The sequence below is a fragment of the Struthio camelus genome, chromosome 7, assembly GCF_040807025.1.
Source record: "Struthio camelus isolate bStrCam1 chromosome 7, bStrCam1.hap1, whole genome shotgun sequence".
In the NCBI taxonomy this organism is placed as follows: Eukaryota; Metazoa; Chordata; class Aves; order Struthioniformes; family Struthionidae; genus Struthio; species Struthio camelus.
In genome coordinates this window covers 38,949,786-39,057,313 of record NC_090948.1, presented here as the reverse complement: position 1 = coordinate 39,057,313, position 107,528 = coordinate 38,949,786, and the positions used below count along the sequence as shown (strand labels likewise).

General features: G+C 41.7%; 5 protein-coding genes, 1 long non-coding RNA gene and 1 other non-coding gene across 13 annotated transcripts; 1 reads left to right on the top strand and 6 right to left on the bottom strand.

The window, feature by feature from the left end:
- Positions 1 to 5,233: 5,233 nt before the first annotated feature.
- Positions 5,234 to 18,658, bottom strand: KIFBP (kinesin family binding protein). Its single transcript, XM_068950906.1, has 7 exons — positions 18,248 to 18,658; positions 15,782 to 15,880; positions 11,396 to 11,475; positions 11,120 to 11,303; positions 9,874 to 9,958; positions 7,354 to 7,463; positions 5,234 to 6,673 (listed from the first exon to the last, which is right to left on the bottom strand). Exons 1-7 carry the CDS (start codon positions 18,593 to 18,595, stop codon positions 5,795 to 5,797), a joined length of 1,785 nt encoding a protein of 594 aa, XP_068807007.1. The 5' UTR covers positions 18,596 to 18,658; the 3' UTR covers positions 5,234 to 5,794.
- A 387-nt stretch (positions 18,659 to 19,045) lies between these two features.
- Positions 19,046 to 32,635, bottom strand: LOC104145041 (nucleolar RNA helicase 2). The gene is made up of 15 exons (XM_068951173.1): positions 32,270 to 32,635; positions 31,831 to 32,109; positions 31,027 to 31,102; positions 29,852 to 30,030; positions 28,472 to 28,589; positions 27,623 to 27,808; positions 26,205 to 26,350; positions 25,758 to 25,907; positions 24,262 to 24,423; positions 23,570 to 23,689; positions 22,994 to 23,067; positions 21,680 to 21,839; positions 20,730 to 20,864; positions 19,858 to 19,902; positions 19,046 to 19,303 (listed from the first exon to the last, which is right to left on the bottom strand). Exons 1-15 carry the CDS (start codon positions 32,633 to 32,635, stop codon positions 19,109 to 19,111), a joined length of 2,391 nt encoding a protein of 796 aa, XP_068807274.1. The 3' UTR covers positions 19,046 to 19,108.
- A 129-nt stretch (positions 32,636 to 32,764) lies between these two features.
- On the bottom strand, positions 32,765 to 48,213 carry LOC104145048 (nucleolar RNA helicase 2). Of its 2 annotated transcripts, none has more exons than XM_068950904.1 (15): positions 48,018 to 48,213; positions 47,383 to 47,649; positions 46,040 to 46,115; positions 45,283 to 45,461; positions 43,785 to 43,902; positions 42,670 to 42,855; positions 41,964 to 42,109; positions 40,830 to 40,979; positions 38,939 to 39,100; positions 38,040 to 38,159; positions 37,149 to 37,222; positions 36,765 to 36,924; positions 36,323 to 36,457; positions 34,310 to 34,354; positions 32,765 to 33,329 (listed from the first exon to the last, which is right to left on the bottom strand). In XM_068950904.1, the coding sequence occupies exons 1-15, from the start codon at positions 48,120 to 48,122 to the stop codon at positions 33,126 to 33,128; spliced, it is 2,127 nt and encodes a 708-aa protein (XP_068807005.1). In that variant the 5' UTR covers positions 48,123 to 48,213; the 3' UTR covers positions 32,765 to 33,125. The 2 variants fall into 2 exon arrangements, with proteins under 2 accessions (XP_068807005.1, XP_068807006.1); XM_068950905.1 differs by having other exon boundaries at positions 47,383 to 47,646; positions 48,018 to 48,195.
- A 156-nt stretch (positions 48,214 to 48,369) lies between these two features.
- Positions 48,370 to 52,526, top strand: LOC138067843 (uncharacterized). The gene is made up of 3 exons (XR_011142274.1): positions 48,370 to 49,105; positions 50,980 to 51,063; positions 51,711 to 52,526. It is a non-coding gene; the product is annotated as an uncharacterized lncRNA (long non-coding RNA).
- STOX1 (storkhead box 1) lies at positions 49,100 to 69,007 on the bottom strand. 2 transcript variants are annotated; one of them, XM_068950902.1, is made up of 3 exons: positions 68,049 to 69,007; positions 54,940 to 55,099; positions 49,100 to 53,110 (listed from the first exon to the last, which is right to left on the bottom strand). In XM_068950902.1, the coding sequence occupies exons 2-3, from the start codon at positions 55,070 to 55,072 to the stop codon at positions 50,793 to 50,795; spliced, it is 2,451 nt and encodes an 816-aa protein (XP_068807003.1). In that variant the 5' UTR covers positions 55,073 to 55,099; positions 68,049 to 69,007; the 3' UTR covers positions 49,100 to 50,792. The 2 variants fall into 2 exon arrangements, with proteins under 2 accessions (XP_068807003.1, XP_068807004.1); XM_068950903.1 differs by lacking the exon at positions 68,049 to 69,007 and adding an exon at positions 67,473 to 67,588.
- A 5,280-nt stretch (positions 69,008 to 74,287) lies between these two features.
- Positions 74,288 to 104,517, bottom strand: CCAR1 (cell division cycle and apoptosis regulator 1). Of its 5 annotated transcripts, none has more exons than XM_068950896.1 (26): positions 104,385 to 104,499; positions 103,160 to 103,278; positions 96,051 to 96,223; positions 95,411 to 95,455; positions 94,713 to 94,745; positions 93,506 to 93,699; positions 92,858 to 92,972; positions 92,581 to 92,773; positions 91,211 to 91,343; positions 90,724 to 90,885; positions 89,980 to 90,205; positions 88,533 to 88,646; positions 87,471 to 87,637; positions 86,551 to 86,761; positions 85,661 to 85,744; positions 84,806 to 84,991; positions 82,920 to 83,111; positions 82,239 to 82,472; positions 81,781 to 81,892; positions 81,446 to 81,487; positions 79,924 to 80,006; positions 78,668 to 78,814; positions 78,133 to 78,253; positions 77,291 to 77,476; positions 76,712 to 76,917; positions 74,288 to 75,656 (listed from the first exon to the last, which is right to left on the bottom strand). In XM_068950896.1, the coding sequence occupies exons 2-26, from the start codon at positions 103,230 to 103,232 to the stop codon at positions 75,597 to 75,599; spliced, it is 3,492 nt and encodes a 1,163-aa protein (XP_068806997.1). In that variant the 5' UTR covers positions 103,233 to 103,278; positions 104,385 to 104,499; the 3' UTR covers positions 74,288 to 75,596. The 5 variants fall into 5 exon arrangements, with proteins under 5 accessions (XP_068806997.1, XP_068806998.1, XP_068806999.1 ...); XM_068950897.1 differs by having other exon boundaries at positions 94,713 to 94,739; XM_068950898.1 differs by lacking the exon at positions 94,713 to 94,745 and having other exon boundaries at positions 104,385 to 104,517.
- On the bottom strand, positions 87,790 to 87,853 carry LOC138067928 (small nucleolar RNA SNORD98). The gene has a single exon (XR_011142401.1). It is a non-coding gene; the product is annotated as a small nucleolar RNA SNORD98 (small nucleolar RNA).
- Positions 104,518 to 107,528: the final 3,011 nt, after the last annotated feature.

Sequence of the window (107,528 nt, the reverse complement as noted above, 5' to 3'; positions counted from 1 at the left end):
CAGTTCCAGTGGAAAACCCTGATTTCAGAGGGGACCTCTTAGATCCAGCTGCCACTGCTTCCTGCTCGCGTGAGTTCCCGGAGGCGCTCACAGCTGGTTGGTGAGCTGCACATTGGAAAGGTATTGAAACCAGCTGGGATCAGCTTCGTTGTAGCCACTAGAAATGGATTTGAGATTCAGATTAAGACGGAGACAGATTTCGGATCGCATCAGACTCATTCAATGGAAAGGACCAACAATGCTTTTCTGGAGACAAAGCGGGGGCCTTGCGCTGCCTGCTGCCTCTGCTGTGGCCGAGGGCGGTTTCAGTGTGAAAGAAGAGCCCCCAAGCCCGGTCCGGCAGTGGGGAAAGTCAGGAAGGCCTGGGAAGGTTTTCGCCCCTTCCCAGGCCACGGGGCAGCCCGCAGAGCTGGCGCAGGCTGCACCTGCAGCTGCTGCCTCCCTCCCCGGGTGCCTGCGTTGTCCTCGCGGGGCATCCGAAAGCTGGGTACTTGCAGCCTCTCACGCCTTAACAGACGTAAAGCGAAGCGCTGCTTTACACCAGCCCTGAAGCCACGCAGGCAGCCCAGCGCGGTGAGAAAACACGCGGGCGAAGCACACGGAGAAGTTTCCCTCTCCCCACCTAGCGGGATGGCTTTACCCGACAGCGCTCGCACGGCTTGCGGGCTGGCAGCGCCTCCGCTACCCGAAAAGGCCTGGTTTTCCAGCAAAAGGAGACGCCAGGCCCGCCTGCTTGCATCCTGGCGTTGGTGGCCGTTGAGCTTTCTGGGTGTTTGCTCGCCTGCGTGTGTGGCCTGGAGCGCAGCCCCGGGGCAGCTTTAGGACCGGCCCGGGAAGCGTTCGCTCTCGCCTTCCTCCGCAGCAGTTAACGCACAGGAAATAGTCTCATTAATTCCTGCTTTTTACCCTGCATGTTTCACCCAAGTGGCTTAGAGGAGGGCTCCCACGCTGGCGCTTGCGTTCGTCTTGCGACGGCTCGAGGACCGGCTCCAGCCCCCCTCCAGCATGCCCTCTCAGTTGCTCACTCGGTGCTGCCTCGCAGCAGAAAGTCACATTAAAATTCTCACAGTGAAGCCCTCATGTCGCTCTTTGAAGCCAGCTCTTACAGCGGCGGCGAGTTTATAAGACGACTTCAGGCGTTTTGTGCACGCCAAAAATTTAAAGGCTAAATTATTCAAAACAGCACAGTTAGTGCTCTTCTAACTCCAGGCACCACGTTGCTATCAGCACCTCTTCTCTCTAAACTAATGCTCGCTACCACCGATGTTTTCCGGCCTGAAGGGACGTAACTTCTTTGCCCAACGCTCTGTGTTTAGTATTCATGCCGTTGAACAGCCCCTCTGGCACGTTGCTCAGCTCTCTGGCTTAAAAGACACAACCGTACAATGTTTTTTTGGAAAGAGGTGGTCAGGCAAATAATTCGAGTTAGGAAACCATTGATTTTTGTACACGTAGCTGTCACAAGGAAGCGCAAAAACATCAACCAAAGTGCAGAACTAGAAAGCACTTTGCAAAGAGTTCCTAGGAAGTTTGCACAGAGCAGTTTTCCAGACGAATTCAAAATCTGCATTAGTCATTCACGTCAAGCTCTAACGTGGCCCAAAGTGTTGCAACTGAAGAGGAAAGAAAGTTGACAAATGTCTCCAACCGCAAACTTACGCACTTGATTTTAACATAACAGTCTTCGGTGCTGTAACAGCAAGGCTGTCGCTGGCGAGCCTCACGAGCAGCCCGGCTAGGCAAGTCTCACTCTGCAGCTGCATTTCGGAATATTTTATATTTAGAAGTTCCCCAGAAAACGCCTAGCTAACGCTGATCATCTCACTTTACCTTTCAAAAGAAACACCCAAGGAAAGCTCATCTTCCCCCTTTTGGCGCTGAGCGAAAGGAAAACACCACCCCAACCCGGAGGGCCAAACCCCATGCGCTTAGCGAGGTCCCGCTGGTTCCTGGCTGTCCGCGAGTCATCCTGCACGGGGCTGCACCGGCACGCTCACGCGGCTCCACCTCACGTGGGGCCACGCGGGGAAGGAAGTTGTCCTGCTTGCCGAGACCACGCGAGTCCGCGCCGGAGGCAGGACTAAGCTTGGAGCAGGGATTTCCAGGCGGCAGCAGCCCAGCTCGGGGAGCCTCCCGTTTCCTATCTTCCTGCGCATGGCAAGGCATGAAGAGGCAGGTTTGGCCCGTCTTTGGCCCCAGTTTAAGCAAAGCACAATCTTCCTCCTGATGAACCCAATTTTACAACATGTAACACATTACTAGCCCATATAAGAATTAACAGTATTTCGATTAAAAAAATGAAACTGTGTTTTTAATCAAAATTACGTGCATTTTACTCCTCACCCAGGATCTCAAAATCCTCAAGAATATCACACGCTACTTGAACAAGTGAGCTGACGGTGTAGCCTGCAAGTCTAGATCTCACACTTGATATCAATTCTGCAAAAGCTTGGGCATCTTGTAAACCTCCCTGCTTTGTGCTGGGGAAAGGGAAAAAAAACCCTAGCAGAACAACAGAAAGGAGTTTTTACTTGTAAGATTTCGGAGGTGCAAGAAGGAATAAAAATGGGGGTTAAGTGGAGTTCAGGGAATCTAATCTTTAATTAGGCTTTCAAATAAATGCCGACCTCACACATACTTTGCAGCTAAAACTCAGCATTCCTGAAGGGAGCTTTGCTGCCTAATCCAGCAACAAAAAATCCCCCTCCTCCTTCCCTCTGCTCCCATTATATAGTTAAGTTCTTTCTATCAAATCATTGAGCAAATAGGAATTATTCCACAGGTTCCCGTTAAAGCAAAGCCTTGCTTTCCAAGACCAACAACGTAACGAGCATCGTGCTAAGTATCTGGCATATGGTCTCCAGCAATAAAAAAAACGCATTGCTGGTCACAGCCTTGAATATTTATTATGAGAGGTGAAGAACGGACATCACTGGTTTCTGTACCTTTCTGCAGATTAGGAAGCTTATCCTTAAGTTTAAGGGACCAACCTGCAAACACACATGCTTCAAAGAAATAAACAAAAGCTTAAGAGACTGACAGGAGTGGGATACTGATGGTCTGCTCAACAGCTTAGCATTTGTTCTAAAGGATTCAAGATTTTGATCAAGAGCAAAGTCTTTATGGTTTTTATTGTACTTACGCTGCACTGCCCATATTTAAGTTTCTAAGTTTAAGTTGCTTCAATTATTATTATTTTTTTATTTAGTTTACATTATACTGCACATTTTTAAAAAACAGCTGCAAAGGTGAAGCATTCTGGGATCCCTTCAGAGGCGAGAGAGCTCGCCAAACCACAGCACCAACCACACATTCACATGCAAACAGTTCAAGCTCAGCTCCCTGTTACTTCCAGGCCTTTTTTAAGTCTAGGCCTGTTTCTGCCCATCTTCTGAGGTTTTATGAGAATTTTGGTGAACACAGAGCAAAAAGGGCTAATAAGAGGGCAACGTTCCTCTACACACCCCAGCTGCTTGTTAAAAGCGACGTGTAGCCCTGTACTTCACTCAGCTTTGCCTGCCCCACCAATAGCTTTTCACACTCTCTTCTTAAGACCAGTATTTGACGGATATGTTGAGATTACTCTGTTTGGGGTGGGTGACACCAAAGTTTTTCTGTATGCTGGGTTAGCACACAATCTGTAGGGGTATATCTTCAAGTCCTTCCCTAAATTACAAGTCAACTAAGTCTCCTGAGCCAATCCTTGCCTCAAAAAATTTGCTCAGAGGCCCTCAAGAGTGGAATATTAAAGTATATGAAGAAGAAAACACACCTCACTTTCTTCCATTCAAATATGAAACTAAAAGTCATTAGGAAAAAAATTAACCTTAATTTTCAAATTACGGATTAACAGCAAAAACGCACGCTTGCTTTAAATCGGATCACAGACAAAATGCAGCACAATGAGAATGGTTTCACTGAGAAAGAGTATGAAGCCCTATCTTCAAGCCACAGGAAAAAACTGAATTAAAGATCTGATACTGCAGAGAAAAGAAAAAAAAAAAAACTCTCAAACGTTGGCTGGACGATTATTTGGTAAGAAAAGGTCAACGCACACACGTTCTCGTGCACAATCACTCTCCTTATTCAGTGTGCATGCAGAGAGTCGTTCCAGGTTGAGTTTCACTGCCCGTCATTTCCAGGACCCACTTGTTGGCCTATTTGCTTGTGGTTAGAAGTCAGCCAGTTCTGCACAGCGTTCTGCAAGCTAGAGATTTTTACACACATACAAGATGTGCACACTTTCTCGCTTGTATGCTTCTTCCCCTCTTTCCCCCCAGCTAACGTTATTTTCCCCTTGTTTTTGCGAGTATTTCATAAGAATCCAATTGCTTTACTACCCTTCTCTAAAGCCCTGTCAAAACCGTACTTCTGTAAAAATCTTCCCATGAAGTCGATTGTGGTAAGGCTGCTGGTGCACTGGGAGGCACACTATTGCACACCCCATTACCTAGTGCTGTCCCTTCCCTTTCCCATAGCCCTGGCCTCTCTGAACATTTGTACGCTTGGACAGCGTGTTCTGCCTGCACTCCATCTGCAGCACTGAGATCCTGGTTCATAATCCTCCTATGCCCACAAGAACGACAACCTCTGCATCCAGTTTGGGTAGGAAATTCATCCTGGTCTCCCATAAAGAGTAAATAGGCAAGGACGAAGAGTAACAGGCAAGAACAAAGCAAAGGTAACAGTTTGTGTAAGAGCAGGAATAACGAGCCGTGTCTTCAGGGCCAGCGAGGTTTCAGCAGCTCCTTAATGAAAATCAGGAGAGCTTCTCGTAGCCTTGAATGGAGAGGTCAGTAACCAGTGGCACACACGCAGACCTTGAATAGTACCCGAGCAGTACTCGGTGTGCAACAACTTGAGGGAGAGAAGCATCTGCCTGCAGCTCCTGCCGAGCTGAGGACTAGAAGCGTCTGGGCTCCCCGACCAACACTGAAATAAGAAGCCATCAATGGTATCTTAAGTCTTCCAGTAGTATATTTGACAGCTGCTTAGAGCACTAGACCGCAATACCTTTTCCCTGGGAACTCTCCAGGGTGAACTAGGGGCAGGGTATCTCCTCCCATCTCAAGCAAGAAAGTTTGCTGCTTTCTTGTTCTTCATTGTGGCATTTTAGATGCTCACATGTCTTCACAGATATTGAAGACGCTATCTCACAACTGGCAAAAGATGTAGTGCATACCGTATCTTAATAAGACACAAGCAAACAGAATTCTGAGGACTATGAAGAACGTTCAGTCAAGCTAGTCCATTTATTTAGCCTGCATCAGTTAGGTTTTAATTAAGAGAAAAACCACTGAGCAACATATAAAATAAATACTGGAAATAACATAAAGTTCCCTTCAGATGGATAAAGTTTACTGGGGACAAAGGTTAGAAAAGATAAAATGTCTCCTTGTTGGAAGAACGTGCCTCAAGTTTCTTAGAAAATTTTCCTAGCTCAACAAATTCCCTTGAAAGAAACAATTTCCATACAGCACTACATTTAGAAACCGAATCATATGCCGAAGGGAAAAAGGTAAGGCAGGAAAGTTTTATATTTACATACAGGACAAGCAATACAAAGCACCAGCGGGACGTTCACATTTACATTTAAATTTTATACCATTAGTGTGGGTGTGCTACTAAACTGGACGGCTCTCAGTTTTTTAACAAGGTTCTATTACTGCGGGCTCTAGTTGGAGCGCTGAACTGTAGACACTTTAGTTCTATTCATCAGTATGGAATCTGTCCTACGGTATTGGTTTCGACAGATACCATTTTAATATTGCACATTTCCTTTCAAGACAAGCATTTATATGAACGGACACAGTTTTGCTCTTAGCCTCTCCATTCTTGTTGGGAGAAGACCCACCATTTCCTTACTGAGTTCTAGTTCAGTTTCAACGGCACGGACAGCATCCGGATACTTCTCACAATAGTCTACCAGAAATGTGTAATATTCCAATGATGTCTGCATATTTTCCAGTTGTTTTTTGCCATCCGAAGTAATAAGCTTACCATATAGTCGGGCAATATGAAATTTGGCCACCATGGCAGGACGAAGAACATCCTCCTCGAGCTCTTCGGGAAATACCTTATCTGGGTTCCTCAAAGAATCCAAGAAGAGTTCATAATACTTTATCGCTAACTGCGCTAGAGAATTGATTTTTTTTATTGTGTGGGAGTCTAGCTCTTCTAACCTGTTACCAATAGCTACCTTTAAATCCATCATCTCATAATAGGTGTCTGCTAGTTCAAACTGAAGCTGCCTACTAATCAACAGATAGTACTGTGGATTCAAGTCTGCATATATAGGCTCCAGCATGTCTATTCTACGCTTATGCATTTTGCAGCGTCGCTCATAGTCTTCTTCAAAGAAAGCCAGTACCTTAAACAGAGCACTGTGATCCTGAACAATTTCAATATGGTCAGTAACATAACCATCAACCTGAAAGAACTCTTTTGCTTCCTGAACATAGTTCTGACCCACTAGGAAGATTTCTCTGGCTTCTTGAAAATCTAAAGGATATACACTGCTCACTTTCTCTTCCATGGCTAAGACAGAGTCACATATATCACTCGTCCCAAAAAGCACAGCTTTTTTTCTGCCCTTCTCCTTTTCATCCTCCTCTTTTTTCCTTTGGGCTTTAAGTTCCAACTGCCTGTCGGGATCCAGCTCTCCTATGTTATCCTGAAATGATAAAACATATTAATTAAAAATGCATGTGGATTACAGAGAAAGACTTGCGCTGAAGCTTTTTCAATTACGGACTGCCTTTCAAACACAAACTGATCAGCGACAAGAGAGAAAAGACGACATGTTGGCATATTAAACCTTGTATTCACTAAAGGTCATGTAAATTATATTCTCACTTCTGTAAAAATGTAAGATTTAAACACAGCAATTTAAGTCTCTCTACCCTGTGCGACAACATAGCCAAAGCAATAAATGTAAAGCCCAAAGCATTTCAGCACATGCTGAGTTTCAAGCACACAGCATGAATGAAAATACCAGCACACGAAACTGCTGAACACTGAGAGGACGTTCTTACTACCAGTTCAATAAAAAGTGATTTGCCAAATCAAGCCACAAGAAAATACAGTAAAGAAGAGGGCGAGCTGCGAAATCTCTATACAAACAGTGCATTGATCACGCTACAGAACTGATGTCCTATCGATGCTTATTTCTAAGTGCCGCATTGAAGTCAAAACATACTAAGAAACACCTGCTAGATTCAAGTATCTGTTGTCTTATTGATTGGGAAACAGCTTATCAATTGCTACCAATTATAAGTGATTCCCACTACAAACATCAAAATAGACTAAATTTGTTTTTAAACAATAGCAGTTATGGAATAAGTTTCCAGTTACCTCAAGTAATTTCCGAGCACTTTGCAAAAGATTCAGGCAATACTTAATCCAGCATCTTGCAATTTCAGCTTTCCTCTGTCGAAGGTCCTGCTGGTCTTGCTCTGTTTCATCTAGTAAATGGACATCAATTTACTAGGTAACAAGCTTAAGACATAAAAAGCTTAAGACAACCTGAGCATTCTAGTAACACCCTCAAATGTTACGTGCAAAGAATACATGCTACTTATATTTATGAGGACTCGTCTTTCTGCACTGTTAGACAGGAACATGCTCTCCTTGTTCATGTAATAATTCTGTGAATTGTCATTCTGGTAGAAACCCATGGGGATTAGCATGGATTTGTCACGTATGTATTCCTCAAAAAGTAGACCATACGTTAGTATGTTTAAAAAGAACTTTGATCCTGGAGGCGTTCTACAGGAAAAGATTTGAATTTCTCTCTGTAATAGGAGAAAGGAACAAGGACGATCTGTTTTCCGAGATTCAGCTGCTTGTAATTTCTGTTACAGTGTAGTTGCTCCCCAGGATGATCAGGGTATTTGTCTCACCCAAGACTTGCTACCAGAAAAGGGAATAAAACAAGGGGAAACTGCCTGTGGTTTATCTACCTCATCATAACATAATACCTATTAGTCTGTAACTTCTGCATTTTTCTCTTTGCAGTCTCCCCATTATATATCACAGTCATAACTAGCACTGCTGATATCTCGAGATTACGTTTCCAGAAACCAAACGGACCAAAGAGAACTTCCCAATCTCTAGGCAGGAGGTGATGAGTGAGTTAGCTGAACAACGAGGGGAGGCTAGCACTCCACGGTCGCCAAACGAAAAGCAAGCTTCAGACTCAGATTCACTAGATTCAATATCTTTCATTACTGCCAATCAAGTTATTCAGAATAACTGTTGCTAATCTAAAAAGGGGCCTTTGCTAAATATCTCTGTGTTTTACACACAGGTTCACACGCCAGAACGAATCCCATTCATGTGCTTGAGAGTGGCTAATGTCGACTGCGTATTAGTCTTTTGGAAACTTAGAACTTTCTGCATAGCGATCATGTCGCCAGCCCAGCTCTCTGTATCGTGAAAAGGAAGCGAAACAGGAGAAACGTGCGCTCCCATTGACACAAGCATCGCTACTTCCTCCCACGCTAAATGGGAGCACAGATAAAGTTAACTGACTTGCCCCAAAACCACAAAAGAAATCTATAAAGTTAAATTTAAGGTAGGTCTTTTATCCACCATTCCCAGTCTTGAACCTGAATTACACACCATAACTCCCTGTATGTTTCTACATGTCTAATGAAAATAACCTCATTTTTTGGCTTAATAAACGTTAATAAACTCAGACAAATGTGCTGTCAGGTAGCTATGGAAGCCTATAAACATGTGTTTCCCTGAAAGCAAAAAAGAGACTTTTGGACATCACCCTCAAATCCTTTAAGTAGTAGGAAAAAGACAGCTGCATGGAGTCCTTTACTTTTGAGCTCAAAGAAATACTAGAAGCAGTGAAATTAATGTACCGTCACTGAACTTCAATTAAATAAAACTAGTTGTGTCCGTTCAGGTTATATTTGAACCTAAAATAACAGCATCAATAGATTAAACAGCTTGTATTCTAAACAGCTCAAACCCTTAAAAGTTAACCAATTTAGTCACTGTTTAAAGCTAGTTATGAGCTCTCACTGGGGCTAGTCTGAACACTTGACCACAGTTAAAGGTCTATTCACTTGAAGCTTTCAGTTGTCCAAGACCTGGAACATGAAAGGCTTTGCTGCAGAAAAGCAAAGCCTAAACCTACAACAGATTATTTATTTGGAGTGCAGACACTCATTACACAGCCCCAGGCCCTTAAAACTGTGGTCTTTCTTTAGAAGTTTCTTTTATTGATCTCGATGCTGAGCAGCACAGTTGTTCCTTTACATCAATACCCATAACAAGAAGGATGGTAACTATAATGTCAAAAATAGCCATTAATGAGGCAGCAGTATCCAGCAACAAAAGACAGTACAGGTACCTTCCGAGTTTGAGGTTTTTAAGAGCTGCAGTTTCCCTTCCCCTTTTAAAACTATTCCCAGGAAGTATCTGTTTCGTTTCATTGAATCATTGCCCTTCAATCATTTAGGAGCAAAGGTTAAGCTGCGTTTAAAGCACATATGCAAGGACAAGTGGGTGAACACAGACATTCCCACTCTTGAAAAGCATATTGCTATAAATTTCAGTTTCTAACGTATGTCACTTTACGGTAAAGACAAACCTTTTCTTACTCTCTCTGGTAAGCTTTCTGGAGCATCAGCAACAAGCACTTGACTTTTTCCTCAAACGGTTTACACAGAGCCAATCTTAAGCCGCAGTTAACGGCAGCTCTTAAAAGACGTTGTTCTGTCTTATTGTTACTGGAAAGGATTTTAGAAAATTAATATTGAAATCAGCTTTAGATACCTTGTTAGACTTCACTTTTAACATACATATTAGTGATGTTTAATTCACAACATTTAATTGAAAACTTCTATATAAGCTTACTGTCTTCAGCAGATGGAACTTGTCCAGCTTGGCTAAAGATGACATTGGCTGCTGCTAAACAGTGTCGGGACTCCATAAAGCATTGCTGAGAGGAACAGAAATGACAGTATTTATCACTGGCACTACGCAGCCCAAGCGCTACTGTTCTCAGCTAGGCTAAAGCCCTCATCTTGGATAGTTAAGATATGCAAACACAAGGGAAAATATAGGATTGAGAGGCTCAGGAGCATATTCCCCTGGACGCTGGGGAAAAACAAAAAAAAGGTTTTTCTCATCTACTACTCAATATAGTGTTTTCTAACCAACCATTTCTCTGTCTACCACAGCCACAATAGCAACCCCTGCTTGTAACATTAGACAGATACGTTGTAAACATTTCCATGCCGTTCTGATCTAGGCTACTGTCACTTCCTGACATTGTGTGGTAAAGATTGTATCATGGGGTGTTAGTCAGAACAAACTGGACATACAAGTCAACCTCATGGGTCAGATTTAGATTCCTTTACTCTCATTTGACAGTGCCTTATTTAATGATTTGGTCCCACCAATGCACCAAAAAGAGACAGAAATTACAAATTACTGTTGAAATGAACATTAACTCACTTAGGTCCTGGAGAAGGCCCTTAAGCATCAGAAAACAGCATCTGAATAATCTGGAGTATAAAAGTTCCTGAATAAAACTGAAGCATTTCCTCATGCAGTGGGCTATTCAAAGTCAATACAAATGTGTGGAGGCAAACAGTTACCATTTTATAACTACTTTTAATGTTCACATAGGCTCAAACACTGTGCTTAAGCACATGCTAAAATATCAAAGGACAACAATTTATAGGAAACATACAATGTGCAGTATGTCGTGCCTAAGTTTTTTTTTTTTAAACTTTGTACTGTAGGAGAACAATATAATCACAATTATAGCAAACGGCTTAAAGTGATGTCAGGACAACCATTTCAAGCTTACTAAAACGCGTTTACAAGCATCGTGTCACATATCACTACTGAAACGTTCATTCACTACAGAGCTTTTCTTATATCTCCTCCCCTGCTCATTTTCCCTGCTGTCATCACACCAACACAGGAAAGCATAACCACTACATCCACTTCAGAAAAAACTAACAGATGTTTCATGTCAGAAGACAATTTGTGGTTTTACAGGAGGACATTTTTAATTCAACAGAGAGCCTTGTCTCGAAGAGCTGTTTCAACAACCATCTTTCCTGATAGCAAAAAAAATTCAGTGTGTTACCTTAGAGAGATAATACTGTGACAAGGTAGCAGCATTGAGTGCCCATTCTACTGGGTAGTAGCCACTATACTCGAGCTGTCGTTTAAGAGTGGTATGGCAATACTGAGCAGCCTTCTCAATCATTCCCAGGTGTTGGTAGACTTGCGCCAGATAATACAAAGTGTGGGTATAGGCTTTTTCAAATCTGGAAAAACAAAAATCTCTTTAGTTTTTTTTATTTTTTAAATATTCCCTCAACAGCGTACCTAGGGGTTTTTTGGACTGACATACACCCACCTTTTTGATCTTTCTTGGTCTGTGAGTTTTTCTTCTTCTGCCATGAAATGTTCACTGGGATCCAAGGGAGGATTTCCATCCTACAAGAGAGTACGGAGTATATTCAGTAAGGTACATTGCTTTCATTTTGTGACATAGTGCTCCCTCTTCTGGCTGCAGACCATTTACCGTTTCTCAGTCCTAAATTCTTCAAAATTTCATGCAATACACCTACAACCATCTGAATGTCACACCTCTAGAGCAATTTCAAAAACCCAAAGGCACATGGAATTATAAGGTTTTTCAGCTTGTAGAAGACTCCTGCTTATGCACTTTTAAAGTAATGCATCCTACTTGCAAAAAGAGATACTTCAGATTCTACAGGACTATAATCAGGTGTCTTCAGCTTGGACAATAACACGACTGGTTTGCATCACGTTTTTTTAAAGCGCCAATTTAACATGAAGCATGCCTTCAAGCGTGAAATATCTGTTTACTCAGTTGCACTAAGCAGCAGCAAGAAAACATCCTACAGGAAGTACTGCCAAAAACATTAAGTGCAGAAGAGTGTTCAGCAGATCTGCTGTAAAGGCTGCTCTTGCCAATGTGAAATGCCATTGTTAAATGACTCCCTTTATTCACAGGCTGGTGAGATCATTGTCTCATCCATGTATCTGATTAAATGTGTAATGTCTTTAGAGGAGGAAACTGCTGTCTCTTGATGTAAGGTATGATCTATATGCAAGCTGTTAATGATACAAACTATTTCATTTAGAAGGGCTTTTTTGTTTTTTAAACCAAGAGCATCCTGATACAGACATGTTTCTATTGATATACACCCAATACTTTATTTTCCTCATACAAGAACTGAAAGTAAGACAGAGCTGCACATGTAGGAAGTAACTCTGATTTTAAACTTACTTTTGATCACTCTATGACAATAGTTTCTGAGATAAACACAGAATATCAATAGCTGTACATCTTCCAGTAAAGCTCTGTTCAACCTTGCCTTAAAACAAACTACCAATAAATAAGAGTTATAGTCAGCACAATCAGAGAGTCCAGTAGATTAACACTGCTTATAGCAAAGTTTTATTTGTCTGTGCTTATCTAATTTCCTTTGTAATTGTGCTTAACCTCAGACACCAATTCCAAAACACCTCAGCTAAAGGTGTCTTTCTAAGGTGGCTTTTTTGCCTTGCAGAGTGCATCCTGAAGGACGTCTAACGTGCCTGTTAGACTAACACGTCCTATGCCTTAGCAACACAGCCCAGCTGAGCACGCTACTTTGCTTGCTACTTTAAGTAAGCAGGCTTATTGCTGGATCCTTAAGAAAAAAACTTCAGCTAATAATAGCTTCTATACGAATATTTAATTCTCTTATTTCTGTCTGTTGACCTCAAAAACCTTCCAAAAGACAACTGGAATCATTATCCGCATGTAAAAAGTTAGCAAACCTGGGCACTGATTGAACTGTTCAAAACATCTCAGAAGCTTAAGGGAACACAAAGAAATCAGATCTCTAGGTGCACAGTATGTGCCCTTTACGGTACTATGCTCTTTCCAGTGCAAGAGCGTCAACACACAAAAAAGAAAAAAAAAAATCCAGCTCCCAAAGTTCTACAAATCTGAAGAACTCTCAATTAAGGTAAGATTTATATAAAACATGATTAGCATATTCAAGTTGCTCTTTACGCTTTAGGTAAGAACAGGAATACAAGTTGAACGCGAGTCTTTCTACTGGCTATTTCTTTCCTAGACCAAGAGACAATCAGGCATCAAATGAAAAGCAGCTGAGAGAAATACTTCTCATAAGATGAGGAGGACATAAGTGGGGACAGAAGCAGGGGCACAGAATGCGTTCACTTGAAAGGGAAGTAAAGATGTTCTCTTATTTGTTCTGAAAAAAAGTCCTGAGGGGCATGCATTTGTTTTAATGGAAATATTTTGTTCGTATTACACTGGCTCTGAAATAAATAGTGATAAATTAATGAGATAGCGGGTAACCTAAATATACCAGAGAGGTGTAGATTTTTACACCATCTTTTAATCTTTGGGTTTTTTTTGTTTGCGCCTCGTTAGTTTTCAAGACTTCATAATCTCCCATCTTGCCTTCTGTAGGGATGCAAAGGCTTACAATATATCTTCCCAAACCTTCCAACATAATCTGCAGTATACTCTGACAAGAGTAGAGCTGATATTCCTGACATTAATAAAGAAAAACAACTGAAATGAGAGACTGTTCGCAAGACCTTTTCTCCTTTTTATCTACAGCTCTGTCCTCTGATGTCAAGCCTTATGCCTTTAACCATCCTGAGGAAGAGCTCTGCAACTCCCCTCTTCCAAGGAGACTTTCATGAGCCCAAACTCCTGCTCATAAGAGTTCAGCACTCGCAAATTTTCACTGTACTATATTAAACAATCAAACAGCTTTCCTAACACCAAGATGCCATTACAGTAATTATTTCCAGAAAGGAATTAGAGATGCGAACTCAAAGCTTTCAGGAGCAGAAAGCAAAAGGATCTTTTAATTCTTTCCAAAATAAATTCTTCTTGCAAAGTTCCTTGGTTTTGCTCTAGTTGCTTTAGGAATTAAAAAAAGAAGAAAAACAAGAAGAAAGCAAGCCACCCAACTTGTAAGCTAGCTAGAGCAAGTAAGTAAACAATTAAAGTTGCCACCAGGAAATCACCTCAATCGTTAACAGTTTACCAGAGGTTCACAGACAGGAACGCTTCCTGATAGCCTAAAATGGAGAACGTTAAGAAACGTGCATTCATATTTTTATAGTTTGTGAATGATATATGTTGACATGGTTGTACAAATGCTAGCAAAGTTTGAACATCCTCACACGAAACTCCATCTTTACAAGCCATAAGGCAGCTAGACAAGCCATTTCCCCTCATCCTTCCCCTCTTTTTTTTAATTCTTTGCAGATTATGCCTAATTAAGCTGGGAATTTGAATTTTTCAATGAAGATGTATGTATTTGCATAGGTATCATCTCAGACTTCAGCTGAAAGTTAAGTTGTCCTCTTGAACAGCCTTCTCAACCTGATCCTTTCACCTTTCCTCAGTTCAGTCTTCTGAGGAAAGGGTAACATACAGATAACAACATACAGAGAGCTAAATTCAAAGTTAAAACATGAAGTATTTGACAGCGTTATTTAATCTACTTTAATATTAAGGTAATATCAGTTCAATTTCATGATGACAGGAGCAAGAGCCAGAATCTTTTAGCGGCGTTGGGGAACCCAGCAGCATAAACACGCTCAGTTGGATATAAACAGCAAAGATGAACATCCAGAATTAATTAGAGAAAAGGCCAAAAGAGAGATGTAGTGTCATTTGTTAGATCAACTAATGAAGAGTGTGGAAAATAAATGGACAAGCTTTTCAGCCCAATGTTTTTTTCCAGATCCATTACCTCCCTGATAACGTTAGGTTCTCGTGGCTACAAAGACGGGACTACAGCAGCAACTAACTGATAAGGACTGACCCATTCTAAAAATTCCTCAAGAAGAACTGTGCTCTAAACCAAGTTCATGCAAATTCTGTACTGTAATTTCAAGAAACTAGGTTCTGTCCAACCTTTATGGCTGTCCTGAAGCACAGAATGCAGCTCCTTTCTCAAAGGACACAAACGTTTTTAGCTCCTTCAGGAACCAGTCCCTTAGGCAAGTCTGCACAGGAACAGCTTTGCAAAGTGCATAACAATAGCAAAGGGGAGTCTTTGTTAAAGCACAGCAGAACCAGCAGCTCAAAACGTTGTTCAGCATGCATGAGGGGCTTGGTTGTTTGTAAGACTCTCTTTCTGAAATGGAACTAAACTATTTGCCTCTAATGCCCACAGTCAGAGCAAACCCATGGCAAACACTATACCATTTTATTTCCTTTTCCTGCTTAAAGCAATGGTTTGACGCTTTACTGCGTTTCCAGGAAAAGGTTAAAAACAGTCTTAATTAAAAGCCAAATTCTACCTGGCTTTAGTTTTGGATTAGCAACTCAAAGAGCTTTCAACAGTTACATTTTGAGCAAAATTATTTTTCTGAATAAATCCATTCTGAGATTAGCAAGCGATCCTCCAGTCTGCTTCCTCCTATGCTAGCAGTACTTATCACGGCAGTTTTCAAAAGTAACATAGCAGCCAGTGTAAAGCTCAGAAAAATCAAGTTTCACCGAGCTGTTTTTCAAAGATTACTGAAACTACGTCACAAGAAATGTCTCCCAAAATACGAAGGCTTGAAAATGACATCTCTGTAAAAAGCAGTCTTCAGGGCAAGCAATTGAGTTCTCTTGAACAGAGAAAGCTAGGTAATTCCAGTCGCTACGTACTTCTGTAAAACAAAAAACAAAGAGTACCATTTGTGTGTAAAGTAAGACCTGCCAAAACGCTAATCAATACAGTACCTCTTTCATGTATTGATTATACAAGGCTTCTGCAGATTCCAAGTATGTTTGAGCAGTTTTGATTTCATCCCTTTCAGACCACAGGATACCCAGACTGTTCTAAACAAAAAAAGAAAAAAAGTTTTTCCTGTTACGCTCAATTTACATTTAGACGTTTTCTCCAAACAATTTATCAGTCTTCATCCTGATATACATCATTCTAATACAATGGAGTTAGAAAGGCAAAATTCGACTCATGCATTTTATCTCATGTTGCTTTAAGAGAAGGGTTCTCAAACACAGGCAAATTCATAAAAAAAAGTCATCTCACTTAAACAGTGGTCTTTTGTGTTTACCCTGCTAAATTAGGACCTGTGTGTTCAAATAAGGAGCTTTTTCCACACAGTTCTGCATCTGATTCATGCAACTTTTAACTCATAATCATAAGAGTCAAGGAAATAGAAAATTGTCAATGTGACTTTGTATGAACAAAAAAAATCAATAGGAAAAGATAAGCCAGGAAGAACACCTGTATTTCTTCAACAAGGAGATGAAACTGTTAAATGCAAAAGCTAAGGACTAACGCCTTCAAATTTAAAATACAGAAATGCACACAGTAACACGTCATACATCTGTGAACCCACCTTTTACAAAAAGCCCCTCTAACTATTAATAAAATGAAGGTGTCAATAACAATCCAAGTCACATGTGCTAGTTCAGTTCCCAGACAGAGTTGTTAAAAAAATAAAACAAAAAAACCAAAAAAAAAAAACGCAACAGGACTACAGAAAGAAAAAAGCTTCAAAAAAGCCAGAGCATGTAGCTTGGCCAATGCCACCTCCCTTCCAATTCCATTTATTTTATGATTTTAAAAAGAAAGCACCATGTAGCATGTTTATAAACGGCAATACTTTGCCGATGGCTGAGCAGTGGAACTAACTAAACTCAATGAGACAGGAGCTGTCACATACATCATTGTGCAGCACAGAGACCAGGAGTAGGGCTGCAGAAGCAGGAAAAAACAATGCTACTTCTTTCAAAATAGAAGTCAGCGCACTGACAACATACTCTACAGTACCTAGGATGTGCTGAGAGAGAAATCTGTCATCACACCAACCGCTGTTGATGATTACTGCTTGGAGTATTCAGAAGTTTTGTAATTAAGGACTCGACCTATTATAGGCCTTGAGATGGAACATTGAGAGCACGCTAATTTATCATCATTGTTCTCAGCCACATGTCTTGTGTTATGTCCCAGACGATAGTAGATTTTTCTGCTGTTGGACCACAGCACTTTTCATCCTGCCGCTTCTAGAAGGTGTCAAGTTTGGAAAATCCATGCAGATGGCAGCACTCATCCAATGGAGAAAAGCACCACTTTCCAGCATATCAGCTGAAAAGCACAGTGGAGTCCTTGCCCTTTCAAATACTGGGAAGATATTGTGTTATTTTGACTAGCTTCTTAACTAATCTTGAATCTTACATAAAATGGCTTTCTTCCAGTAACAGATTTGTAGCAGAGTACCCGGACTGCCACTCTGAAAGAGAGTGAGCAGATAAAACCTTACAAATTCCAGGCAGCTCATTCAGTTTAAGCCGCATAAGACAAATGATTTTTCAACTAAAAGGAGTCTCTCCACACAAACACACAATTCCTTGACAGTTTTGTAACGGGTGACAAAGAAAGAATACTTAGCCTTTTCTTATTAGGTGGGCTAATTTTGACAGACATCTAAGTAACAGACTGACTTAAATAGAGCTGGAGATGTACATATAAAACACAGCTGCCATGAAGAAGGAATTGATTAAAGGCCCATCCCTTTTGGGAATCCTCATGTGTTAAGTAATAATCCTGTAACAGTGTTACTTTTTTCAGGATAGAAAGATGAATGTTATTTCTAACAACACAAAACTACCTTTAATCATCTGGAATAAACGTAACAGATAGTGAGCTAACAGGCAATGCTGAAAAAGCAAACAAGTCGGTCCTTTCAGAACAAACGCACCTTTTCAGGATATGGTATAAATAAAAGCAACCCCCTCCCCCAACACGCTGTGGCTGCAAATGACAGCTCAACAACCACAAATAAATTCCAGACGTGCTGAGATCTCCCCCCAGTCCAGCCTCAGGACCGCTGAGGTTCTGTCTCACCGTCCCCTGCAAATACCCCCCTCAACCCGCCCAGCCCAGGGGGCCCTCCTGTGCTCGCCCACCCCACCCCTGCCCTCCCGACCCCCCTACAGCTGCCTGCACACCATCTCCAGCCCCCCGGACCCCCCTGTCCTCCCCTACAAGTTCCCTGCACATACAGGCCCCCCCCACACCCCCTAACCCCCCATTCACACAGACCCTCCCAGGCCCCCCAGCTCCTTCCCCCACAGACCACCTCACTCCCCCAACCGCCCACTCACACAGGCCCCTCAGATCACCCCAGCACCCCCCAGGCCTCCCAGCCCCCCAGACAGCCCCCCGCCCCCCCGGCCCACCTGGGCCTGTATGTAGAGGGAGACGCAGCCGCGGGAGAGGCGGTGCGGCTCGAGGAGGCGGGCGCAGCGCAGCAGGTGCTCCTCGCCGGCCGACAGCTCCTCCGTGTCGCTGTGGTTGGCGCCCAGCTCGTACTCCAGCACGGCCCGCCGCACGGCCCGCAGCCCCGCCTCGCCGCCCTCCTCGGCGGCGCTCAGCAGCTGCTTCACCTCCTCGAGCAGCGCCCGCGCCGCGTACTTGGAGCGGTACGGCTCCGTCTCCGGGTCCTTGCGCGACTCCACGGCCGACAGCGTCCGCGCGCTGCGGAACTTCTCGCACACCGCCGCCCACCCGCCGCCCGCCGCCGCCATCTTCTTCCCCCCGCCGCCGCACGCGCCCCGCCGCGTGACGCCCGCCGGCCAATCACGCCGCGGCGCGGAGGCGGCGCTCCGCCCCCGCCGCGCGCGGCTCCGCGCGGCGGGGCGGGGCGAGCCGAGCCCCGCCCCCCCCGCGCGACATCCCCCCCCCCGCGCGACATCCCCCCCCCCCCCCCCGCTACCCCGGCGCATCACGCGAGGGCCGCTCGTTGCCATTACAGCGTTTATCCTCCCGCAGCGCTAAGTTTCCAGCGCTGTGCTCACCCCGAGCTGTACTTGCCACGCGGTTTAAGAGGAGGAAAAAACGGCAGCAGCGATTGTGTCAGTAAAAAAGAAAAAAAAATCCACTTTTCAAAAAATTACTTTTCCTCTCATTTCAGCAAACGAGCGATTGCTAGCCATCCTCAAAGAAAGGCTGCTTAATCAAGGAATAAAGACAAAGACGAATGTCCAATAGGTTTTTACTTTTGGATAAAAAGCAGCTCAGTCCCATAGCTCCATCGGCCGTTAATGAAATGACCTGTTAAAATTCTGTCCCTGGTTTCCGTTCTTAAATCTGTTGTTCCTCCTGAAGCCGTTGTCACCTTGTCTGCCACTTCCAAACCTGGAGAAGCCTTGGCCTGCCTCATGCGGGTGCTCTTCCAGCTCAGGCAACTCCTTTGCTACAGACAGCTGCCAGCGTCTGGTGTCCTGCCACTGTTCCTGAAACAAGAGCAATATAATAGACTTACGAGCCGGCAGGTGCAAACGTGCAGGTGCGCCCGAGATACCCTATGTTGTTAGGCACAAAGGCACTTCCAGACAAATCCCACCCTCGCCAAAATAGGTCAGATCCCTAAGGGAGGCAAGCATCACTCTTAAGCTTCAAAAAAAAAAAAAAAAAAAAAACCACCTCCGTTTGCAGTCCTATGACCAAGGCCAGACAAGCAAAGGGATAAGAGGGAGTAAAGACCACAGAGACCTGGTTAGCTGTCGCTGCTCTCAAATACACTACTAGCAAGGTCAAAACCCAGAGTGGCCAAAGAACATCGGATGTTCTTTAAGAAAAATGGGGTAGTAGGAAGAGAACTAAAAGGACAGAGCTCGGTGGGGCATGTATTCTGTGATGACTCTGCTGGCATTTCTATGCAGTCTCCTTGGAAAAATCACAAACCTTATCTTCTCCAACTAGTCTGTAACAATATAATCACCATGTATTTGACTAACGTATCACCCCTCAGACGTTCCAAAAGCAGATTCTGACCGTAAAAACGTACCTGTATGCGACTCAGTTCATCAAAAGGGATATCGAAGCACACTCCCTATACATAAACAAAGATAAGCATTTGTTTTCCAAAAACGTATCTAGTAACAGAGGCACAAAACCAAAACTCCAGACAGCCAGCACCTGAAACACTGCTCATTAAGGCTGGGAATAGAAACCAGAAGCAGCAGAACGCATGCCCTTTCGGGGGTACCTTTTCATAAGCTGCAGAAAGAGCAGTTAAAAAACTGCAGCTCGTGACAAAACGCAGACCCAAATGATGGGTGCTGAGAGCAGCACCGCCTGCAGTTGGCCCGCCTGTTCAAAGGTAAGGCAGGCTTCTCCAGCAGCACACGTTCTCTGCTGTCAGATATGTCAAGAGCCAAGCTGACAATGAAGCGAATACTGCACTGATCAGGTTCGGGCTGTCAGTCGCGGCTCTCCTCTACTGACGTTCTTTCAGTGCAACGGTATGTAGTGTTACTGTGAGTTTACAATGAAAGAATAAAGGTCACAACAGCCATTTCTACCACACATTATTCTGATGTGCTCTTTTAGGAGAGAATTCCTGTATCATCATTTGGGAGCAGTGTCTTCATTCAAGCAAATATCTTTTAACACTCAGCTAGCTTTTAACACATTTCTGTAGAGCGTAAAAACAGACAGCAGTTAAAGGGATTTTGTGTGATACGTTAGCATTTTACATGAAGGAGAAATGAGATGGAGTAGGGATAGAGCGAGACAAGACGTTTCCGCACTGCTGCTTCAGAACTCTCATCTCAGTCACTGCAGAAAGCGGCCGTGTACACACACACACACACACACACACACAGACACACACGGATAGAGACACATCCCTCCTTCCCCAAGGTTGTGCCATCTTACCATCTTCCCCTTGAGGAAACGCATTGCAGATACTTTAGCATCCACTTCCTCACCAAGCTGTTCTTTTAGTCCTCGCCAGGCGTAGCTCATGGTACGCATCTCTATAGAGCACTGCAACACCATGGTCACAAAGCCCTTCAGGAGCAAACAGAGAAACACATTTACAAAAGATGACTAAACTTGGTTGGACAGTCTGTCACCCATTAACTGTTATGAACGATGTAATAACTTACAATTGCAATGCAGTACTTAATCCTAAGAAATCAGCTTCCCAGGAGTGGGGCAACTAAAAGCCTCCAAAGAAGCTGAAGGTATCCATCTAACCTAAGAATGCCCATCAGGACAAAGGCCAGTAGCACTTCTGCGTTTTAGCCAGAAGCAGAGCTCAGTACATTAAGAAAGTAACAGCTGGAAAAAAAGTAAAATTAAACCGATATGAGGAAGGACAGTCCAATCACCACAGTGTTTCCAAAACCATGATCACACAATTAACCGGGCCAGGTTCTCTCCAAAGGCATCAGAAAAAGGAAAAGTAGTAATTTTTCCTCTATCAAGATGTCTTTAAAGTCAGATAACCACATGCTAGGCTTACTTGAAATTGGCAGAAATAAAGGTGCTTCCTGGGAAGGCAACTGCAACAACAGCAAGAACCAAAGTCTGAGCTTGTGAAATTTCATTAATTGAGGCCTCTTAGAGCAAAGTCTTCTGTCACCTACATCTCTGGAGCAATTCTTTTAACGCTCATTATGAGAAAATTTACCAACTGACTTCAAGTTTCTCTGTTTCCCTACAGAATGCCAGTAAGATCTGATTCCACTTAAGGAACCAGACACAAACCGAACGTTGGAGATAACAGCTACTTGGAATCCCCAGAACAAGATGACACACTTAGACTGGACTCAAGCCATTCGCTCAGCCATTCTTGTCAACACAGATGCAATGTTATTTACCGCAGTTGAGTTGAGTAAGGAGCGCTGCTGGATGGAGGATGCCCCAGAAATATGAGCTAGAGCTGCAGCCAGCGCATCAATCGCCCCTTTTTCCTCTATCAGCTCTTGAGCTGACTGTCTGAAGTAGTCTACTGCAGAAGGAGGAACGGAATCCAAAAACCTAAACGTTGATAACACAGGCTTGAGAGATCAGCGTGCCAAAGACCAGTGTGAAGTGCAGTCACGTTCAAGACATCACAAATATTTCAGACAACTTTCAGTACTATTTACCTCTAAAAGCCTTGGTTGCAATGTTCATGCTTCAATTACCACTCATCTAACTCAACACCTTCAAGGAGGTGGAATACCTGCTTTTTCCATCATTCAGCCAGGCCTCAAAGATGCGTGCAAAACTGAGCACACACGAGACACTTGAGAGCTTTGATAACAATATTCAAGGGAAGGATCTAAGATATCAGCATTTTTAAGGCCAGGCCCGAGGATCTACAAAAAAAGTTGCCAGCAGATCTGAGACTCCCTTGCTTTTTTACTTCACGAGGAAGAGAAGTAAATCACTACAGCGCCACTACAGGCTGAGGTAAGACATTTCTTGCTCTCAGTAAAAGCTGATTAAATTGGTTATTTCTGGAAGAGGGAATGAGAACAAGCTGGAAAACCGAGAATAGCTTTCTGTTTTCCAGCAGCTCTCAGATGCTATCTTTGGTACATCATCGCCTCCCATGCTCCCCTTCTACATACAGCATGGGGTGAACCCAGCACCAAGCCCACGATCATCTTCAAACTGGCCAAACTTGCAATAACTATAGTTTAAGATTTCTGTCAACATCATTTCCACCAATCAGGCAGCAAACATAAATAGAGCTGCATGGAGTAAAACAGCAGAGCACCCTTGACAATAAAACCATACAGAAAAAAAAGCAGAGGATGAGGCTGTAACACTTGCTAGCGTAGTACAACTCCTCATTACAGTAAGCATTGCTCTTCAAACACTGCTACTGCACCATCCGAGAGGAGGAGATCAGTTTCCCCGTGGCAGCAGTTTCCTATCCTACTACTGATAGTGAGATTTCTTCTGTTGTAAATGAAGGTTCGTTTTTACCAAGAACTTAGAGAACGTTATATTCTGTGAAAAGGGTTCAAGAATGCACAGGTTTATTGTTACTATCCTTAGAAAACCGATCAGTGTCTACATGTGAAGCAACTGACTTTTAAAACACAGGCAGAGACATGCTTGCATACAGGTCCCATCCCTTAAAACTCTGCATTAACAACATTGTTGTTGGCAAGAGCTCTAGACAGCTTTTAAGAACTTACTTTCTGGCATCATTACTTGAAGCTTTAATTATCTCTGTGGCAGAAGGAACACCTATACGCTTAAACGTAATCCCCTGAAATAAATAAATAAATAGAACAGATTAAGGTACTTTCAGCACTCCACAACTCAAGCCTATCTGAGTCACATTTCTAAGACCTCTGTCCACTTGGTGTTTAGTGGAACACCAGCCGTTTTTATTTACATGTTGTTTTAAGCTAGAATAAAGGGTTTTTTTGTTTGTCTGCTTGTGTTTTAAGTTCCTGCCTTTGTTCATCTGGAACTACTCTGTACCAATTAAAGTCCAGATTGTAATGAAAGGCATGGTCTCCTTCCTGCATGCCTGTGACTATATCTCTGTGCTGACACTAACAGAGTAGTGCCATCATGGTAAAACTCATGATAAATCAGAATGGGTTGATACAAAAAGCATTTATAAGCACTTACCAAAGATCAACATTTTCAGCCTGTCCATTTCCACACTGGACTCATGGAGCTACAAGCAGCCCGCAGATGCAAATTCCAAGAGTGCATGAGCGGAATAATTTAACTAAACACAGGTCTAAGGTAGAACTCACCGCTTTGTGCTCCACCTGTCTCAGTAGGTCTTCTTCTCTTCTCTGATAGAAACAAATACAGATCCCAGTGCGGCCAGCTCGACCCGTTCGTCCGGAACGATGGATGTAGGAATCCACATCCTACAGAAATTCAGATTAACACAAGAAAGCCTCACACAAGAAAGCCTCACGTCAGTTAACACTGTTGATATTTACATATTGTAAGAGAGAGAAAATACAAGCTAAACTCTAATTCAGAAGCCTAAAGAATGTCCTATACCCAAACTTGTAAATACAAACACACCAGTGGAGATATGCTGCCTAGAGTTTAACACACACTATCAATACAGGGTGTTTGTTTTTTTTTTTTTTTAAAGTAAAAAGATCCACTGAAGTTTCAAAAGAAGAAAAAGGCCACAGGAGTACTTTAAAACTGTTATGAAAAACTCAGCCTAAATAATGCTCAGAAGGGATTCAGAAATACTGAAAGGATGTCAAAGGTTTCTTAAAACTTTTCAGGTTAATGGCAAATAATCACTTTTACGTTAACCAGGGTTCAAAATGTAAGAGCTTAGCAGAAAATTCTAGACGTGTATTAGCAGAAAAATCACTTCATTGCTAAATCAGAACATACTTCCAGTGAAACAAAGGGACAAGCCACTATTCTGCCACAAGAAAATAAATGACAATTTCAGTTTCGCTTAATGACTTACTTTTGGTGGTGAACACTGTACAACAAGGTCAACTTCAGGAATATCCAAACCACGGGCAGCTACGTTTGTTGCAATAAGAACTTCAAATGCACCGTTTCTAAAGCCCTTTAATGTAATTTCTCTCTGCTTCTGTGGAATGTCACCATGCAATGACTGGGCATCCTGTCGATGAAACAAACCATGAAGGTGTCATTTAACAGGAGAGTCTAAGCTGCAGTATGTAAAGTTTAACTCCAATAGTGGGAAAATTTGGTGGTAAAACCCAAACCGTTTTACAGAGCAACAAAAAACACTTACACAGCTGATACCAAATGAACGCAGAACAGCCTACTTTGTGGTTTGAGCCTTCTCTGGGCCAATAATTCACAGCAGCAGTGGCTTTACTGTAATGTTATTATTTGTAACATACCAACAGCAGACCGCACAATTTGCAGACGGCCAGGCGAAGAAAGGCGTACTTCAGCTTTCACTTCCACTGGAACAACTGGAAGTAACTTTACTTAAGCAATGCTTAAGAACTAGCAAGAGAACTAGCAAGAGACTGTGCTCTCTTCCCTGAAGAGCCATACCAAAAACACAAAGAAGCTGAAGCAAGGTTTTCAGGGCACAGCCAAACCCTAGAGTTGATCTGAGCTACATCTATTTTTTATGGGACAAGAGGCAGAGCTCAAGTATTTGACAAACAGAAAGGGCAGTCACAAGCTCAGAATTCAAGTAAGTAACACGCTAAAGCACAACTTACTAGTGCAACAAAGTAACATCATATACTGATACAAGAACACAAAGTCATTATTGGATGTGCTGTAGAAGCAGCAGAGCAAATAAAGGTAGTTGTTACCCTGTAAGATTTTAGTGTGGACGGAGTATGACATTTATCAAATACTGGGCAAGATGCGCATTCCCACCACTGCTCTTTTTCCATAATGTAGTACTTAACAACAAAAAATGTTTGCTACTGTTTTGTTGCTGACTTTTTTTTAGAAGGGCGATATTTAAGTAAGCAAAGAGAACCTATGCAGTGCATCACACGAATCTGAACAAACTATTAAATATCTTTCCAAGCGCACTATGACATTCAGTTTTACTGCATTAAGTGGATTATCCTGAACACTGACTGCTCACAGGATAAATACTGCCAAGAGACAAGAATCTAAAGAGCACACTAACATAAGATGAAATATGCGCATCATACTAGTTCCTGTTTGTTACCAGTATTCTTTTATGGTTGTTCACCATAAGCTGCGTGTTTTCCTTTGATCCTGTTCTGCATGGTTTTAAAGCCAAAGGAGTAACTTCACAATCACAGTCAGAAGCGTATTTTATTCGCAAAACTCCACTTTTTGTCACAGGGGGGGGAAAAAAAAAAAAGGAAAAAACGAGAGACAGATATTCAGACTGATCAACAACTTCATCCATGTGGCTACAACCTCCTCCTCCTTTCAGGACATTCAGATCTGAATACCCACAAGGGCAGCTCTCCATTCAGACCCCAGTACCTGTTTGAGTGAAGCATTCAAAGCCAGCTCATTTGCCTCCTTCTTGGTCTCGCAAAAGACAATGGTCCGCCCATGGCTGCCACTGTAGACTTGAATAATATCCCCAAGAACTGCTGCTCTCTGAGACCAGCGACACTGTATAGCCAAGTGCTGTTTGGGAAAGAGAGAAGATAAGCATCTATGTTGAATTTAAGCCGTGCACAGGACAGAAAAAAAACTCATGTCAGGTCTTTGGGGGGGTGGGGGGGGGAAGAATAATTGTAAAATAGATCTAAAAATTTGAATTGCAAACTACTGCCCTAGGTGAAAGCTTTTCTTTAAAAAATCAGCTGTCAATCAAGAGGAAAAAACACTTCCCACCCACATTTGGAAAGTCAGATGCAGAAGCCATGACATTCAGATCATACCCTCTCAGGACCTACACTGCTTTTCAGCAGGATCACTCACTTCCACAGTTGTGGCAGTCCTCTGAGTCTTCTTTCCAACCAGGTCAATTTGTTCATATTCATCTTTCATGTATTTTTTCGCTACATCATACACCCAACGCGGACAAGTTGCAGAAAATAGCAGTGTCTGGGGGTTGTCCTCAGAACCTGGAAGAAAAGGCCACCACTATCAAACATCACAACAGTCACAGGAACTGTTTATTAAAAAAAAAAAAAAAAAAAAACCACCACCACCACCACCACCCACACAGAACTCCCTCAGACTGAGAAGTTTTCACGCGCAGTACGTCAACTGCAGTAAAAAAACTTGGCCTTTACACACCAGAAGTAAAATTAACAGTAAATTGAACTGGACCAAGCTGAATCCTTGACCCCGACTGAAGAGAAATGCAAGACATTTTCTTCAGCTAAGTAAGTTTTGGATCCCGCCTGAAGTCCTTTCATGCACCTGAAAGGACTCTTGGCTCAGTCGCTCCATGCTCTGTGTTCTAACACTAACTAGCAGCTGTGAACTGTGCAGCTACATGCAAAAGAAAAAGGCAGGCTAAAAAGTACACTTTCCAAATCCTGGGGAAGAACTGGAAAATACAATGGACTACTCCACCTGCAATCCTCTGTCCTTTCTCCATTTTCATCTCATAGACAGAAACTCTCTAACAAACTGGGAGTAGAAAGAATCCCGACTAGTTTATCGCTTTTTATAGGACGAGCACAGCATACTTCATTTTAGAGTCTTACACAGAAACGATATACCCCCCCCCAGGTAAGAACAGTTTAATAAACAGTACCAGGTCAAACAGAAGGTCCATCAAGCTCGTACCCTCTTTCTAACAGTGGTCAAGCGTATTTAACATGTGGAGAAACTGCCAGACACATTTTTTGTGGCTTAGGGACTTCCAGAGCCAGAAGCGATGCCTTTGTTTTTAATAGCCCTTGATGTTTCTACTTCCATCAATTCATTAAGTAACTTTTTGAAACTTGTGGTATTAGTACAGCGTGCAAGGAATTTCACAACATTATGAGAGTAACAACCTCCTTCTGTTCTACACTTGCTACCTGGTGGATTCACTGAATGCCCGTTACATCAGAAAAGAGGTCGTATTTCCTAGTCGTCCTCTTTGTGTGATCATAAGTCTCATGGTACCTCTAACCCTACTCCCAGTCACTTCTTTCAGGGTGAAGAACAAGAACATTAGGGGTTTCGGTTTTTAATTTTTTTTCTTCCAGAGATGCTGTTCCAGCCCTTTGTCCATCTGTCACCTTCCTCTCAACTTCCTCCAGTTCTGAATTTATCCTTCTCTGAGGTCAGATACCGGCACTGCACAAAGGACTCAAGTGGGGATGCACCAGCAGTTTTCAGAGGGACGTAATTACGTTTTCTACATCGTCCCCTATTCCCTTCCTGATGCCAGGATTTACCTTTTTTATAAGCAAATCCTAAGATTTCTTCTACTTGTTCAGCAAAGCCCATGTCCAACATGTGATCAACTTCATCCAAAACAACATGCTTTACAGTAGAAAGATCCAGCTTGCTATTTTGAATGTGGTCTTTGATCCGTCCTGGAGTTCCCACCAAAACATCAATGCCGCTTTTGAGGAGATCAACTGGAAGACAGAAAGACGAGGACTGCGTCAATATGCTAAGAGACAACAGGTTGGTAAAAAGCTCCCAATACATAGTAATACTTCTAATTTTAAAATGAAAAAGCTATTGTCCTTCACGTTCACCTCTGAACAAAGGACTACGTCCCGTCTGGGTAACAAACAAGCAAGTCCAGCTGCAGCCCAAGTTATTCCGTCGGGAACATGAGCTAAACTAGAAGCAAGGATGCTGCAAGATGCTTCAAATTCCAAGCAGCAATCAGCTGGCATTACAAAACTCCAGAGCTTTATCACTTAAAAATTTGTCAGTTTTCCAGCTAAATTCTCTCTTTTTCACATCTACCTGTAAACCGAGACAGATATGCTCACATGTAGAGTTCTTTTTTCCCTGGATAGTCATCCAGTCTCAGCATACGTCTGCCCACAACACATACACATTAAAGAGAGAGAAAGGATCAGTCACTGTGCAGACCTATAACCACTCTTTGGAACAGCGACTTATTGGAACTAAAACAATTTAACCCAGGCTGTGCACTTCCTTTAAAAACAATGCTGTGGTTCTTGACTGAAGTGAAACTCTGAGGGGAAAAAAACCGTTTTTATTCACGGAACGCGTTCGGAGAAAGTCAACTCACATCCAGTGGTAACTCCTGAGGATTTACTTACATTGCGCTTTATACGGTGTTCCTCCATAAAAGCAAGCCACTGAAAGTTTCCTCGTGAGATTCTGGAAGTCTCTGGCTACCTGAATGGCCAGTTCCCTGGTTGGAACAAGAACCAGCACCTGGAGGGAGTGAGAAGAGACAGAAACACGGCTGCGCTCACGAGACCGAACGAGGGAGGAGGGCTTACTTCACGTCAAGCAGGGCAGCAGTGCTGCAGAATGACCCTGGGTTTTTGCCTGTCCCTTTCGACTCCTGTCAGTTTTTGGTTCCATTTTGTATACTGGTTGCAGAGGGACCAAAGCAGCCCCCTCCATCCCAGTAGCAGTTCCCGCCACCCGGAACCTGCACGTCACAGCCCCATAGCCAGCGAGGGCAAACAGAACTGAGTGCTGCAGCCAACTGAGATGCAGAACAGAGATGGATTTCCTTCACTCTAATGCCAGTTGAAATAGAAGCTTCAATAACACTACTAAGGACAACGAGGGTGCAGTTCAGTGTTTAAGAACAGGAAGACTCACTGAACAGTATGGAGGAGCAAGACCTGAAAGGATATACAGCATGAAGTACTCTAGCCATGCACCCTCCTTCTCCACCCATCTGCCCTCCTCCAAAATATTCCCTTCCCCTTCTGGCCTGCCTTCTCCTTTAAGAACAAAATGATGAAATTAACACCTGAATTGTTTCCTAAGAATCTTTCAGACACTAATACTAACTTTACAGAGAACATAACTTTAAAAATAAGACTTAAGGATGGAACGGGGAACAAAGCTACAGACATAAAACAGTCTGCCAGCATAATGACAAATATACACGCTTAAATGGTTTAACAATCTGGTATCTGATTATTAATTTGATCTCATGCTTAAGTCAAAATGTTAACACCATTTGCTTCCACTAAGTTGAGTCATTCAAGCATGGTGGGGGAAGGTGCAAAAAACCCAAATCAAAGCTTCCACCGCCATTACCTCACCATGAAATTTATAGTCAGAAACAACCACAGTGAACTGAGACAAGTCCAGCTGACTTAACTGCTCCATGATGGGAGGCAGGGGATCAAATCCTGAAGCCACATGCTAACTTCCTGCAGACACCAGTCTGAAAACCCACCAGCTACTACTACAGCGCCCTGGTCATTCTCCTAAAGGTGGTCACAAAAATCCCTACATGGGATACTTGTTATCACTGGGATGCTGCAAAACCTTCGTCACATTGTAGCCCCTAATCGGGGGGGGGGGGGGGGGGGGGGGGGACTTCAGCACTACAAACAACAATAAGGAGGAAAGAAGTCCCAAGCAAAAGGTCCCAATGCAACCACAAAAACACTTTTGAAAACCACCATATTCAAAGGTTTTGGTGTTAATCTCTAAAGTGGGTAAGTTACTTTTGGTGCGCGGCCTCTTTTCCCATCTTGCGGGACGCTCTGAAGTTTTTCAACCAGCGGAATAGCAAAAGAAAAGGTTTTCCCGGTTCCTGTTCGAGCTTGAGCAATTAGGTCTTTGCCATCATATATGGGCTGAAAAGTCTTCACTTGCACTGGGAACAGGTATTTTACACCTCGAGCTGCAAGATAATCCAAAAGGGTTTCATGAAAGGGTGCTGAATCCTCTGCAAGCTGAGCAAACAATTAAAAGCCCTCATATATAACTCCCACAAATATGTAGGCACATCATGTCAAATCCTGTACAAGACTGCAGGTGCAAGCTAGAAGAAATACTCATCTGTTTGTTTTCACTCCTACTCTAAGTCCAAAAGTATTCCCCCCAAACACACAGCTGAGTATTCCCAATGAAATATAGGGGTTTTTTTGCAGTATTTTGCATAAAACGCATGAGAAAAAAAGGTTGTTTTTTTTTCCTGAAATAACTCAAGGTTTCGTTATAGTTTGGCTTTGGGGACAGGGAAGGAGGTCAGGGAGTATCTGTTTTAAGACATTTTAAAACTTAGAAAAGAGAGACTTTGCACAATGCAAGCAAAATAATCCATCCGAGTGCAACTTCTGAGCAAGGAACATGTAAAGCAACATACAGAATTTTGTCTGAGGAACAAGCATTGTATAGCTTCCCAACACATAGAGCAATGACAACTCTACGGAGGTTAATTTCACAAACAAAACTCATCTAGAAAAGATATGAAAATGCCTAGAGGTATGAGAATAATCAGAGACAACCTGCTCACAGGAGCCACATAACCCTCATATATGAAACACCTCAATATGAGACGCTTATTGTAGAAGTGATACTGTAGGAAATGGATATAGCAATTAAAGTAAACACATGCGGTAACTAAAACGATGCTGATGAGACGAGTCAGCCTCTAGAATGCATATGTAGGAATAATTACATCACAGAAGAATAAACTCTACCCTAAAGTGATGACACCGAAAATTGAGCAAATAAGAAATTTTGTTTTTACTAATAACAGCAGGTTCTTTGAACAGCTTGTGTGCATATCCGTACCCCATAATAAACGCAAGATGATTTAGGACAATTTACCCTAACAGTACAGTGCAATTCCAGACAAATAACTCCATAAATTAATTTTCCTACATTAACTTACCTTTGAGAAGGTTGATGGTGTTTTTGGAAAGAGGAAAATTGGAGAAAGCGCCTTCTCTCGCTTCTTCTGTCAACTCCTAACAGGATAAAACAAACAAAAAAAACCTGTTATCCTCAAAGATCACATAGCTCACCCCCCCTACACAGCCTCACGCGCTACCAGCGGAAGAAGAGCTGTGCATTTACTCCATCACCAGCTATCTCCTTCCATCTCAAAAAAGAGAAAACCTTTACGATGCAGGCACTTCACAAACAAAAACGTCATCATAGGGTGAACAGGTAACTTTAATCCCGCTACTTTGTACTAGAAGACAAAACGCAGCGACGCAGGCTGCGCCAGTTGCAGCGCGACACAGACTCCGACAGGGGAACCCTGTTTTTACAGCAGCCTGAACTCTGCGCTGCCAAACCCTCCGGCTCTTAATACCTGCACCGACTTGTTTAAACCACCCCTACTGCTATCTCGTCTCTGGGGCAGGCATATTTCCGTGGGCCTTAAACGCATGGCAAACGAAAGGGAACCCCTTCTGTTTGACGCGAGGATGAGCTAACGCGTAAAAACTGCTCCCAACTGCGTGGCATTTGCTACAAGGCAAAAAAAAAAAACCAATAAAAAACAAACAACAAAACCAAGCACAGGGCAAGCAGAGACAGCCAGCACGCGCCGGTTCAGGCGGCCTCGGGCTGCCTTCCCCTGGCGCCCAGGGCTCGCTCATCCGCTCCGAGCGCCAGCGGAGAGCTCTGCCCGAGGGCTAGCCGAGCTTGCTGCTCAGACCCGTCAGGACACGGCCTCAAACGTCGCTACCTCCGGGCCGCCAGCGCACAGGCCCTCCGCCGCCTCGCCGGTCTCGCTCAGGCCTCTCGGGGCAGAGGCCGCCCCGGCGGCCCGCTGCGCGCCGCCCTGGCCCCCCGCCTCGCCGCTGCCCTTCGCCTTGCTCTTCTTCGTCCTTTTGGGCTTCGGCGGCTCCAGCTCATCCTCGCCCAGGCCGCTCTCCTCCGGCTGGGGCTGCTCGTCCTCGGCCGCGCTGCGCCGCTTCAGCTTGTCGCGGCGCTTGAGCTTCTTCTCCTTGTTCTCCTCCTTCTCCTGCGGGTGAGAGCGGCGGTGAGGCGGTTAGGCGGGCACCGCGCGCCCCCGCCCCCGGCCCGGCGACCGTTAAACCGCCGCCCGGGCCGCCCCACAAAATGGCCGCCCGGCCGGGGCGGCACGTGGCGCCGGCGGCCTCCGGCTCTCGCTGCGCCCCTACCTTGGCCTTCCGCCGGCGGCCGCGGCGCGGCGCCTCCTCGGCCGCGGGCGCCTGCGGCTCGGCGGGGCTGGCGGCGGGGCCGGCGGCCGGCATGGCGGCGGGCTGCTCCCGGCGCCTGTCGGCGGCAGCAGCTGCAGCAGCGGCGGCGGCGGCGGCGGCGCAACCGGCCGCTTCGCAGCGCCAAAGGCCGCGCCCCGCCGCGGCGCGCAGGAAGTGAGGCGCCGCGCCGAGGGCGGCCCCAGGGCGGCCCGGCCCCACCGCCGCCGCCACCAGCCGGCCGGCCCGCGGGGCGCCCAGCAGCGCCCGCCGCCCCGCGCCGCCCGCCGCCAGGCCGAGCCGCGCCGCGCCGCCCCACGCAGCCCCCATGCGGCCGCTGCCAGCCCGACCGGCCCGGCCCGGCCCGGCGCCGCCCCTTCCGCCTCACCGCCCCTCCCCGGACACGCCGTGCTTTGACCGCCCGCTCCGAAAAGGCGATAGAGCCCAGGTAGACGTGAATTGTAAAATAATGTTTTTATTTTTTGGAAAAATGTACAGGGAGCCGCCGGCAGTTAAGATCTACACATTGTACAGCGAGCCAGGCTGCGGCCGGGAAGGCGACAGCCCTATTCTGCAAGGAGGGTGGAGGTTTGACACGCAGCGGAGATGGCCATACAAGAAAGAAGGGAAACGTGCTTTGCTTTTCTTTAAGTGAACAGGATCTTACTTATGACCAAAGTAGTACTGAGGAGAGAGGAGGGGAAAAAACAATCTGAATGACAGATTTTTTTCCAAAGTGGTACAAACATACAGGAACAGCCTCTTTGAACGTGGTATAAAATACTTCAGTCCTCTTTTTTCCACGCTGGGATTGCTAAAGTTAGCGATCAAAGGCTCTGTCAAAGCTTCGTTTCTGCCCTCTGCTTCTGAATCTGTTTCTACCGGAACTACCTCGCCTCCCGTTCCTGGAGCTCGAGAAACTCCTACTTCCTCCTCCTCCTCCTCCTCCTCGCTGCGTCTCTAACAACTCGGGCAATTCGGTTGCCACACACAAACGCCACTGTTTTGAATCTTCCCATCTTCCCTGTCAAAACAAAGTCATACATATCAAGTTACGTTCTAGGAATACAAATACAGTATATTTCATAATTATTAAATTGGCTCAAATGAACAAGCAAGGAAAGATGGTTAGCAAATACAGAGCGTTTAAGCTTCTAACTAAGCCGGTCAACGCTGGTTTCAAGATTTTGAGAATAAACGCTGCAGAAGTCCTAGGGCGTGTGCCACCGTGTAAAAGCACAAGTTTGTGACACTGGGGAAGACTCAGCACCCTGCGTAACAGAAGCTCTCCCACCAAGAGCTCCAGACCCCAGCGATGGCAGGGGCGATCCAACCCAAATGCAAACTCAAACAGGAACCGATGCTATAAAATTGAACTGAACCCACCCCACAGACTTACAGAGCAGCCTCTTTCCCCACTTTTCCATTGATAGGAGTGCAGCTAGAGTCCCTACTGATCCTCCAACACCCCACCCCACCCCACCGTTAACCTCTAATCTGGAACAAACGATTGTTTTAGGAGTGAGCGAGAGCTGGGGCATAAGGGCATGGAGATGCGCTAAGGGAACAATACCTGAAAGACAGATTGGCAGTGTAGGGAATTTTGGCATACAAATACTAATTCTGCCAAAGGAAAAATCGGATCTGGAATTCACTTTTCTGTGCAGGGAATTCTGGGTGAGGAGAATGGTAACATGGAGAAAAGGTCTCTTAAGTGTAATGAAACACACGTCTACAAAGATCACTCCCGCAGCAGTAACAGCAATGGAAAGTTCACACCACCGCTCTTCTCAGTGGAAAGTCTCAAGCTACAGATTTCTGGAGCCTGGGGGAATATTTAAGAAATGATCACTGTATGCTACTTCTGAACTTCTGTTCCTTCATCGGCATCCCTTTTGGCCACTATAAAAATCAGGATACAGGCTAGATAAGCTCTCCAGTCTGACCCAGTCAGGCCAGTTTCATCTAGTCTGCTGTAACCAGAAACTTCAGTGAAGTAAGTACCTCTATTTCCTTTTGGTCTGCTGCAGGAATATCAAAGCACACACCCTAAAAAGAGAGAATAATTTTAATGGATTCAAACCTAGCCTTTCTAATTGATTACTACTAAGAAAAAAAAAAAAAGGCCAGCACCTAGAAACCTATGTACTCAAACAAACAGTTTTACATTTCAAAGTGATAGGACAAGTGATTAGTGCTAAGTCAATGACATAACATACTTTGAAATCTTTGAGAGAGTTTCATCGGTGTCTCACAAAACATTGATACTTGCAATATTGTAAGAAAGTATGCTGCAAGACTTCATAGGAGAGGAAGGGGACTTCATTAAAAAGACCAATTTCACTCACAATCTCATATCCAAGTATCAAGATGCACCCAAGCAGTCTGTCTAGCGTTCAGGCACAAAGACACATGTGCCCGTTTGGCCTGACGAGAATTCCTTCCCATGCTGTTTTGAACGTATCTTTTAGGAGCTGACAGTGATTGTGAGCTTGTGTATCTCCACCCTATCCCATCTCTGCAAGTCATTAGGACCATCTTTCTCCTTCCTTAGCTGGATATCATAAGGCTCCAATCCCATTGTTTACCTTCCCATATTACTCCTTAATGGCTAGACTCTGCCACAGACTCTGTCTGTGTCCTCCATTTCTGTTGGGGTGTAGGCTACCCCTTTTTTTTTTAAGGCTCTCTTATTTTTCCAGATTTGTGCATGCATGTGGTATTGCATGCAGATGTGCTGCTGTCTTGATGATTTGCTAATCTAACTGCCATCAACACCTGCCCTTCTTCCATTTCCCTCCTTCTGGTACTTCCAAAACCCACACAGTCAACCTCCATTCATACCTTAACACATCTTACCACTCGCCACAAATCTCTACGTAAAAGTTCATTCAACATCTGTCTCTGAAGTGTCCTCACAACTTGTCTTCAAACAGTTCTGAGGTCTTTTTAGTTTGTCTACTGCCTTTTCCCATCCCAACATAAACGACAGAAAAAAAAAAAAAACGAAATACAAACTGACAGTTATCATTTACCAAGTCTTTATGTAGATCTCTGTAATAGAAACCTTAACATAGATATGAATGGAAATGTAGGGGTTTGTGAAATCACCAGAAAATTAATAGCACAACAAGAAATAAAAGAATGGCATGTGTTGACAGCACCTAAATGAGTCAGTCATGAAGATCAGAGTATCTCTGTGCAGCTTCTCAACCCAGCCAGATCAAGAAAACAAAAACTATACTTGAAAAAGCAGAAAGAGTGAACAAATCAGCAATATTGTCTTAATAACTCACAGAAGTAGAACATAATGAAAAGATCACTGTCAACTCCTATGGGGTACAAAAGGCACAGTACATGTTTGCTAAAGGACAACCCAGGAGACGTGATGAGGACTCAACAGGCAGTATTCCTTGTCCTCTGCGTCACCACAAATAATCCCAGACAGACTGTTTGACCGTCACCACAAATAATCCCAGACAGACTGTTTGACCATGCATGCTCTCATCCTTGCGAAAAATGTATGTGAAGTCCAAGATAAAAAGTGAAAGAAATCAGTTTTCTTAAAATAACTGTCTTGCATTGAGTATTGCTACAGTGGTTATAACAACATCACCTACACAGACCAAAATAATTTTCTGATCTTTCAGTTGTAGGTGGCAGAAATATGATAGACGTACCTTATCAGAACTGACGGTGTCTTAAGAAATCCTGTTCTACATTTAACCATAAAGGTACAGGGTAAACAGTTCACACCTTTTACCCATATAGTTATCCCTACAGAGACTTTCACCATTATACTGCATCGTACTACATCCTTAGCACGTCAGTGGAGCAGAGCCCTACATCCCTGAGATGACCACTCATAAGACAGATTAGGCCCGTCCTTCTGCCAGAGAATCCCTTGTCAACAGGGCCTTGAACGGGAGAAAAACAGACCACAAATATCCCTCCTGATATTTGCTGAGAAAAGGCTACAACCAAAGCATACAGTAGCAAAGATACAAAAAAGCTTACCATTCTTCCCTTGATGAAACACATCCTGTTCACCTTCCTATCAATATCATCACCCAACTGATCTCGCAGTCTTCGCCAAGCATAGCTCATATTGTTTATTTCTTCAGAGCAGCGTAGTATCATCGTAACAAATCCCTAAAAAGTATGAAGTTTTCTTATGTTTCTTTCAGTCAGAGCTTCATTTCATCTACCAGACATGAGAAAACTGCTTATTTACAGTTTGGAAACCAAGTTTTTAAAATGGCTACTGTTATGGGATAACAAGTATATTTATAACAACTCTATTTCTGCTTTTAACTAAAAAGAGTAGTGTTTTGTGGCCTAACCGCAGTTCCCACAAGCAAAACCATAAGGAGACAAATAATTATACATTTAGACAAAGTTGAGTGGTTTTTTTTTTTTTTTCCGAATTCCAGACAAATGTTAAGCTAAACGCACTTACAGCATCCGAGTTGAGCAGGGAGCGCTGTTCAATGGAAGTAGCGCCTGAAATATGGGCTAGAGCTGCAGCCAGGGCATTAACTGGCCCCTTCTCTTGTATTAGCCACCGAGCAGATTCTTTGAAATACTCAATAGCCGTTTGAGGAACAGAATCCAGACACCTAAGTATTTAAAGTAAAAAGACTGCTAGACGGGGAGAAAAGTTTACGCAGTGATATTTAGTAGACTCTGGGACAGAAGAAAAACAGCAATCCAAGAATTTAACAGAGATCAGTTATCAACTGATATCACCGTCCTTACAGAGAAAGGGCGATAATCAATTCAAACAGCCATTTTGAATTAGAAAGATATGAAGACATGATAGGGCTTAAGTCACTGAACATACCTGATGGCATCTTTGCTGGAAGCTTTTATTATATCTGTTGCAGTAGGAACACCAACACGCTTAAATGTAATGCCCTGAAATTTATAGTGAAATACAGATAAAAGTTACAGACCGTAAATAATTGAGTTCTAAAGAAATATTGTTGGTTTCCAGCGAAACAAGCATTTAAACCTTGCATTTTTCTTGTGCTGTTCACCTTTTAACTCCCTACATTTGCTAGTGAAAATTACAAGGTTGAGGTCACAGGAAAATCAGTAATGTTTACAAGCATTTAGTGTACATAGGTCAGTTTAAATGATTCTTTGAATCATAGCCTTAAACTCAAATGAACAGAAACCGTGTTGATTATTCCAGAAGAAAAGGCCTCTAAATTCTAGACAAAATTATAAATCCAAGTAAACCAGATTAAAATTAAAGTACATGTTATACAGCCTCTCTAAATTCAAGTCTTTTTTTTACACTCCTAAGACTAAACCATCTCATCCCAACTGAATGCTTAATCAGCGAGAAAGCTATCACGTGGGACAGCAAAAAGTGTATAAATCAGAGTAACAGTTCTCAACAAAGCTAGAAATATGCAGATCACTGATCACACGATAAGCCAGAGCGAACAATAACCTGAAATCCAGCTAGCTTCTTTTTCATTTCCACAGCTACAATCTCACTGGCATTTGGTGAAAAAGCGTGGGTATGAGAATCGGCGGTGTGCTGCCTGCTCCACAGTACGTGATTATGTACCCAAACTCTCCAAGATAAATTGAACCTCAAGTGGATGCTTTATAAGGTATATTCCACAATGAAAGTATTGAACAAAAAAGACACGAGGATATTAAACGCTACCCTATCACATTGCATTTGAGTGCTTGTGACTGGAAGGAAACTATACTTTACCGCTTTTTGCTCCACGTATCTTAATTGATTTTCTTCCTTCCGCTGATAAAAACAAATACAGATCCCAGTTCGGCCAGCTCGACCCGTGCGTCCAGAACGATGGATGTAGGACTCCACATCCTTCAAAATAAATAACTTTATGCTTTATCCAATTAAATCAGTTCATTCATATAACTTAATAGAAGCTGTTCTAGGTAAGCCTGAACAATGCACAATAATTGCAGCTGAGAAGTTAGAGAAACAATGGTTCTTTTTTAATTTAAAGTCAAAAGAGTAAGCTTTTCCACAACCCTCTAAAAAGCAAGGTTTGAAAACCAGAATCACAAGCATAGATCAACTAAGCCTTGTTTTGGCATCACCACAGGGAACCTGAGAAAACTTTGGAGCGCGTATACCTCTATACAAGGCCGCTCACACTCCTGCACGTCATCCTGAGCAACATGGTTACTGAGACATTAATAGTGAGTTCACTGAAAAAATTAACTTGCTTCTTTTAAACCCTCTCAACTTCAGCCAGCGTGCTCACTGTTGGGGTCTCCTCCTCACACATGCCTCTACTTAGTGAGTCATTCTTGCCAAACATATATAGCCTTTCTTTCCCCCTCTCCCTGCTTCCAGACTCGCAACACCATATATGGCCTCGAAGGGAGAGGCTTTAGACAGCCTTGAAGGCCAACCAAAATCTTTGGTGTTACCTGTGAGAAGTATTATCTGAAAGCATTCCAAAAAGACCGTCTTCAAACAGACTTTGGACTGATGCGCTCTTAAAATATCCTCTAAGAAACTACTTCTGTGTATCAGGATATGCTGATAAACTGCATGTGATGTACAACATCACTTGATAGCATTTACTACTTGAAAACAATACTATAATTTATACTGCAAGACACGCAACATACCTTTGGTGGAGAACCTTGTACAACCAGGTCAACTTCAGGGATATCTAAACCACGGGCAGCTACGTTTGTTGCAACCAGAACTTTAAACGCGCCATTTCTAAAACCTTTCAGTGTTATCTCCCTTTGCTTTTGAGGAATGTCACCATGCAACGACTGGCAATCCTGAAAAACAGTATTATTACAGGACTGTACCAAAATTCAAAACAATACTCCATTTTATGGTCACTTTTGGGTACAATATCATGGTATACAATAGCTATCGTACGGCAAGATACTCAGTGCTTCCTTATTCATATACCTCAAAGACCTTTAACAACTGAAGGAAAACAGAATAGCAATGCACATCTTGTCACAGGCCACAGCAATTAGAGATGGATATAATACCTATGCCCTGACTTTCAGTCCATGCCCCCTGTGCAAGACTGAGGTTGTTTATAAATAGGCATCTCTGACAGAACGTCCTAAGGCTTTCATAACATTAAGTTAGACAACTTTTCCAAAATGGTGTTACTTCTTACTTCCCTTTAATATAATCAATTTCCCTTCTATCAATTAAACGTCAAAAATAGAAATGGTCTTAAAAAGGAATTACAGTTCTAAAGACTTTTTTTTTTTAATCCAAGTATTCTGAAAGTCCTTCTGTATCACAGCAATCACACGTACAAAGACCAAGACACAGAAACTAAAATGACTTTTTCTCCACTTCACATTTGTCAATATTTTACCCATAGTTCGTTTCCATGCTTTTCACATGTAAACAGAATGATTTAAAAATAATAACGCGATGTTAGCATTAGCTCAGAATTCAAAAAAATAACTTGCAGACAGTTGTAATTAACGTCACCTGATAGAGGGAACAGGCAAATATTCTGCTAGCAAGCATTAAAATGCTAAATCAGAAACATCTAAGTAATTTCCTTCTCTTACCTGCCAAGATCAGAGTTCTGCATTGCCTATGCAAGATTTGATATCACTAACACCACCAGTAACGCAGGATAAGGCTCCACGCTCAGGTTTAGCTGTTAGTGAGGTCATCTAGGAGTGCGGGAGAAACACTCCTGAACACAGTTGAGGCAGATCAAAGAGCTTCTCCTTTCCCTAAAAACACAATGCTACACTGCTTTCTAGATATAAGGTAACCCATCTCCTCCATGAAAACACATACAGAAGAAGTAGTTGCTGTGATACCACCACCATAACACAGCACGCAGCACCAGTGTGGCAACACATCTTAGACATTGCCACACCACTACATCAGCTAATTATCTTCTACCAGAGTTAAGAGTGCTGTAGCAAAAATCTCAAGCATAAACTAAAGACCGTTCACAAGAGTTGACAGACCAAATTATTTCTATGCATACACCTTTAAACTCTTCCTAAAAGCTAGTAAGCTTCTCAATGAAATACAGATAGAGCCTCTAGTGTTTTACGGCTGTAAACCCCTGACTGGGGCCCCCTGAAACCATTAATGGCAGCCTCGCAGCTCCATAACTGCTATTCCAGTACCATGACCTGTTATCCAAGTAGCTCTCAAATCTTCTTGTTACCATATTTTAACCCAAGAGAGAAGGCTGTCTGAAGGATTAATTGATTTGTAACTGTCTCATTTAATGTCAACGAGACCTCCTCTCTAAAAATAAAACAAACAAACAAAAAAACCTATATAGCCCAGTCCTGAAGATCATAATATATGAATTTTCAATCAGTGTGGGGTTTTTTTGTTTGGGGGGGGGGGGAGCATTTAAATGTTTTGAAACGATCTGACTACCTGCAAAAACATACCTTATCCACTTTGAAAGTCACTCTTTCAAACTTAGCACAGGTCCAATATCGACACAGGGTTGATATTATCTGTGACAGGTTTTGTTACTCAATATAGAAGATAAAATACCTGTTTGATTGAAGCATTTAAAGCCAGTTCATTTGCCTCCTTTTTGGTCTCACAAAAGACAATGGTCCTCCCATGGCTGCCACTGTAGACCTGAATGACATCCCCAATAACCGCAGCTCTCTGAGACCAGTGACATTCAATAGCCAAATGCTGTGGAGAAGAATTCCAGTATTTAGCTTACATAAAAATACAAGATTCTCTCTCAAAACATTTGAGAATGTAAAATCCACAAATACTAAAAAGTTAGAGTTTATTGAGGGGCAAAACACGCTAACTTGCATTGCTAGAACTTGTAGGATCCATAAGGCCCTTATGTCCACCATGATTAGTCTAACACTAAGCAAAGTAATTAGAGTAAGAAAAATAAAGGTGACAGCATACATATCACCTCTGTAAAGCAAGACAAAAACAGGAGATGACCTATTATTTCTCTGCAGGACAGTCAGGAGTGCAGAATTTATCATATTTCTATTAAAGACAGCTTTATGTCAGACAAAGTGACACAAATGAACACAGTGCCTTACAATTTTTTTGCAAACTCAAGATTAACAGTCTTTCAGTCCCACTGATACAATTTTGATGTGTGCAACTGGTCAGTCAAAATACTGTTAAACAATATTTAAACAGAAACAAATACCTTACTTTATCAGGTAAAGAAAAGTAATTCAGGCTTCTAACATACCTGTATTGTATTCCTTGCTATGGTACTTACTGCACAACAAGCAAAGGCCTAGTGAGGGGAGATACCATGAAAAGTTTGAAAAAGCCTCCTCTATACAAGATACCAGAATTCAGTGGTGATGTCTGTGGTAATTTGAGAGAGCCAGGTTAATATTAATGTGTGCCTTTTGATTGCAACTCAGATAAATTCCGGTCTTGCTTTTCTCTGAAAGCAGAAACAACTGACAAATGAGGCACAGTGGGCTGAAAGTCTATAGTGTTACTGGATGCTGTAAGAGGAGAAACAGATGCTAAACCTAGGCACAGTCTGAATAGCTGTAACACGTCCTATACCTAAAAAATAATTCTCACAGCAATTTTTTTGATAACATACCTTGGGAGCGGGTGACCATTTCAGGCAGAAAGGAAAAGGGAAGACGACTGAAAATACTCCACCTTAGACAGGTTACTCACTTCTACTGTTGTAGCAGCCTTTTGAGTTCTTCTCCCAATAAGGTCAATCTGCTCATATTTAGACTTCATGTATTTCTTAGCTACATCATACACCCAATGTGGGCAAGTTGCAGAAAACAGTAGCGTCTGGGGATTGTCTTCAGAATCTTAAAACACAGAACAATGTTTCAAAACCTTGGTTTCTTGCATCTTACAGAAATTTACTAGTTTATCTCAAAAAAGTTATTAAAGATATGACTCAAATCTCAGTATCTAAAATACACAGTGAAATTCTACTTTTTAAATTTTATGTATTACCAACATGGAGAGGAAAAAAAAAAAAAACTATCTAGACAGTCAAACTATTTTCAAGTTTATAAAAAAAAAAAAAAACTATGAAAAAAATCCAGTTTGCTTTCAAGTGATGTAAAAGGTAAAAAGCTTCTAATTCCTTTCAATTGGAAGAGATCTAAGTACACTTTATAGACAGGTGTCAAAGTTGTCTAAAAATTCCTAGTTACTGGATTTTAAGCTTTGCAAAGGTTCTATGAATGATTCCCACTTTTGCAACACTTCCTCAGATATTACCTTCACAGCACATTTCCTAGATTATGCTATTCAGTCTTTTCAAAATAAAGCCAGCTTGCAAGCTTCAGAAAACATACCTGGGTTTCAGTAGACTAATGACTACTATATTCCTTACTATTTGTTTAAATATTGAGATTACCCTTCTTGTACGCAACTCGTAATATGTCCTCCACTTGTTCAGCAAATCCCATATCCAACATCTGGTCAACTTCATCAAGGACAACATGTTTCACCTTGCTAAGGTCCAGCTTGCCATTCTGAAGATGGTCTTTGATTCGACCAGGTGTGCCAACCAAAATGTCAATGCCACTTCTAATGAGATCAACTGATTAAAAAAAAAAAAAAGAAAAAGGAAAGGAAAGAATAGATGTTAACAGTGAACTAGTGAGCATTCTCTACATTAGAAAGACTTGTTAGCCGAGTAATAATGAGACAACAGCTTCTTAAAACAAACATTGTAACAATTTTCCCCACAAACAGAAATTAGAGCAAATGATGAAGGGGAGGAAACTGAGGGGGAAAAAAATTGTGCAAATAGGTAGAAGCACTACTGCTCTTCGGGGGAGAGGGGCGCCACTCATCCCCCTTCCATCGCCCCCGTGATTTAGATTAAGCATCAAACTAGGAGTTTGTTTCAACATACTTTGGAAGAAGTTAGCTCTTCCCAAATTGTCCGACTGCTTTAATAAGAAACTTTCTTTCTTTTAATATTTCTTCATTTGACTGTCTGAATTACTGACACCTCTTTCCAAAGTTCTGCGTGAAAAAAAAATTCATCCCAACTGACTTGTGACACAAGATCTGTTGTGACAAGAGACCTTATTCTCATTTCTACACTAATTAGCTCCTAGTATGACTATCAAGACAGCTAACTACATAGTCAGAATACAGACCTTGTCCTCCAATTTACAGATCTTCTACACGTACAATCCTATTACCAGGCCAAAAAACCATAGCCACCCACAGCTCTAAGACTTAAAAACAAAATATAAATGTTTACAAGAACCTAGACTGAATACTCTATACAATCTCTTTCACTTTGGTTCAATGTACATGAGTAAACAAAGAATACTAAGAATACAGTTGACAACTATTCTTATTTCCCATCATAAGAAGATATATACTGAGCTATTGAATTCCCCATGAACGCTCCCCAGTTCTTGAATGCAAGTGTGTGTTTGGAAAGAGCCACCTGCATTTCTCAAATACATCAGTCAATCTGTATTTCAATTATTGGTCAAAAGCGTCACTTACTCTGACCATTATATGGCGTTCCTCCATAAAAACAAGCTACTGTGAGTTTTTTTGTGATGTCCTTGAAGTCTTTGGCAACCTGGTTTGCCAGCTCTCTCGTTGGAGCAAGAACTAATACCTAGATAGAAGGAAAACAATATAGAGACGTTCTCGCAACATGACTTCTGCCAAGAAGCCACTAGATTTCATTTTAGGTCTACACATTCCACCATTTAAAAACAATTCAGGTTGAAATAACATTATCTAAGCAAAGATTAGGGAAATACATTGCTTAAGGTTCTCGGAACATCATTAATCTCCCTCAGCAGGCATTCATTTAGGACAGGCTAATTTTGTTTTTTTTTGTTTTTTTTTTTTAATGCAATATACAGGAGGTACTTAAATCTTACCTAATTTTGGCTCTAGAACATATCAGCTATGAGAATCTTCTTCTAGATGTGCATACGCTTTAGTTTAATAGCGATTGCAAACTTGGTATCAGTGGCTCGACCAAAGGAGCCTTAAAATACTTGTCCTATAACTTCTTTCAACATTGACACACATTAAAGGGAGTGGGAAGTGGTGTACTATGATTAAGTAAGGCCTGAAAACTTCTCTACTTTAAGACTTGATTTCTTGGAAGAAAGCTTTCCCTTCTCTGCAGAAGATTGTGCCAAATCTGCAACCAACATTCTCAGTCAGCCAGCCACCGTTTACCTAGATTGGCAGATGTAACGGTTCTGAATTTGGATAAAACATTTGGCTCTAGTTCTGCAATATGAGTTTCAGGTAATCTATGAGATGGGTGACAAGATGAATTGAACAGGCAAAATAAGTTTTCCTCCCATTAACGAGGAAACGATCTGATTGGCCCTATCTAGTTCTGGAGGTCACTGTGTATCTCCTTTCACAAAATTCTTACAGCGTATCTGTATTCCCTTGCAGAACGCAGGCAGCTAGTAATGAGTCTACATCCTTTGGAGAAAAAGCTTCAACATCTGGTGGTGGTCCTAATGAAAAATTAGTCTATTCTGGAAATCTTCCGCTACTTACCATTTAAACAAACATGTTTAAGCAGACAATCTTTTATCAGTTAAAAAGATCTCTCATCTATTGCTAACCTGGGGAAAATAAGAGGTATCCAGAGACGCCCTAAACTGCTTAACATCAAATCCCAGAGCCTCTTGGATCTTTGCTTTGTACCAGTGACTACTGGACTCTAGCAGATGAGGCCAAAAATAACTAGTGACAGGTTGAACTCCTACAATGTCGGTCTTGTATATGCAGCAAGAGGGAACTGACAAGTGAATAGAGCTACTTTGCTCTTTGATCTTGATCAGAGGGCATGAGGCAGCACAGGATGCAGGTACAGCCCCAGTGAACAATGCTGTCAAAGAGTCTTTAACATGGATTAGTTTATCCCTGCACAGACCTGAAGAACTTTTCCAGTAGATTAAAAATCTGAGTCGTTCAGACGTAAGACAAAGCAAAAACACTGATTGCAACCAAGCGTAGTTACCTTTGGTGAACGGCCTCTTCTTCTTTCCTGTGTGTCTGCCTGGAGCTTTTCAATTAAGGGGATAGCAAAAGAGAACGTTTTCCCGGTTCCAGTTCGTGCTTGAGCAATTACATCTTTGCCAGCATACACTGGGTGAAAGGTCTTTACTTGCACAGGAAACAGGTACGTTACTCCTCGAGCTGTGGCAATTTAAACAGACGCCTTTAATATAATCATGTTACAGTTGTTCTTGCATAGTCTTCAGAGGAAGTCATCCCAAGCAGAGCATTCGCCAACTCTACAGAGTAAGTCAGGACTATGGCATCGTCTTCACCGATTTATTTCATCACAGAGCTCAACTTGAAGAGTGCCGAGTGCCTTGGGAGTCTCTAACCCATTCTCCAGCTTCCTGTCACCAGAGATACTGCTAGCTTGGACAGGTGGAGTTACTATCCTTCAATAAAAGAGTCTTAAAATATTGTGGCTTTATTTATGTGATCCCGCCCATCTATACAGGCAGATCTCTTACTTGCACGCCAAAACCATTTCTACTCTTATCCCAATTTCACAGAGAGTCAGTCATACTAATGTCAGAGATACTTAGTACACCTGTTATTCTTTCCCTTACATAGAAATAAGTTTTGCCTCCGTGTAGCATCTATGCTTGCATACACACAAGCAGAGCACATCTCAAATGCTGACTGAATATGCTAAGCATAAAAAAAAAAATGGCAGAGATCATTTATTTTCTGTGATCACACGATACCAAGAAATTTACCTTGAAGAAGCTGAACAGTCCCTTTGGAAATACAAAAATTGGAGAAAGCACCTTCTTTCTGTTCTTCGGTCAACTCCTGTTTGGTAAACAACAATTCAGATAACATCCCACGTGAGTATCATAGGATCATTCAGAAAATTCAGAGTAACAGTGTAGGCACTAATGTCGTGCCCAAAGGTCAAATTTTCAGTGACAATAACCTAACGCAGCTGAAGGCTCTTCTTTGTTTTACTTAATATCATATTCCAAAGCTACACAGAAGTGATCTGTAATAAGACTTTTTTTCCTATGCAATGGCATAACTCTTAGTACCAAGTATCCCAATCAATTTTAAAATAATATTTAAAAACAATTCCTGATGGCCTAGAATACTTTGTTATAACAGGCAAGAACCAGGCTTGGCATTTAGTCCATTTCCTACTTTCGAAATAATACAGCACAGTGATTTACAGATACAGAAATCAGTCCCCATAACAATAACGTTAAAAGGTAGATCACTATCAACTGTTCCTACTTGCTAGCAAACCACATAGTGATTTAAGCAATGAAGGAGAGGAAGGAATGCCAAACTATGGAAATTCTAGAGGCTTTGTTAAGCATCAATTGGAATGAGAAACAAAAACAAGCAACAAAAAATACAAGTAAAAAGCTTTTCAAAGCAAATACCAGGTAAAATAGAATGTGCTTTCCTTCTTTAAAAAAAAAAAAGGAAATGGTTCATGAAGTAATTTTAAAGAACCTAAATCAAGCAAAAACATTCAGACAACATAAAAACTAGTATCATTCTTATAGAAAGGATTAAAAAGACTTACAAACTTGGCATGTCAATACATTTTATTATTTAAGGAGCATCTTATTGCATTAGCTACTATTTAATAAGAACAGACATACAGACAGGTAAATAGGTAATGTTTTCTTTTTCCACTAGCTAGAAACAGCTAATTATTCTTTCATTGGAAAAGAACTCGCACTAACAAAAATACACCAATTAAAATATATTTCTGGCGATTACAGCCACATCTAATGGTGCTGAATCATATTAAAGCATCACCTCACTGCAGCTTGTCCGACTGCCAACGGTCACCACAGCGTTAGACCGTGGAAGTCAAGAAACTACGCCACGCTGATAAAGAACTTGAGCATCCCCAGAATTTTGAAGTTTTACAAATAACAGACATAAAAGACAGCTCAGTTAGCTTTAGGCCTTGAAGACTGGCAGCAGTGCTCCCGTTGGTTAGAATAAGACAAAAATGAGAAGTAACTTGTTGTAAGTTTAATCTTGTTGCAACGCAGGAGGTGAAAGGTAAAGACGGCACTATAGCAAAACCAATTACTAGTTTTACCTGCTCTTGCTCGCTGTCACAGTCACCACTTGATGTTTCACTGGAATTACTGTGCCGTTTTTTGCGGGTGGACTTAACGTTTAGGGAAGACAGCCTCGCGTGCTCCGGGCTTTCTCCCCTACTATCACCGTTTTCTTTATCCCCGCTCCTCGCCCTTTTGAGTTTCGGAGAATCAAGGTCATCCTCTGACTGCTCGCTTTCGTCTGACGGAGACCTCCTCCTCCGGGACCTGTCGCGGTGTTTAGGCTTCTTCTCTTTTTTCTCCTTCTAGGTCGGCCACAGAGCGACGCAACCACGAATGAAAACACACGTGCGCGAAGCGCGCACAAGGCAGCGCGGAAGAGCGTTAACAACGAACATTTCCTTCCCAACCGCCCACGGCCGGGGTGGGGGGGGGGTCGCACGCGGTAACGGCTTCCCGCCGCCGCGCCCCCGCCCGCACACGCTTTCCCGACCCGGCCTCCGCTTGCGGGGCTCAAACCCGCCCCCCCCCTCCTCCTCCTCCTCCTCCTCCTCCTCCTTCTCCTCCTCCTCCTCCCCGCAAGCGCACGTGGCCCCGGCGGCCGCGAGCGACGCAACGGCCGGCGGCCGCGGCGCGGCTAGGCCAGGCCAGGCCGCAGAGCCCTCGCCGGTACCTTGCGCCGCCGCCGGCTGCTCTCTAGGGCCGACTCGCTCTCCATAGGGCTCTCGGGCTCGGACTCGGCCCCGCTGCTGGCGCAAAACCGGGTGGCCTCAGGCATCTCCGCTCACCGGCCGCGCCACCGCCGCCGCCGCCGCCGCCCCGTGTGACAGGAACGGGCCCCACCCCGGAACCCGCCCCGGCAACGCGTGGGCGGGGCGACGGCGCCGCGACCAGCCAATAGGACCGCGGGACTACAAGAGCCAGCATGCCTCGGCGCTCCCCCTCGGGACTACGACTCCCAGCATGCCCCGCGGGCGGGGGGGGTCGGTGGCGCTCCCCGCCCCCGCCGCCGCCATGACGGGGACGGGCCGGCGGGGGCGCCCGGCAGCGGCCCGCGCCGCCTTCCCAGCCTCCCGCGGGGGCTCAGCGTTGTATCGTGCCCCGAGTGCCTCGTTCAGCCCCCGGGCGAGGTTTTTAAGCAGGCGAAAAAGGCGCTCGCTGGTGCTGCGTGAGCGAGGGGCCGAGGCCAAACATGGCGGCCGGGGCCAGCCGCGGCTTCTGCCTTCTCCTCAGGGCCGGAGGCGCGCTCCCCGAGGGAACTTCCAGCAGTGTCGAAATTCGTAACTGCACGTTTAGCCTGCTGCCTCCATTACTACTGGACACAGGTTTCCAGTGCTCATATTTTAAGTCAAAGAAGAGCCCGAGGGCCTCAGTAGGACCAAGGACCTCAACCCTGCGGTGATCAGTGTTGTGAAGACGGCACGGGCCACTTCTAGTCACGGGAAGGAAACGGGAGCAAAAAGCCTAAAGCTGTCCTCTGAACTAAAAGCTGGAAAGCAACCCTGAGCGATGTCATTTCCTCAGCTGAATAAAAGCACCGTTAAGCAGCAGAGCAGGGATGGGCCCGCACCTACCGGGCAGCAGGGATTGCTTTAAAACAGCAGCCCTGCTCAAATCCCTTCCTCCAACACTGCCTTCTCTTCATTTGCAAAGACTAAATCCTGTTTTGCCACGTGTAAAGAGAGCCAGTAGTTTTCTTCACAACAGCCCAGCGAGAAGAGTTTCCTACCTCAGGATTTAAAGAGCCTTTGTATGAATAAGGTGCGTGCCAATCCACTTTGAGTTTACTTTGTTTTCTGACATAGGGGTTGGAGCTCAGGGCCTGCTCCCAAGCAGGAAATGCTTCCAAGAACTACAGCGTAAAACAGGCCTGTTACTGTGGTACAGTTCTTGTTAGAACAACACATAAAAGTTTCAGGTTAATAACGTGATCTAAATGAAGTATGTCAGTCCTTACTTTTATTAGAAAGAGGAGCACAAGAAGTAAGGAAAGATGAGAGCATCAGGAATACACATTAAAACTGAAAATATCACAGACGAAAGTTTTACCAAACAGTTTTGAATGTAGAGGCAGCAGCCTTACAAATGCAACTGGTAGCATTTACACTACTGTTATATTGTTGCAAAGGGAAAGTTTACAAAGCCGAGTTAGAAAAAGTAATCAAACATTCATGACTAGAGTCAACAGCAGCAAGAAATTTTTTGCAAGTGGCCTTCCACCCTTTGCATTACTACTTATGCTTTCAGGAATTTACAGGAAGCTTGGTCTTCTTTTCAGTCCATCTAAAATAGCGGAATTATTAGATATCAGACTCTGCGTTCCAGAAATAAACAGAGCTGGCTTAGCTTCTGGTATCACCATCATCATAAATACAAACAAACAGAACAATCCTTTGAATTTTTTTGCTAAAGAATGTCCAAAAGATTTCAGGCATCCATACTCAAGTAACAAACTAGGAGTGTGCTGAAAGAATGCACAGCCAGAAGCGCTATGTCCCCAGTGCAAGAAAAACACACACACACACACACAAAATTTCTTTTAAAACGGTAGTACATGATCTGTTCCTTCATATGCTAGTTTCTCAAGATGATAGTACATATCTGATGGAAACTTGAGTGGCTTAATTACGCTTAAATACCAATCATTTCAGTTCTTGAGAAGAACATATGATGCTATTAAAAACAATTGGTATAATTTCTCCCTCCTAACATTTTAACTTACATTTTGGCCACTTTAGATTAATGTTTCCTAACTTCAAATTATGTTAACAGTTTTGTAGTTTTTATATATGCAACCATGTAAAATATTGTTTCATACCAACATTTTTTCCATTGAGTGAATTTTCAGAAAACTTTTCTGAAAAGAGATTGCATAATTACCAGCAGCATGTGCCATTAAAAAAAAAAGGAAGCAGAAGCCACTAGTTCAGGTGACATACACATTCTGCTGCCAGTTGTGAGCAAGTCAGACAGTTTTTTGTCATTGTAATTACGACTGAAAACCTTTTTAAAGGAGTTTTTATTCTTGGTCTACAAGCAGAGAAAAGATGACAATATCTGTAATGTCACATGGCAACATCAGTGCAAGCTAAACCGTCCTGTTACCAGGATCACATTGAGTTTATCCATCGCCCTGCTTCCTAGCATGTCTGCCCTTTGGCATCTTTATCTGTGAAGGGGAGTTCATAATACTTGCATGCCTTATAAAGAAAAATCCAAACAACAGCATCTGTATAGCTGATTTATGGGGAACGTTCATGTAAAAAGACATACTAAGGCTATGCAATTTGAATTTTTCTGGGTTAGAACAAAAGTTTTTAAACATAATTTCTTGTTGGGGAGGGGAATTTATAATTTACAGCAACACTTCCCTAAAAATCAGATTATTATTTCAAAAATAAAACATCAAACATAGTTACATAAGTTTTTTTTGTTTGTTTGTTTGTTTTTACCTTGGGGAGTCAATTCCACTGTCTCCTGTAATGCTGTGTTTTTCTGCTCCTTCTAAGTGATTCTGTCCTGAAATCACAATACAAGCATTATTAAAAATTATGCTATTTTCCACCAAGGAGTTTCTCATTTCTTTGGCTTGTGGGCCCAAAACACAGCATGCCTTTTCTTCTCCTGCCTCATAGGTGGAGTTCTGCAAAGTGGCAGCATCTGTGTCAGCCTCATTAGCATTGCAGGAATTTGTTGCAGCTGAAGTCTTCACACATGCAGTAAGGCCAGTTTCCTCTTCCTTTCTGTGAATTGTCAGAAGCACCTGACTGCAAAAACAACTTTCTTTAGTGAAATCTGTTTTCTGATGCTCTTTTGAGCCATCTATTGATTCAGCAAGACTAGCACATCCCTTATGTTCATGCTGTGCAGAGTCACATTTGTTTACAGTTATATTGTACTGGGCTGGATGAATATTAACCTTCCAGTTTTTTACGGACATAGCTGTCTCCACTTTTTGCACTTTATTCCAATCCCTTGTATCTGGAAAAGCCTGGCTAGGATGCAAGTGACATGGTTCCCTGTGTTCAAAATTGTCATCCAGATATAATGAACTACAGGTGTTACCATCGTGTGCTTTTTGGTACACATGATGGTAGTCATGGGTAAATCCTTCACCTTCCAGTTTCATTGATCCAGGCCGGCTGGTACAGTCATATTTAAATATAAGTTCATTCTTGTTTTCAGTCTTTTGTCTGTATTTCGCACCAGTTTTTTTTAGCAGGCTAGCGTTGGTTGTATATTTTGAAAGGCTGATATTTTGAAATTCATTTGCTGTTTGATCTAATAATTTACCTGCAGAGTCAGCTTTGTACTTGCAATGCTCATCTTTCAGATTTAATGAATATTTTGCATCTTCTTTGCACAGATTATCTTCAGTGTGGGAGTGAGGGGATTTTTGAACATCCACAGGATTTTTTTTGGCTGTTCGTCTGCAGATGTCGTCTTCGGAAACATTACTGTTCGTCAAGTATTTACATTTGTCATCTATTTGCAAAGTACTGCCTTGCAGATAACTAACGTTTTCACTTAAACTGTCTTTTTTTAGTTGGAGGGAAGGCCTGTTAACATGGAGTGATTTGTTTGGCTTGGCTTTGTCAGCTTGCTTTTCAGCCACCAGTTGTTCAGCTTCATATTCAAAGGTTTTTGAGGAAGCAAAAGACCTTGGTCTACGTAAACGCCTTTCTTGCTTTTGAGTCCTGGACTTCAGCTGACCGTTAGTCTGACCTTTGTGCCCTTTCACATAAAAGTTGTGTCTCCAAGACAGACCCTGAAAAGGGTTCTTAATTTGTTTTTTGTATATGATTTGGGATTCCACAGATGTATCAAATGGCTGTTGGTTTGTAACAGGCGGTGACAGGTCCTCTTTCGGTTTTTCACTTTGGGATGTTAGCTCATGTGTTTGAGATTTCCTGTCGCTTCTGCTGTTTTGCTTCTCTTTGCTTGATTTGTTTTTCCTACCATGCTTTGCTGTATTACTTTGTGTCTTTTCAACACACTCCTTTGAAAGATGCTTTTGCCCAACTGTTAACGCTTCAGCAGAGGTACCTTTACTGATATATTTTTTCTGCTCCTCAAACTTCTGCATTAATACCGTGTGTTTAATTAAATTATCAACTGTAAGCATAGGGTTAATACGCTTGATGATTTCATGTTCAACATCACGTGGAATATTATCTAAGTCATCTTCGTCCCTGACTGGCCACTCCTTGGGAGGAAACTGGGCTGAAAAAGTGGAGTACCCTTTCTTACGTTTTTCTTCTTTAGAAGCACTTCGCCGGAAAAGGCCAAAGCCAAACCTTTTACTTTTCAGTTTTTCTTTCACTGATGTCAGGGATTTGATAGTGTCCCAGGAATGGGTTTCACCAGATGTGAACACCACTTGATTTTGAATTGAAGGCTTCAGTTCACTGCAGCCTTTCTTACCTCCTCCATTAGGTTCATGGTTCGTTAGCTGCCAATGTTCTTGTTCACAGAGCATATTCTTGTCGGGGAAACAATGGCAGGATCTGTAACGGGGTACTGTAGGAATGTTTGCTTTCATTAGATCTGCACAGTTCTCTATACTTATAAGGTAAGTGATGGCAGGTGATGAACAGCAACTGTCCTCCAACTGGACCCTTTTATTGGCTTCGGTGGCGTCATGTGTGATGAAGTAGGTGCTGGGGGTCACGATGAAGTATCCTTCTCCCGTATGATAGATCTTCCTTTCTTTAATTAGAGTGCCAAGGGTATTATATACAATTTTGTGAGAGGGAACTGCAATGCCTGCAACAAAGATACAGATATTTAAAATCAGAAATAAGATTTCGGATATAATGGGAGATGGCCAAAAAAATAACTTACATAGAACTAGAAGCGATTCAGCCATGAAATAGCCAGCGAATTTAGTTTACAGGATGCAGCCAAAAGTTGAAACTGACATACCAAGAGAAGTTTTGAATAGGAAAAGCTCGATTGCTACCTGAAAGCATCTGACATCAAGGAAAAGCTTGATTGCTACCTGAAAGAGTCTGACATCACAGGACAAACTGCAGGATTTTTTGGATTTTTTTAATTCACCTTCTCTCTGCCGAGCTTCCAGAGCCAGCAACTGTGCCTACGCTCTGCTGTGCCCTACCCACACAGGCCCCACCACAGCCCTGGGGCTCCCTGCAGAACGGAGACAGCCACACTGTGCAGTGGCACCCACGTGCACGAAGGGTGGCCTAGAGCCAGCACCCACTGCAGCTCTGGGTCAGGGAGAGCCTTCCTGGGCCAGCCAGGTGAGGGCAGCATGGAAACACCATCCAGGGCCCTGGCAGCTGCCATCCAGCCAGTGCCTTACAGATGAGTAAAAACATTTGTTCCTTCCTCTAAGCCTTTCCTCACCGATGAGGTAAGGACACCCCTGGGGAAGAAGGCAAAGCCAGCTGCATTTTTGAATGTCCTCTTCTGAATAAAAAAGGATATTCTCTTTGCGTCTGTCAGGATATGATATTCACGAGAGAGACCTTCTGCAGCAAACAAGCCAACGTGTTGTTCAAAACCTTTCCCTCTGAGCAGGTTATTTAACAGTAGCTTTCATCACTCTCTCTGAAGCTTCTGGTATAGGTTTGTCAGATGACAATTGCAACCAAAGTTTACCTTGCTGAGACTCAGCTGCTGGTTTTCCCTCAGGTGTCACAGTCCCAGAGTCTTGTGACATCTGACCTGCTGCCCCAGGCTTATGCTGATCTGCCCATGAGAATGAAAACTTCCAGCAAGGTGAAAACATAGCAAGGAAACCACTATCTCCCTGCAGACTTTGAGAGTTACTTCTGGCTGAGGTAAAAATCCTACCTTGTGGTTGTATCAATGCACATATAGACTATGTCACATTGCTGGCAAGTTTCTGTGTAGCGTTTGTAGGGGTGTAAGTTTATTCAAAAAAAAAAAAAATCAAAAGAGGAAGTTCAGCATCCAACCAATCAAACTGCTTCTGCAGAAGGCCAGAATGAGCTTTCACAGAGTCCCACACATATTTAAATATTCCAGATCTGGTGGAAATTGGACGTTTTTCAGATCGAAAGAAAAGTGCACCATTTATGGGAAATGGCTGCGACCTCATCAGAAGAGAAGGATTCAAGCTCATTTTGTGTAATTAACGTGCTTTTGGAGAGGCAGGGGGTGGAATTTGACCAACAAACCTGAATTTGTGGGCCAGTTGTATTTGTGATAGCAGACACCAGATGTAGACTCCTACCCGGTCTCTGTCTTGCTGTCTCTCCACGGAGGACTCAAAGTTTTAGTGAACTGACACATACTGTATTTTATGTTTTTCCATATCTGGTATTTAAGTGCCTCATCTGTGCTTTCCCATAGGAAAGGGCATATGCTTAACATGCTTCCATACTCAATTCCCTCTTATTCTCAAAGAAAATCTGCAAAAATTATTCTATTCGAAACAACATTGTTGATGCTGACAGATCAATGTATTCCCTCAGTTGCCAGTTAATTTATATTCTTCCGTATTGACAGCTTTGTTTCTAAGCATTCATTGATGACTTGACCAATATCAGAAATATGCGCATGATGATACGGTCACTTCTAAAAGGAGGGAGAAATGGATACAGTACCTGGATAATTTCTCACTAACTGCTCCGTTAAAGTTTCCTGTGTAACCATCACCTGGTCTGCATTCATGTCTGATATGGTGCAGCAAAGAACTTCAGCCAGGGGAACAAGCTGTGAGTGGGAGAGAGGATTCATGAGAATAGAGGGCACATCACCTAAAGCCTGGAAAGAGAAAGAAAAAAAAAAAAGGTTATTTGCGTGGAATAGTGTCTCATTTTTCTATTATATATCACAGATTTTCACGGGAGATGTCTTGTGTTGCCTCAAAACAAGCACCTTATCCTCAACTAATTTTCTTTGGCAATTTATTCAAATAGAAATACTTCTCAAAGAAGGAAAATGGTTCCAAACAGAGCAGTTTTGATGTTCTGACATTTGCAATTAAAGAAGCAGACAATTACCTTAGGCAATTCAGTTTGTTTGCTTTTAAATCGCAGCTTAACTCACCATTTAGCTTAATAAACAAAGAGCTGAGGGAGAAAATTATACTTGATGACTGCTGACTGTTTAAATGACTGTTTACATATGAAACAATGCAGAACCTGTATTTCTGTGAGTAGCGAATGAAAAAAGTCAACATCCAATATTCTAAGTACAAAATTTTCTCACAGAGTTCGAACACAGGAAGGAGGAGATCGGCAAGAGGCTTTGTCCTTTGTCTAGCACAAGGATTTGAATAGAAATGGGAAAAATTCTTATTCATAGACAGGGCTCTAGAACGTGAGATTCTCTAATAGACCGGGCAGAAGGCAAAGATGCCTCCTTCCGCTGACTTTTAACTGGTTATAATCATAATTTGTACTTCTGCACCACTGCACACATTTCTAGGCTATCCCCATCTCTCCTGGTGAGGGGCAGTAACATTGTCACTGTTTCACATGAGGAAAGCAGAGACCCAGAGGGGCAAAGCGCGTGGTCCTGCTCCCCCAGTATCTCTGCAGCCCCAGCCCGTCCTCTGCCCAGTGGAGCATAGCGCACCTCCCACCAGCAGCTGAGCAGTCTTGCTCTTGTTTCCCTGCAGCTCACAAGGGCAGGACGTTGGAGACCTGGATCCAAAGACTGCATGTGCAATACGTATTTCCCTATTTACTTTTCTGTGGTTCATTCCCAGCACCCTCCGCACCCCCAGGACATGGTCCGCTACAGACGCTGAACTCCCACCCAGGGCCTCGGAGGAAGTGGGCAGACAGTCCTCTCAGGCTGCAGATCAGGGAGTCGGTGAGGAGGACAATGGTCTGAATGAGGCTTTAGTTCTTCACCTCACCTCCCTCATCTATAAAATACAGAAGATAAATACTGCCCTCTCACAAGATGGCAAGGCCAGTCAGAGCAACCTTGGCAAGTAATTCTCACACAGTACCAGTGGAAGAAGCAGGATAAACCTGAAATACATATATCCTCTGAATGCTGATGACAAAGGACAGAGCAGAGACTCACCTGAGGTCTGTGCATACAGTAAGGCTAGACTTTATTGAACTTCTCAGGCAAAAAGGCTTTTTTTTTTTTTTTTTTTTAATAGCTCAATGGTTTATTCCCACTGCCTGCCGAAGTTTTGTGCTCTTCGTCCCTGCTGTCTTGTGCAGAAAGCCCCTGGGTATCCTCAACTGCCAGAGCAGGCAGATGGCAAGTGGGATTCCCACCTGGTTACTTCACGAGGCAAAAAGTGGAGTCAAAATAACAGTACTTTTCCCGCATGGAAGAAGCAACATCTCAGATTAAGCGATATTCAGGTTTAACTAAACTGTAACTGGATAGTCTGTTGGGTGACTCCATAACCTAATACTCATCCTTTAGGCAGAAAACTACAATGCAAACATTTCTCTGAGTAAGTGAATTAAGAAACAGCACTTTAAAGAGCTTAAATTGCTCTTGACCTTTGTTTCACAACTGCAGTTACGGTCAACAGAAAGCACTCAGAAAAAAGTCCTGCATACTGTTTCCTCGGTGACGTTGCTAAGATACTCGTCACAGGTGCAGAAACCATTGCATACTTTCCCTTTATATGGGAAAAGACTATCTATCAGCATTCAGCAATAACTCTTGTGAATAGCTTTCTCTCTGAGGTCTCTGCTGTAGGCACACTGTGCTGCAGCCAGTTTTATCGTTCCTTCCTCACACAGCACCAAGCTGCAAAGGAGTAAAACACCAAAATGTATTAATTATCTTTATTATTATGCACTGTCTTGCCATCATTGTCCTTACCTGTCTCACAGCCTCAAACCCCATGTCACCTTTAAAGGAAGGCCCCGCCAGAATGATCTTTAATTTAGAAAAAGCCAGTTTAATACTGAAGGAAAAAATATTAAAATTTGCATACATCAAAAAAAAAAAAAGAGAGAGCCTATTTATAATGCTTTTCGTGGATCAATAGTGCCAGAGTACACAAATGCTCTACAACATGAAGGTTAAAGATCTTATTTCAAATTTTGAAGGGAATGATCTGAAATAGCGAAAGCAAAAATCAGACCATTGGAAACATTTATAAGCTGTCACGGGAAAATGCCCAGGCAACAGCCTACAGATATCCAACGTATTTCTTACTACAGATTGTTGATTTACTTTCCATAGGTAATGAACTACTGCAATCGCACTTCAGATGTTTTTCCATTTTTTTTTGTTTAGGAAATATATACAAGCTCCGTCTCTTAGATTTGCATAGAGAGTGACCTTAACAGCTTGTGCAAGTTATGTCTTACAAGCCAGATGCCACATCACCAAAACCGATGAAAAAGAGCGAGTCCCATCATGCTCAAGAGACCTGATCAATGTTTGTTCCTTAACAGCTCAGAAAAAGACTGTGCAGAACCCCCAGTCTCCTACTACACATAAACCTTCTGATGAGAACCATCTTCCTGTTTTTTTCATAGCGTTTACAAAGGACTTGCTTATGTGTAAGGTGCCTGTCATCAGTAAGTCAAGGAACTCAGGCTAATCCTCCTGATTGTTTAAACACAGCACAGTTCCCATTTCACGCTCCGTAGCTCTTAGAGAATCGTGATCGTGTTTACCCACTCCAGTCTAGGCAGTTTGCCAGTACTCATGTATTATTGACCTTCAGTTCGGTTTACCACTCTGTTCAAACTCTGCTCATTACCTGGATACCTGAAACCAAAGAATAACCTTTTGGAGCACGTATCAAATCACAATGTGGGAAAGTCATCTGTAATACAAGCATCAGATAAAAAAAAATGTCAGCAAACAGAAAAGCCTCCAAATATTCTTGACCAACACAAAGCGATTTTTTGTTCCATCTCTGTAACGTGAGCTTTACTGTTTTTCACTGGGAGCTTTAACAATTACAGGATTTTTACTTCTGGCTCTAAGAAAAACTATGTACAAGCAAGTTTTATCTGGGTAAAAAACGAGCTAATTCTGGGGAAGTCAACAGAGAGGCGCTTTGTTCACTAGAGCTCAATTTAAAGTTGGATTCATTCGTAAAATAACAATAATTCAATTCAAAATAACAATAATTCATTCATAAAATAACAATAAAGGGTTAACAGTAAGTAATTGCTTCCAAAAAGAAAGAAATGCAGATCAACAATAATCTCCATTGTATGGCTCTACTTACATCTGTTGTTTGAGACAGAATAGACACAACAACTGGAAAGAGAAGATCAACTTTTTTGTTTGGTAGCCAAAAGGATCTATGTGAGACTATTAAACTGAACATGCAGAAGACCCCACGGATCCCGTACCTGTTTGCATTAGACCCCTGGTATGCTGGATGCCCTTTGCTTTTTGCAGAAAGGCACTAGGAAAGCTATAAGCAAGGATAGCTCTGCTAGAAATGTAAAGCTTCTGCTTTTCTATAGACTGACGTTCATCATGGGCACATTTTATAATAAAAGACTAGGAGGAATTGTAAGGAAGAAAAGGGTTAAGAACAACATCGTAGAAAGCTGGGAACTGTAGCAAACATCACTTTTTGAACATTAATGCAGATTTTAGAAGAAATCCCTATTAAGGGGTAATTTATAGGCACAACACATGGTGTAGAGACCATAACAAACATTTTCAATGGTAAGTCTATAGTAGAAGAAAATCCATTTCGGCATAAACATTGTGTACTAGATCCTGTTCTGAGAAGCATCCTTTTACTGAAGCAAAGAGTAAATAGTTCAGTTTCGTTAAAAAACAGTCACATCTTGTAAATAAACGTATTTGTTGCTGAAACAAACAAAAGCCTTTGGGAATTGTAGACAGTATTTTTCTGTTATTTGATTATTTTGTACAACTCTCAAATAAAGAAACAATAGTTAAGTGGCAGTTAAGCTCACTGACACTTCATCAGTTAGTGCTAAAGAAGCTGCATGCCCATCAAAACATCAGATTTCCATAACTACTGATTTCTGTAAGAACAAGCACTCCCAAATCATGACAATTAGGCAAAAATTAGGCAAAAATGTCCTTCATTTAGACTCAATCACTGTCTTTTAAAAACTGAGGATGATGCCATGCTACTTTTTTCATTCGTTTGTTTAACCTTTTTTGCTTTCCCAACAACACCTGAAAATCCGATCCCGACTGCAAGTGTTAGGAACTTTTAAAAATATAACCTTTAAAATGCTTTCTGAGGTTCCTAGCTAAGCGCCATGAAATCTTAACACCAACCTTAGGGCTTAACAGCAACCCAGAGCCATCTTTTGTTTCATCACCAATACTAAAACAGAAGTAGTCACTGTGAAAACAAAGTGGATTTCAATAAGAAAGGCAGGAGATAAAGGGTTTTGAAATCAACAGAGCTGTCTCTTGCAAATTTTGGATCAAGCCCGAGAGTAGGAACAACGAGTAGGAACAACTTACACAGCAGACACCAATGCGTTCAGCGTGGCACAACTTTTGTTAGACCAGGGACAGTGAGAAAGAGTTTTTGCTCTTGAAATTCAAATCTCTGACCTTCAGGGAGATCAGCCCCTTGAACACTTACCAAGGCCACTGGCATGTCCACTTAAACGCTCCAAGAACATCTTGAGAGCAAATTTCAAGCTCCTAAAATACTGACCGAACACAGGAACAGGCATGCAGCTTCAGATAGACTCTTTGAAGGAAAACTGAGCACTTCTGCTCACTTGAAGGTTGGCAGGTAAATCGTCCTGGGCTTGGAGATGCGTTCCACCCACAACAGCAGAAATAGCCAACAAGCAAAGGAGAATAAACACGGCTGCCCTGGGGCGCTCTCACTCTTCACAAGCATAAGTGGCAGCTGCCAGTGAAACAGAACTATGAGCAAAAGCACTGAAGAGAATTATTTTTCCTATATTGCAACTTGCCCCTAGCTTTTCAGTCAATTCACATATGGCATTAAATGTAACCAGCATGGCTGACAGCGAGGAAGATAATAAAACATTTCAGCGTTCGGTGTCTGGCTTGATCTTACAAAAGAGATTGGTTCCAAACCTTCATTGCAGGGAGGAAAAAAATACCATAAAATGAAATGGTCCCAGAGAAGTTACAAAAAGTACAATGACTAGCCCATCGAGGCCAACAGTGGGACAGGAACAAGCAGTGCAATAGCAGAGAACAAGCCGCTGACACTGTTCCTGACTCTTGGAACTGACTGCGGGTGCTGCCATGCAGTGCTGTGGGAATTTCACACAAGCACATCTTTTCCACTTGGCCTGATCCAAAAAGCCCCTTTGCAATCCTGGCATTTCTCCACCAAAGCAGCTATATCTTTCCCTTACTCCCAGGCCTGTCTTCTCTTCTGCAGTAAATCTCAAGACCATCCAAAAAGCTCTTTAATGTCAAAAGCTTTGTTCTAAGCAGAAAGCATTACTGTGTGTTGGTTAGGTACCTACCTACACAGTGAAAGACTTGCTATAAAAACATCACCATGCAGTTGAGAAATTCCTCTGTCTGTTCAACTAAAGGTCAACTTGAAGTACTGCAGTATTCCCAGGGCTGGCTCAGTTTGCCTGGAAACGTGCTGTCACTCAAAAGGCAGTCACAAAAAGCAGATAACATAAAGCTACAATCACACGAGTAAGATATGCCTATGATCCTGCCTCCTCTCCCCAGACAGGAGCAAAATTCACTTTGTTGCACATTCCCTGGCTTCAGCTCGCGTTTACCCCAACCAAGACAAGCCACGCACTAGTCTTGTAGAGAAGCAGCACTCACAGAGCTGTTCAAAAGAGAACATAGGCCCCTGCATTGCATTTCCAGCAAACCATGGTTCAGGGGACACGTAACAGCTATCACATCCAACTCACACCCAGGCAACACTTGGCCAAATCCCACCCACTGCAGAAAGCTGGAAAAGCTCCCACAGGAACACTGCTAAAACCTGGCACCGCCAAGGGGACCATTCACCATGTACCCTCAGATTCTGCAGAAGGGAAAGCAGTGGGGGAAAACAAGCAGCAGAAAGCTTTGAAGTTGGGCTGACAAATTACTTGAAGTGGTGGTTGCAACAGCCGCCTCAGAGGACTTGGGAGTAAAGGGAATAACTGGGAAGAGAAGGTAGTGAGGACACTTGCCTCGGTGGTCGGGAAGCTGGCAGTGAAGAGCAGATGAGGCTTCTCTTCCTGCACCCTTCTCCCCAGTCTCCCTTTGAAAGTTGGGGCTGGGGGATCCTTGCCCTCTAAAGGTGGAAGATGTTCGTTGTTCTCCCCATTTGGAGCACTGATATACCAGAGGGGCACATCTCGGGGAGAGGCAATGTGTTTGATTAGACTAGCTGACAGAGCCCGAACAAGCAGGAAAAGCTTTCAGGGAGTTTGGTGCAGTTATAGCTGCCACCAGACACAAGTACCTGGCCCGCAGTGAGAGCCGGAACCCCGATCGCATGCTGACGTGGACCGAAGCAGTTCTCAGATGTTGTTTCGGGCCATATCCCACTGCAGGGAGTTTTCACGCTCACCTCTGCGAGCAGCCTAGGACGTTGATGGATGTGCACAGACTCTGCATTCCACTCTCTATAAACAGAAATCCAGCTCTGAAGAATATCCTTATGCTAGGAAATACGTTTCCTCACCCTTTAATTGGGCTAGAATTTATGGCTCACTGAAAAATCAGCTTAGGAACGAAAAGCAGCATCTTTACCTCCACAGCCAGTCTCAGAGGAGTCGTTTGGACACCACAGTTTAAACAACATTAGTTTGGATTAGAAAACCTTAGGCCAGATTTCCCAAACTCTTCTCCAAGGCTTTGGCTGTGGTAAACTCCCTTTCCATGTTTCAGTTCACTTAAATTTCAGCCAAAAATGATAAAGGGCAAATAAAGCAACTGAGCACCTCCACAATATTACAGAAGACTCAGTAAATACCTTTTCGAAAGCCAGATTAGCAGAAACTTTGATGTGAAGATATTGGGTTGTGAGATCTCGCAAATAAAGGTGAAGCTTTCAACAGAAATTACCAAGACGTGCAAATATCTGCAGGATATTGAAGATGTAGGAGAACACTTTCTGGGGAAAAATAAATGATGCAGTACATGGAGTACCTAAGCAAGTGCTCTGAATGATGGGCTAGCTTTACTGCAATATTTTCTTGGCAATAAGCAAAGTATTTCAGAATTTCAGCATAGTTTTTGACCTTGGAAACTCAACTTATAGCTGACCGTAGCCCACAAAGTAGAGCTCCAGTATCAGAGAAAAGATGCTAGAAGGCCAAAAAAAAAAAAAAAGCCCTTTTTTATTGTTAGAAAAAAATAAAGTTTTCACTGATCCACTTTATTTCAGTTATTGAAATAAACAGTCTTTCAGCTTTAAAAAACACACCAGATTTGCTAAATAAACAGCAGCTGCAATTTAAATTGTTTCCTTGCCCAGAAAGCTTTCTGCTTCAATACAAATCAGGCTGCTTACAGAGACGCTGTGCACCGCCAGTAACTGGGACCTGGATTGCTACTGGCACATCAATGTACAATGAAGCATATTAGGAAAAAGGTCTTACGTCATAGAGGGTTTCACTCCATTCTCACCACTGTGGGCAGGTTGTTTGTCAGGTTTTGCCTATTGAGCTTTGCTATTTGTTAGCAATAAAACGCACAGTGAGAGTCACATTACTGATACAGAGTACTAGTATCTGTTCACTTTAAACACAGCAAGAAAAAAATACCTTGCTTAAGTACCATAGCAATTTTATCAGGTTAAAAGAAAACCATGCTGCCACCAGCCTCAGCTTCTCTGTTCATGTCACACTTCATCTCATCTGCATTGCTTTTAGCTCATGGACTATGTAATTGAAAGACCATTAAAGCTTTCTTTAAGTCTAAAACAACAAGCCACACGTTACCTGAATAGGACCACACACCTCTTTCTGCTGCTACATCTAATCTACTTCTATTTTGTATTGAATGAAAGCAAACCTATTTTTAGTAGGTTCACAGTACTGAGGAGGCTCCCATTCCTCCAAGTGTTAGTGACAGAACCCAAAGCACAGATGCAGAGCTGATTTGATGTGATTACACCTAAAGCACCACAGCAGCTTCAGGGGGAGCGAGGCAGGCTGGAGCAAAGGGCCAACAGGAACCTTGTGAAATTCAGCAAGGACAAATGTGCAATCCTGCAGCTGGGAAGGGAAGCGCTCTTGCAGGGAAACAGGCAAGGAGCAACTCTGCTGAAAGGGCTCGGGGTCCTGACAGAGAGCAAGCTGAGGATGAGCCACCACCAGCATGCCCTGGCCACAAAGGAGGCCAGCAGCACCCTGAGCTGCATGAACCACAGCATTGCCAGCAGATGGAGGGAAATTATTATCCCCCTCTGCTCAGCACTTAGGCCACATCTAGCATCCTACGTCCAGTTTTGGACCTCCCAGTACAGAGAAGACATCTATAAACTGGCACAAGTTCAGCAGAAGGCCACCAAGATGGCCACGGGCTGCAGCCCTTCCCCTGTGAGGAGAGGCTGAGGGAATGGGGCTTGTTTAACCTAGGGAAGATATGACTTTGGCAGGATGTGGCAGCAGCCCCCCAGTACCTACGAGGAGGTCATCAAGAGGACAGAGCCTGGCTCTGCACGGATGTGCCTGATTGCAGGACAAGAGACAATGGGCATTAGTTGGAACAAAACTGGTTCAGAGTGGATGAAAGGAAGCTCTTTTTCCCCAGGAGGACAGCCCAGCAGTGGAGCAGGCTGCCCAGAGAGGTTGTGGAGTCTCCGTCCATGGAGGTTTTCAAGAATTGGCTGGATAAAGCCCTGAGCAACCTGGTCTGACCCCACAGCTGACCCTGCTTGGAGGAGGAAGTCAGACCAGAGCCCTCCTGAGGTCCCCTCAAGCCTGAATTATGCTGTGTGCCAAATATAAAAGATATACTTCGTAAGTTATTAAAATGTAAGACAGACCAAGGCACCAAATATAGTGAAAACCATGACAGAGCTGTGCTGTATTAACAAGGGTTGTTCATTTTAGTAGGCTAGGGCAACTTTCTCCTGTTGTACAAGAAAACCTGTCAAGCAGAGCAAGGACATCAGTTTTAACCGCTCACATTGGCATAGGATTAAACATAGACTTAAAGAGGTAAACCATGGTCAGCAGTAATGCATTTCCACAGTAATACTGCCGTCCATGGGAATATGCCATTCTGAAACGAGCTTTAAGCCTCAGTAATTAAGAATCTGCAACACAGTAGATACTTAAAAACAATTACCTCAAAAACATTAACAGCTTGATGTTATTATCCAAGAAGCCCAGCTTTACTTGCCTTCAATATTTCTTTCTCTATTATATGCCAGCAGTAAGCAATGACTGCCAAGAGCTTTTAAGCTGCTCCAAAGAGCAGAACTGCAGTGGGGAAGTGGGGAAGTCCTAGAGCAATGAGCAGGGAAAACCCCTGGGAAGCAGTGCAAAAACTCCTAGAGAGCACCCAGGGAATTCCTAGAAAGCAAAGGGAAACCTCTAGAAAGCTGGCAGTAATTTCCAGCACAGTTCCCGACCCCGAAAATCCTCGACAACAATTGGAAAATTCCTAGAAGGATTCAGATCCAGCAGTTCCTGGATGACACAGGGGACTCCTGGAAAGGAAACACTTGGCTGCGCTCAGCAGAGCTACATGAGGCAGGTCCATGCCGGCTCGTGGGATTAGCCAGCGCCGGGAACATTGCAGCCCTTCTTCCTCAAACGCCCTTGTCATGCCTAAAGGCCACCTGCCCATGGCCTGATCCCACTTGACTCAATTTCAGGAATCCTGCAGCTCACGGCAAGCCTTAAGGCTGTCAGTAACGCGATGTCCCACTGGTTTAACACCACATTAGAACAATACAGGAGGATGTGTGTAGTTTCCCTTACCAAAAAAAAAAAAAAAAAAAAAGTAGTTTGACCAGCTCATCTGAACTGTCCAATGGGGTTCAGAAAGAGGATCTACTTCCCAGTGTCACTGTTGTGATTGACTGAAGGGAGATTTCTCTCAGCCCCAATAAGACCTCTTCAAAGGTCTAAACCAGTCATGTAGTTGAGCCGGTGGCCAGTGCCCTCAAACTGAGCGTTTCCAGTTGTACGGGATCTCGGTTGAGAGTGCCCCGCTCCTCTCTGAGGCCCTGCCCTGCGCGGCTGTCACACGGCTGCCTGCAGCACAGGCGGCACAGAGCAGCCTGTCCCTCACAGCCTTAACAACTCGGCTAGGCACAGGAGATTGTCCTCCAAAGCGATATTAGCATTTCCACAGAGACTGGCTGGTAAACAGATCAAGAGGAAAAGGTGGAAACTACCCCTACTTAACCCACTGAGGGAGGTTTGAATTGCCCTGCTCTCCCTTCTTCCCCTCCATCCCCCAGGAGGGGATCATAAAAGCTTGTACGGAGTCTGGTACGCGCGCCAGGGCTGCGCTCCCGGCCACAGAGGCGGAGAGAAAGACGTTTTGGATTTTACCTGGGAATAAGTACAGCAGCACAATTTTTTTTCTCTCTCTAAAGCTTTTGGAATTGGATTTTCCCTTTATTTGATTAATCATCTAGTGAGTGACATCAGTCAGGGTACAGTCTATTCCCTAAAACCAGGATGTTCAACTCCCCAGTAAGTTTCTCTAGAATAAACCTCATTTGAGCTGCTGGAGGAGCAGTCAACATCTTTGTATACAAAATAAAAAGAAGTGTGGTATCAATAGCTTCATTTTGAAGTATTACCAATCCTTAAAAAAAAAAAAAAAGGCCAAGAAACTCTTGCCCGTTGCATTGTAGTCAACGGTTTTGTCCCTTGTTTACCTAGAGCAAAATATAAATAAAAGAACATGAAAAAGATCTCCCAGAGCAGAAAATGGTCACTGTGATGAGCGATGGCAGAAAAGGCACAGAATACATCAATTTTTAGCAGAAAATTCACTAAACAAAGGCACTCAAATTGAAAATTGGTTTCTGTTAGCCTTCCTCTAAAGGTACAGAGGCAAAACCATGGAAATATCCCTTCAACATCAAATGCAGGAAAAAAAAAGTTTGAAAACTTGAAATTCAGGAAGAAGCTTCTTCAAAGGCATTCAGTTAAACAAACTGTAGGAGAACTCTTGACCAAGGTGTTAGAAACCTCTTTGGGGTTTAGCACGGCCAGAGACAAGACCATGGGGGAAACTCTGTAATTCATTTACCCAAGGAATTTACATCTGGATGCAGCCAGCCCTGCTCTGCATCAGCAAAGGCGTTGCTGGCAATCACGAGGGTCAGAGGCAAAGGGGTCGGGGACCCTCCCAAAATCATCCCCAAGAGACGGGCAAGTATCAGAGCAACAGTGCTCCCGTGATGCAAAACTACAGGAAGGGAGAGCCATTCCCAGCAAATTTCTTACTGAGAAAAGAATTCCAAACTGCCCCTTTACTGGAAGAATTACTAGTTAGCTTCAACACAAAGCTTCTGTGAGCTACTTCTACCCACTTCTGCCAAAGGTAAAACATACTTCTAACTTAAATCGTAACTCTTCCTCGGACAGAGAGAATCACTGACCTGCACTCAGGAAAAAATAGTATACTTCTCAAAAAATGAGAGCGATTCAAAGTCTTACTAGCCTTCAGAAATGAAACTAAAAAAGGGATTTGTTTCAATTTTACTGAGTAACAGCAGTTACTAAAGGGTCAAACAGCTACAAATCTTCACTCCAGCATCTTCTACTCAGTCTTCTGCTATCATCACTTCTAGTTTGGCTGCTAATATTTATGATCCCTTTTGGGAATGTTAAAATACAAGCGGTTCATATCAAAAGGCTAAAGCAGACATCTGAACTGACAAAAAAGAAATGACTACACTGCTTTTTTTTAATCACTTACCTGCATTATATGTGTTAATTTTTCTAACTTGCTATCGCCTGTACTCACACCCACCAGCGAACGCTCCTCGCTAACCCTGTCAAAGCGACACAGAAAATTTGCAGAAGTGGCACCGTGCCGCGACGCTGCCTGCTCTCGCTCAGGACCGGCCGGAAGAGGGAGGCCGACGAGATGCTCGGCCAGTCGAACTAACACGAGCCCCGCAAGGACCGGGGGGAAAACAGATGCAAGGATTAGCGACCCCAGCATACCTGAGCCTGTCCAGCCTCCAGGAACTGCAAATAAGGACTTTACTGACCAAAACCAATGCTTTGAATAAGAACTGTGAGGCAGCAGTCAGTACCTGGAGCAGAAATTTAACGTGCTCCGCTTGCGAGCCACAATAATCCAGCAGGCTGGCGTGGTCGGCAGCAGCTCGTGTGTCGGAGTCCTTCTCAGTGGCAGCCTTGCATTAAGAGCGCTCGCTAATCCAGCAGCTGCACTTTTATGCATCGACTAATCCCTTGATGGCAGCCCGGCCTCATTAGATTGCAGAGGTCACCGGCACAATCAGCTGAGCACCGGCTCACTGCAGGCATCAAACAGAGACGATGCTTAAATGCAGTTTTCACCAGCGTGCTCTAGTTAAATATAATCAAAAGATTTTCCCCCAAGGTTGGGCGAGATTTTTTGTTATTACTGCCAGATCTGTTAGCATGATCTCTGTGTACTCCTTGGATGGTAAAAAACTCAAGTCAAATTAAAGGGAGGGAAAAGATAGCAAGTGCTGTGATATGCCATCTCCTGCAAAATTCTCATCTTCTACATTTTTAATGGGAATAGTTACGTATTTTAGGTAGCAACCTGCATGTGTCTGAGCCCAGTTTCTCCTTATTTATTTATTTATTTTTGCATTTTTACCAAAGACTAAAAAAAATACCTTTGGAGTTTTGTTGTGTTGATGTTTCCAGAGGAATCAAGAGTAAAAGCAACTGCTGAGCTCACAGCACCCCAGCTGCGTCAGTAGCAAAGCGCCTTCCCCCCAGGCAGCCATCGCTGCGCCGTGCCGTGGGTCTCCACAGTGCCGCACGCTGCCTGTCTTTACCTTCGCTGGTGACGGCACCTTCTGTAGTTCTTTCCGGGAGAAATCTTTGTGCTGAGTCAATCTGTAACATCCAACCTCAACGTTTCTTTCTACGTTGCATCCTTTGCATCTAAAAACGTTCATGAACGAACGAAACTAAATTAATCATCAGCTTGTTCGAACGTGCCTCCGCGTTCATTCAAGTATCGCTCTCCAGACAGACGTTATATCCAGTCACCTCCTCCAGGAAACGACGCTATCCACAGGGAAACACAAAAACCAACCAAACAGCCTGTTTCCTATCAAGTTTTTCTTGAGCATTGACTGCCCTTGTCTACGTTACAGCGAGTCACCAGGGTCACTGCAAAGTTGGCTTCAAACCACACCACCCGTGGCTGAAACCCAGTTTGCCCCACTGGCCGTGCTGGGGGGAGGCTGCATCTCCAGGGAAGGCTGCAGTGCGGCCCTGCTCCCTCCTGCTTTCCCTGCCTGGATTAGCAGCGATATTGCTAACCACGAAGCGCCGCAGGCAGAAGTTACCTGCTGCAGGGGAGCTTGGCTTGGTACTTGCAGCGGATAAAGCCTCAGGCTACCCTGCTTCCTCGGAGCGGGGAGCTTCTCGCCATTGGGATCACGCAGGGGGGCCACCAGAGAGATAAGAAACAGGGCTGAGATGAAAGCAGATAAATTCGGCAGGACTGGAGGGCCCCTGCCAGGGTGCTCCAGCACGGCTGCTGCAACGGGCAGTGCGGTCAGCCCTGGCCTGCTCTGCTCTCCCCCGTCGCCCGCTGCAGCAGGAAACCCCACGCTGGACTGGAGGAACCTTGCCTCTAGTTTGCAGTAAAACTTCACCAAGACAAAAGGCCCCCCACCCAGTGCTTTCCTCCCCCAGGATCACTGCTCTTGCTCTGTCTCAGGTTACCTTTTCATGAGGTGAGGCCCCTTGCAAGGGCGCGCAGGCCAGGCTTTACCCTGCCACCCCTCTGCGCAGGGCTCCCGTGTTGCGCGCACTGTTTGCTCCTCTTGTGCAAAGCTGTACCGTGCATCTTCTCACTTTCTGTGGAAAACTGCAACGGCTCGGGATACAGGCGCCGCTCGCTGCTCAGGAGCTGGGGCTATTGCCTATCCCATCCAGAGCATCTCCTTCAGGGGCCTGGTATACACTGTTAAACTGCAGACCCATTAGAATAATCGGCTTTTCGCAAGCCCCTTTCATTGAAAAAAAAAAAAAAAAGCATCTAGAGTGGACTCATTTTCCTTAAACCTTCTTAAACGTTAGGTAGATACCTGCATGAGTTTGCTGCTCAGCATACCTGTGCTGCCAGCTCTTACCAATCCCACCTTATCCCGAGCCCCTGCCATCCCATGGTCAGGCTATGCCATTTCTGCTTTTGTCAGCAGACCATAATCATTGAACACTGTATCACCCCCACAGGTCCCCTCTTGTGCTGCCCTTTGTTACATGTTCAAATCTCAAGAAGAAAAAGATTTGACTGCACATTTCTCGCAAGCATGTTACTGCATCCAGTGGATAATCAGAGGATTTACAGATGCACTGCCAGCCTGTGGCAAGGCTTTATCACCACATTACGTCCCCCAACACTAAAGTCGTCTTTATTCCTCTCCTCAGTACAAGGAGAAGATTTAAGCCTGCCCTCCCAAATAAGCAAATACGTATTAGATGCTAGAGCAAGTTCTAATCAAGCAAGGGTTGTTAGCTTGATTCCAGGAAAGACACTAAGGTAGAAAGCCAAGTTCATTATTGATAAACAACTAACTTATTTTAATCTGTTTAGTCATAGCATACATGGCTTCTTTACATCAGAAGAGATACTTGACAAGCGTAAGGTTTTTCTCCATGGACAAACGTTTTGAGGATACTCTCCACTTCAATTTGAAAATCATTCCTTGAGATTTTACAATTTGTAACATGAACGTTCTAAAAATTACATCACGTTTAACTAAGAAACTAATTTGCTTCAACAGTACTTTGGTAAAGCAAGACATCAGGAGACAGGTTGAAAATGAAGGTGTGTCTAACTGGCGACCTGAACTAACCCTCACGAAACAGATGGGAGCCCTTTCTGATGCTTAAAAGGACTTCCAAAATTCTCATTTCTTATTTATTAGAGCCAAGCTCAAAGTGCAAAAACCCATTTCTCTGATCAGCCTGTATGTTTTACTTATAACCCTCCCCGTGAAACACTAAAGAGCCGACAGCAAGAATTGCCTGCTTCTCCTTTGACCTCTGCACCCATGCAATGGACTGTCTTTTACAGGAAGCCAGGCTGATCTGAGAGGCAAGACTTTTTGAGCTCAGCCTTACAAGGTACTTGCACCTCCAACTGTTCATTTCTACGGCATAACGTGTGGCAGCAATTTCTGCTTTTTCTGTATGAAAATGCTGGCTACCATCCAGCCCTGCTGAGAAAGGGACCAAGAAGTAAGGTCACTGTTCTCCAGCTGTTTCTGCCCCTTGTCAGACAAGACCAGAACGTAACATATGACCCTGTAAGACCAAAAAGAATTAAAAGGTTGCAAGCAAATACATAAGCAAACTATTAATCTCAAAACGTTTGCTGAAATACAGAGTGGGGAAGAGTTCAGGCTGGGATCCTCCCTCTCCACTCCCCCCTTCTCCCCAGCAGTTTGTTCCCTGCGACAGGTGAGCAGCATAAGGCAATACACGGTCAACAGGATCCTTGCCTTTGTGCCCCTTGCCAGACCAAGGGAAAACAGTCTAGCAGCAAATCTCCCAAAAAAACCTCTGGTTTGGGGCATCTGCTGTCTCAGCTGAGTTCAGCTCAAGCGCTAACCCTTTGAAGCCCCTCGCAAGACTATCTTTATCTATTTGTTCCAACAGATCACAACTTTCCAGTATCTGCTAAAAAAAGAAGATCCTGTAGGAGTAAGGACTTTCTGAGCAGCCACAGGGACCGTAACACTTGCCTCTGACCACGTATCAGAACAGCTCCTCACCACGGCGGGAGACAGCTCACCTACGGAAAGTGCACGTGCATGTGCCTCGAGACACCAAACCAAGGTATCAGCAGGAATGAAAGCTGGCTACAAGCCTGGGGGAGGCATGGAAAAGACGACCATTATTTCTAAATAGAAGGACAATATTCAAGTATTGCTGTGGTACGCCAAAATAAGCCTTGCAATACAATTCTCAGGAGCATTTGCAAGAACTGCGGCTTAACGTGCTCTGTAAATGGTCTCAATGTAACGGTGAGGTAGTACCTAAACATCTTTAGGAGAAAAACTCTAACACATGGCAGCATGCAACAACTCCAGTCATCACTATTTTGCTCTGTAAATTTAGAAAGGTTAAGAGAACTGAACCACTAGGCTCGATAGAACAGTTTGCAGGGTTGCTCAATTGCACCTGAAAATATGCCAGTTTTGTGTAACATAGAGGACTCAACCTGAATCCTCATGCCAGTTACAACTCAATTGTTAGAGATAGCAACAATTTAAAAAACAGCGTGATACAAAAAAATCGGAAACAGCACAGTATCACGAGTTTCCAATATAAATTCAGATATCAGATGTCCAGAAATGCAAAAGCAATGCTCTTAAGCACAGTTAAAATGCTGCAAAACGTGGCTTCAGGCAGTATTCCATGTATTCTAAAAAGCTAAATTTATGTTCCGCTTCATGATGCCCTATGCTCTCTAGCAGATAAATAAAAAAATGGAAAGTTATTTTTGCTTTAAAAATAGTAATTTTGATATTAAATTTTTCTCCTCTGCTCTTACTACTTTCCAGTGCAACACATCTAAGGAGACACAGTACATAGAAACAAACAAGTTTGTTGGGAAGACGCTGGCGGTTTTGATAGCTGAGTAAAGGTTATCTATGCTATTTTTATTGTTGTACTAAGTGGGAATGTCCAAGTTGCAGTAGAATTTCTATTTGTACCATTTCTACTTCCTAGGAGATATTGGCATAAATGCATTGATTGTCCTACCCACACGTTTCCTAATATATCACAGGTCGTAAGACTCAAGTTACTCCCCAAAAATTATTGAATTACTGACTTATATGTTACGTTTTTAAATATGAACTGCACTGAACAAATGCACTCGAGATAAGAACCTGACCAGGTTCACAAACTTTACAGAAAGGCAAGAGGGGAAAAAATAAAAAAAACAAACCACACACGTGTTTGTGCACATTCCTGATAAAATTACCAGTGAAAGTTGACTGTTACATAAATCCAAACAGATGTTAGCAATAGTAGGTTACTCAGTAGAAAAATGGACTAGCAGCCATTAACATCTCTCAAAGCAGTTATTTCCATCTGAACATTAAAAAAGGTTACGCAGGCTGAGCTGGAGGACAAACTGAGACGACCAGGAAGAAAGCCTGGTGTGGCACTGCCCAGGCGTTGCAGGCAGCAGCTCCATTTATCTCCCCTTCAACCCTCAACTCTACAGAAAATGTCAGCAAAAATTCATTATTACTTTTTTTGCCACTGTTGGTACGTACCACTGAAGCTATACGCTTCTGCCATTTGATTACCGGAGCAAGCACAGAGCCTCATGCAAGTCTGCTCAATTCTACACTATTTTCCATGCAGATTTATCATGTGGAGCGTTTACCTTCCTATCCTTTTTCATAGATGTCCATTATTCTTGAGTATCACTTCATAAGGGTTCAGTTCATTAATTCCTCCATATTAGGGCTTTACAAAACGGAGGGGGGAAAAAAAACCATCTATGAGCCGAGATGAGTTTCTATTTACTAGTCTGTTGTAGCAGTACTCTCTCAGTTCAGGCTGCTGCTACAGAACAAGGCAGTCCTGGATTTACTGCTTCCCATAGCAAAACTACAAGTAAACTGGACTTTCAGCCCACTCTGTGTTGATGCACCACAGTAAGACCTATCTGAGGTTCCCTTTTACCAGCAACTGATACCTAGTGAAAGACTTCAGAAATGGAAAGCCCAAGAGATGGGAACTACAGACATGAAAGATGCATGAAATGAAAAAACATTGTTCCTAAGTCGCAACTGACAGAAGATGGCTTCTCCTGACCTCCATGTGTGGTACTCCGCTAGACTTTTCTGAGAATTACTTGCATTCTTGGGAATATTGCTGAGAAGCTTTAGCTAATGACCAGCAATAATAACGTATATACATAGAAGAAGAAATAGCAGAACCCTGTAACTTGCACTGTTTGATACAAAGTGCCTTAAACAGCTTGCAGGAGTGTCTTTTCTTCCTCAGTTATTTGGGCTTCAGCAGACCGATCACACTCTGTGTAGACGGTTAATGTTTTTGAATCCTCCCCCCCTTTATTCTTTACCCTTTTAATTTCCTCCCCAACATAAATGCAGAGAGTCACATCAAAGCCACAGAGAGAAAGATTACAATCATTCTAGCACTTATATTTTTCTGAAATATTGAAAAAAAAAATCTATATGGGTTTGGCAGCTACCTCACACAGCCAACCACTCACCAAAACATAAGATGAGGCCTGCTCGTTATCTGTGATAACTGCTTTCAGATTTCATTTAGCATCTCAAAAATGTAAGGTATTATTGTCACAAAGGACACACAGAGAAACACCTGCAAGTATTCCAACAGATCTTCCAGCGTGCCTACAAAGATGTTTTCATCCTTCAACTTGTCTGAGACTGTAAGAAGCTTGTCCGTTCATACACACTACTGAAAACTCCTTCTGAACAAGGTTTTTCCAAACTCAATCCTTTCATCAGTGTCTTTAAGTAAGTGGTGCTCAAAGTTGGTAACGATTCATGCTGTACTAGTCAACAACTTGTACAAAGGTAAAGATGAAAAATATCATTTGATTGCAAAAGATTTTTACCATCCTCCTTCAGTCACATTTTTATTTTATGAGACAACTCATCAAGCATGCATTTTCTGTGTACTCATATGCAGCAATTAATCTTTTTATAGTATCGCCCAGTCTGGTGTGAACAGTTAAGATATTATACAGTGACTCCATTGAGATGAATGGAGGGGAAGTTTATGCATGTTATTTCAATGAAAAAAAAAAAAAGGTATTTTACTTGTCTTGCTCCAAGAGAGCCAAGAAAGGTAAGTGATAAAAGCACCAGCTTAAGACTTTTTTGAACATAAATTCAGGCATTTTAATGTATTTATCAGTAAAGCTACATGAGTTTCCATGTAGGCAATTCATACATGTTATGGCACTCAGACTCTCCTAACAGCTATTTAGTTACCTAGGATATCTAGGTTTAAAATAAGTTTGCTAAAACTAACCATTTTTCTAAGAAAACACTTCTGCCTCAACCTTCAAAAACTCATCATTTTCCTCAAAGTTTGCACCAAAATACAATTGTTCGTACTGCACATTATCTGAGTAAGTTGCCCTTGACAACAATGCCACATTAAGTTTAGAACTCTAGTGATTTGTGAACACAACAGAAGGCAGCATATTAACCCACTTTCAACAAAACAAATCGTGTCCTGCTCCTTAAGAATTATAATATAGAGTATTAATACTTGTGCATCCATTCTTTTCTCAGACTAAAGTCTTTAAAGTAATTATACATGCTAGCTACAAAAGAAGTCAATTTTAATTAAAGGAGGCTTACAATGGTAGCATTTTCCCCATGTAAGGCATTATTCTGACATCTACTGGCCTGGTATCCAACCTTACATTTTAATACACGGCATTTGTTATTAAAAAGGAGCATATATATATATTAATCCAAAGATAAGAACAATTAAAGGAACACAAATGACATACATTTAAAACAGGCCCATATATTTTCATATAAATCTCACAGCCCTACCAATATTTTGGCAGGTTTCTATTGCTTTCTTAACTCATCTGAACTACTGTATATTATGAGGCTTTAATACAAGCAGCTTCGGGGAAGAAAGTTACATTAGGGAAAAGAAAGTTGTGACAAGTAAAAAAAATCCAAGAAGTTTTTTTTTAAAAAATCTTTACTTGCAAAATTAAGCAGCATGCTATTTTATGATTTATATTTGAATTTAAAAAGACTAATTAGACTGAAATAAAAATAAAACCTAAAAATGGCAATTCTATAAATAATGAAAATTTTGATTTCACTAGACTTTAATGAAAAACATTTGGTAATTAAATACTTGCTACTGTTCATTATGTTGATGAACTTTATTAGGGTTAAAACTATAACAAAGTTCATCCTAAAACATTTTGCAATGCAAAATTATTTTCACTCAAGGAGTGTCTCATAAATTGAATGCTAAGAATTACAAGCAATCTTCAGAAGCAGACACTCACATTCGTAAAACTTTATACATCTTTCGGAACTAAGATATTTATACTACTAAAATCAAACATGCATCACTTCCCATACATTCTGGTATCATGATTTATATTACATTATGTAACACCATTCTTCTAAACAGCAGCAGTTTTATCATACGTTTGCCCCATTTTCTTTGGATTTCTGATCTTTATCTTCGTTCTTCACAACATCCTTCAAAAGAAAAAGGGGAGAAGATAACGTAAATTCCAGAAAGTATAAAAAACATCCCCAGAAGTCTCACTTTATATTCCTTTACAGGCTTTAAGAGAAAAGCTAATATTTTTTTCTTCAAAATCCATTATGTTAGGACAATATAACAGAGCTAACATAAAACGCACTTACATTGGTTAAAGCTACCTGAAAACCCTGGGGTTATAAGATATTTTCATCCCCAAAACAGCAGACAAAGGCTATTTATCTGAGCTAAGATCCTGGGAATAGAGGGTCATGCAGCACCTTCAGCAGCCAGCTCTGATGAAGGTGGCAAGTCCACCTGCTTTATGCAGCACAGGACTGCATAAAGACACTGATGACAGTTAGATGGCTGCAAGGTATTACTAGATCAGTTTAATAAGCTACTGTGACTGATCTGAGGTTTCACTTGTATCCTACAAGAGCCAAAAAGGTCAAACACTTGACAAGGTTCCTAGTTTTTTTTTTTTTTGAGCCTTTGTGGAGTCTATTGTCTTTTCAAAATAAAAATAGTATTAGAAGCAACTCCAGTTTGCCACTGAGTAGCCTCCATAACCTACATCAATTCAAGCCTTATTTAATGGGACCTCAGAACATTCCTAGGGAATAGGCAAGTCACTTTCTGTACAGTGACAGAGATGATTAAGCAGTTTGCTCAAGCTCTTTTTACTGGAATGCTCCGATAAACTGAAATGTCTAAATTTTGCCTCGAAAACCAGAAGTCTTATTTCTAACTGAAAAGAGGGGATATAGAAAACTTGCACTGAAAGGGATGGAGAGGGTCCACTAAAATATTAGGATGGCTTGGGATTTATATGTAAAAGCTACATAAAAATTAATAAAAGTCAGGAACTTCTCCTATGTTCCAGGCTTAGAAAAACATCCTTTTTAATAATTAGTACCTCATTTAGCATCTCACATAATGTAAGGTATTTCTGTCCCAAATTATTTCATTCTGAAATTTTTGTTCAGGTAATTTAGGTTACAGAAAACCTACATGCAATAATCAAAGAATGAATTACAAAAATTCTAACCTGTTTAAGAACACTGTGTATTTCATCCATAACAGTAGCTAGATTTTTGATTGTCTTATTCAGCTGACTCTCAAACTGCAGATTTTTATCATCCGAGATCTTTAAATTTTCCTGTAGTTGGCCCAGGTCCTTTTTGACTTCTTTGAGTTCGGTAGACAGACTTTTGTTAGAATTCTCCAGCTGAAGTATGGTCTTTTCATCCTCATCTAAAATAAAAGTCAAAGTCACTTCCAAGGCCATGTACTTAACATTCCACTTCGATAACACCAAAATTATTAAAAGAACATTAAAAGACTACATTGTGTTACCGTTTGGTAATACACAATTCTGACTACGTTTGAAAAGCAGTTTTATATTCAACCTGACTCAAAAAGATAAACATTTCATTGTGTGCAACAACTGCATTCCAACAGCTACTGGTGTGCAGGTTCCAAGGGCTTGGGAAACTGAAATAGCTTATGGTGCGCAAATATCTAATAAGATCATTGGGTCACAAATATTACTCAGATTGGTTTATCTACTAAAAAATTCCTAGAATTTTGCATCCATACAAGTACCACCTTCAAAGCAGTGTCCCACCTGTTTTTTCTTCTAGTAACTGAAGCTTTTGTTCTATCTCTGCCCGTACTCTTTCACTTTTCTCCAGCTTCTGCAAAAGGCTCCCAACATCAACCATGGCTCCATTGTACACTATGAGGCCAACATTTTCCTCTACAGCTTTTGATTCTTGCTTTATTGTAGGCGATGGTAACAGTAATCTGTTCCCTACAGTTGATTAAACAGCATTAAGAAACAATCATTATGTCATTTTTCTGTTGCCTACAGTTCTAATGACCAACCTTAAAGCTTCCTTCATTAGTCACAATATTCCATACTAATTCAAGAGTCATACTTCTTTAATGCTACAGAATTCAGATCATAAGATGGTTTCTTCATATGCGTGAAAGGAATAAATAGAGATTCATGTTGTTTAGTCTGTCTCTCATTTCTCACCTCCTTCCTTCCCCCAAACCTCCCACAAGTAGTATGCTCTTCCATGACATTTTTTTTTCTCCTTTTGCAGTAATTGTCTTCCAAGAATCAAGCTCCGTTCTCCTACCTGTAGGACCTGCTTTGATCCTCATGACTGCAAAGGTACTGTGAGAATAAGTAATACCGTTAATGAATGCTCAACACTAACCTCTGTCCTCCTTTCTGGTCTAAAGCATCTTTTAAGAACTCAGGCTATAAATGTAACCCAGGACCTGCTGGTAGTCAGAAATACCATAGTGTATGAACTGATCAAGGTTAACTTTTCTCAAACAGGCAGGTTCTCTGCAGACCTGAATTAGTTTTGCAAGAATGCAAACATCTCAGAACTCTCATATCATCTGCACAGAAACAATTCTTTATGGAGTTTGTACAATCCAAAAAAATACTACCTAACATATCTTCCTGTAGTTCTTCAGACTCTTCTTGATTTTCTTCATCTTTAGAAGTATCTGTTAGTCTTCTGTAAAAGCAGGATTCTCTAAGTACTACTTTATTAAGTAGCTTCTTGACCTAAAACACAACCATGGAAAGCAATACTATGTTATTTAAGTAATGCAACAGGTGTTAACGTACAATAGTCAGCATACTACCGAAACAAGTATGTTTTATTCTGAAAACTTACTTCAAGAAATTGCAAAGGTTTTTAACAGATTAGGCTTAAAATTTAAACAAGCTAGGAAAAAGAAATACGATTTTTTGAGATGTTTAAAAGCTACGTATGAAACGTAGGTATATTAAGAGCTGCAAACTGTACCTTTTCATCCTAAAACAATTTACACAAAATTGAAGTAGAATCTCTTTGCCGCTACAAAGTAGAATACCTAAACGTTAGGGATAAGCAACAGCCTTTAGAACTACTTTCCACCCACACCCTTACAGCATTTCTGTAGTATTTGCAAAGGCATTTCTATTGTTATACAAAACCTGAGCACGTGATAGGTGTAGTCCAAGAGTGTACAGTATCTCCTCCATGTCCTTTTCCAGAAGATATCCACAGTGACTTTGATCAAAATAAACAAAAGCCATCAGAAGATCCCTATTAACAGTTATCATCTGTGTCTTGTCTTTCTCCTACAAAAAAAATTCATTTGTGTGGTCATTAGGAAGCTACAATATCATTTTCCCATTGGCCACTAAAAACGAGTAAACGTTTAAGTTAGCATGAAAATTGTCCTCAGTTCCATTTTATCATTTCTTTCAGTCAAGTAATTAATATAACTAGTATTTATCTCCTGGGCTCAAATATAATACAAGCAAGCTATTTAGGACAAATCTTTCAAATATTTAATAGGGTTACAGCAAAATGGACAATAACGTCTGGCAGATAGCTTCCTTTTTTTTCAGGCTAACATGCCACAAAGCTTGAAAAATTAACCTAAAAAACATTTTTTTTAATCCCTCCCCAACATCAAATATTTTACTCAACAGTCGCTTCAAAATGAAGTTTCCATACACGTGTAATGGATGATCATCCAGCTCTAACAGCTGCGACCATTCTGCACTACTGTTTTGCCATTACTCCTATTCCTACATTTCCTAATTTTTGAGGGGAATAAAACAACAACAACAAAAGTCAGATACATGTTTTATTCTTGCGTTTATAAAGAGAGTTTACACATAACCAATCCAACCTATGCTTTCTTAATCTGAACTGTGGATGCAAGCTACTAGCCTCATCATGACAGAAAAAGCATCCATTTTCCTGCAGGGAGATGTAAAAGCACTGCATAACGACTACATCTTTTCCTGCAGGGATATGTAGGAACGTTACATAATGATTCCAGGCACTACAACTGGCAAGCCAATTTTTTTAAAATCAAGCTAAGCTTCTGCTTTTCTTACGTTAGAATACAGCCATTGAAGACTGTGGATAAAAATCATATCCGCTGCTTTTTATGTGCGCATGCAGCCCTCAGGTCTTTCAGATAATTTAGTATCTCGTAAAAAAAGTTTCTCCAGCAAATTTCACTCAGCAGGCATTTAAATGTACGTGAAAGCAGATTAAGAACCTTATCCAAAGCTGTCACGTTCCCTATTTGTTATATAGGCAGTGTTTCAGTCTAGAAGTGTTAAAGGGAATCAAGACGCGAAAACAGGTTTTATAATGAAAATAAAGGTAAGCTCTATTTAGGACATCTCTAACAAGGCTACGTGTAGTTGTTAAGAAAGGTGTTAATTACTTTATCTTTAGATGACCTCTCTTTACAGTGCCTATTTCCCTCTCTTCTGTCTTCCCGTTTGTTCATTTCCTCTTCATCCCGGTCTATAAAACAGAAAGAAAATTAAACATACCCACAGCAAATGATTCTACAATTATTATCACAAAAATACATGTGGTCATTTAAAAAACAGTTTACATAAACCCCAAAACATCTGGAAACATTATAACATTTCCCCAAACAACAGAAAACCAAATGGCATTTTAAGTTAGTCTCATTACATTTTTATTTTTCTCTGGTCTTACTTTAACATAAGAGACTTATCAATTTTACCCTGTAAAATCTTAAGTTTTCACACACAGCACAGCAGAGAAGAAATAAACGCTAACAAGGCCAAAATAAATAGATGATGATGTTGGCACAACTTAAGTGGTGCTGAAAATCACCCCCATTCTCCCTAAGGAGGCTTGGTAGAGTCTGCATTCAGCTATAGTTGTTCCTATTAGGACAGAATTGATACTGTTTATTGTCAAATATTTTACAGAATAAAAACCATATCAATCACAATTAAAAGTACGTGTTTATATTCATGTATGAGTGAGAATTTTGATTACTGGTATATGTGATCCTAACCCTTAGATTCTCCACAAGCTACTGATTACGGTGCTTGTTAGATGTGAAGTGCAAAAGGTGGGGGTTTTTGTGTTTACAAGTAGACAATACAGTAAAACTACATCTAAAATAAAAAGAGAAAGAGGAATCTGAGAACTGCAGGGATGGATTATGCCATGCAGCTCTGTGCCTTATATACAAGGCTTTGGTTGGAGAATCGCGTGCCAAATCAAGCTTTAAGAAATTGCTCACCTTTCTTGTGAGGAAAACTTTGTGAAAAAATTACATATCACAGTATTTGTCTAATTTTGCCAAAACATTTCTGAGAAGCACAAGCTTTTTCATGTACCTCCATGGCCTGCTGGATGTGTTCTCACCAACTCTGACTGGGAACGGCACAAGGACAGATTATGGGAAGTAGAAGCACTCGTACAGAAGAGAACTTGCATAGGGGCCAGATAATAAGCAAGTAAGAGTTACTTGGGAGCCAGAGCCTTAGCACCAAGTTTTTAAGCCTGGCGCAGCAGCACTTGGCACTACTGCAAATGTTGGCTAGAAATGCTGGGACTGCAACATTTAGGCAGTTCAAAACCACATCTCCAGCAAAAACTGTGCCCGTGAAAGGGAGAAGAAAAATCCCAAAAGTACAAACTAAAAAGCCCACAACATATATACTCCTTCCTGCATCTCCAAGCAGGGGAAAAGGGCAATTGCTGCTCTCTGAAGACAGGAAAGCTCCCCGGCCCCTTTCCTTGTTTCTTTGGGCAAAGAGAACTCCACCCAAACACAAATCAACTCCTCACATCATCATTTAAGAAGAGCCCCACGCTGCATTCTGGCCTAATAAAAACAGGATGACATTTTAGAACTAAGGAATAGAAAGTCAGGCACTTAAAAGTGGCTTGGTTTTTCAGAGGTGCTGAATACTCACATCTCCTACTGACTTCAATGGGAGTTGCGAGTGGTCTGCATTCTGAAAAAAATAAAACCACTTCTATATACATGCCTTACTTTGCGTACCACAGCTACAGTTTATATATAAAAACTACGTTCACACAATACCTAGCATAAAAGGCACTCAAATCTTAAGCAATCTTAAGCAGATCTGTTCAGAATTACTTGAATAAGTAATTACTTTTATAAGTAGTCTAATAATGCAATTTTAGATTTCTAGTTCTAGTGCGTTCTCCATTTTCAAAGAACGTATATATTCAGTGGCAACAAAAGACTTATCCAACAGCCACGAAAGTCATAATTCAAAGGTACCTTCATCTTCATCTTCAGCATCTTCTGCCTCCATTGGATCATATTCTTCTTGGTTATTATCATCTTCAGTTTCCTCTTCATCTTTAGAATCATCTTTTCTTTTATCTTCCCTCTGAAACAAAAATAGACCAAGTCAGAACTAAAAAAACCCAGTAAAGTGAAAGCAATCTCACTACATTCATTCAAAACTTGAGTATGTTTATATTCAGTCATCAAATTAAAGAAGTATATACAAATCTTAAGTGATATAGCTGAAATGTTAGTTAAAATATTCTAAAATAAATTAAACCTGTAAAGTTTTTAATGACTGAATATGACAGAAGCAAGTTTGAACAGATGAGTCAAAAATTAACTAAATACAACAAAAACAGCTTTAGAAAGTAGAGAAAAAAACCCAGAAAGCAACAGTTTAATCTTGATCCAGGCAGGATAGTAGTCTATGTAAGCTAGCTGCAGACCTTCTTTTCATCTCTATCTTCTTTTTTATCTTTGTCATCTCCAGATTTTCTCCTCTTGGGTTTTGGTTCATCATTTTCATCATCTTTTTCTTCTTTTTTTTCTTTTCTCTCATCTTTTTTGCCTTTTTTGTCTTTTTTGTCCTCCCTCTCTGGGAGGGAAACCAGGGCTTTGTAAATTCTGACACCAAAATCCCTCTGAAGCATTTCATTGAAGAGTTCTGCAAACAATGACACCTGCATGCAAAGAATAATGAAAAGGAGATGGCAAAAGATTTTTTAGAATATATATATTCATTTGTTACAATTTGTAACATTTGTAACAATTGCAATTAAATAGCTATGAACTGCTGTATTACCAAAGTTTTTATATATATATATACACACATATATATACACACACACTACTGTTCTAAGCTCTGTATCAAAGGCTAGGCAATTTTTTTTTTTTATTATATGTATGGCACAAAAAAACCCTAATTTTACTTAGTTTTATTTTACCATGCTATCATATACTTTTACAATTTAAGAACACAGCAGTTACCATGCGGAATTAAAAGAATCAAAAGTGGCTGGATTATAAGATTATATTCACCTGGAAGGCATCAGCTTTTTCCTCAATGCAACATCTTAATATAGAGCTCACTAAAAAGTTGCTTTACTATAGCGGTATGACTTAATTACCTCAAAGGAATGCTCTTTATTATCTTCCAATCTATAGTCCAGAAGAACACTAAGAGACATAATGCTACAATCAAACTTTCCACTTTTTGCTGCCCAGTTAGGATGTACAATGATTGCTGGCTCATCAGGCAAGATGTATCGCCTCTCTCGCCGTTGACGTTCCATTTCTTCCTGCCGTTTTCTTTCTTCTTCCTAAAAAGAGAGGGGGGGGAAAAAAACACCACAACACAGCATATTCCAGAGGAGCAATTTCAGTCTATGTATTAGCTTTAAAGACTCACCGCTTTCAAGAAAGCGAAAGAAAGCCTAAGCTGCTGAACAGTGTAGATAACTGACAGAAATTATGGGCCAGAATTTCCAGAACACATACCGCGTCCACTGCCTCACCTAAAAAGACTGGCAATCCAAGCAGCACAAAATGGGGCATGCATTGTTGTTTAACCCAAGCAGCAACAAGCACTTCTAACTATCTTATGGCGCTAATTGCGGCACGCTTACTCGACAGCGAAGGGAACCAAACTAATTCATTTCAAGATACAGTATGCAAGCTAGCAAGGGAGTTGATGGCTCTGTTTGGGGTGTTTTATGAGTTGTAGAGGGAAATCTTACTGTATCTTAGGACAGGAACAATAAAGGCTTCTTGCATCAGTTTCCCAAAGATATATCCAACACAGCTTTAACAATTACCAGGTGACAATTTACTCAGCTCTTTTGGTCACGAGAAACACAACTTTTATAGATGCAACTAATGCAAATCAAACTAAAGGTTAAAAAAGGTAAAAAAACCAAGTAGCTTATTGATCACCAAGACAGGAGCAATACAGAATTACAGAGCATACAAAAAAAGTAGACTGGGGGGGGGGAAGGAAGGGAGAAGAAGTCAAGCACAGTCAAACCTCCCTGCCCCTAATCTGGAAAAAAAAGGCTGTCGCAAGGAACCCCAAGTTAGTTCAGGCCACCCAAGCTGTGGGAGAAGGCAGCAGTTAACAGAAACAGCAAGCACATGGCCTTGCTCCCTCACCAAGGGAAAGGCTTATACAAGTAGATAAAATTTCAAATTATGTCATGATAATTAGCAGTAAGACAACACAAAAAGGCAGGTTTAAAAGTAAAACACACAATAACTTGTCTGTACATTCGTGTCCCTTTTCTGCAGTTGGGCTTTGACCTTACTGCACATATTTTGTTTATCTTCACAAAATAGCAAAAAACACTAAAAAGTATTGAAACTACTAGTTGCAAAACTGAAGGGGGAAAAACAAACAAAAAACCCCATGCCTTTCAGTATGTAGGAAGTCTATCAAAAATGCAAATTAAAGTTTCATAATAAAGACAAACCTATGCAAACAGTTAGCCACACAAAGGAACTGAACTGGTTGAGACAATATAATCTTTCACAGACTAAAAACAAACAAACAAACAAAAAAACCCATAAAACCAAAAAGCCCCACACTTGCACGGTAATTTGCTAAGGCTTGTATGCCGTTAAACGCCAATACAACTAAGCAGCTGCTTTGCATAAACGTTTAAAAAGTTAAGCTCTTGTTAAATGTGTTCATCTATCTACTCACAGGACACATAAGGGGAGGGTGGTTTTTTTTGTTTTGTTTTTTAAACTTTTATAGTCTGACATCAATTCAGATGCCTTTAGTGCAGCTGACTTTGCTGATATGAAGAAAGTCAAACCTGCCAAGATTTCACTCCAATTCAGCAGCTCAGGTTACAGAAAGAGTTCCCAGTCCAGTCAGCTAAGAACTATAAAAATCTCAACACAACTAGACAAAAGTCCTGTGCTTTTTATATTTATATATTTATTTATACAGATTTTTATAGGTAAGATTTTATATATTTAGTAAGAATTAAACCAAACATGTCCAAAACCTAACCTCTTTGTCATCTTCAGACTTCCTATCCTCCTCCTCTTCCTCTTCTTTCTCAGATTTCTCTAGCTCCTTTTGCTCTTCTTTTTGTTCCTCTACTTTCAGCTGCTTTGTCAGGCGAGCTATCAACTGAGATTTCAGTCCTTTAGAGCTAAGAGTTCGACTTTCTAATTCTTTGCGAAGGTCATTTACCTGGTAAATAGAAGCTCTGTAAGTGGTATCAACCAGTGATATTGCAAAACATGTGATTAGCAGAAAACGTGAAGTAAAAGTTAAATAAGAGCACTGAAAGTCAACTGTATTTTTTTAAATCAGCATTAGGAAAAACAGTAATATTTACTGATATAAAACTACATTTAAAGTTGTGTTCTCAAAGAACCTGGTTTTTGAGCGGCTTTTCACAGGGGCAGGGAAAGGATTTGGTAGTTTAATACCTATTATTCCTTTCAAGGAAGCTTTTTATTATGTCTCCTGGCATACGTTTTTGCATAATTATTGCCTTTTTAAACTAATATTAAAGTATTTTAGACGCCACATTTTGGTATGTAAGTAGATATGGCCAGATTACCGCAGAACTTTCATTTTCCAGTTAAAAAAGCTGTATCGTATGTGATACACTGAAGTTGTACAAGGTTCAAAAGTTCAGAAGAATTTCAGTTAGCTGTATTTGCTTATTAAAATCAGAAGTCACACTTGCATACTGCAACGTCACATCCAAGTCAATTACCTATAAAATTAGCAAGGAAGGCAAACCACTACTAAAGACTTTTCCGCAAGGGAAAGGGAAATACAACTATGTTTTGGGTCTGCCTTAAAAGGGAAGATGTACAGTTGAAGAAAGAAAAAAGAAAAAAAAGTTACCTTCATGGTTTTTGGATCCAGTTTAGACCAGTGCGTAGGTGTAGAGATCTCTTTAGCTTCCCCATCATCCTTTTCCTCTTCATCCTGACAAATAAAATTAAAAAATTATCATTCAGAAAGCTTGAAAGCCTTTCATTTACTTTTTAAATTCTGTTGCTGATCTGTGCAAGGTCACAACTGTTTCAGATAAGTCTTCTCCTAAAGTTATCATTTAAACAAGTTCACACATACATTCTACCACTTTATAAATTATCACAGTGCCACTCAGCCAATACAAGCCAGATCTGCGGAACACAAAAGGGTGATAAGCAACACCACAAAGAATGTCGGGGTTACACAGACACTGCTGGTCTCCATTAACCACACAGTGTGTGATCTTCCCCCAGATTTTAAAACCCCAAAGTTACTCTTTGTTCAGTCAGACCTTCCCTTATTCCAAGATGCTGATCAGCCAGATGGCCTGAAATTCAGATGTTTCAGACTAATGTTTGTTCAGTTTCAAATACCACAATTAGAACTGGCCACAAGAGAGAATTTAGAAATTTTAGAAAATGGCAAAATGTTTAAAGACAGCTATTCATAAACTGCATCTCACTCAACAACTGGTCCCAGATTCCAGCAACTACTTCTATGATAAAAATTTTCTGCGCATCATAAGCACAATTTAATTCCATTTGTGATATCAGCATACACAATTTAAGTTAGTATACTAGCTGAAATAAAAATAAAAACCAACATTCGCTACACTGCTGAAAGCTGGTTTACCAGTCATTGTTACCAGTTATGTTCCTCCTATGTATGTATGTTGTGTAGCATGTGGTGTGCATTTTGTGCCTGTGTTCCTGTGCCTGTGAGAAGCAGAAATAGAAAAAGGGATTAGCGTTCAGTGCCTGTTCTCCATCAGCCTCCTTGCGTTCACCCTGAAGCTTCTCGACCAGCTGCTGCTTGTATCCTCGGGAGAGGGTTTCCCACTCTGAGCGGGTGGGAAGGCAATGCCAAACATCCGGGAAAAATAAAACCACTGTCTCCACATGAGCTGGAACTGTACGCCCCTTGTGGGTCTCCTCAGGGCGATGGTAGCGAATCTCTGCAAAACGGTACCTGTTGCAAGGGAAGAAGCATGTTGGAAAAAAAATTCTACAATACATTTTAAAGAGCCTAGATCACTTGTAGCACATCAAGTAAAGAAACTTTGCTGCAAGACCTTGAGGTTTATCTAAAGAAAAAAATTATGGAAGCCATATTTTCTCTTTTGGCACATTTGAACAACGCATCAGAATTTAAAAGACGAACCAACGATGTGCTCTTTTATGTAACTTGTTATGTAGCACAAGTAAGCTCAATGTGCAAATAAAAAGAGTTGAAGCACTTCAAATTTAGCATACAATAGACTTTCCTTATATTAGTAGAACTGCAATAAGCGTCAACACAGGTCAAATAAATTCATCAAGAGAAAATATGGCTATAACCAACAGCTAATTATTTATAACAAAAGAACAATGAAATGAAGTTCTCTTGACGATCTTCTCCAGCTATGCACAAAACAAAAAATATTTTCAACATACATTCATTAACAAATTACAGTAACATGTCAAAATAAATTCAGAATTTTTAATTAGTTCTTAATGCATTATTCAGCACAGTTGGCATCAATCAAGCTTATTACAAAACAGAACATTCGAGTAGTTTACCTGCTCTACCACAAGTGGCTGACAAAGAAAAAGGTGTTTTTCACTTTTTTTTTTATTTTTTATTTTTATAAGAAACAAGTATTTCTATAGCATATTTTGTTTTGCAGGACAGTACTTACCATTGTGTGCACACACTTAAGTCAATCCCCGTAAGAGCCTTGCAACAACGAATAGCCGTCTTTATCAGCACCGAAGGGTCCTTTTCTGGATCAGGTCCATCCAGTGAGGGGGACCAGTGTCCTCCAATAGCCATAGCTTCATCTTTGCCTTTCATACCCACTAAAAACTAGACAAAAAGAATCTTCTGAATGTTCCCCTGCTAGGGGGTAAAAAGTCACTTTCCCAAAGCGTAAAGAATATTTCATAGCACACACATTGAAATCCATGAGTAAACTGTTACATTATTTTGAAATCTGAAAACGAAAGTCAGTCAAGAAAGAGTTCAGTTATTTTTTTCCACAGAGTATTTCAGAAATGGAATAGGTTTAAAACATCATCACTCATTCTTGTTCTGCAAGACTTTCCATCAAGTTTCTGTATAGGTATAGGCTTGTTCTTTTGCAATTAGAAGCCTTCTAACACAACAGACAAACATGAATTCAAATGGTGTTTTAATTCTGGTAGACACATGTATAGATGTTCCTGCTTAACAGTGATAAAGCAAAGCTACAAGAGATAAAAACCGCAGAAGCATTATCAAATCTGTAAGTTCCAGTACTTCCATTGGCTTTAAGATGACTAAATTTAATTAGAAAACAACAAATCTGTGTTGTCTTGAAACACTATAGCACTTACTGAAGCTACAACAGTTCGTTCATTTTAATAACGATGGCTAAATTTGATAGTTACTTAACTGTTGCTTCATTTGTATTCTCTTCATAGCTGAGCCCTTATAGTCTACATGCTTGTTTTTAAAAAAAAAAAACTAACAAAGTTAATTATATAATAGATTTCTCTAAATATCTATACTTTGACCAAGTTGAAGAAAGCAGTAAATATGAAAGCAAGGATGATAAAGCTCCAATAAAACAGAAAAAGGAGAGTGACATACAAACTAGGTCTCTTCAGAGGAAGAATGAAACCGTCATTTAGCCTATGAACTCCTCCCTTACTGACAAGTACTTTAAAGCTCTGTAACCAACCTTCATTGCCAAGAGTATCTGGCATTGAAGCATATTTACCTTTACAAGTCTAGCAGGATGCTGAAATCCATCACGAAGTTCTTGGGGATCTTCAGCCAGAGCACATGACTTATGATAGAGATCTTCCATACTAGGACTAGCCATCAACATCACCTGTTGTGTAAGTCAGATCAATCTTGTAAAGGTCTCCCACCATGACTGGTGAACAAAGCCCACAGCTTGCAAGCACTTACACACATACCAATGCTTTTTCTTAAGGTCACAAAAATCAGCGTACGTAAAGGTTAAGAACACAGTTCTAAAACTGTGTTCTTAAAAATGCCACTCAAAGATCTCTTTCCCTCCCTCACCATTCCATATACATGCAATGTGTGATCTTATATAATGGAGTGAAAGTATATAAAAGCAACATGCAGAACTACTATACTACTTAGCATATTATTACTGAATGCACTAAATAAAAAAGCACAGCGAGTACATTTCTGGTTTCACTCACTGACTTCATCCATTTTGCCACAGTTACAAGAGAACTGGCCTAACACACTCATCAGCCTCTTCTTAGTACCCTGCTAGTCTGGCCAAATCCAACGAGGTTGCCTTCTAACCTAAACAGATTACTCTAACTGAGGAGTAGCATGTCTGTTTCATTAATGACGATGCTTTGAAGCTTAACTTTCAGAGAGTTCTTGCCCATTATCACTAGAATGAATAAAGCGATATATCTGATACCTGAGCCACCGCTTCAAAAATTTTACAGACAGAAGGCAAGTTAAGTAAATCTTTCAGAAACAGATTAAAAGCAGCTTTGTTTCTAAACATATCTTTAATGGTAAATACTTTTAAAACAGATTGACCTAGAAATCTCAGACCTATTTTAATGCAAAAGCTTTCAAATGGAAGGTTTTGGAAGAGTTTTGACACTGAGGTCCTTAATGCAGCATTATGGCCCTTGATACAGAATTACTTGACATTCAGATAGTCTTAATATGCGCAATCTATCTTCAACAAGATACTAAAGACTGAGATGAATTTGAAAGGAGTAAGAAAAAAAAAAAAATCACTAAACGGGAGAACCAAAACTACACAGAAAAGATCCCTAAAGGGGAGAAGGAAAAAAAAAAAAAAAAAGAAAAAGACCGTGGGGCAGGAGGAGGCTACATTAACTGTTCAGCACGTATTGCCTAAGGACTGCACTCAGAGATCCTGCAGGAGCTGGTTTTCCTGCCTATAATTAAGTCAATGTAACTGGGTGCAGAGAGTAGGAAAAAAAAAAAAAACTCAGTACAAATAAGATGCAACAGGATAAACAAACCAAATTTCAATCATGATTTTTCAGATTCTATATACCAGCTCTTTATTGAAAAGTTTGAAACACTGTTTTGGTGAGATCATTGTAGCCTACTTTCAGCTCAGTTGTACCTAGCTTTTTGCCTTACAGGTAGAAAAATTTCTAATGGAGGGTCATAATACAGGAGGCTGCACAAACCTTTGCACTGTACAGATGATCAGCATCAGGTGGATCAAGAACAGCAGCATTTTTATCTATAGGATCTACTTCTCTATGCATTACGTAGAAATTACAGTAGTTTCCCAGCTGAAATGGTCTAGACATAGGAAAAGCATCCACCCATGTAAACTGAGCATCAAAGAAATCGCTCGGGATATACAAGTTCTGGTAACGCCGCCTCAGTTCCATCATATCACAGCTACGGCTGAAATAGACAATATTTTTTGAAAGATACAACAATAAAAGAAAACAAAAAAAGGACAGCATTAAGAGGAATATTCACTGGAAATACAACCATCTTCTACCTAAACTAGAAGAGCACTATTTCAAACTGTGAACTTTTAGACCAGGAACCACATGCGAACCTGTAAACAGCCATACATCAAAGTCTTAAAATATTTGATAATTGTGACCATTTAAAGAGTCATGTATAATTATTAAAGTTTGAAAATGAGTAACTACTAAACATTCTTTAATTAAGATGTCTACATATTAAGGAATATTTAATAAATAGCATTATAAAGGTATTTCGCAGTAGCACTGGAAAATAAGAACCTAGTAAGTTTATTATAAGTTTATCAGCCATTACATATTTGATTTTTCTTTGAAGTTCAAATCATTATCTAACATTCACTACACGTTTGTGTTGACACTGCTCTCAGAAATCTGAACCCCCTAATAAAATGAGATCTTCCAAGTAAAAGTCTCGCACTATAAACATACCAGTCCAACGAAAACTTGGAAAACTGAACCGTGTAACGAGGAACAACACGTCGTGGTCTTCGAGGTGATCGTTCCCTCTCTCGTCTAGGTGATCTCTCTCTGGAGCGTTTTCTCTGGGGTGATCTTTCCCGGGACCTACGTCTCTCTCTTTCTCTTTCGCGACTTAAAAAAAAGCATACAAGATGTACATATTTTTCCATGCTAGTAACAAAAAAAGCTTTCTAGAATGACATAGCACAATAAAAGCTAGAACTGTCACTGATGGTTCATAAAGGAAGATGAGAAGTTCCGAGTAATTTGTTTCAGTACATTGTCTCTTCTTTAAAAGAGAGACTGACTATGCAATTCTTTCACTACAGATAGACAAAAATTCTTTACCAATACTCTTTACCAAGTAAAACTGCCCGTGTGTATCACTGACTCAACGTGGAGCAAAAAGCTCCAGATAATCAAAGCGTTCTACAGAGATCTGACATCAAGAACGTACCTCCTGTCATCTTTTCGGTTTGGCATAGAGTCTCCTCCTCTGTCATTCCTCCCAGAGAATCTGGATGGCGGGTCTAATCTTCGAGCTGGTTGAGGCTGTGAAACTATACGAACAGGGGGCTGCAGCAAGCCAGCTGAAACAAAAACATACAAGATGAATACATAAGAGGGGGCAACTCTCTACTCCATATCATTAGAAGATTGACTTTGCAGTGGTCTTGAGAGATGCATACCAGCGAAACAACCGTTAACGAGCAAACAAATCACCAGCAAATAAATCTACCCCACCCTCAGCAAAGAGGCCTACATCCTTTCCCACTGATAAAGACAGAAACACCTTCCAATTTATTTTAAAAGAACTGAAATTTGTTTAAAGTATCTTTGAAATTTGTTTAAAGTATCTTAAGATGGAAGTAAGACAATCTAAGCAAGAAGAAGTTATAACCATAAATATCTACCCCTTTAATTGGAAATGTAATTGAATACAGATATACTACATACTCATTGAGCTAAAGAAAACCTAAAACTTAATTTTGAGTCTACTCAAAAAAAAAAAAGCTTCTTTGTAAAAATTATTCTTGAATCAATAGATTATACATTAACATACATTATTATATGTATTAATCCCCCAACACATACTTTTGCTATCTTAAGACAATACACACTTGAGTGACTAACTGTAAACGGAGAAAACATTACTGCATTCTGCTGAACACCTAGGACCAATTAGATTCTAATAAGCATTTATCCGGAATAGGTTTTCGCTTAGGTAGTAGTTTAAGAGCTTCTCCCCTGACTTTTATTGTGGGTAAGAAGCACTGTGGGTCTTATTAACAATCCTACTGCTTATTCTTCAAAGTGCAAGTGACAACACAACCTTGGGTTTTAGTTTGTCATGTTCAGCAGGGTTTATTCCCTAAACACCAACTTGGCTGACTAAAATAAACAAGTAAAAAACATACAGAGAAATAACACATTTTTAAGAATACTGCTGCGGGAAACTTGATCTTGTTAAACACTCCAAAAGATACTGAAGAATTACACTGATTAATATTTTCGACTCCTCAGTTTGACCGTGAAACTCTCAGGAAAAATACAAATGTAGAATTTGTTTTCAAACTATGAAATCCTAAGAGGAATGACAGGAACCCACACAAAGTTCACTAACTAGGCGATTCCTGAGCTTTTGCAGGTAATGTGATTTGCATATCTAACTTCCCACAGCTATATTCAGACAGAAAAGTAATGATCCTCCCCTTCTACAGGATCCTATTCGCGTTACTTTCCCTGTTACTTCAGTCTTCTGAAAACAGGATTAAACATCACACTAAGCACAAGGAGAACAACAAACTTTGTAAACTGAAGGAGTACCTTTCTGCTGCGGCTGCTGCAGTAACGGCTGAGGCTGCGTCTGAAGCAAAGGTGTGATTGAAGCAGCCGAAATCTGTGCCTGCAACAAGGACTGTGGCTGCGGCTGTGCCTGAACACTGAATGCAGTTTGCTGCGCGATGGGCTGAAGTACTGCCGGAGGTGTCTTGAGTAAAGGCTGAGCTTGAGCCTGGTTCTAACAGAAGAAGAGGAAACAAGTTGTGAAAGAACTTAAACGGGAAGTAGTCAAGTATAAGCTAGACCGGGTAACCAGCTATACCTGATTTGGAAGTGTCTGGATCCTCTGCGCATTCCATTTGAACGGCATATTAGGATTATAGGTAGCTTCTACCAAAACTCTGTCGCCCACCTGAGGGGTCTTTCCTTTAACAGCACTGCAAATATTGCAGAAAGTGTATTGTGAGAGTCTTACTAAGCTACAGGAGCAAGTTTTATACTTGAAAGTCACGTTTGAAGTTGGGGGAAGTAGTGGAAGTTCATTAAAAAAGCTTATAGGAACAGCATCTACTCCAAATTCAGTGAAAGCACTATCTGCTTCAGATAGGAGCATATACAGGAATTTTATTCCCGTCTTTGGTCCAAGAGTACTTCCCCAAATTGTACTGGGTTAAGATACACAGATAGTGAATTGCATGCATTTCTCCACCACAAATTCGGCAGTTTTGTATTATAAAGAACTTAGCAACTTCTGAGACGCCTAGCTTTGGCTTTTGCACGAAGAAAATTCATGTAAGGAACTAAGATCTAAAAACTATTAACTTATTCAACCATCTGACTTTCAGTGTTGATAGAAAAGCCATACTGACTGCAAATATTATCCCCCGAACAACAGATTTAGAATGCAGTAATGTAAAACCTTTTATTTAGCATGACTGAGTACATCTACAAGCAAGTATTTACCCCTTACCTAAGCTGAAAAAAGACATCTTCATCCACAAAACCAAATGTATCATGTAGCTTAGTAACTACCCCAGTGAAGACACGCTGCTTTTGTGGTTGGGTTTGCTGCTGACTTGACCGGGGTGCTGGATAAGAAACAGTTATCTGGGCTGCTGGTTGAGGAGTAGATAGGCTAAGACTGGTAGGCAGTGCAACAGCTGGCTGTAAGCAAAATAAAGCAAATTCTATAAATCTTATGACTTGCTGACATACCTACAAGGAACAGTTCCCTCTACTCATGTAGAGAGGATCTCCCTAAAGTAATTATTCTTAATGGAGATTTTTCACAATATGGAAGTCTATTTTATTTTAAGATGATTTTTTTCTATGTGAAATGCAGACTGGCTTTGCTTATCCTTTTCTTTTCTAAGAAAACTCAACTTTCCCAAAATACACAGTCTAGAAAAAGAGAGAGAGAGAGAGAGAGAGAGAGAGAGAAATGACTGCATACAGGTTCGTCGTACAATGAGTCTGAAGAGGGAATAAGCTCCTAGTTTTGCTAGGAATATACGCTCAGAGATCATTCTCCATTCACATACCAACTGCATTGTCGCAGGTCAATAAAGGAATTGAGACTAACAAGAACCCTTCTCGTAACTTGAAAATTCACGCGCTTGCCTTCTTACAAAAGCAGAATAAGGAGGCAGAGCACAAGTTTTACTGAGAGATATAATGAAATTAAGTAACCTATTTTTACTTCATGCTTTTTAAAAAACATTCTGAAAGTTAAGTGAAAACAGATTGTGAACAATTTACAATGTGCTAAATGGTTTCACCTCAGCAAGATACCTTTCACGCTCAGCAAGATTCTTTTCAAACATCTATATACACATACTGCAATACTGTTAACACAGAAAGTTAAATTCCTTCTCAAAGGAGAAAAAGAGTTTCCCTATGTGTTACTTACTTCAAAACACTGAACACTTGAAGTTCAAACTGAAAAAGTAATCAAAACACCTACTCCCCTTTAAGATTAAGGAAAAGGGTATGCTGCTCAGTTGTTAGAACCAAGGCTATGCATATTTTAACATCTGGATAAAATATACCTGTACCAATAAAATGTCCATTCATATTAGTTCATTTTACAGATTAAGCCATTCAAGAAGTCACAAAATTTGCACTCTTGTATTATCTGTGTTTGGGGGATGAAGACCAAACAATAAAACCAAACTAACCTGGGTTAAAATGGTCTGCTGAGGTTGCTGCAACTTAAAATAAATAAAAAGTTATAAATTAATTTTATATGCTTCAGGAAACTGTACAATTTTACCTCCTCTTTACAAGTAAGTTTTTGCTTAATCTGAGTCAGTTAATAGTCCTTTGGGCTTTGGTCATTTCAGCAGTTTGCATATCCATAAAATTGTGCTTATGTGATTAATTTTAGGATCATATGATCCAGGTTTATTCAGTAAGCAGAAATGCCGTTTCCTTGTAACTGAAAAGTAATAGCAATATCAAAAAAAGGTTTTGGCAGCTGAAGGTTAGGCCGATAATTTTCACGTTTATTTTTTCTTTTTCAAAATCCAGTAAGCTCAAAGATGACCGTAAGATATGTAAAAGGCAACTTTTTTGGACAGCATCTTTCCAGCAGTTAAAATACACGGCCCTGTTTAGAGCAAAGTTTAGCAGGAATCAGGTACACATGGAATGGTATATTTTTAATGTCCTCTTTGCATGAAGGTAGGCAGGCTCCCACTCTGGATACATCTCTCCACATTTGTGAACTTCAAGTTCTCTTTCACTATAAAAAAATATTAGTTTCCTTAACAACTTCCCATACAAGGTTGATTTTTGGAGATAAATCCTACGAGACACACAACCAACATTATTTTTTAAAGTTATTTGTGATGTACACAGTAAGAATCAGACAAACCTGTTGCTGTACACTATAGAGAGTCTGTTGAGGTTGTGAATATTGCTGAAACAGATAAAAGCAAAATATCTCATAAACAGGAAGTATTATTACCCCCAAAACGCCAAATACAAGTTATCTGTTAAGCCCGTTTTAGATGGAAACTATTCACATTTAACAACCGTATTACAAAACACACTGAATGCTATCAACACATATTACCCTTATAACAAATATTCTTAAGACTTTAGACTGGACCTCTGATGTACTCTTCCTAGGTAAAATTTTACTTTGGCAATTTTCGCTAAGCCTGACACTTAAGAAGTATCTAGGACACAGTATGAAATCATGCAAAATGCTATCAAGGTTACATATGGTGACTGGAGATACTCAGAACTTTAAACGTTCAGTTTAGTGGCAGCAAAATTCTTTTTCCTGAAATGCTCTTCACAGCTAAGATCAAGCAGAAATTCTCCCATCTTCATAAGATTAATACTACTATCAATAGCTCTAGACCTATAGTACCCCAGTTTTTAATCAAGTTTATACTGCAAAGGTAACATTTCCCACTTGTTTTTCTGCTAGATACTTTAGCTTCATAAAGTCACTGTTTCGGTATCGTTACAGTTCCTACAGACAATAGCAAGTACTTCTTCTTTACCTGCTGTAACGCAGCTGCTGCGGCTGCAGCTTGCTGCTGTAAAGCAGCTGTCTGAGTTAGCTGATAGTTGGTTGGTGTTTGCGTAGTTAGGCCTGCTGCCGCCAATGCTGTCTGCTGGGTGTATATTGTAGGAGAGGCTCCAAGCAATGATGGCTGCTGTACACCAAGAGCAGCTGAAAAGAGAACAAACACAAGCACTAAGAGTAACTTTAAATAAAGGATGCTTCTGGCAGTTGCAGTACTGGAAGCAGTATGTGATGCTCCACTCCTGAGTCAAGGTCATAAAGTAGATAAGCCCAATGCCAACAAGTAAGATAAAGGCTTACACCTTGCTAGCTTTTCTTCTAAATTTAGCTAGAATTAGTGCACCACAGTAGAGGCAGAGAGACTCTTTCATTTCCTTCTCTCAAGTTGCTTATGATTTGTTAGCTCTAGTAGTTTAACACCCCCTCCCGCCCACACACACACAGTGTCCTTTCTTGGTCATATTTCAGTTTTTGGATGATGATGGTTGCTCTGTTCTGTAAATTCATTAGAATTGCATTTTAACTTGAACCAGACTGAGGACAAGAGAAATCACTGCTGTAATAGCAGCTACGAAACCAGAAGTTACGGAACACATCCTCTGGAAAGGCATAAGGCTTCATTTCACTCAGGACTGTCTTTGTGCTTGAGGGAGCTGGACTTCGTAGATGTGGGGGCTGGTAGAGAAGGGACATCCTTGTAACAACAGGGACTCCAGTCAGTCCCCAAATATAACGGGACCAACTCAGGCTCTCCCCAGCTCCCACTAGGAAGGGTTTGGGCTGCCCAGACTCAATCCGCCTAGGAAGAATTAGTTTATTTTATTGCCAAATCGAATTCTCACTCATGGTAGAAGATTATCCAGATCATGAGAAGCAGCTGTCTATATGCTTCACTTCTTGTGCAACCAACACTTCTGATCAAGATAGGCTTAAGGCACAGTTGAGGCACTTTTAGAGACAGGAAGACCTGCACAATTCAAATCAGAGATTCTGAAGAACTGCAAATGGTTCTGAAAACCTGCTGCCTCTGGCAGGAATTCTTAATAAGTTATTTGCAAGTGGATCGTCAAACATCACTTCACCAAGCTATCAGCGTAGTCCACGCGCTTAAAATAGAAAAGCTATGAGAAATTCAGTGCAGAAACATCTTGCCAACAAAAACAGGTCAGCCAGCCACCTTCAGAACTGAAGAATATTTGAGCTGAACAGGGTTCCTTTCTTTTCCAAGCTATTATAGATAGGCAATGAAATTAAGAATAGATTTATTATATTCTTCCTGCAGCATTTGTGCTCCACACACCATTGTTACAGATCCAAAAATGAAGCCCTCATTCCTGATCTGGGGAGGCAATAAGAGACTGCTTTGTACTTGGTGACCACCATCATAAAATACACAAAGATGCTGTAACCAACTCAACAGTTCCTGAATGAAGTGACTTCCTCTACCATGCTGTTCTTTCCAATAAAGTACAGTTTTTAGGGAACAAATTGATGGCTTTGAGCTTCTTGAAATTTCAAATGAAACATGGAAATAAATCATTAAACAACTGTGTAAATCTCAATGGCTATGATCTGTATCAAACACTGTCACGTAAGTATTCTAGGAGATAATACTATTTTAATAATGAAATAAGTAAGCATTCCATAGTGCAGCAAAATTACAATACTTCCAGTATTACAGAACTTTTTTCCCTGGAAAATTCCAGCATTTGTTTTACTTTAGAAGCCAGAGAAGCCAATTCTGAGGCTTCTCCCATGACATGCCCTCTGTTCCCCTGATCCTCTTCCTTACTCCTTCTGCCTCTATCAGTTCCTCTTTGAAAGCATACTTTCGACCATCCAGAACCACGCTCTCATCTGGAATATCACCAATGCCTTATATAATGCAACTTAAACAGTTCTTTAAATCTAACAAAAAAATCTAATAAAATAATCTAATTGCAGCTGCATCCTAGGACAGCTTCCATCGTTCTTGGCTGCATTACTCTGCTAGCTCACTCAAAGCAAATAAGAGGAGAAAGATTAATGCACTTGTTATTCCCAAATGCTAAACAGAAATTCCTATTGGCACACAAATTCACTTAACGCTATTACCTTTGAACCTGTTTGACTACCCTAGCCATCATCATTCGGTCCCTCTGATTCTAATGTTGTATTCTATTGTGATGAAGATGGGAAACATTGTCATCAAGCAGGTTTCATGAGCTCTCCCCTACTTTTTGTAGGGGGATACTCACAAAAATATTAAAATGCTTCGTCCCAAAACCAGATCTTCAGTTACTCTGCTCTGCCATTGGTTACGCTAGCCATTAGGACAATTTTCCTTTCTGCAGGACCCACAAGTATCTCTCTCTCATGCAATTCTCAACCCACACTACTACTCTTATCCCATCTTCTCCATTTAAATAAAGATTTTGCCACCCCTGCTGTCACTTTCTTAGCTTTCAATATTAACTGGGTGCCACGTTATTATCTACAACACTGCGCTCAACTTGCCAACGAAGAGCAAAGGTCAGAAGGGTGTTGAGATCCCCCACAGACTAACATTTGTAGTAACAAGTATTTCATAGCCGCATCTTCTTCCTACTCAAATATTTCAAGAGTTTAATCTGACCATCTTTTATTTATGCATCAACCTCAACCAAACAGGTGCTGATAAAAACAATCAATCATGTTTGCCATACTAGAAAAAAATAAATAAATAAAAATCCCAGAGTCAAAAACTGACCCAGTCTGGTACTGACATCTGACTGCTGTATTATGATTATTGCCAACAAACATCTGCAGTGACAAACAATAGCTTCTTAGGAATTGTAATTATCACCCAGTAAGTACAGTGACAGAAACGCCTTCCTTCAAATGAAGTCTAGTAAACAATTTCCACTGGTGCCAAACACTGCACGACATTGAAGTTGGGAAGGGCTTGGATATAGATCGGAGTCCCAGGCCGCGGCATCTTCCTAGGTAAAAGGAGTTTCTGTTGCAGCAAACAAATTCAAAAAAAAGACAGTATTAAGTGGTCTCTCTTGATGCTTAATTCCAGAGACTCTTTAAGATGAGGAAAATATCTTCAAAGTATGTAGATACAGCCTCATGGTAAATGATACAGATTTATTAGGATTATAATAAAGGAGTACCTATCCAGGGCTTTGGGAATTTTTCACAATTGTCAGAAACTGAGTTTGGGGATATTGGTTTTTTGTTTGTTTTAGCAGTTTAGTTTGGTTTTTTTTTCTTTTTCAGATCTGCAAATCCAATTTTAGACAGCAGATAGTAATTAGCAGATAGCAATTAGTAATTAGTAATGGTGCCTAAAAAAAAAAAAAAAAGTTTCTTCAAGCGCAACACACATGCCATGTAAATGCCGGCTAATCCTCTCCAAAAAAATCCCATCAACATGCACCCAACAGAAATCAGCTTTAGCATATTCATTACAGGACATGCCTTTACAGCACATCAACAAATTGTGCATCAGCTTCTATTTCTTAGTGGATCTGAGATCCACAGTCCCAGAACAGCCACAGGGAACATTTTGGAGAAGCGTCACTATATGCTTGTCCTACACTTAGGCTCTTCTTTAGACGTCTCATATAGGCCACCACCAGCAATAACAAGATATTGAGCTTCAGGGACTTTTGTTTTCATCAGGTGCACAGTTCTTTCATTCTAACGCAATGAAGTCCCGATATAGTAAAGACGATAACAACGCTCATCAATCAGAACCAGGTACAGCTAGGACTTGACCGTGACTAAACAAGAGCTTTCAGAGCCAAACTCTTAAGTTCTATGAAAAGGAGCTTTTCACTACGCAACAATCAATCTTGAAGATGGTATATACTAAGCACAGAGATACAAACCAAAAGACATGTCAAAAATCAACAGCTGAGGGAACAGAAGGGGATTCTTCTTCAGGGGATGTCTGAGGAAACTAGTCATCATCACAAGTCTGCAGGCATACTGACAAAAAATAATCTGTGTTATCTAGGGTTTTAATCTTCTGCAGCAGAAATTAATTTATTTTTAATTAATTTAATTTCTGCTTTAACTATGCTTAACCAGCATAATAGAGACTTTATTCTGGTTTTAATCATGTGATGCATGAAACCATTAGACAAGATCTTGAGAAACAATTTCACTGTGTTGCAAGTAGGAGTCTCTCTTGCCATACAAAGAGGCTGGCACCTGGAATCACCTGCCTGTCTTCTAATACCAGAGGCACAAAAGTAAGTAGTGAGCTATCCCAAAGAAATTCCAGGAACCCCTCATTACACGTATGTCACTCTACAACTATGTAGCACTGTCACACCTTACTAATTAAGGGTCCTAACTCACATAGTTACTTCTTGACCAGGGATTGCCAGGACAACATGCAAGTCAAAGCAAAACACTCCTGATATTACCTTTTTGCAATTATAAAACTAGCTTTATAACATCACTGGTAAAGATGAGCAAAACTAGTTCACTTTTGACTACAACTTAGGAAAAAGCTATAAAGCACGTTGCCTGTGTTACGAAAAATCAAGACCTATTCTCCCCCATATGCAAACATTTGATGCTTTGGAGAAGGAACGTGATACTTGGATAAAGACAGCTGGCATCCATAAACATATAAACACACCTTTTGGCAATCCTGTGAAAATATACCAAATTTTGCTAAGCTAGGCGCGCACGCTTTTTTAAAATCAGTCTATGAATACTGAAACTTGCAAGAGCTTAACACAACACACAATCTACAAAACAACTTCTTGGTCTCACCCACAGGTGAGATGCTATTCAGCACGCCTGAGCACTGACAGCATGTCTCTAATAGGCAAGCAACCTGGCAGGACAGTCATACCTTCATGCGGAAAAGTGCATGAAAGGTGACTTCTCAGAGCTGCAGCTGAGTGGTACATACTGCTCTTCACTCTCAGCAGGATCAAGGAACACTGTATTAAAAACAAAGCAGAACGACTCACCAACTTCCTGTGCTCTGTACTAGCAATCAGCATTGCCAATAAAAAAGCAGAGGACAGAATACTCATAGGGGTGCTGAAACAGGTGCTGGGCAGCAGTATCCTGGGGACTGGATTCAGCAGTATGGATGGAAAAAAAGATGACAAACAGAGTGATGGAGTAGTGACTACAGTAGCAATAGGAAGGTACTGCAGAGAAGGAAGCAAGGATCTAGAGGCCTGGCAGAGAAACTGTGGAGAAGATAGCATAGTATGAAGAGGGAAGCTAGGAACCTGAAGGAAGCAGAGACCACTGCAGGAGGAAGGCAAAACTGCAATCAAATGTTAACCTTCAGTGGCTCACATGTTTTAGTCAGGTGCTACTGTATCAGATGAACAACGAAAAATCCCTGGAGATACTGCCCTCACTGAGCAGATGAAAAATCTCTCAAAGCAATTGATGCTGACTAGTCCCATCCCAAACAAATTTTGGGTTTCATTTAAGAAAGCAGAGAACTAGACTAACCAAAGGCAGAGTCACAGGTAGAGGAAAAAGGGTAAGAAGTTGTGAGCTTCTACCTCTGCTGCTTCTTCTCCAGAGCCCCCTTCTGGTCCTAGCTCAGCAAGGTCTAAGATGGCTGCCAGCTCCTCCCCTTTAGCCTTCCTGCAGCTTTTTCTCCAAGGAGGGACATGGAGCATGGAGTTGGCCCTCAGCTGGGTCTTGCACCACCACCTTGGGTGCACAGTCCCGAGAATGCCCCAGCCTAGGCCAGAAAGCTCCAGAGGTAGTCAGTCACCCTCTGACTGCTCCAAGCTATCGCCGAGTCAGACGCGGGGACCAAAAGCAAAGTTTGTGTCTCCCATGTTCACAATTCCTACCCTTTCCTTTCAAATTGTTAAGGAATCTCTTTAGTAGGGGACCAGTACCAGGGCATGCAGATTAGCTGTCCGAGGAGCAGGCACAATGGGACTAAGTACCGTGAAACCTATTGGGAGGAGGTGGGGGGGAACCCAGTTCCCTGGGGATATGCACTGAGATTGGATCAACACCCAAAGGAAAAGAAGTAAGTCGTGTCAAGAAAACTGAGTTAGGAGAAAGAGTCGCGTCTCTCCCCCCGACCTCCGACATCCCCTACCAAGGTGTCGCAGGCATTCCCAAATTTTGCTAAGCTTCAGGAAGTAGAACTACTCACAAAGGAGGTATGACGTTCAACTGCGTATCAACCAAGAGTAAGATGCAAAGGACAACTGCAAAAACAGACAACACTACAGAAGGACATCTCTTTAAATAGGTTACTGCCTGTTCTCATATTTTGACATCTTGAATCCTCAAAGTACCACAGCCTTTTTGCATCAGACTGAATTGAATTTAGGAAGAATTTAGGAAACACTTTGAATTCAAGAGGAGAAAGAGGCAACCCAGCACTGGAAATGAAAGTACCACTTAGCAGCAAGCTTCATATTCCTGTCTTAAAACCTTTTCCATTATAAAACAATCGATGTGAAACATATATCAAGATGTCGTCAGCTAAGCTTTCAAATACAGGAGCCTGTGATTCAACAAGGCTACTTAACTAAAACAAAGGACATTCTGCAGGGCAATAGCTCTGGTTGTAGCGATCTTTGAGTTCTAACTTGGCACAAAAAAGAAACGCCCCTCCCTGCAAGAAGTAAATCTCAAAGACCTCTCCACTACGTGAAGTATGCCCGATACATTAATAAAGGCAAAGTATTTTGTAAACATTGATCTAAGTCACTCTAGGAATGAAACACAGGCACTACTTTAAAATCTGCAATGCCTTATTAGTGCTATTGCTATTTAATCTACACCAGTGCGATCTGATGAAAGGTAATTTGATTTACACAACTGTGGGTAAGAGTTACCTAGTTTTACTGACCAAGAGACTCAAGGAAAATTCAGCTATGATTTTACTCATTACCCCTCCCTCACAAGAAAATATATACAGCTACTGTTAATTAATGATCTTTAATACCCTTACCATGTGGGAAACATCCAGCATATATTGTTTCAACAGAATTTATCAATAAGTTAGTTAGTATGGTGCCGCTCTGAACTGGATACCCAACTGTGGACTCTCCAAATCTACTAGGTGTCAGGGTGCAAACATCAAGTTATATGTAAACTGACCTGGCTGGGATACTGCAGTGGCTGTAAACTGAGTAGCCCAAGGGGGATTCTTCTGTCCTCCAAACTGAGCCATCGCGAAAGGCAAAATCTCCTGGGTGTCTATCTTCTATAACTGCAATCTATTAAAATAAAGCAGCAACTACAATCTTTGAAACGTATAGCATCGGCCTATTTTAATTCTGGGTCAAAAAATCACGTTAAAAGATTATCTTTACATCTCCAAACCTGGTGGGCAACGCACATTCTTATTAAAAGTAGGGGAAACAAAAAGCGGCATGACAAGCTATCATGGTTTCCTAAGAAGTGATCTCCACCCTCCCACCCTTAACAATGAGCCTAACGCTATTTAAATATTTAAATACAAAAAAAAAAAAAGCATTAAAGTTTCCAGTCAGACTGGGGGAAAGGTGACTCTGCAGAACGAAGAAAATTTGTGTGCTGTTTTTTTTTTTTTTTGGCTCCGGTTACTTCCAAGTTGCCACTTCGAGGTGAAGCCGGGAGGAGGGGGAAAAAAAAAAACAAAAACACCCCCCCACATGCCTTCGGCCACCGCTCGGTTTCGAGGACCGCAATTTCCCTAAACAAGGGCAAATTAACAACGCAAAAACGGCAGAACCGCTCACCAACTCCACAACTTGCCTGCTCCCCTCCTCTCCCTTCCCCTCCCCTAGGAAAAAAAAAAAAAACCCGCCGGGGCCATCACCGCTCGCACGAGCCGGCCGTTCCCCTCACTTTCTAAAAGGCCAAATAAATAAATAAATAAATAAAGCCCTTAAGCGGAGCTAACCTTTTTTCTTCTTTTTTTTTTTTTTTTTTTTTAATATTACGCGCGCGCAGCTAAAATACCAGCGGCTAAACCGGGCCCAGGCGCTTAAAAGCAAAAAAAAAACCAAAAAAAAACCCCAAAAACCACATGGATCCTGCAAGTGGAAAAAAAATACAAGGCAGAGGGCCGGGCCGGGGCGGGCGAGGCCGCGGGAGCAGCGGGGCGGCCCCCCCACACCGCGCAGCTCCGCCAGCGCACGGCGGCGGCGGCGGCCCGGGCCCTTCCCCGCGCCGCGGCCCAGGAGGAGGCCGCCGCCCGCCCTCCTCCTCCTCCTCCGCCCCCGGCCAACAATACGGGCGTGAGCGCGGCCCGCCGAGCGCCGTCGGGGCCTCCCCCACCGCGCTGCGCCACACTCGGCGCCGCGTCCCCCCCCCTTCCTCGTCCCGCCGCCGCCGGTACCTGAGCGGCGCCGCGCCGGGCCTGCCCGGAGCCATTTCAAACCCCTCCGAGCCTCCCACACCGAGCGAGCGCGCCCGCACTGCGCACGCGCCCCAGCGCCTCCCTCCTCCCCCACTCAGCGGCGCACGCTGCTTACGTTCAAACGCGCGCCCGCCGCACGTGCCGCCGCCGCCGCTCAGTGCGGGCGGCCAGTAGCGCGCAGGCGCAGAGGGAGGCTGGCGCGCGTGAGGAGAAGCGGCCGTTAGGCGGCGGGAGGCGCCTCGGCGCCATGTTGGCTGAGGCGGGCGGCCATGTTGTTTTGCGTGCCGAGGGCATGGCGGCGTGCTTCGGCCGCGGCCCTGCCGCCCCGCCGGCTCCCGGGCTGCCGCCCCGCAGCGAGCGGGGAGAAGCGCCGGAGGGCACCACGGCCTCGGGGCAGAGCCTCACCTCGGGCCGTCTCGCCCAGCCTGAGAGGCGCCAGGGTGGAGAGTGGTGCGCTGCAGCGCTTAAAAAAAAACAAAAAACAAACCCCGAGAAGCTGCAGGTCCGTGGGGACACAGGGAGCTGCAGGTCGCGATGGGCTCGTCCGCAGGGCTCGTGGGAGACAGGGGAGAGCAGGCTCGCCAGAGGCCTCGGTGGGGTGCTTTGCCACAGAAGCGGGCGCTGTTGCAGTCGTTCGTGGTGCAGCAGTGATCTCCCTTTCCCTCCGACTTCCACTGATGCTATAAAGTCATCTGTCCCTTACAGTGGTTTGGAGCAGAGTTTGCTTCAAGGGAAGAAACACATGTAAGTTGTTAACTTAGTGCTTCAGAGAAGTCAACAAGACGCACTCCGTGCGTGAAAATGGGACTTCTAAGCGTTTACTTGATGTCGTTAAAAAAAATTGAAGTTTGACGATGGAGTAAAATACATCCTTGATGGATGCCCTGAAAGGCAACAGGATCAAGTAGATTTTTTTTCTCTTAGGGGTAAGTTCTCATGTGCTGTGGGCTGCATTGTGTTGTAGAAGGGCGACTAGGGAAAAAAAAAAAAGACCACCAGGTAAAGATAAATCTATTTCATCATTTCATATCCAATAATACACACAGGCAGATCTTTAGATCTTAGAACTTTAAAGCATAGTGCAACTTAGGTTTAAACCTTAACCTCGTATAGGGTTTAGATGTTTTACACTGGTAAGCATCGTTCTTAATTAAAAACACAACAATATTTTAAACCTCATTCATGTCTACTCCTGGCATAACTCCATCAAATTCTGCCATTGGACTATGCAGAATCTGTAAGTTAACCCGGAAATAAGATTTAGAGGCTAAAAAGGTAACAGGGCTCTCTCCCATGCTAAAAATGAAAAGGATAGGGTAAAAATTGTATTAAGGGAGAAAATAAGTTTCGCCAAATATCAGAATTTTGGGAAGTACCTTTATTCTTTGGTCTTTTGTCCCAGGGTCTTTTCGTTTTGTTTAAAGTCAGGGGATGCATAACTCTTAGTGATGCTTTTAGAGAAAGCCCTAGAAGCTTATAGGAAACCACAAGCCCGATTTCCTGTTAGCTGAAGTAGAACACGACTTCAGGTCGTGACTTATTTGCAAGTCCTATATACCTTTTACGTACATTGGACAATTTCAGCCAAAAAGTGATAAAGGGGCAGTGGTCTAAATGGCATGAAGTTTCTATAAATTTGCTAACAATTGAGGAAAATTAGGAGGCAAAAGCTGTAGAGCATAACCTGCTTCCAGCCCTTCTGATAGTTAAGGGAGTTGAGAATACGCTGGGGATGTTGTGGGGAGAAAAGATAATACAGAAAGAGTATAATCAAAGAACTTCATATGTGTTTTGGCACAATTGGCATGTTTAGCAAAGATGAATGGAAAAGAGCAAAGAGTAAGAACTTTGGTGTCAGGAAATGCTACATAGTAGCGAGAGCTCATAGTGCAAATAGTATTTTGGATCTGTGGCCTCCAGTACTCAGCTGTCTATGCTTTATCCTGGAAAGCCATTAAGTGGCACCTTCTTCAGTGGTGTAGAATTTATTACCAGAATTTTTCTGGTCTGAGAACAGCTATATCCGTTTGAACAGGGGCTCAGTTGGTGCTTAATTAAATACTGTTTGTAAAAGTGTTTAAAAACTAATTGCCTTTTTTTGTGTGTTTTTTTTTTTTTTTAAGATTGTGACTAAAAGAGCTCTCAGAAACACCACCACCTCTGTGTATACCTCTGTTAACACAATCATAGAAGTAAGTATATTTTTTACTACCGCAATATCAGCCAGGCTTACCAATCCAGCACTGTAGAAGCAATAACTAATACACCGAGAAGTATGAACACTTAAGTAGCAGGTAGAAGCATGCTGTTCTTCATATTGCATGTGGGTGGAATGCAGACTTAGAAATAGATATCACAGGTCTCTAATGAGCTTACTAGGTAGCTGAAAAAGCTAGTGTATGGCTTGTTTTGAGACAAAGAAGCTTCTCCATTAGCTCAAGGAATATGAAATTGTACTTTTTCGGCAGATGGTAAAAATTTTAAACCTGCACCGATGTTGATACGTATCAATGTCTGCCACATTGTATTTTGTGTTTGGTGCAGTATCTCACCTTCAACTGAAAAAGAAAAGAAAAATCCTAAAATCCATTTTTGGAGATAGCAACATTTGCCCTTAGCGCAGCTGACTAGGGACTCCAGCTTCAGATCCCTTAGATCTTGAAGAATCAGAGAAATAATAACATTCATCAACAAACAAATTTACTATCTTCAAAATATCTCTAAGGTGTCTCATAATCAGTGATTGTATCATGAACTTACTTGTTGCTGTACAAATGTACCACAAAACAAAGTGTTTGCTGCAGGGGTTTAACAATCCAGAAGGAATGACTCCGTATCAGCTGCAAATAGTAGTTGTCATTGCCTTTAGAAATACATTATACTTTACAGCCTTGGAAAAGTAGAAGTCCTGTTTTTCCAAATAAAGAGAAACACAAGGAACAGTTATAATGCTTCAGCCTTCTTTTGAAAATGAAGACATGGGTCAGGTTATTTGTAAGGACAAGCTAAGAACCATATGCTTCAGAGACAAGTTTCCCTAGTACCTACACTAGCACGGATGCTTCAGTATTACTCTTTCCTAAATCACTACACATTATTGACACTATAGAGTTCCACATCATA

Coding starts and splice junctions, on each gene's coding strand:
- KIFBP (XM_068950906.1), bottom strand. CDS start 18,595: ATGGCGGCGGCGGGCGGCGGGTGGGCGGCGGTGTGCGAGAAGTTCCGC. Junction 11,476..15,781: donor ATAATCAATACATGAAAGAG/GTACTGTATTGA, acceptor ACTCTCTTGTAG/GATGGAAATCCTCCCTTGGA. Junction 9,959..11,119: donor CACAGTATTATCTCTCTAAG/GTAACACACTGA, acceptor TGTTCCTCTCAG/CAATGCTTTATGGAGTCCCG.
- CCAR1 (XM_068950896.1), bottom strand. CDS start 103,232: ATGGCTCAGTTTGGAGGACAGAAGAATCCCCCTTGGGCTACTCAGTTT. Junction 80,007..81,445: donor CATTGAAGTCAGTAGGAGAT/GTGAGTATTCAG, acceptor TCTGTTTTATAG/ACCGGGATGAAGAGGAAATG. Junction 76,918..77,290: donor GTTACTAGAAGAAAAAACAG/GTGGGACACTGC, acceptor CTTTTATTTTAG/ATGAGGATGAAAAGACCATA.
- STOX1 (XM_068950902.1), bottom strand. CDS start 55,072: ATGAATCCTCTCTCCCACTCACAGCTTGTTCCCCTGGCTGAAGTTCTT. Junction 53,111..54,939: donor GTTAGTGAGAAATTATCCAG/GTACTGTATCCA, acceptor TCTTTGTTGCAG/GCATTGCAGTTCCCTCTCAC.
- LOC104145041 (XM_068951173.1), bottom strand. CDS start 32,635: ATGGGGGCTGCGTGGGGCGGCGCGGCGCGGCTCGGCCTGGCGGCGGGC. Junction 30,031..31,026: donor CACCATCAACCTTCTCAAAG/GTAAGTTAATGT, acceptor ATTATCTTGCAG/CTCGAGGTGTAAAATACCTG. Junction 27,809..28,471: donor AACACCGTATAAAGCGCAAT/GTAAGTAAATCC, acceptor TCTGTCTTCCAG/TTGATCTCCTCAAAAGCGGC.
- LOC104145048 (XM_068950904.1), bottom strand. CDS start 48,122: ATGCCTGAGGCCACCCGGTTTTGCGCCAGCAGCGGGGCCGAGTCCGAG. Junction 38,160..38,938: donor TACAAGGTTCTCCACCAAAG/GTATGTTGCGTG, acceptor TTTATTTTGAAG/GATGTGGAGTCCTACATCCA. Junction 36,925..37,148: donor TCCAGCAAAGATGCCATCAG/GTATGTTCAGTG, acceptor TTAAATACTTAG/GTGTCTGGATTCTGTTCCTC.